At 38.7% G+C, this 123,497-nt stretch overlaps 4 protein-coding genes, 1 long non-coding RNA gene and 1 pseudogene across 12 annotated transcripts; 3 read left to right on the forward strand and 3 right to left on the reverse strand.

Moving 5' to 3' along the window:
- Nucleotides 1-6,907: 6,907 nt before the first annotated feature.
- Nucleotides 6,908-38,611, forward strand: LOC104605675 (B3 domain-containing protein Os07g0563300-like). 4 transcript variants are annotated; one of them, XM_088886713.1, is made up of 15 exons: nucleotides 6,908-7,526; nucleotides 9,620-9,701; nucleotides 9,819-9,917; nucleotides 16,989-17,289; nucleotides 17,383-17,788; nucleotides 18,402-18,498; nucleotides 23,091-23,265; nucleotides 31,150-31,229; nucleotides 33,105-33,152; nucleotides 33,244-33,510; nucleotides 33,761-33,810; nucleotides 35,264-35,377; nucleotides 37,151-37,221; nucleotides 37,461-38,381; nucleotides 38,501-38,611. In XM_088886713.1, exons 1-14 carry the CDS (start codon nucleotides 7,384-7,386, stop codon nucleotides 38,234-38,236), a joined length of 2,709 nt encoding a protein of 902 aa, XP_088742839.1. In that variant the 5' UTR covers nucleotides 6,908-7,383; the 3' UTR covers nucleotides 38,237-38,381; nucleotides 38,501-38,611. The 4 variants fall into 4 exon arrangements, with proteins under 4 accessions (XP_088742839.1, XP_088742838.1, XP_088742837.1 ...); XM_088886712.1 differs by having other exon boundaries at nucleotides 16,989-17,788; nucleotides 38,487-38,611; XM_088886711.1 differs by having other exon boundaries at nucleotides 16,989-17,788.
- Nucleotides 38,612-40,158: 1,547 nt separating this feature from the next.
- Nucleotides 40,159-42,392, reverse strand: LOC104605673 (vacuolar protein sorting-associated protein 28 homolog 2 pseudogene; annotated as a pseudogene). Of its 2 annotated transcripts, none has more exons than XR_016069938.1 (2): nucleotides 41,809-42,392; nucleotides 40,159-41,266 (listed from the first exon to the last, which is right to left on the reverse strand). The product of XR_016069938.1 is annotated as a vacuolar protein sorting-associated protein 28 homolog 2 pseudogene, transcript variant X1 (transcript). The 2 variants fall into 2 exon arrangements; XR_016069949.1 differs by lacking the exon at nucleotides 41,809-42,392 and adding an exon at nucleotides 41,388-41,527.
- LOC148803471 (uncharacterized) lies at nucleotides 40,994-41,601 on the forward strand. Its single transcript, XR_016069965.1, has 2 exons — nucleotides 40,994-41,134; nucleotides 41,220-41,601. It is a non-coding gene; the product is annotated as an uncharacterized LOC148803471 (long non-coding RNA).
- Nucleotides 42,393-42,913: 521 nt separating the features above from the next.
- CCDA (cytochrome c biogenesis protein family) lies at nucleotides 42,914-61,897 on the forward strand. Its single transcript, XM_010270521.3, has 13 exons — nucleotides 42,914-43,286; nucleotides 43,416-43,509; nucleotides 44,273-44,407; nucleotides 45,577-45,629; nucleotides 57,307-57,437; nucleotides 57,542-57,627; nucleotides 57,759-57,790; nucleotides 58,038-58,199; nucleotides 59,208-59,280; nucleotides 59,402-59,502; nucleotides 60,197-60,289; nucleotides 61,150-61,196; nucleotides 61,503-61,897. Exons 2-13 carry the CDS (start codon nucleotides 43,422-43,424, stop codon nucleotides 61,576-61,578), a joined length of 1,077 nt encoding a protein of 358 aa, XP_010268823.1. The 5' UTR covers nucleotides 42,914-43,286; nucleotides 43,416-43,421; the 3' UTR covers nucleotides 61,579-61,897.
- A 6,721-nt stretch (nucleotides 61,898-68,618) lies between these two features.
- LOC104605671 (uncharacterized) lies at nucleotides 68,619-70,489 on the reverse strand. The gene is made up of 2 exons (XM_010270520.3): nucleotides 69,704-70,489; nucleotides 68,619-69,182 (listed from the first exon to the last, which is right to left on the reverse strand). Exons 1-2 carry the CDS (start codon nucleotides 70,371-70,373, stop codon nucleotides 68,779-68,781), a joined length of 1,074 nt encoding a protein of 357 aa, XP_010268822.1. The 5' UTR covers nucleotides 70,374-70,489; the 3' UTR covers nucleotides 68,619-68,778.
- Nucleotides 70,490-80,537: 10,048 nt separating this feature from the next.
- On the reverse strand, nucleotides 80,538-105,195 carry LOC104605670 (ADP-ribosylation factor GTPase-activating protein AGD5). Of its 3 annotated transcripts, XM_088886715.1 has the most exons (12): nucleotides 104,737-105,025; nucleotides 103,174-103,232; nucleotides 102,868-102,958; nucleotides 99,715-99,758; nucleotides 99,402-99,456; nucleotides 99,201-99,291; nucleotides 98,854-99,085; nucleotides 82,649-82,865; nucleotides 82,306-82,484; nucleotides 81,717-81,986; nucleotides 81,240-81,298; nucleotides 80,538-80,995 (listed from the first exon to the last, which is right to left on the reverse strand). In XM_088886715.1, exons 6-12 carry the CDS (start codon nucleotides 99,287-99,289, stop codon nucleotides 80,836-80,838), a joined length of 1,206 nt encoding a protein of 401 aa, XP_088742841.1. In that variant the 5' UTR covers nucleotides 99,290-99,291; nucleotides 99,402-99,456; nucleotides 99,715-99,758; nucleotides 102,868-102,958; nucleotides 103,174-103,232; nucleotides 104,737-105,025; the 3' UTR covers nucleotides 80,538-80,835. The 3 variants fall into 3 exon arrangements, with proteins under 3 accessions (XP_088742841.1, XP_010268821.1, XP_088742840.1); XM_010270519.3 differs by lacking the exon at nucleotides 99,715-99,758 and having other exon boundaries at nucleotides 104,737-105,195; XM_088886714.1 differs by lacking the exon at nucleotides 99,715-99,758 and having other exon boundaries at nucleotides 103,170-103,232; nucleotides 104,737-105,101.
- Nucleotides 105,196-123,497: the final 18,302 nt, after the last annotated feature.

Consider the following 123,497-nt stretch of genomic DNA (forward strand, 5'->3'; position numbering starts at 1 on the left):
CAAAGCACAAGTACACATGAAGCAAACCAGAAGTCAAAAAATGCCCACTGATATTCATTCATTACAAAAATTTCGGATTTACAAAAATACATACACAAAAAAAAGAAGAAGAAAAGAGAAGAAGCCTGGCTTAAGCCTTGCCACTAGTTAGAGGAGGAAGTGCAGAGTCGGCAGCCTCTTCGGAAGTATCGGGAATCACCTTCAGAGCTTCAACATCGAAGTTCAGAAGCACTGCCAGGAGTGCATTCTTGGTGTCCTCGATCCTATCCAAATAAGCCCCGAAAGTGACGTCGGCCAGCTCGTCAGCTCACTTCTCTACTTCCTGGGCCCTCTTCTCGGCACCAGCCACCTTTTGCTTGGCCTTGGCAGCCCTCTTAGCTGCCTCCTCGACCACCCGCCTATTTTCCTCAGAGATGCCCTCCTCAGCTTGATGGAGACGCCACTTGGCCTTGGAAATAGGCTCTTGACCCGAGCACTCTCAATCTGCTCCTTGGCAAGGAGGTCCTACGTCTTCTTCAAGTTCTCCTCGACCTCCTTGCAGAACTTTTGTTCGTCCGCGAAGAACCGCTGCATCTCGTGGCGTTTTTTCACAGTGTTGGCGGCAGTTTGCTAAAACTTGTCTTTCTCAGCCTCCAACTTGTCCATATTGGCCAGGGTTAACTTCAGCCGATCCCCTAGACCAACAAAATGAAGGCACCTGTAACAAGAAAACAATCAGTACCCAACAAAACGAACGAAAGAGAAAAAAGAAAATCAAAGGGGAACAAACTATTACCTCAGCCAGGCTCTGTAACCCTTGGTCATACTGCTTGTCAGTGGCCATCCCCAACATCTGGAAGCAGTCTTGAGACAGCAGGGACCCGCTTACCAGCATCAGGACAACTCCCACATTGTGGATCGAGTCCCCCTCACAGACTTCTCACCGAGGGCGGAATATTTGATCATACTACTGGGCGAGCTCCTCCAATGACGTTGGAGCAAAAAATGGCCCCATCTGCTCCATGTGGGACCCCCTCAGGGCATCACCGGCAGAACTCCTGGTGCAGGCCACCTTCTACTACGGTTGACCCCCCATGGTCCCCTCGGCCGGCGTCTTCCTCCCTACCTCGATCCCGCTGGCAGGTCCTCTTGGCACCTTGGCCAGATGCTACGATGGTTGCTCCTCGCACCTCGGCTGGCCCTCTTCGACGGACCCCTTCCCCTTCGCGGGGATCTGTAGAGTGGCTCCCTTTGGGGGAAGACCCCCCCTTCGTAGGGGCCGAGGCCTTCTCCTTCTGAGCTGGCGCACCTCCGGTGGGCCTCAGAGGCATTTGTTCGCTAGCCTTCGTCCGCTCCTTCTGCATTACACGGGCACGGTCTAGTATGGCCTTTCGAGCATCTATCGACACTTCTACAAGCAAAACAACAGTTAGTACTATTACAAAAGACAAAGGTGAGGAAAACGTGGAAAGAAGTTGCATGGCCTATCCTAATGAGGGAGGGCAAGGCTGAGTCTCGCGAAAACCAACGAGATTTCCTCCTCCACCAAGGGCTGGGCTTGGACTCTCCCCAGGTTGAGCAGCCACGCGAAATCGTCACTTTCCTCACTTGTAAGCAAGGGGACACTTTTCTTCGTAGACAAGCTGGCCTCTCCCCACTCCGACCTGAAGGACCAGTTCTCGGAACAAGACAAAAAGAAATATTTACTCTTCCAGTTGTGCACGGAAGAGGGGTTATCTATGGGCTTGGACTTGCGGGGTTGGAAATTAAAGACACCAGCTTTGGAAGAGTGCTTTCTCAACACGAAGATCGTTCGAAAGATCTTCGTCATTAGCTCCATCCCCTGGAGCCGAGCCACCACCAGCATCGCCACAATGGTTCCTGTCGCATTGGGCGGCAATTGACTAAGGGTAATCCTATACACCCTTAGCAGGTCAGAGATTAACAGATGAAGGGGGAACCGAAGACCGAATTGGAGGAATTGCTGATAAACACAAATCTCCCCTTCCTTGGGGGTCCACGACCGATCACCTGACTCAAGCACCTTCACCCCATAGGGTGAGGGGATAAAGTACTGCCTCGTCAGAGCCTTGACCTGATCCCAGTCCAGAGAACCTCTGAACCCTAGATGAGAAGGGTCAGTCTTGACCACCGTCTTGGCGGCACTCTCAACCCTCCTACCGGGGATGGGGTCCGGGTCCCACTCCCCCTTGGCTTGGGGGGACCCCTTGGCCTCCCTCGGTGTTATAGATGCGGCGCTCTCACAGGAAGGGTCATTGCCTTGGCAGATGCATTCGGCTCCCCCGGGGGCTATCCTATCCCGGAGCACCTCCACCTCATGCTGAAGGGGTATGAAGAGAGGACTTAGGGGGGAAAGGGGAGAAGGGATTCGAGAAGAGCTCCCTTCGATACATTCGGAAGTTCATAGCACTCAGGTCCAGAATCTGAGAAAGACGTTGTTGGAAATTACCTAGAAAGGGAGTGGAAGGAAAAGGAACAAAGGTGGAGTGTCGAGAATTGGAGAATCTGTGAGTTGAGTTCACTCAAAGACGAAAACACTTGGAGGCAAAATGACAAGAATTCTGTTGTCGAAGCCACTATTTAAAGAAGAGCGAATGGCCCAAATTTCTCAAGATCTAACGACTGAGAAGCCACCGCCTCCATGACCCAATCATGGCGCACCGCGTGACGCTCACCCTCGGAAGATGAAACGACGCGCTGGCAATGGATCGGATTATTGCAAATCCAACAAACGAGAAACACCTATGCACCTACTATCCAGCCGTGTTGCACTCCTGAGCACTCACCCTCGGAAGACGAAATGACGCTCAAGACAAGCGAGCAAACTCCACCCAAAGCAACCCGTCGGTTTGAGCGACCCGTTCTAGCGGATGCGCACATCGGTTTGATCGGAAAGCCATTTCACGCACGGACCCTCGGGCCCCCTTTGGGCCCCTTCGGCTTCACAGACGCCCGACCTAAGCAGCCCTCGACTTCACAGGTCCTCGGCCTCCCCTTGGCCCTCGGCCCAGACGGCGACGTCTAAACATCTGCGCTGAGCGCGCCTTCCGGATCACCCGACCGAAGCAGCAGTGCCATAGATTACTCGCAGCCTCGACCTGACTCATGAAGATGAACTAGGCAGAGACGCAAAAGAGGACGCCACTTCAGGGTACACCTTAGTTGTCGGGCCCACTAGCGCTCACCATTACTACTCCTATTGGCTGAAACTGAATTCTTCTCCTCGGCCTCGGGAGTAGGGGGCAAGTGATGTGGGGTGACCCAACCCACTCCATTCGAGGCTGGGAGGCCCAACCCACGAGCGCCAGAACAGGGAACGAGATCCACTACAGCGGGGGTTACCCTGCCCCCATCGTACGAAGCCAACCGCGATGCGCTCACATGACCTTGCCAAACTTGTTGTAGGCTCCCATACGGCTCCCATTTCAGGTGTTCATCTCCACCTACCTCCAGGCAGCTAAAGTATAAATAGGGGTACCCCTCTCCAGGTAAAGGGGGTTACAAATTCAAGACCTACAACTATTGTCATAATTGCTATTGCAATAACTGCTATCGTGACTTTAGTTTAAAAGTAATTACCAGGATTCTTCCTTGATACTCTCCCTTTGTACCCTATACTAATTTGACTGTCGGAATCTGCCTCGGGTTCTCACCCGAGGCCTCTCACGAGTTCTTGTCTTGCAACACTTCGGCCATCTATCCTCGACTTCATCTATACTCGAAATCCACCCCGCCTCAACTTACACACCTCCCCGAGGCCTCTCACGAATTCTTATCTTGCAACACTTCGACCATCTATCCTCGACTTCATCTATACTCGAAATCCACCCCGCCTCAACTTACACACCTCGGCTTCAGCAACGACCTCTCCGAGTCCTCAAAGCCTTCGGCCAGCACCAACCAAAATACAATCAAATAGTAAAACATTGGTTCATGTAGTGAATCTCATCCGGTGGAATAAGATTTAGATGATATTAAATTATGACCCGTCATTTACATGATAAAAAGTGAAAACATTCTACTGGACCATGAATTCAATCGAAACAAGGACTTACATAGAAAGTATGCCAGACAAAAGAAAGGAGCTTAATTAACGACATTTCCATATGATGCCAAAAAATTAAAAAAAAAATGAAGAAGAAATGCAACATTATTATTTGGTTGGTTATTATCAACATAGAAATGGAAAGCCCATAATTCTACCGATTTCATATTGCACGTACTATTATGGAGGGATGCCGACTGATCATCTCAACAACTGGGTCATGGCCACAAGCTCACAAAACTACAAAGCCTATCGTCCCCTCACCAGTTCAACACTGTATAGACCCTCATCACCAACCAATCAACCTCCTAGAGGTTGAGAGTCGAGACTTTTGGATGGGAGTGATTGTTCTGGCCACACGCGCACCATATCTTCAAATATTAATTCACTGCCTTTCCATCTTGAACATTCTATCTTCCCTGCATTTTCTATTTGCTATTTCCAGTTGGACCCATCAGGCCATCGTCTATCTCCTCCTCTATTATGTCTCTCTATTTTAATGTCTTACACTGTTCAAGCCAAACAAGCCTTAACAAATCATTGAGGTAGGTGCACGTGTTTACACGCAAGCACTCCTAAAAATATTAAAAATACCTGTTTTCCCTGACGTTCACATGCATCCCACTAAATATCTCAAATAAAACAACAAATCACTTATTAATTTACTATATTACCCCCCTACACCCGGCACCATCCTGCGCTAAATCATGGGCCGTCCATCTGGTCCGACTGTATCATTGTATGTATGGTTCAGCGAAACTATTCTCACCCAGACCCAACCAGGTTGCCCGATCTTAGGGAGAGAATTGTGGGTCCCACATAAGGCGATTATGTGGACTTGTTATGTTTCCATTTTCTTTGCTACCAATTCCGTGGAAAGACGATTAAATACATTGTTTGGCTCGGCCAGCTATTTCTTTTGCCTAGTTCTTTGGTTTATGAGGAGGTTTCGTTGGAATGGTGGGTCCCGTAACACAACGTACACAATAATTAGTGAATGCTGTCGAGATTCAGTGAACCCGATTGCAATCTATTAAAGTAATATCCATCCTTTTTTCATCAGAAATATGACGTCACCGATATGGATTTTCTCGCATCAAAATTCTTTTTTTAAACAAAAACCTACCCGCTTATATCGGCGATCCTAGGTACGACCGTCTAAAAGCCCCCCGGACTCAATCGTTTGATCATACTCTGCGGTGCTGATTTGTTTCCAGGTGTCTGGTCCCACCGCGGCCCCACATCATAGTGTCAGCCTAAGCCTATAAAGTATAGAATATTGATTTGATTTCCACCACTATAAATAGGAAGTGGAACTCGGAACTTGTTTTCTGACTACTTTGATTACAATGGGACACGATGCATCCTCCTAATTATAAGACATTTTGGTGTCTCTTACTCTCTTTAAGTGCCACGTGTTATTTGGAGAAAACCAGTTCTCTAGTCGTCTCTAATTTATATGCAGTAGTAGCACTGAGTGAGTGAGAGCATTTATATAACGTCACGTGTTCGAAATAAGAAAGTTGGAATTGGAGATTGGGACGAATTTGGATCTGCTACATCTCTTTACTCGTAAGTTATTTTTGACGGGAGATGTTAACTAATACAGAGTAGATGTAGATGAATGTGAGGAACAGATCCCATTCCCTTACATACATATCCCATCGTGTATTAAAAACATTTTCCATAAGTGACGGGATCTGCTCCTCACAAATGACCGTCTCACAATTACATCCATCGTATATTAGAAACATAATAACATGTGAGCGCCAGGTGTGAGGAGCAGATCCCGTTTCCTCCCATAAATAATAATACATTAATCCTAGCGGAATGTCTGTGAGATCGGTGTGAGGCGTCATGCGTCAGCAGCGAATGCGGTCTAGGTTGGGACCCACCATGAGGCCCTTAATGATTATCACATGGTTGCCATATCCCACCATATAATTCTGTATCGAGAACACGTAATAAAAACACCCGAGCATCTCGATGTCCACGTACACATTAGCTTTCCGCCACCGCAAGGCAAAACCGCTACCGCTAGTATTTTTTTCTTCTTTGAGCTGAATCAGTAACAGTTAGCGCGAGATCTACGCCTCTGACTTAATAATTGTCAGATGCTCGCTCCCCTACTCTACACTCTACAACCTATTCCTATTACCGTAAGTTTCCGTTTTGAACAACTGCCCCAGGCTCAGGCCCAGTTCAAACATAGTTTGACTATCTTCTGCTCCTCCTAAAGCAGCCGATATACCGACCACGACCACCCTTTGACCAAAATATAACCTTAAGAGTTGTGAGATACTTCCCGGCTTTCCGAATCGCCGATGGCAAATGGGCTTATCGCGTAAACGTCGATATCTCGTAATTCTAGCCACCGGATGCGGATGATGCTTTGTGGGCCCAGCGTTCGGTAAAAGTGGCCCCACCACCTTAATATCTGAGAAGAGAAGCGAGGCTGCGAGAGAGAACAAGATAAGGTCCAGTTTAGTTGAGGGTAGTAGGGTAGTACGGATACGGTTTTCCCTAGTAAAGCAAAGCAGTGAAGGAAGGTTGAGCGGCGAGGAGAGGAGACCGGATCTGCTCTTCACTTATGGCGCCTCACAGTCACATCCCACCGTGCATTTGGAGCATCTCTCGTACTCACGGTGGGATGTGCCCGTGAGGTCGTTGTGAGGCGCCATTAGTAAGGAGCAGATCCCAATTCAGCGGGGAGGCGACGAGAAAAAGGGGAGCAAGGCAGCAAGCAAAAAGCGCGTGTGTGAGAAAGGAGTGCGTGTGCGTTACGTGCTTGCATGTCGTTCGCGGGACCATGCATGATTTCTTATTCTATTAATTGTTTTTTATTAATAAATAAAAAACACTGAGAAAAAGGAGAAGACGAGAGTAAAAATGGAATTTTGATCCATAACGACAACCACGACGACGACGACGACGACGACGACGTGAGGGGGAAAAAGAAGAGTAGAGAGAGAGAGAGAGAGAGAGAGAGAGTGAGGCTGTGTGTGATTACTCTGATTAGTGAGTGACAAGAGAATGAAAAGGGAGAGAGAATAACGAAGAGAGAGAAACGACGACGACGCCAAAAATAAGGCACGCCACGCCTCGCCTCGTCGTGTTTTAAAAGCTTTGTTTTCCTTATTTTATTTTTGTTACTTGTGTGTTTCTCTCTCTCGCTCTCTTTCTCTCTCGCCCACTCCAAAAAACCCCTCTCCAACCTCTCTCTCATGATTACAGATCACGGCACCACGCTCACCTTCTGTCATCCTTTTGGAGTACGTCTCTAGGGTTTTTGTTTTCTTGCTTTTCTACTTTTGTGGCTCTGAAAGTGGAGAGCTTCGATGTCGTCGTCGTCTTCTGCGGCTGCTTCTGCTGTTCAGAAGATCTGTTTCAATCCCGACTGTAAGGATGCTAAATCGGAGAGGTTGAGGAAAGGATGGCGCCTTCGGAACGGAGATTATGCGGAGCTCTGTGATCGATGCGCGTAAGCAATTTTTGCTCGTCTCTGTTTTCTCTGCTCTGGTGCTTTCAAGTTTTTGTCTTCATTTGGATTTCGACGTTTAATTTGTTGTAACGGCTAGTTTTTCGAGGTTGGACGATTAGCTTGCATAGGATTTTTATGTGCTCTTGAAGCTTCCACAGATTGCTTTGTGCTTGATTCCGTGGAGTCTACTGCTGTTTTGGGTTTCTCTTTGACTGAGTACGATTGTTTTGAACTAAAACTTCGGATTTTTTTTAACGATATTGGGTTTTGTTCGTGAAACAACGGTTTTGCTTTTCGCTTTTAGTGGATACGGAACTTCATTTGGAGTTGGATATTCCATTTTACATTATCTAGTTTGCTGTGGCTTTGGTCCTTTCCAATTCCAAGTGCGTCCTTATTTGATAGAAAAGGTTGTAGTTGATGTTCGTAAATAGGTGTTTACTCCATTCATTTTCTGAAACTTTGTCTTGAATATAGCTGTTTTCTTCTCCATTTTCTTTTGATCCTAAATTTTCTTCACCTCTTCAGCTAAATTGCTTTGATTCTATGTCATATTCAATGGTTTCACCTGAAACATGTTTGGCATATATCGATTAGTTTCAACCTAGTCAGCTTGTTTTTCCTGTGGGTTAGTTTGACTCATCCAGTGTCAGGGGTAATTTCATGGGTTCTAATAATTATTCCTTCGCTTCTGTTTAAACGGTATTTTTAAGGGTCGTACGTTACTTGGAATAGGAAGTGGAAGCATCGGCATAACATGTTCCTGTTTCTTCTAATTTTTTCCATTTTCTCGCTTCCGCATTTACTTTCTTTATAGAAGAGTTTACCTTGTGGCTCAGGAATTCGGTGAATAATTCTATTTGAACCGTTTAAATGGCTCTGGTCTTTCCTTTCGGGATTGGACTTACCAGAAAAAAAAAAAAACAGCTTTAGGTGACTATTTGGTATAGCTCGATATTATTTACGTTCTGGCAGGAATCAAACAGAATGTTTCCTCTCAAGACTTTCAATTTACTGTTATCAAAATTTTCTTTCAATATTTCCCCTTAAAAAGGTAAATATTCTTGCCTAATATGATTCCCAATTAAATACTTGGAATGCCACCTAAGACTCTAAATGGAAAACTGGTTCAATTAGATTAAACTTACATGTCAGTTCGTAGTAAATCAAAGGAGAAAAATTATCTTAATAAATTGTTTCTATAAAGAAAGAAAAAACTATAAAATAGGAAACTAATAGGTCCTTTCCTTATTTCATTAGATCCTAACAAAGGAAAGTGCAAAGTTCCTAGTCAAGTATCTCTACCATGAAAGGACTAATTAAGGTCAAACAATATAGAAGCCTACCCCTATCAAACCTCATTCGTTAAGGTGGTGTTTGGTTAATGATTCTGAAAAAGGTTGATATGGTTCCAGAACCATACCAATCTCTTCTTGAAAATGACAATTCTTTTTGAGCCACACAATGTAAAAGAGGCTATTCTGTTCATGGCCATTTTTTGAATGATGATATATGAGTATTGATTGTAAGATTCATGTGTACATTCTCTATTTATTTTTCATCATACAGTCATCATCAAATAGAGACATTATGATTGGAGCCATATTGGTATATGAGACACACCATATATCTGCCATGCCATGCTTACATTAGTGAATCATATTTCCTGGTTGAAAAGAAAAAAGCAATAAAAAGTTGTGTGAAAAAAGACAATTTGCTGGTTCTGGAACCATGGAGAACCACCAATAGCATATAGAACTCAGGTTGAGTTCGTGAACCAGAGGAAACATGAACACAAACACGAACCGACCACCCTCTAAAGGGTTGCAAGTCATAGATTACAAACCCAAACCCAAACTGAGCAAGCCCATGTGTAACTAGGCTTGGATTACCTTATAGGAAGATGGAACGTTATTTGCAGAATAAAGAATCCTTTTGTCCGGGTTTTCTTTTTATTATAGACTAGAATAGACCTGCCTCAGTTCAAATTGTGCTAATTATCTTCCCATTCAGTGTGCTGCTGATCCTGTCTTACACGAAAAATCAAGGTTATGAATTTGCTGACTCTGTGACTTTACTCCTTTGTACTCCAGTTCTGCATTTGAGGAAGGGAGATTCTGTGAAACTTTTCACTCAGAAGCTGCTGGTTGGAGGAGCTGTGAGATCTGTGGGAAGGTAAGCTGAAAATTTGGATGTTGTTTAGACATTAAATGGTTACTTACATTTTGAGAATTTTTTCTCAGATCTCACAGTTTATGCTCTAAATGTTCTAGTGGCTAATCTCTTCTGCAGCGGGTACATTGTGGATGTATTGCTTCATTCCATGCATTTTTATTATTGGATGTTGGAGGAATTGAGTGTATTGCATGCGCTAGGAAAAATGTAATTCCGGTAAGAACTGTTTAACCTGTTCCTCATCAGATCTCCTAGTGCTTTCTCACTGCTGTTAGCCTGTTCTTCATGTGCTAAGTAAAATTCACTTGTTCTGTCTTCTTCTGATTGTCCAATGCAATGATAGAATTTTCATTTTTTTTTACTAATCCATGTTAGCCCTCATTATTAGGTCTGTATGCAGGTCGGTTAGATTTGGTTTTACATAATTTTGCCAACTGAATTAAAGTGTCAGGTTGAGTTTTATAACCAAAACTGACCAATTAACATCCAAAATGACTGAAAAATTATATTCACATGATGCTCAGTTTAATCAGCTTGTATCACACTGAACTGAAATTCATAGCTTCCAAGCTATGTTGTACACATGATGACTAATGGGACAAGTCTTGATAGAAAATAAATAAATAAATAAAAAGACTGGTGTGGACAAGACTGATAATGTAAAACTACAGAGTGTAAGATGTTAGACCTGGATTGAAGTGGGACCTAGAAAATCTGTTCTCTTGCCACAGTGAAAAGAAAAAAAAAACCACATACACAGAGGCTAGGGTAAATCTAATTGGTTGGTTTGGTTTCAGTTCAGTTTACAACATCGAAACGCACAACCTAACCAAACAGTCGGGTTTACAACTTTTCATATCAAACCGGGTGACTTATTGGAAAACTGACCAAATTTGGTCGAGTTGAGCTGCTTTGGTCGTTTGGTTGGTTCTTACCATTTTGCGAACAGCCCTACTCATTATTACTCTTGGGATATTTCAGTTTTAAATCATTTTCCTAATATATGTGGTGCATTTTCATTTGTACATTGAAGCTAAATTCCAATTACCATTGAACCTTGTGAGCTCTGTTTAGTTTTTTGAGCATGCCCAAACACATTGAAAACAGTTGTCTTGAAGCCATCTTACTACAGTTTCTTCAGAATCAACTGGTGTGTTAACAGCCTCTCATCACGAAAGTAAAGGGCAGCCCAGTGCACGGGGCTCCTGCCAATTTGGGGTCTGGGGAGGGACAGATGTATGCAGCCTTGCCCTATACATACAAAGATGCTGTTTCTAAGATTTGAACCCTGGTTAACCAGGTCACAATGGAGTAACCCAACCATTGTGCCAAGGCCTGGTTTAGTGTTTTGGGTGGTTGTCTGCTAACAAGGTTCAAAGTATCGATATGCTACTGCATATCGGCAGTATCATATCGGTACTTAGAAACACACGAAACACTTTTCTTTTTAGTTTTTTTTTTCAAATCTTGGTTTTTGGGAAGCTAAAAATAGGTTTTTTTTATTAAAAAAAGGTGGGGTTCCCGAAACACTTGTATTGTATCGGGGGTGTATCTTTTTCAAAAGATACGATACGATACGCCTGATATGGGGCGTATCGTATCGATACTTTAAACCATGGCTGCTAATACTAACTTGCTTTCTTGCATTTATTCTTGCTTGTTGACTAAATTGATTTCACTCTACCCAGGTACGTTAATTCTTTGTTTTGAGCAATTTCTATCTTAGCATCATGCAAAATATAATTCTTTGCTTTTCTTTGCATTTTATAGAAGAATACAATCTACACTGTATTAATTTAGTTGTAATAGTATTATCGTCCTTCTTTTGATGTTCAATTTATTGTTCATGTCAAAATTTAGTTCTTGTCTTAAATCAGATATTTATTCTTGTTTGTGCTGTTCAGCCGAACTGAGAAAAGAGGAATGTTTGTTCTGTAGCTACAGTAGTTCGAACCAGGAGAAAAGAAGAAGAAGAAGAAGAAGAAGAAGAAGATGAAGAGAACAGTCAAACATGATAGGATAAACCCTATCAGTCGACCCTTAATATGGATTAGCCTCTAATTAGTAGTACAAAGACTAAACTGCCCCCACTTAAGTATGGGACAGGAAGTCACTATTGACTGCCACATAAGCACATAACTTAACAGAAATAAAATGATTGATCTACCCTTATTCGGCTAGCTCTAACACTCCCCCTCAAGTTGGAGAATATATGTCATATAATCCCAGCTTGTTACATATATAGTTCACTCTCCCTAAGCTTAAGCCTTTTGTAAACAAATCTGCCCACTGATCACCTGAGCCCATATGTTCTGTGCTTATCTCTCCAGTAATGACCTTCTCCCTCACAAAGTGGCAATCAATCTCTATGTGCTTTGTTCTCTCATGAAAAACAGGGTTGGATGAGATGTAGAGTGCGACTTGATTGTCACAGTACAATTTCATAGGTCTATCCATGGAGAACCCGATTTCTTGTAGGAGATTCCTCAGCCATACTAATTCACATGTAGTGTGTGCCATGGCTCTGTATTCGGCTTCAGCACTGTTCCTTGCCACAACCGTCTGCTTCTTACTCTTCCATGTCACAAAATTTCCTCCAAGAAATGTGCAGTAACCTGTAGTAGATCTTCTATCAGACACAAAGCCTGCCCAATCTGCATCTGTATACCCAATTACTTCAAGTTTTCTTCCTAGTTTGTACGATAACAAACGGCCTAGAGCTCCCTTCAGGTACCTTACAATTCTAAGAACTGCATCCTAGTGAGGTATCCGAGGGTTCTGCATAAATTGGCTCACCACACTGACTGCAAAGGAGATGTCTAGTCTCGTGATAGTCAAATAGTTCAGCTTCTCCACTAGTCGTCTATACCTTCCAGGATCATCAAATATTTCCCCTGTATCACTGCTCAACATAGCATTTGGTTCCATGGGAGTTTCATCCAGTTTTGCACCTAACAGTCTTGTTTCATCCAGTAGATCAAGAACATATTTTCTTTGGCACAGGTTTCCACGTTGTCTTGATCTAGCAACTTCTATACCTAAGAAATACTTTAATGTCCCAAGGTCTTTTGTTTGAAAATGATTTTGCAGAAAGACCTTTAGTTTATCGATCCCCAATTTGTCACTACCAGTTATGACAATATCATCCACATAGACCACTAATAAAATCTTTCCAGCTTCTGAATCATAGCTGAACACCGAGTGGTCAACCTGGCATTGTTTCATTCCAAAGCTCTTCACCACTTCACTAAACTTCCCAAACCAAGCACGAGGCGATTGTTTCAACCCATAAATTGCCTTTTTTAGTCTGCACACCTTACCATCCTCTCCCTGAGCAACAAACCCAGGTGGTTTCTCCATATATACCTCCTCCATAAGGTCACCATGAAGGAAGGCATTTTTAATGTCAAGTTGAAACAAGGGCCAATCATACATAACTGCCAGGAAAATTAAGACACGGACAGAGCCAACCTTAGCCACTGGAGAGAAGGTCTCCACATAGTCCACTCCATACAACTGTGAATAACCTTTAGCAACAAGTCTGGCCTTCAGACGCTTCACACTACCATCTGGCAAGTATTTAACAATATACACCCATTTACAACCCACAACATGCTTACCAGGTGGAAGAGTAGTGAGCTCCCACGTATGAGTATGCTGAAGGGCAGAGAGTTCCTCCTCCATTGCTTGCTGCCACCCAGGTGAGCTAAGAGCCTCTGGAACATTCTTAGGTATAGAAATAGATGACAATAGTAAAACAAACTAGCGATGTGAAGCGGAAAGGCGAGATACTAAAACAAAATTGGAAATGGGATGGAGGGTACAACTATGTTTACCTTTTCGTAAAGCAATGGGAAGATCAAGTCCTGAAGGTTCAGGAACAGGAGCAACAACAGGATCCGCAGATAAGGTAGAAGCTGGAGGAGGAGCTGGTGTCTGTCGATGAGTATACACGTGCCGGATCGGTGGTCGTTCAGTAGGGAGCTGCACAGGAGGAGGTGAAGGGTCACCCCAATTGGAACACCCAGAACGGGATCACTGACTGGAAGAGGAAGAGGAAGCAATGGTGGAGACACAGATACATCAGGTCCCGAGAAGAAGGGGACGGACTCAAAAAAGGTGACATCAGGACAGACATGGCACTTCCGAGTAATGGGATTGTAACACTTGTACCCTTTCTGAGTCTGAGAGTAGCCAAGAAAGACACACTTAATAGCATGCATCCAACTTGTCTATTCCAGGACTCAGATTGTGAACAAAGCACACACAGCCAAAGATACGAGGTGTTAATGGAAAGGGAGACAAAGTGGGGAGCAAGATAGAGAAGGGAGACCGACCATGAAGAATGAAGGATGGCATCCGATTAATAAGGAAACACACAGTAAGTACAACATCACTCCAAAATCGTTTAAGAACATTCATATGATGAAGAATAGACCGAGCAGTTTCAAGGAGATGACGATTCTTTCGTTTGGCCACCCCATTTTGTTGAGGAGTGGATGCACATGAAGTTTGATGAATGATGCCATGTTGTTCTAAATACTGTTGAAAGGAAGTAAGAAAGTATTCACGACCGTTATCTGAACGAAGAACTTTGATTGGAACACCAAATTGTGTACATATTTCAGCATGGAATTTTTGAAAAATGGAAAATAATTTACTCCTTTCTTTCATTAAATAAATCCATGTCATCATTGAACAATCATCAATAAAAGTGACAAAATACTTGTAACCATTATAAGACTATTTTAATCGGGTCCCAAACATCTGAATGGACCAAAGCATAAGGACTCAACATACGACTCTCAACTCTAGGACTGAAGGGAACACAACGATGTTTCCCATACTGACACGACTCACACTGTAAAGACAACAAATGATTCAAAGATGGGACCAGTATCTTGAGTGCCTTGAGAGATGGATGTTCTAGTCGACAATGCCATTGTAGAGGAGTGAATGACGTCTGAAGTGCAACTGACGATCCACCACCGTCAAGGTAATACAATCCACCAGCCTCATGCCCCCCACCAATCTTTTTCCCCGTCTTGAGATCCTGAAAAACACAAAAGGAAGGGAAAAATGTAATAGAGCAATTAAGAGTCTTGGTTAATTTACTAACAGACATAAGATTGAATGGAAACTTAGGGACATATAGAACAGATGATAAAGAAAGAGAAGCTGTGTCAAAATTACTAACACCACAGATGGGAGAAGAGGAATCGTTGGCAAGGGTAACAGTTTGAGATGTGGAAGTTTCAGAGAGGGAAGAGAACACACCTAGAGTCCTGGTCATGTGATCAGAGGCTCCAGAGTCAATAATCCAGGGAGAGGGTTTGGATGATAGACAAGCTATACCTGAGTGGGCAAGGGTGGCAGTAATATCTTGTGAAGTAGTCTGGAGGAACCGCTCATACTCATCACGCGGTACACTCACCATCTCCTTCCCGGAAACAGATGTAGATGTGGAAGGTGTTAGATCTGCCTGTTGGTTATCACTGACATCAACCCCACCAGCTACTACATGATTGGCCCATGTAGAAGGAGGGCCATGGAGATCATAACAGAAATTCACCGAATGTCTATCCCTGCCACAATGGGTACACTTCCTTGTAGAGTTACTTTTTCCTTTACCACGGCCTCCCCCTGAGTCACGACCACCACCACGGCCAAATACGGAACCACCACGACCTCCTCGGGAGGCATGTCCTCCCCCTTTAGTACCATGTCTACCTCCTCTGGCTATCACAAATGCTGATCTGTCAGACTGTGTGGGATTCTCTGTAAGCCCCAAAGAAATCCTACGAAGTCGTGCAAACACTTCCTCAAGTGTAGAAGAGTAGAGCCCCCTAATATTTGGGCCCTAACTGGTTCATATTCTGATTTCAACCCTACTAAGAACCTAGTGACATCTAGTTGTTCCCTCTGTTGTTGCTGAACCTTAACATCTGGAGTGAGGGGATGATAGATATTGAGTTCATTGCTGAGGTTCTTCATACTGGCATAGTACTCTTCTAGGGTTTTATTCCCTTGTTGCAGATCGAAATACTCCTAATAGAGCGATATACCCCTGTAGTATTATCCTGCCCAGAATAAAGTTTCTTGGCATGTTCCCATATGTCCTTAGTTGTATCTAAGAACAAAGTTGGCACTTATTTTGGGTTCCATACTATTCCATAACCATTTCATGATTTGGGCATCTTCCTATTCCCAGTCATCAAACCCTGGAGAGTTAGCAGGTTTATCTTCCTTCACATGCTTCACTTTCCTCTTTGCCTTGAGAAAAACTTCCACTGAATTGGCCCATGGTACATAGTTCTCACCATTAAGTTTAATGGAGGTCATTTGGACATTTAAAAAATCAGAGGAAATCATGACACTCGATTTCTGGTCACCACTCACATCTCCCATCGAAGCCATTCCAGTCTACAAAGTCGGTTCTGCCCTCACACACAAAAAAACAGTTCCAACCACTGCACTACAGTTCGTTAGCTACCACACAAGCACACTTGCAATCACCAAGTACTGGCCTTAGCATACATTCGGCCACTTCAACCACCACTGTACTGCTAACATGCAGATTTAAAACCACAAAGATTCCCTCTTGAAACTGCTCATTAGAGGGTTCAGACCACCACCACTGCACCTACTCAACCACCACAGCTGTCACACCCATGGTGACAGCACTCTACATGAAAAAAAAAACCTTTTCTTTCTGGTCACTCGAATGTTGTTCTCTTTCCCTGTCACCAGAAGTCCAACCTCTGAACCCTAGAAGTTGCCGCAGGAATGGGTAGGCCGCAGTCTGCTACCCCAGATTTCTCGCACCAGAGAAAAACGAAAAAAAAAAGAACTGAGAAATATATGTTGAGGAAGCTGTAATCGACTGCTGTCAACCTGGCTCTGGTACCATGTTTGTGCTGTTCAGTCGAACTGAGAAAAGAGGAATGTTTGTTCTGTAGCTACAGTAGTTCGAACCAGGAGAAAAGAAGAAGAAGAAGATGAAGAGAACAGTCAAACATGATAGGATAAACCCTATCAGTCGACCCTTAATATGGATTAGCCTTTAATTAGTAGTACAAAGACTAAACTGCCCCCACTTAAGTATGGGACAGAAAGTCACTATTAAGACTGCCACATAAGCACATAACTTAACAGAAATAAAATGACTAATCTACCCTTATTCGGCTAGCTCTAACAATTCCATATTGCTGATACTTATTTCCTTAAAGTGCATGAAGAAATAGTATTGTTTTGTATTCAACATTTTTGTATGTATTTTGTTCTCAGCCATCAAACCCAATATGGCCGCCATCTTTTTTTCTGCCATTACCTCTACCTGAGAGACTTAAAGATGTCAATATGAAGAACTGGAGTCAGATTGCTGGGCCAAGTGCGGTTGCAGGGCAATGGCGTCAAACACCCAATATATGGAATACTGCTGCTGCTCAGCCTGAGTTGCAGTCAAGGATGCCCTATGAAGTTGAGAGATCAGGTGCTGTTTCTGCCATGGACAAGAAGGCTGAAGATCCATCTGAAAGATTAGCATCTAACAGCTTGAAGCTTGCTGCACCAGATAGACTTGCAAATGGTAAGGCTGGTACTGAAACATTGGCTACCTTAAATAAATTCCGCAGGGAAGAAGGGAATCTTGATGGTTTGCATCATTCCTACTGTTATATAGGAGAAAATGATCCAGCAGATGCGAGAAAAGGAGCTTTTGCTGAATCTGGCTTGAACACTACTGCTATTAACTTTGAGACACCTCCAGGTTCAAGTGTAAACGTTTCACTTCCGTCATCCATTTCAAAGGATGAACCGTCAACTCTGCATTTTGGGTTTGGTGTACCTTATGCTTCACCCAATGATACAAATGGTGCAACTAGGGTTTCTGGAACTCAATCACAAAGGCAGACTCCACCTCCGTCGGCAAAGCAAGTCTATGCTACTCCAAATAATGGGCCTGATTCATCTGGTGAAACTCAGTTACGCAATGGAAGACCTCGAGGTGACGCCCGAGGAAGGAATCAGTTACTTCCTAGATACTGGCCCAGGATAACAGATCAGGAGCTACAACAAATCTCTGGAGAGTATCCACTTATTTCTTTGTTTCCTTTTTTCTTTTATGGTTGTGAGTATCCACTTGTTTCTATTATGTTTTCTTGAGATCTTAGGTTCATAAACAACAATACTTAACCTTGTGTGGCCATAGTTTATTGTTAAAAAAAAGGAAAAAAGGACCTACTCAACATTATCATATGACTGATAAAGAATATCATGTGAATAACAACCTCTATTTTCTATTAATTCAGGGGTTCCCTGATAAATGGATGGTTGACATGGCTAATCCAAAATGACTATATCCATTAGCTACATGCTTTACATGCATTGGACAGACCTCATATGAAAAGAAGCTTTTTCTCTTTTTATAAAATAATAAAAGAAGAATGACAGAGGTCCCTTTTCTTGAAATTTGGTAGATGATCATGCTGTGATTTCATTGCACTAGATATTACCACTTTTTCCTTCCACCTCTGTTTCCATGACTACCAAAATTTCTTGGTAGAAATTAATTGTAACTGTATTCGGACCGACAAGGCCTCTTGTATTTTAGTATAAGGCATTACATCACTTTGGTACAAGATCTATTTGATACATCTTGCATCAGATTCTAATAAATTGTTAACCTTGACCATGGCAAAGCACAAATTCTGTCATTACACCACTGTTTGAAAAGATGTTAAGTGCTAGTGATGCTGGCCGGATTGGGCGTTTGGTGCTTCCAAAAAAATGTGCAGAGGTAAGTCCTATCTCTTGCTCCGTTTGTTTTGTTTTTTTTTCTATATTTTTTGTTCTTAAGGTTGACCTATTTCTGTAAATACTTGCACAACCTTTTAATTTCTTTATTTGATAGTTTGGTTTTGGTCGATATATACCAAACTTGCATTCATTTACCTAGAAGAGGATTTACCTAGGCAGTTAACAATTATTATGTTTAAATTTAAACTAAAACCAAATAGAAAATGAGAATGAAAAGAATGGATTAAATGCTTTTAAGATCAAAAGTTTTCTGGATGGAAATATCTTTGAGAACATGCACAAGGAAATGGTTGTTCACAACATGACCATCTTTAGTTCAGTTCTTGCTGTCTCAAGTATAATAGTGGTGATCTCTTTATGATTTACCATCCAAGATAGAAGCTCTTAGTAGAAATAATGTCTTTGGGTGAAAGCTTAGAAAATTGACATGAATGATCAAATTACTGCAGCTTTTGTGAGTTTTATGTGACACTTGCAGTCATGCTTTAGCTTGATTTGGTCTTCTCATGACCAATTCAATGCTGGATAGGCTTCGCAAAAATTGAATGAATCAGACACATAGGTAATGTAGTGGTAAGGGTCCTGTAGCCCCAGAACAAAGCTTTGGCCTTGTTGGATCTTTATTCTAATACAGTCATTGGTTCTAGAGCTGCAATGACATTTAACGTACTTTTCTTTCTAAATGAAATTCAATTTTGTTTAGGTCCTACGTTGTCAGAGTTGGACTGGATGTAAAATCATTTTGGTCATTGGACCAAGGGTTGAATGGTCCAACTGTCCAGTTTTGTTGTTCAAATCACTCTCTCAAATAAAAATTCCAAAAAGGATGAAAGGGATGGTTCCAAATCATCTTTTAAAGCTATTTTACATCAAAATAAGATTAAAACAGTAAATTCTATAGGTTATAACAGCTATTAATACAAATCAATATTTCTAAGAAAGGTTTTAAAAGGCTAAAGGTGGAGACATGACAGTTGGGTGTCGAAGAGGTGAGGTGTAAGCCTCAAAGTATACATTTAATTTTTTTAGTTTTTATAGAATACATACTTACATATTTACTGAAATACATGCATAGATACACACAATTTATTTCTTTTTATGGTGAATTTACATGTTTTCCTTTATTTATTTTTGAATAAATGATACATGTTTTCCTTTATTGCACATACATTCTTTTTAATATGAATCTTTTGGTTTTGAATTTTGTACTTTGTTTTATTCCAAATCATCTTTTAAAGCTATTTTACATCAAAATAAGATTAAAACAGTAAATTCTATAGGTTATAACAGCTATTAATACAAATCAATATTTTTAAGAAAGGTTTTAAAAGGCTAAAGGTGGAGACATGACAGTTGGGTGTCGAAGAGGTGAGGTGTAAGCCTCAAAGTATACATTTAATTTTTTTAGTTCTTATAGAATACATACTTACATATTTACTGAAATACATGCATAGATACACACAATTTATTTCTTTTTATGGTGAATTTACATGTTTTCCTTTATTATTTATTTTTGAATAAATTATACATGTTTTCCTTTATTGCACATGATGCATTCTTTTTAATATGAATCTTTTGGTTTTGAATTTTGTACTTTGTTTCATGTTTATAACATGCCTTCTTTACCTAAATAAAAGAATTTATCTACTTAATTTGCATATTTGCTAGTTTGTTCATATACATATACATATACATATACATATACATATACATATACATATACATATACATACATACATACATACATACATTGTACATTTTTCAACACAATTTATTTCTTTTATAGTGAAATTTATATGTTTACTTTTTGTTAATTTATATTCTTTTTGATATGATATTTTAAAATTTTATGTATATTTATAACTATTTATAACTAAATAAAATAATATGTTTATGTAATTTACATACACTATAAATAAAATAATCTCCTCTGGAAATCAGGTAAAATTCTGGGAGCACATTTGGGTGGGTGATGTACCTTTGAAAGACCAATTCCCTGCCTTGTTTTCCTTCTTCCGGTATAAAGGCAAGGTTGTGTCCAGTTTTTTGATTCCTTCTCAATCTAACTTCGGGTTTGATTGGGAGATCTGGGTTTAGAAGAGGCCTAAGGGAGCACATTTATAACTAAATAAAATAATATGTTTATGTCATTTACATACACTATAAATAAAATAATCTACTCTGGAAATCAGGTAAAATTCTGGGAGCACATTTGGGTGGGTGATATACCTTTGAAAGACCAATTCCCTGCCTTGTTTTCCTTCTTCCGGTATAAAGGCAAGGTTGTGTCCAGTTTTTTGATTCCTTCTCAATCTAACTTCGGGTTTGATTGGGAGATCTGGGTTTAGAAGAGGCCTAAGGGATTCGGAAATTGAAAATGTCATGAGTTTGGTTCAGATATTAAAAGGGGTGGTGTTAGATCCCTCTGAGAAGGATAAGAGACTATGGACCCTAGATCCCTCTAGGACCTTCTCTTGTGCTCCCTTCTTCAAGTGCCTATTGCCTTTAACCAGTATTTTTGTGCAAAATTCTCCAGTAAAGGAAGTTTGGGTTGAGCCGATTCCTCCAAGGATTGGAGCCTTTTTGTTGGGAAGCTGTCCTAGAAAGGTGTAATATATGTGACATACTCCAAAGAAAAAGGCTTTTTTGGTGCTTGTCTCCAAATTGGTGCATTCTTTGCAAGGCTAACGGTGAAAACTCTTACCACTTATTAATCTCTTGCCCCTTTGCTGATGTTATTTGGGACTGGTTTTTTTTCTTATTTGGTTGTAGGTGGACCCCATTGTCAAATATTGAAAGCTTGTTTAGCTTTTCATTCCTTCGATAGCCAAAGAAAAGGGGAAGGATTATGTGGAGGTGTGTGAGGGCTGCTATTTACTCGACTCTGTGGGAGGAAAGGAACTCTAGAACTTTTTTCTGAAAACAAAAGAAGTAAAGAAAGCATTATTGAAGTAATAACAGTCCGGGTGGTGCACTGGTTGAAATCCTTGGACCTGTTTAATGATGCTTCTACGGGTATGTCGCTGAATAGCTGGATGGAAGTGGCCAATTCTGCTCTTGCTTGCTCCATTGTTTGTCCTATATGTCACCACCAGACTGTGGTGTTATAAAGTTAAATTTTGATGGTAGTAGTGGGGGCAATCCAAGTCCTTCAGTTGTAGGAGTTGTCTTTAGAGATGAGGATGGGCAAGTGCTCGCAATGTTTTCAGGTCCCATTGGGTTTGGGAACTCTCTTAAAGCTGAGGTTTATGCTGTACCGGAGGGTATAAGAAATGCTAAGGAACTAAACATACAAAAGTTAGTTGTTGAAGGGGACTCAAAGCTGGTGGTAAGTTGGTTACAGAAGGAAAGCGGACTTTGGAAATTTGCTAATGAGATGAGGGAAATTAAATGGCTAACTAGGGGGCTGGAAATCCAATTCAGTGGGTGAAGAGAACAGCAATTGCCTTTGCAGTTGCATTAGCAAAGCAGGGGGTGGGAAGGGACCAAATGTTTTGGGCTGTGTTGCAAGTTCTTTGTTGTCCTCTTGGAGAGAGCTAAGCCTTTTTATCTCTCTCTGGAGTGCTGTAACTAATTTTCTATTAATTTAATGAATTCATGTTATTGATCAAAAAAAAAAAAAAATTACACACACTATAGTATTTTCTAACATGACCTAATTTATAAATGAGAAAGAATATCTTGTATTGAGATCGAAGAATTAAATTAATATGAGAAAGGGGGGGGGGGGTTCTGTTGGAGTATAGGTGAGCAAGCGCTATACAAATATATAGGTGTGCTTTGGTTAGTTAAACTTAGATTAGGGCACCAAAAATTAGTGAATATTTTTCATCATACACGATTTCTTTATTGGAACTAAAATGAGTTGTAAGTAATTGAGTGTGGATACAAATTATTTGACAAATTTATTCATTGTTTTATTATATTGATATTTTATTTTATTTATTAATAAAAATCATTACTATTATTTTTAATTTGTAAATTAGTAGGTCCTACCATCACATGTCATGGGTGAACATGTGAATGGAGGTACCATTCTCACATGTGGTACATTGAGAAATATAGTGGAGATGCTATTCTAACATGTAGATTTAATTTAGTAAGAGAAAATCAAAGAGATATTATGAGTGTTTTTTGAGTTTATATGGTTTTACCTTATTCACAACCAACCAAATAATCAATGCTTCTTAAATTTTGAGGAGTATTACGACTAATATATTTAATTTTTCATTTTTGTTCAGTTTAATGCTGTTTTTATAAGCCGTATGCCTAATCAATTTGAGACGTGAGACGATGGGGCATATGCCTCACAAAAATCTGATCTGGTAGCCTCTAAGCCTACTGATAAGGCATATGAGGCAAGGCGTTTTGGCTTCTTGCTTCATAGCCTTTTAAAACCACTGTAGATTGTTATGCTACCTTGCAAATCATTAGGGGTATTCTTTCTTCCTAAGTTTTCATTGTTTCTGTTGTTACGAATGGCTCTTTAATAAATTGTATAAATTAATCATGTGCTATTGTCTCTTCCAGGTCAAATAAAATGATTGCTAATACAAACTTCCTATGAAACAGGCTTATTTCCCTACAATTTCTCAACCCGAAGGATTGCCTCTTCAAGTCCAGGATGCAAGAGGCAAGGAATGGGTGTTCCAATTCCGTTTTTGGCCTAATAATAACAGCAGAATGTATGTCTTAGAGGGGGTTACACCTTGTATTCAGTCGATGCAATTGCAGGCAGGTGATACAGGTATTTATTAACTTCAATGGAATTCAATTCTTGGGGAATTTTTCTTTTAATATTTGGTTGGTTTATAAGGCTGCATTTGGTAAGAGTGCAAATGCAAATATGTTCGGTTCTTGAAAATGCAAACTCGGTTTGGTTTTGCATTGATAAATTTTGTATTCTTACCAAATGTAATTGGTTGTGATGGGTACAAACACAAATTTCAACACTGAAATCTACCTTTTTACATTAACCAACTTTTGAGTGCAAAGGGAACATTTGCTCCCATTTTGAATGCAAAAATGTTAGAAAAAACAAATTTAGTTTCATTCATTACAACAATGTATTCTTACCAAAAGCCTGCAAAACTGAATTGGAATACAAATTTGCTTCGGTTTAGCATTTGCATTCTTACTAAACACAACCTAAGTTACATATTTCATTACTTGTAGATTAATAATCCCCTACCATGCTTCTCTCCATTTGTTGGTAATAGCGAATGATATCTTCTATAAATAGCACTTTCTTCCATATCATTTGGTGCCAGTTGGGACACCTTGTGTTTACTATTCTACCTACCATGTTTTGGTCTTTTGTTGTTTTGCATACATTGTTTGCACGCAGCTATGATTCAAATGTTCTCCCTCTAAGCTTTATACTTGACATTCCATTTCCCTGTTAAACCAATAACATAATAATGATCTTCTGATTTGAACTAAGCTATGTTGCGGCATAGATATGAGCACAGGAATTATAAACTGACACATGCTCAGGAATTTTGACTCCATAAATTAAAAGGATTATTGCTTTGGGGAAACACAAAATTATAACAACAACAACAACAACAGCAACAGAAACAAAAAAAATGTTATACATACCTGGGTTTATACATATTCATGTAATGAGGATGTATGCCTGTGGCACAGTTCTTTAAATATTGCTATTCCTATACAAATAAACAACACAAGAAATTGTAATTTCTTTTCATAAGGGCCAATGAAGTCTGCTTTTCTTGATATTTTCTGATCCATATAACAGAATTATGAATATATGTATATTCTTATTATGTTTATCATATTAAGGAGAGAAGCAGAGAAGCTGTCATTGAAACTATCAAGAGTAGAGTGGTTAATTAGCTGAGGTCCTCGGAAATCTTTTTTGACACTTCAACTGATGAGTGATGATATCCTTAGAAACAGGAAGGAAGTGGCTGTTTCTACTACCAATAAGGTTGTCACTATTCTTATTTGGTCTCCACTGGACAGTGGGTTCATTAAGCTCAACTTTGATGGAAACAGCCTGGGAAATCTGGGCATTTCGGGTATAGGAGACATTTTAGAAATGAAGAATAACTGCTTTATATTCAAGCCCAATTGGTGTAGAAGACTATTTTAGGGCTGAGATTATGGCATTGATAGGAATGAAGGGCAAAGAACATGAACATTAGAAAATTGATTATTGAAGGAGATTCCAGATTGGTTGTGGGTTGGCTGCGAAGGAAGGAGGCCAGACTTTGAAGCTACAACAATGAAAAAAATAAATTCAAATGACTGGCACAAGAAAGAGATGGAAGTGAGATTGCAATGGGTCCATTAGCTGATGCTTCAGCTAAACAAGTGGAGGGAAGAGATCAATTATTTTGGGCATGCTGTAAAAATAAGGGCTCTTTTCCTTTGGGTAGAGATAAGAGGCTTTATCTCTCTTTGTTTGTATTTCCTTAATTGCACTCACTTTTTACTTACCATCTATTAATGAAATCTTACAGTTATTGACAAAAAAAAATCATATTAAGTAGATAATCACTTTGTGTATATGTTATTTTCTGCCTTACACAACAAAAGCTTAGAGTTATTGAAATCTGAGAGTTCTCATATGTTTCTCCTTATTTTGTTTAGTGTTTCATAATTTCATAAGCAAATGTTTATACGGTGCTTTAAGGCCAAAAATCTAAGCATGTGATGGATTTATTTGATTTTGAAATATCAAGTCAACAATGGTTGGAATATGTGGTTGGGACATGGTAAATATCCCATCCACAAATGGTAATGAAATTGAAAATATCAACGAAGAAGACAGAGAGAGAGAGAGAGAGAGAGACAAAGGAAAAAGGTTTTAAAAAATCAGAAGCTATAATGGATTTGGGTGATCACTAGGTTTGAGAAGGGCAATAGGAGTTCTAAAGCCCAGCAAAAAGTAAGAAGTGGTGGAGAGGTTGGTAGACCAAGTGCTCATTGGGAAGGAATAGAGCTTCAAGGTAAGGAAGGAGAGAAGCAGGCACCCAATGTTTAGTCGTAATTTGAAGTTGTAGTAGGTTGTGAGATTGGCATTGTCGCAGGTCCATTTTCCTCGGGGGTGGGTGATTTGCTTGTTTCAGTAGGGTCTCAGTTGGAGTAAGAAGACGTTGGATCGTGGATGAAGAAAAGGAGAATGATCATGAGAAGGGATCTGTTGCTGACCTGCCCGAAGAAAGGGATGTTCACTTGATCTTTATATAGGTTTTGCTTCGGAGAAGAAGCATGGGGTTCAAATGGAGCGGAGAAACAGGGTTGGGGAAGGAGAGAGGCGGAGGTGGAAGAGAAAATTTTTGGTTGAGCTTGAAGGGTGCAGTGAATAGAAGGTCTATAATAGGAAAAGGAGGTTTTCGGGTCTTTTCAATGGTGAAGATGGGGGGAAGGGGGTGGATTTAGAGATTGGAGTGGCGATTGGAGGTGGAGAGAAGGGGCATGAAGAGACAGAGGTGGGGGTAGAGAAGAGGCGAAGTTCAAGAGAAGAATGAAGTAATTCAAAATGGAGAAGTGGAGATTAGTAAACAAGTGGAAAGAGAGGTGACAGTGGGAAGAGGTTACTTTTTGGATGTGTGTACCTTGTGGAGGTTCTGTAAAGGGGTTGTGTGACTCCTTTCTCTCCAGGTATGTGCAGTCTCCTATTGCCACCAGTAGTGTGTGACCTGATGGTGATTACAGGTTGATATGTGGGCAGTTTTGGGACTGTTGGTGAAGTTTAGCAGATTTCCTAATGTCTTGGAAGTTTAGTTGACCTAATTTAGTGCCCCTACCTGTTACTGTGAGTGGTAGAAGTGAGTTGCAGACAGTTTTTTTTGCTTTAGTTTCCTGATTTGGTGTGTGTAAAACCTGTCTAAATGGCAACAGATGATTTTTCCATTTCTGGGGTTACATCAACCCAAGGGACAGCTAGTATAGGGGCTGACAGTATGCTCTTTCCTATGTTAATTGTACCTTTAAATGGCCTGAACTATTTGGAGTGGTCTAAGGGTGTGAAACTCTATGTTACTGCAAGAGGAAAGGCTGGATACATAATCGGAAGATAAAAAAACCAAAAATGGAACTGCTAAATATGATAGGTGGGATTAAAAAAATAGTATGATGATGTCCTGGATTCTTGCAGGCATGGAACCTGATGTAAGGAAGAACTTTATATGGGCAAAAACTACGAGTGAAATTTGGGAACAAGCTAGAACAACATATTTTAAGCAAAGACATTACACAAAGATTTACCAGTTAAATCTACAACTTGTAAGCAAGGGGATTGTAGTCTGTCAGCGCACACTATTCAGCCCTTCAATTTGGTAGGAGTTAGATTATTACCAAAGTATAGAGTGGAAACATGATGGTGATGCCGAGGCTTATAAGAAGTTAAATCTCTCAACAGTGGGTTTTTGTTGTTTTGCTGGGACTAAATCCTCTGTATGAGCCCCTTAGAGTTCAGATCTTAGGAAGCAGTGGGTTGCCTTCAATTCAAGAAGTGTATGCCTTGATTCAGTGCGAGGAAAGTAGATGATGTGTGATGGTTCCAATTGAGGGGAAGCAGCATATGGCTTTGGTTGCAAAAGGCAGCAACAATGTGGTAAAGAAGAGTGATGATAAGGGCAAGTTGTGGTGTACCCATTGCAAACGCTCTAGACATACACGTGAGACTTGTTGGGATCTTGATGGAAAGCTGAAGTGGGCAGAAAAAAAACCAAGAACAGGGAAAGATGCAGGGCTAGAAGAATTATAGTACAGCTAATGTGGCAACTCAAGATTCCCAGCATGGTGGTGTGTTCAGTAGTACTACTTAGAAGAATTACACTTGTTCTGAGAAGAATTACACTTGTTCTGACCGAGGATATCATCAATTCCATTCGTGATCATCTGGAGTCTTATGGTAAAGCTCTACGTCAGATGGGCAGCACAACTACTAGTACCCCTCTACTTCATTTGCATTACATCAGGTAATGGTGCCTTTGCCTTCCATGTCTCCGCTGCCACTGACTCTCCCTAGGTCATTGACTTGGGGGCCTCCAACCACATGACTAGTAAGCCCAATCTTTTCTAGTCTTATAGCCTTTTGTTTAGGAGAGATAAAGAGAGGCTTGTAGATGGATCATTCTTCTCCATTGCAGGTTAGGGATCAATATCTCTTCCCCATAGCCTCAATCTTAGTAATGTATTGTATGTGCCCAAGCTTCCTATCAATTTACTTTCTATTAGTAGTATCACAAACTCCTTAAATTGTAGTATAACATTTTTTTCTGGTTCATGTGTTTTTCAGGACCTAACTTCTGGGAGGACGATTGGTAGAGGAAGCTTAGTAGATGGCCTTTACACTCTTGACAACAAGGTTGGTTTCTCAGTGTCAACTTTGGAGTCACATAGTTAGTTGAGTCAACCAAATAAGAGTTAAGTATTGTTATGGCATAATCATTTGGGTCATGCGTTCTTTGAAATATTGAAGTCTTTGTTTCCCTTTTTATTTAAGTCATGTTCAATGTCAAACGTGTCAGTTAAGCAAGCAATGTAGAATAGTTTTTCATTTAAGTAATCAAAGATCAAATTTTCCTTTTCACATTGTGTACTCAATCCCCTTTGTTTTCCATTCCTATGAGTGTTTGGTTGACGTACCTTTGTTCATGACTTGTTTCCTTCCCATCGTAAGTTGGATCATCAGTCTATCCCATGTATCTTTCTTGGGTACCCCTCTTCACAAAAGGGTTACCGGTGCTTTGATCCCATTGGTCGTAAGTACCTTGTCTCTATGGACGTTTCCTTTTTTGAGTCTAAATCATTCTACCCTACTTCTCAGGGAGACAATAGTATTGAGGAGGAGAAGCAAGTCCATCGAGTTTGTCTTCCTTCTATTGATTCTGGATAGTGCTCCTTTTTGTGTCTTCCTGTGTAAGCGCAATAGAGATCAACAATGTTCTCAAGATGTGGAGCTATCGGATACTAAGTGACCGACACCATCATACTTCCAAGAGATAAGTCCAATTGAGCTAGGTACTCTTTCCTGTTGATTCCTCCATTCCTATTTCTATTGTGGATGATCTTGACATTTCCATTGCCCAAAGAGAAGGGGTCAAGTAATGCACTACCAAACACCCCATTACCCATTATGTGTCCTATGACCATATTTCTCCTTCTAGTCGTGCCTTTTTGTCTATTGTTGATAGATTCTCATACCCAAAAGTGTGGCAGAGGCTTTTACTTACCCCGAATGGACAGATGCTATGAAGGAGGAAATTAATGCTCTATATAAGAATCATACTTGGGAGTTGGCGGATCTTCCAAAAGGGAAAGACCTAGTGGGGTGTAGATGGGTGTTCACAGCGAAACATAAGGCAAATGAGATAGTAGAAAGGTACAAAGCAAGGCTGAAAGCAAAGGGGTACACTCAAGTATATGGTGTTGATTATGATGAAACCTTTTCTCCAATTGCAAAAATGAATTCACTGGGAGTTACACCAACTTGATGTAAAAAAATGCTTTCTTAAATAAGGTGTATATCGTTCTATGCAAAAGTGAAAATAAGGTGTTCAAGTTGAGAAAATCTTTGTATGGCTTAAAACAATCTCGTAGAGCATGGTTTAGTAAGTTTCATATGGCAGTTCAATAAGTAGGATTAAAACAATGCTAGTCTGATCATACTCTCTTTGTTAAGAGATGTTAGGAGCAGGTTGTGGTGTCGATAGTGTATGTGTATGATATCATCATAATAAGGAACTGGGGCTTTGAGATACAAAAGTTGAAGCAATTCTTAGCCTCCCAATTTGAAGTGAAAGATCTAAGACCCCTAAAGTATTTTCTTGGGATTGAGGTTGCTCGCTCCTAAAAGGGTATCTTCACCTCTTAGAGGAAATACATCCTGGATCTTTTACAAGACACATGCAAACTTGGTGCAGAGCCAATTGATACTCCTATGGTTGTTGATCATAAATTGGGTGATTGCGATGATAAACCTTTGAAGGATGTGAAGCAGTTCCAAAGATTAGTGGGAAGATTGTTATATCTGTCTATGACACACCGTAACATTGGTTATGCTGTTGGGGTTTTGAGCCAGTTCACCTAAGGTTCCATACTTGGAGGCTGCCGAAGGGATCCTTAGCTATTTAAAGAAATATCCAGGAACTGATTTACTATTCAGAAAACACAATCATTTGAAGGTGGAAGCTTATGCAGATTTTAATAGGACAGGTGTTGTGGATGACATAAAATCCATAAGTGGGTATTGTATTTTGTGGTTGGAAACTTGGTGACATGGAGAAGTAAAAAAATGAAGTGTGGTTGCAAGGTCAAGTGTTGAAGCTGAGTATAGAGCTATGGAACATGGGGTGGCTGAGGTGCTTTGGTTGAAGAATCTGCTAGGAGAGCTTGGGTTCAGTGTCTCTCTTTTGTGATAACAAAGCAGGCATAAACATTGCAACAAATCCTGTTCTCCACGATAGGATAAAGCACATTAAGGTAGATAAGCATTTCATAAGAGAGAATTTTGATAAGGTTGAAATCTGCACTCCCTATGTTAACTCCAAGGAGTAGCTGGCTGATGTTTTCACAAAAGGTCTTTTCTTTTGTGGCACAATGAACTTTGTGACAAGTTGGGCATGATTGACATATACAGCCCAACTTGAGGGGGAGTGTTGTCAGCCTGTTATCAGAGTAATAGTGCTGTCAGCATATTCTTTTCTTTTGTCTTTTATGTTCTTTCAATATAGTGGGCCGCCAGGGGCAGAACTGTAACTATAACCGTTTTATCTAAGTTTTGGCACTCAAAAACATTCTTTCTTCTTTCCTCGCTTCCCTCTCTCTTCTCTTCTTCTTCTTCCCTGCACTGTATGATCATGTTATGAATGAAAACAAAAGGAAAGAATTGAGAAGGGCAAGGGTTGGGACGAAGAAGGGGGCGAAGAAGAGTGAAGGGTTGAAGTTCTAAATTCTTCAAGGCAGTCAGAAGGAAGGAGGGAAGATTGGAGTTGCAGGAGCCAAATTAGAAGAATGTTGATGTGGTAGGAAGGAAGAGATTTGGGTGCGAATAGTGGAGATTGGTTGGAGTTAATTGCTGAAAGGTTATCAGGGGGTTTAGTCACATTAAGATTCTCAGATTGTAGTTAGATAATGAACAATTTTTATTGTCTAGTTCTCAGTTGATTAGTTGGTGGGGTGTCACCTTGATACCTCTCAGATTTTAATGTTTCTTTTTTGTTTAATGAAATCTTTTTCTTTACTATTAAAAAAAGAAAGAAAGAAAGAAGCTTTGTATAACATTGGTTAAATACAAATCTTGAAAGGCATGAATAAATTGTCATCTCCATGTTGTGCAATACTCCTAGATTTGCCATTTTGGAGAGCAAAGTCCATGGACAAATTTGTACATTTATCTGTGTGCTATAACTACAACAACAGGAGTCAAGGCTGGAATTTGGAGAAACTGATATTAGTTGACTCAGTGTGACATATTGACTCTTGAATCCAAGAAAAAAGTAAGGTGTCCCTGTAATACGGGCTTGAAAATACTATCTGGAACTTTATATTTATATTCATCTGTTACAGGTTTTCCTTCTCCATTTTGAGCTTTCTTCCTATCAGTATTAATAAGCTTTCTCAAATTGGAACTGAGAGTTACTTTGTCTCTCAGTAACATTCAGCCGGATTGATCCGGAAGGAAAGCTGGTCATGGGATTCAGAAAGGCTTCTAGTGTTCCACCTTCTGACCAGGTATGTCATTATAAAAACAATCCAAGACCCTAGTTTTCTTTTTTGCTTTTTTAGATGGTAATACAAAGCTTTTTGCTGATTATTCATGTGATTACTTCTTTGCAACTGATATTAGTAATAGATTATTAATGATATCTGATATAAATGTTTATCATGTTGTGGTAGCACATGTTACAATGTTACTCCTCGTAGCCCCAATTAAGTTGCCAAGCATATAAGAAGTAACAACACTTGAAACCACAACTGTATAGATAATTACTTGTTATCTGCAATAATTTAAAAGCATCAGGGTTAACCATATTCTACCCATTGCTATAACTTGTTACTTCCCACAATGATTAGTGGGGGATAAAGGAACGAAAAAGTACAATACCTAATAGTGATGGCCACTAGCATCTGTGCAATCACCTTTTTAGTAAAGTGAACATATGAATCATTTGCATTCTGTGCATTTATCTAGGTCTCTATCTGTGTATGTCCAATGGGTTTTAAGTTGCCTACTTTTTTCTTTTCCCCCTAGATTACCTCTCCTATTTCAAACATATGCTAACTATTAAGCATATAGGGATCCTTTGGATTGGCCAGTTCAGTTGTTTTATCTGCCTCAGCTCCATGACCTACCTTGGTTTGGTTCATTGTACAAGTAAAACATGCCATTGAAGTTTCAAACCTCTAAAGGAACAAAGAAATGCCTAGAATAAAGGACTTCCTTTTGCCACATGACTGAGGCTGTTGGCTGAAACCTATGCTGCCCAGATATGGTAAGGAACAGGTAGATAATTTATCAAAAAAAAGGACACAGGTAGACAAGTTGCCAGATAAGAAATTTAGACGAAAATTTAAGTATTTGGAAAAATACGGCATCAATGTATATAAATATCTGATTATCATATAGAGATATCTTGCTTCATAAATATAGGTGATATGGCAAAGACGAGGAACCTGTCTGGTCACTGGGTAAGCTGCCTTATGGAAGTTGGAAGGTTCCTTTTTAGGCACTTGTTACTTTCTCAGAAGGAATTATATGCAGACTAACTCTAATAAGTAACTTCAATGCTACTATTAGAACCTCTTGGCTTAATTGAACATTCATTGTGTCATTTGACCTCTAAAAATTATTAATAAGACTCTCCTTGAGATCTTGAATTGTAATAGTGGGCATGGAATCCCATATCTGGTTTTGATGCATCACAATCCCATTCTTTAATCCTTTCCTTTAAACGCACACTTTCAATAACTATCTATGATAAACTCTTCTCAGAACTCAGAAGAAACATGAAACCAAATTGATTCTTCCAGTTGGATACCATACTCATTCTCAAGAACAGGAAACAAAAACCTTTCTTCCATATAGGTCATTTATGGGCAGTTTGCCAAACAAAATCATGCATATTACTGAACACTCCCTTAGTGGCCAGCATGTACTTGTATATATTCTTATTTCAAAACCAAATTGATGCTTCCAGTTAGCTACCATGCTCATTCTAAGAACAGGAAACAAAAACCTTGCTTCCACATCGGTGTTTGTCAAAGAAAACCATGAATGTTACTGAACAACCCCTTAGTGGCTAGCATTTACTTGCATTTAGTTTCATATATTCTTATTTCTATTGTTTATGTGATATGATGGGACTAAATAAGGTACATTTGTACATAAATGTGAAATGATTAAAAATGAATTTCTTAATTCAAGTGCAATGCCATTTTTTTTGTTAAAAAAAGATAGTCTCAGGTATATGTTTCTTTATATATTTATGTACATATTTGTTCCTCTTTTTTAGTCATCTATTCATATTTGTTTTAAGACTATTGATTATGCAATGGGACATATAATTTGTGGACATTGAATAATTTTTGCTTATATTTTATTAACAGGAAAATCAAACACCTAAATCAGGAAGTGGTGTCTCTGCAAATGGAGAGGTTAATAATATAAAGTTAAATATATTTATCAATTCATTTTTGTCCATTAAATGGTAATGCAGAATCAACTAGTTATTCATCGATCAACCAGGTTAATTCAGCAGATCCAGCAAGCACCTGGTCCAAGGTTGATAAATCAGGATACATAGCAAAAGATGTACCTGGAGCTAAATCTTCTCTTCCTAGTAAGAGGAAAAGCAGTACCCTTGGCTCAAAGAGCAAACGCCTGCGAATTGAAAATGAGGACTTAATAGAGCTCAAGCTAACATGGGAAGAAGCTCAAGGGCTGCTCTGCCCACCTCCTAACCATGCTCCTAGTATTGTGGTGATTGAAGGCCACGAGTTTGAAGAATATGAGGTATGCTAGTTTATGTTAGTAAGTACTTATGTGGAATTGTATGGCTATTGATTATTATCTTTTTATTTTTTTCATCATTTTTCTATGTCCCTTTCAAAGTCTCATTTTCATGTGATTAATTCATAGTTTTTTTTTTCATTTTAATATGATCAATGCGTTTATTGGTCATGGAAGAAGTTTAGAACATATTTGTACACTATAGTGAGGAAATCTCTTTCTTATTTCTAATATGATTGTTTGGCTTTTGTAGGAAGCACCAGTTCTTGGGAAGCCAACAATTTTAACAACCAATAATCAAGGGTAAGTTTTGTCCTTGTTCTAATCATGATTGGTTAACAAGGTTGTTTATTTGATAATTTTGATTTAAATTTGTCAATGTTGAGGTTAATTCTGATATTGTAAATTTCTCTATCTTTACCCTTGAGGTTCACAAATGAGATTAATGCTGATATTGTAAATTTACCTCAATAGCTCTAGACTCCACTATATTAATTTCATAGCTATTTTGATTTTGAAGGACTAAAAGGTAAGATTTTGTTATTATTACCTTTGAAGTAAAATTCTTACTTTTAGTTTCACCCACTTCATATGGGAAACTTGGTTTTATATACGAAAGTATCAGATTTGATAGAAACCTCAATATTTTGTTCAAATGGTAAATGCTATATCCATGGTTGAACACTTGAAAATTCAGTATTGATGGAAACATCAACCTAGGGAAACTGAATGTTTGGAGTTCATGGCCAATAAGGCCTTTGGGAGGCACGTTAATACCATTCCATATTTGCATGCACGTTTCCCTCTTAGGCAAGGAAAGGAACAATAAAACACCTTATCATATATTATATGGTATGGTCTATTTTATCTGTGCTCTAAAATACATAAAACATCATATATAATACGTATTAGTACATCACTCATTACTTGCTTGCTTGGATTTACCATGTTATTGACTTGCTACTTTTCTTATTTATTTGAACACGTTCTATGTGAATGGATATTGTACTTGCTTTGTTGAATGGAATTGATAATATTGTGTATTGCTTATTGAAATTATGTTTAAAAGTTATGGAATTAATTTCTCTTGGTATACAAATTTCGTTACTTTGGCTTTTTTTCAGCTTTCTTTCAATACACAGTAATAAGAAATTGAAAATGTGGCAGATGTCAACTAAATTATATCCAACAAATTCTTGGTCATATTTGTTAAATACCACCACCTAAAAGCTCATATGTGCTTAGATGACAAGGCAGACTGGATTGAAGCAAGTTGTATCCTGAAGGAAAGCTTTGGTTGAAGTGCTAAAATTGACAAACTTCTCCCTTTTTTTTTAATTTTTAGTATTTGAATGAATAACTAATCAGGAATACTTATGTATGTGATTTTAGCAACATTTTGGAGTTACAAGTGGTTTTTAGGATTCCCCATAAGTTTCATTATTACCTTCCTAAAAAGGGAAAAGTGATACATCACATAGTTTAGGGGTATTTTGAATTATGGCCAGATTGAAGTTTGTTTGCTCAAAATTTCAGATATACTTTCCGAGTTTCAAACTATTATTTGCCCTTGCATAAACCAGAAGACTTTACCTCCTTACTATGACTTCTTTGTTTCTTTTGTTTTGCCTACATCATAACAAGTTAATACATATGTTATCATAAGGAACAATTACTATTTTTTCTTCCATTTATAAAATTGCCATCTGTATCTTTTTTCCAACTGACTGCCAATGCTATGTTTCATCCATGTTAGTGAAAAGGTTCAATGGGCTCAGTGTGAAGACTGTTCTAAGTGGCGGAAGCTGCCTTTTGATGTGCTCCTTCCTTCGAGATGGACCTGTTCCAAGAATTTATGGGATCCAAAACGGTATACATTTGGAGCATGGGCTGTGTGACAATATGCTTTAGGGCTGATGTCTTGCTCATCTCGATAATTACTTAACAATAAATATGGTTTCTTTTCCATGTTAACTTTTCTTTATGAGGCATGTTATATTTTTTTTAAATGGTGGTCCATGGGTTCAAACTATTGTTACAATCATATCCCAATAGCTGCAGATTCAAGAGTTTAAACCCAAGGATTATTGTGGTCTTATGGCCTTTGATGAGAAAAAACAACACAAGAGTGAGAATTAGATAGGTCTTGTTTGTTTTCATATTCTCATGATCTATTATGTGCATAAACAAAGTTGTGGTCTGATGGATAGGGCACACGTGTTTTGACTCTAAAAGTCAAAGGAAATGGCGATTTGAACCGAGAGGAACACAGGGTAAGGGGAGATAATGGGCTGTACTTCGAAGGAGCTGCCTACATACCCTCTTTTGAGGGATTAGGCCATTGTAGTTCGCCAGCGATATAATTCTGACAAGGAATAGCAGAAGGTAATATTAGTGATTTCCGAGGGAGCCAAGCTGGAGCTAGGCGCGCACGCATGAGAGAGAGAGAGAGAGAGGATCTCCCAGAAGTGATTTATTGCCCCCACATTCGGGTACAAGCTCCTATTTATAGAGTTTTGGGCATACCTGAGTTTTGAATAGTTCTTTCACCTTTGTCCTTTTATTAAGTCTACAAACTTACGCTGTTTTGGGTTGATTTAGTTTGCTCCAAGTATTAGCGCTGACTTGGTCCAAATTGGTTTGGTCTAATCCAGGTTTTCCGTGGGTCAGCCAGGTTTATGCTACACACTTATATAAATCCATTGTCTCACATTAGCCCCCTTTAACAATGGTGAAAGCCATTTGGTAAGTTGGGTCAGGTATCTTAAAAATGGTTAAAAATGCCTGACCCAACTTTTGCTTAACAAATGGATTTCACCATTATTAAGTAGGGGGCTAATGTGAGACAATGGATTTATATAAGTGCATAGCATAAACCTGGCTGACCCATAGCGAACCTGGATTAGACCAAACCAATTTGGACCAAGTCAGCGCTAATCTTGGAGCAAACTAAATCAACCCAAAACAGCACAAGTTTCTAGACTAATAATAACAAAAGGACAAAGTCAGTGAAAGAACTTTACAGAACTCAAGTATGCCCAAAACTCTATTAATAGGAACTCGCACCCAAATGTGGGGGCGATTAATCAATCTTGGGAGATCCTCTCTCTCTCTCTCTCTCTCTCCGTGTGTTTCCTTTCTCTGATTCCATTCGAATCACCATATTTCCCACATAATTCCAGCTGCAAACTGCAGCGGCCTGATCTCTCACCAGAGGGTATGTAGGCATCTCCTTTGGGAGTCCAGCCGGTTTTCTCCCCTTATCCCCTATTCCTCGGTTCAGATCACTATTTCCTCAGACTTTTGGAGTCAGACCGCGTGTGCCCTATCCATTGGCCCACAAAAGTGATGATGCTTTGTTTTAAGTGGAAGTCTCTGGTGGCACATCTGACATAATTCAAGTTACACAAGATTTAAGCAACAGAAATATTCCTATTCATTGGTTCTTCATATTATATTTTTGGGATATCATCTCTAGTGGAGATAGAGGATGACGATGATATTGGGTTTACTCTCTGGCTGTGATCCTGTTTAAAGTTTAAACCAACCTTGTCCTTGACATTTTTATCTGTTCATGTGTGGGTGGGTGGGGGAGCAAATCTGTGCTACTTAAAGGTTGACATGCTTACTTCTGCTTTACCAGGTCTTCATGTACTTCAGCACAAGAGCTAAGTATAGAACAGCTTGAAGATATGATATCCTCTGCGAAAATTTGTAAGTAGTGGATATGATACATCTTAGTAGTTTATCCTTATTCTTCTACCTAATGGTTCATTTATGTGGCCCAACTTATTTGTGGGAGAAGGTGATTCCATTATGGATCTGTTAGATTTTAATACTTATCACTCCATGCAAATAATATTTTCTTATCCATGCCATTACATTACATCCTCAGATTGTCAAAATTTCCAATGTGCAATATTTGACAAATTGTTGCATCCTTTATTTGGCAGCTACTTCCAAGAGAACCAAGGCTGCCAAGCAGGTCAAGGATACTGTTGAAGCATCTGATGGGCTTGACACCCTAGCAAACCTTGCCATTATGGGAGAGGGTGAGGCTCTCCCCCCATCTGCCCAGCCCACTACCAAGCATCCTCGCCATCGTCCAGGGTGCACATGCATTGTCTGCATCCAGCCTCCAAGTGGCAAGGGCCCCAAGCACAAGCAGACATGCACATGCAATGTTTGTCTTACTGTCAAGCGCCGCTTCCGCACCCTTATGTTGCGGCGGGAGAAGCGACAATCAGAGAAGGAAGCAGAGACAGCTCGTAAGAAGCAGCAGCAGCTTCAGATGCCTGAGAAGACAACAGATCAGGAGGATGATCCACCAATTGGTAATGCAAGCAATGGCAGTCCAAACCAGAAAATAGCAGTGAATGAGATTGCTGATGAGGATCCTAACAGGAAGAAACCTTCCTCTTCACCTCTTAAAGGCCAGATTGATCTGAACATCCAGCCAGAAAGGGAGGATGAACCATCACCTGTGTCAGATTCTGGCAGCATGCTTAAGATGATTAGAGATGCCACTGAGATGTATCTCAGGAAGCAGAGGCTCCCAAGTTCCGCCAACAGAGATCTTGTTGTCAATCAGTTGGAGCCGGGTGGGAGTAGTACTGGAGGAGAGAAGCTTGATTGTGTTCAGCATGGTAGCAATCATCTAAAAGTTGATGTGGACCATCCCATCACTTTATCTATGTCCATATCTGCTCCCACATCAGCAACAGGCTAGACTTTCAGTATTGCATGTTATGTAACATTGAAGATCGGCACTATGGGGAATGGTTCCATGTAAATTCATTTAAATCAGCATCGGGCATTCCACTAAACCTATTACCCATCCCATAAGCAACGGCTTTCCTTGTACATAAAAAGAGGTATGAAGCATATTTAGTTTTTCCTGATATTCTTTAGATTGTACAGCAGGATAGAAGCTCTATTTTTTTTTCTGGATGCTGATCTTGCTGTCTTTTGAACTTGAGGGTACATCTTTTAGTGCCAGCGTTTGGACATTTCTTCAAACAAAAAATCAAAATGTTTGAGGTATTCCTGTTTCTTGGCCCTCGGCTGACTCTTTTATGGTAGGTTTGCTGATTTATGTGTGGAATCTCTCTCTCATCTTTCTTTCTGCAGAACATTTAGATTGCAATTACATCTTTTAATACCAAACATTGTTGCAGTTCAAACTAAAAATAAATTTTGAGACACCAATTTCTCTTCTTTACCGCTTGTAAACTCTTTTCGTTATGCTTATGGATAAGTTGAAAAATTAAGGGAAAGGTGTTTACCATCTTTTAGTAGTCAACTTGCAATTTTCAGGTCAATATAAAGCCGGATAAAACTTTAGTTGTGGAAGCAAGGATTAGGAATTGGTCAATTCAAACCCGTAGCTGCTACTAATGCACCATCCAGTTCATCAAACAGGGGTCTTGATTGCTACCTTCCCATCTCTACGGTCTATGTCAACCCTATACTGCCGTATCAGATTTTTCCCTGGGTAAGATTTGCGATCCAAAGTAATATTTTCTGAATTAAGCAAAGAAAAATAGAAAAAATGGAAACAATAAAAAAGGCTTATTCTGGACAGGAGGATGAATTTGATTGGTGCATTAAGGCTATGTTTGGTTTTAAATAAAATGAGAGGAACAGAAATGTATAGGACCTATAGGTAGAAGAGTAGATAAGATAATTTGAAGAGAGGATTCGTCATCTCTTGTTTGATTCCATACCAGCTAAACCTTGATCGGCAGCCGCTCTGCAACCAATGGTGTCCAAAATTGTAATCCCAATGTATTGCTACAGAAAAATAGCATGATATTGATATGATACTGGGAATTAGCAATCTGCATGCATGAGAACGCAGGTTCGAGCCTGAGTGGCCACTTTGTGTGGAAATAATTTATAATACCAAGAGTTGGGACTTAGGACCAAATCCAATCTCCCCGTAATTGCCAATCAATTTTTTAACGATGTTATCAGAGTTTTGATCAAGTTCTATAACATGCTTATACTAAATTCCCCAAAACTAAAAATGTTTTCTGGAAATGCAGGAATAGCAAGTTGTTTGAAAAAACCAACAGTGATCCGGTTATACATTATGGGCGGGGGCAGGCTGCGGATGTCAGAACACCTGATACCACCGTTTGATCGAGACGGATGGATGGAGCTTTTACTGAATCTAAACAATAAACATGCAGGGTATGGTTTTTCGTTAAAAGATGGTAAGGGGGAAACTTTTTTGATGGCAGCTGCCTACAAGGATGAGCCACGCTCGGCCTCGGCTGTGTTCTCTGAAGCATTTGCTTTTTATTGGCTTTGGGAGGGAGCAACTCGTTCTCTCCGGATAAAGAATATATAGTGATTAAAAACTTTAAAAGCGACTGTCCAATGTTGGTAAAATCTTTATGATTAAAGCGGAATAAGCTTACGCAGATGCAGATTTTCTTATTAAGTCGGTCTCTTTTGAACATCTTTAACAGGAATCTCAACAGTATGGGCTTATGGATTGGAACACCCCAGTTGGCCAGAGAACTAGTTCTGGCGTGTTATGAAGTGTGGCTCATCAGCTCGGTGGCCAGACAGATTGCTAACAAAGAACTACTCCAAATTCTTGGGCAAATAAGTCTTCTTCACCACACAAAAAGAAAATGCATATTAAAGAAACAAAATGATAACAGACCAGATAAACCCATATACCCATATGGATATGGCAAATCATCAAACTTCAGATACAGTTTTAAAAAGCTGAAGATCAGATACAAGCATTCAACAACAGATTTCAAACTTTTGTGATAATTTGCAACAAATGATCATTGATCAGCCTTCAAAATCACTAATTAGTCACCCTCTCATATTACACAACTTGTATCAAGATCAATGTATCCTGACCAGCCATACATAAAAGCTTCTTCCAAACAAATGCCAGGGTAATTATCATACAAACATTACAACCACAGTAAAATGAACCTCTTCATTTATCTACAAGCTTACCTGAATCATTCACAATTTCAGATGCTGCAAGGCAGCCATGAAAGAGTTATAAGATGACTCCAGGTCGAACTGTAGCTGCCTAGCCTGCTGTTCGGTCAGCTTGTCTGCAGCACCCATTTTCGATAGCATTTCCATCCACTCTTTCACCTTACCCTCAAGATCGGGCAATATGCTGAGCTTGCTGAGAGAGTTCGAGAGGTCAAAAAGAAGAGGGTACAGCTCATCAGCAGCAACCATGTTCAACCTCAAGGCGTCCAGTACCGTGACGAAATGCGCCGTACACTCAGCAACAGTTGCCGCAGATATGTTAGCCGATGCAGCCGCCGCTGTCCGGTGCTCAACAGTGGCAGGAACACCAGAGGTAACGAGGCGGTTAAGCGCTGCAGGGCATTTCAGCTTGTAAGTGCCCATGAATTGCTCGACGCTGGGGACAGTATCATCGAGGAAGGGAACCATAGTCTTGAAATGAGAAATCAGTTTCGAGCACTCGGACTCATACGCCGCTGGTGAGATGATGTCGCGAAGATAAGCCTTCTCGAGCCTCTCCGTGGCCTTGATTATGGCATAGAGATCGGCGAATCTGTCATACATCTCCCGGTCAAGAACATCATTGCCGTTCCACAGATTCACCGCCATTGGAGTAAACTCTGTTCTGAGTGCCTGAACAAATCACTTAATTCTTAAACTATTTTCTTTCTGATTTATTTTTCTTTGTTGTTGCTTAGACCCAATGGAGAAGAGCACGGGACACGCGCACAGGAGACTTTCTTCACTGAATAACAATCAAGAAAGCGAGACACAGTAAGAGACAACAGTACTAAATTTATCAAAGCAGCGGAACGATTGAAAGATTAAGCGGAAACGCCATAAGTTATTGAAGAACGATAACTAACAAGAACGATGAAAGTTTTATGGTGGATGAAGATGAAAAGAACAATCTGAAACTCCATAAAATTCTTCTCTTGGCGTTATTTGGATGGGCTGATAGATATCGGAAGCCATAAACAGATAATCACCGATTCAGAACAACAAGGGTCCGATTAAAATAAATTCAGAAAGGGAAAGAAACGAGGAGAGAAGAAAAAAAAAAAAAGAAAAAGAGAAAAACTTGTATTCAAGACGAATTTTAAACTTTAGACAGCGCCAAATCAAGCCCTGGTTTCTGAAGATCTTACTGAAATCCTAAAAAAGCTGAGATTTCAAGAAATTCAAAAGTTATAAATAAGATTCTAATAAAAGTTAAGAATTGAGAAAGTAAAATTAGAAAAAAACAAATTCTGGAGAAAGACAAAGGAGAGAAGGGTGAGAGCTTACGGAAACTCAATTGCAACAACGGAGTTGACGATTTGTGATGTGATCGCAGGAAGGGAAGACGGAAGCTGTGCAGATAGACAAGAGAGAGGTTGCGTGTGGAAATCGCCGAGGATGCTACCGCGTACGGTACACTACACCCTATGTATGATTAAAGAGTATCAAACACACCTTCCTGCTGCTGGTGTCAATGCAAATGTAACTGGGCTGCCCGCTGTACCTACCCGAACCGGTCCGGTTGGATCCTTTTCTCATCAGTTGGGCCAAATTTTACGGGCCTAGTGCCCGGTCATAGTTGTGAAGGATGGGCCGGAAATGGCAAGAGGGCGTGTTCGGGGAGGGTTTTGTGCATTTAAGACTACTCTACTTGCTTCCTTATACCTCTCAGCCCGTACCTTTTTCAAAACCCATAATAATTCATTTTTTATGGGTGTTTGGTTTGGTGCATTTCACAAGCGGGATGCAAGTTGATTAAGCATTTAAAGTGATTTGACTTAATATTATAATATATTTATAATGATAATTGTATGACATTTCCTATTTTTTCAAATTTTGATGTATCATGTTATTGAGGCAAGAAATGTCAATTTTGCATTTCAAGAAACCCTTTCTTTTCTAAATCCCAAAACTAATCATTACAAAAATGTTTTTTTTTTTTTAAAAAAACAGGATCGCCAAATATGATTTTCTTGTCAATCAAGACTCTACATGCACATGATGAACAATGCAGAACTGTTTCAACCCATTCTCCCCATATTTAAGGTTTAGGTAGGTAAGGTTGGCGGATTTGGTTAATAACCCATATCTAATTTTTTACTACATATAAATAATAAATAAATAAAATAATATGAATAAACATCAGAAGTTACAATTATTTAATAGAAAATATATAAAAATATCAATTGTATACCAACGGTTAATATATAATTTGTATACTTTCAAATTTGGACTACCAGGGTTTAATGGAAACCGGATCTACTCCTCACATCGACGCCTCACACGCATATCCTATTCATGGGAGATGTTCCCGATGCACGGTAGATGTGCCTGTGAGGCGCCCATTCGTGAGGAGCAGATCCCGTCACGGTTTAATGCGGCCCTAGAATCTAAATCCAGAAAGTGAGAAAACGGTTGGATTGAACCGGGACCAGACCGTTGACACTGAAAGTCTGAAACCAGTTTGTCCCGGGTTGGCGAGTTCCCGTCACGAGTATAGCGAAAACAAAAAATGGTGGGGTAGTGATTATGAGTGTTTCAGTAGATTCTAATCTGACGTCATATAACTGCTCCATCACGCAAGGTGGCTCCTCTTTGACTTTTACACATTACTTTCGTGAGAGGCAGGGGATAAAAGTGGAAAAAGAGAAAAAGAGGAAGAAAAAGATCTCCCGCGTGTTCGCTCCACTCTCGCTGCGATATCGTTTCATTCAGTGCCAGCAAAGCAAGAAGGGAAGAGAGCTCGGACGGAGTGAAGAAGAAAGGTACTCTTTTTTTTATTTTCTCGTTTCAGTTCTGTGACAAAAAGTATCATTATTATCCTGGACTCCTATCTTTTCTTTAAATAATCTGTTTCTGCCTCTCACCTTATCTGAATTTGGTGGAATTTCCAGTTGGAGATGTCTTTGATTCTTAGCCGGTGGGGCAGTGGTGTTGTGAATTCTTGCAGAATCTCCAGCTACAAACGCGACCAGAGAAATGGTCATGGTCAGTCAATTTATTTTTCCGGTGAAGGATGGGCGAGTAGTTTTCGATCTCTAGTTTGCATATGATATTATTTGAAAATTCCAAATTTGGTTGAAGTTCATGGCTAAGCGGTGGAAGCTGCACTTTAGAAGTTATTGTGAACTTGTAGCTTTTCCATGCTAATCATCAATTCCGTAATAATACCTCTTTATGGCATTGACTTAAGGTGGAACTTGGTTGAGTCAGTGAGTTTAGTTAAGTGAACTTTTAAATTTAAACTGTCATGCTAATAGTAAACTGGGAAAACTTAATACTTCAGTTCATAGATGGTTAAATTTAGATTGAGACGGGATACACGAACTGGGTTTTTTGAATTAAGTAGGTTGATAAATTAAACTGATTCAAGTGTAAGGTCAAGTTTTCTCTGCAGGTAGTAAAACTTATTGTCCAATTCAAGTGTAAGGTTAAGTTTTCTTTTGAGTACCGAGTTACATAATTGTAACTTCTTTTCAATTTCATTTATTCATTGATTGTAGAAACATTTGCAGTTTTATATCCTTATGCAAGTGTTTATCGTTTTGAAAGGAAAACATTTTATTTAGGGTTTTTGTTTTCAACTGAACTCTACAAAGCCTTGTCCAGACTATATTAGCTACATGAATCCTTTTAATTTTCTTTCTTTCAGGGCTGAGATATTTTTGCTTTATGTTGTATACATACGTTTATCTTTCATTTCTTTTCCCAATCTAACATTGGTAAAGATTCTCTGCTTTTACTTATGAAGGAAAATATAAGGTGTCTGTTAAAATGATCAAGAAATGTTCCACATCTAAGGATCTTACAGAAGATGTTCCAGCACCTTTGGAGACCAATAGAAGTAGTGGGCTACAAGTTAAGGGTTTGGTAAATGCCATTGCAGGTAGAGGATTTATGTTTTAAAACGCTGTTTCTCTTAGTGTTTTGTACTCTTGTTAATTCCTAAATTTGGATAAGTTGAAAGTGAACTCTTTTTAGTTTTATATAACATTACACAACAAAAAATGTATTTTCGTGTGCTTACTGTATTTGCAATTGAACTTTTTGTTGGACGATATCCCTATTGGCCGTTGCAATCCAATTGAGAGAACTGTTCAAAGCTGTTACTTTTATTCCTTACTATTAAGGTAGAGCTTAAATGTTCTCAAAGCAACTTGCACATGTCCCTGATGCCCCTATCTTGGTCAAGAATTTCTTCATGGTTGATGTACTGCTACACAACCACTACAATGCTCAACCTCCAAAAAATTAAAGAAGTGTATTTCCAAGTTCCCTGAATTTCTTTGTAATCTTTTGATACTATTTTGATCCAATTCTTTTTTTTCTAACCAAAACCTGCTGCATGTTACTTCTTTCTATGTAAAGAACTCAAATATAATGACTTGGGACTTAAGCGCCCAAAACCATAAATTGCACAGCATTAAGGACCAGGAATCAAAGGTCAACAAATTTGAAAATCTCCAGAATTTTGGAGGAGATCCAGTGTGTGTGTGTGTTGAAAAAAAAGCATATAAATTATTGCAGTTTTACTTTAAATTTAATTATATAAAGATTTCAGTCGCATGGAAATGGCTACTTAGTCATTTCCAAAGTACCACCAAAAGAAATTGACAAATTTTCATTTTTGGGTAGTGTCATTTGTATCCTTTCTAGCATTTTTTTTAACATAAACTCTTGTAAGGAAGTTGACAAAATTGCCCAAAATTGTTATGAATACATGAGATGACATATAATTTGAATAAAGAGTTAACAACAGGGTCTTGGAATTAGTAATCCATGCTAAATTGCAATTACTTTTACTTAGCAGGCCAGATTCAGTTAATTACAATTTAAATATTCTATGAATCATGATTTAGTATTCTGAGATTGTTATAGTTCATTCCCCTGTCAGAATATTGCGATTCATGATTTTGATCAAGATAGGCAACCCAATTGAATGGTTCTGGGCACAAAGCTTGGGACACTTCCACTGGTCTGTGGAAAAAGCCCCCCACCCTCAAATTTTGTGCACATGCTATATCTTGGACCTTATGTCTGTTTCTTTGGTTTCAGTGGCAAATTTGGTTGCAATAGATACGGCAAATGCTCTCTCGATGAACTTAATGGTCAGAGCTTGTTTTTTGCCTGTCATGTTTATATTCTGATAATTAATATATGACTATTGTGCTTAATTTTCTTGTTGTCATCATTTCTGTCATTGTTGTTATTAACATGTTATTACCATCATCATTATATTCTCCATCATCATCTTTTGCATCCTTCTATTGTAGAGTAAAAGCTTATAAGGAGATATCTAAGTATTCTTTCTCTAATCATAAATTTTCAAGGGAAGACTCTCTCTCAGTTTAGTTGATATCTTCTTGTTTTAGTTGCACTAATGTGATATCTAAGTGCTGTCTTTCTGTCCTTGGTGTGCCTTCAGATTGCTGAACATATGCCTTCAATTTTGTTACCATTTGTTCTTTAATTATATTACTTGAACAAAACAAATAGAACACTGCAGTGGACTGATGTAATTTAAGAAAAGAAACACAGGTTCAAAGAGAAGGAGAGAGAGAGAAAGAAAGAAGGGGTTCGGTTGTGTATTACTGCTGCCCCATTAGTTGTTATTTATAAATATTAATCTCTTTACAATAGTAGGAGTTACTCTAATACCCCTACTTAAACTCCAATACAAAATAAAAAAAGATAAACAAGGCCCAGCTGACCCAACTATAAAAGGAAATAAAAAACATAATAAATAAGTGTGGGGTTGGAACCACACACAGTACTAACTATCTCTACACTCCCCCTCAAGTTGGGAGTAGATGTTTGTCATTCCCAATTTGCATAAATTTGTCTCCAGCTTGCTCTTTGTGACTGCTTTAGTAGGGAGATCAGCTAACTGCATGTCTGAGGCAATGTAAGGAAGGCATATTTCTTGAGATGCAACTCGCTCTCGGATAAAATGTCTGTCCACCTCGATATGCTTTGTCCTGTCATGTTGTATTGGGTTGTGGGCAATATTAATTGCAGCTTGATTATCGCAATACAAAATCAGAGGCTTATCATAATCAATTTCCAACTCATTAAGCAAGGATTTCAGCCATAACACTTCTGCAACCCCATTGGCCATGGATCTGTATTCAGCTTCTGCACGAGAGCGGGCAACAACATTCTATTTCTTGCTTCTCCAGGAAACAAGATTTCCCCCCACAAATGCACAATACCCAGAGTTAGACCTCCTGTCATCAACACATCCAACCCAATCCACATTTGTATACACTTCTATCTTCATGTGACCACTATTCTTGAAGAGTATACCTCTCCCTGGGCATCTCTTCAAGTAGGCAAGAATCCTTTCCACTGCAAGGAGGTGAGTGGTCTAGGAGAATGCATGTATTGGCTAACAACACTAACAGCATATGAAATATCTGGCCGAGTTAGGCAGAGATAAAGAAGTTTCCCAACCAACATTTCATACATAGCCCTGTCCTCAAGGAGGTGGTTGGGAATAAGTCTCCTTCATGCTGTCCCAAATCTCCTTGGCTGTTTTTGCCCAAAGTTTCGGCTGATGTGGGGCTGCATGGAATTACATAGCCAAGTCATTACTAAATAATTCTCTTGAACCCATTTCGGATGTAAAGTATCTTTCTCTGCTGGTTTCTTTGTATCCCCCAGTCACATAGCCTAATTTACCTCTACCTCCAATAGCCATCATTGCTGATTGGGCCCACTCCAAGTAATTGGTTCCATCATATCTAACAGTGGTAATTTGAAAAGAGTTTTTAGTCATGTTACCAGTCCCAAAAAATCCTTCCCCTTGTGTTTTTAACTCACTTCCAAACTTCTCCATTCTTAAGAGAGCACTAATAAGCTAAAAAAACTCCAAGAAGAAGACCTAAAAGGATAGATTTTTTTCTGCAACACTAAAAAAATAGAGAAGACAACCCAGAATTTAATCTCAGCAAGAAAATTAAAACTCCAAGAACTTAAACTTAGCCGATAGGATAGATCCTTTCCAAGAGTGCAAACACAATCAAAAAGGTCAACTTCCTGGTAGACAAACCTGGACTGTAATCAGACGATAGATCCTTTCCAAGAATGCAAACACAGTCAAAAGGTCAACTCCCTCCCTGGTAGACAAACCTGGACTGTAATCAGTCCAATATTCACAGTCAAAAGGTTCAAGGTCAGATCTTTTCCAGGCGCACCCTCCAAGAAAGGCTCACAGTCAAAAAACAGTTCGTAGGGTTAAGAATAAACCCTAGAAAATTCAGATTTTCTCAGCCGCACCTTCTAGATAAATCTAACTTATTTCTTACTACTGCTGGCCTCAAGAAGAGATGAAAACTTACCCAGAAAACTCTGGTCGCCACTTTCAATCTTGATAAAAAACCAATCTTGATTTCTCTAACCTTCTCTGACTCTTCCTGATTACCAAAAAACACTCTCCAATCTTCGGACAACTGCTAAAGATCTCCGGTAACCTCCAAGAATCAGGCAAAGAAAGCTCCTTTCTAATCTTCCAGCCCTAGGTAATTCTCATGTGGTCGGCTGGGTTAGACTCACATGAGAAGCCCTAGATCGTGCTTTGATACCAACTTGAACAAAACAAGTAGAACACTGCAGTGGACTGATGTAATTTAAGAAAAGAAACACAGGTTCGAAGAGAAGAAGAGAGAGCGAGAAAGAAAGGAGAAGAGAGAAAGAAAGAAGGGGTTCGGTTGTGTATTACTGCCGCCCCATTAGTTGTTATTTATAAATATTAATCTCCTTACAATAGTAGGAGTTACTCTAATACCCCTACTTAAACTCCAACACAAAATAAAAGAAGATAAACAAGGCCCAGCCGGCCCAACTATAAAAGGAAATAAAAAACATAATAAATAAGTGTGGGGTTGGAACCACACACACTACTAACTATCTCTACAATTTTTTTCTATGGGTTGCAATTTCCTGTATCTTTTAGCTCTGTTCCATGTTTTAGGATGGTTTTCTTGATGCTTTTCCATGGATAAGGAGAATTGTCCTCTCACCTATGTACATATATCTTCCTTGAGATACTTGAGAATTGCAGGAAGCTTCTACAGGAATTGTGCCAGCTTCATATTCTTAATCCTACCATTCTCACTTCTTCTCATAGTCATAGCTAAAGACCACTATTGTAACTCAGTCAAGTATGCTATCAGCAATACTAATGTCTCTATAGGACTTTGCTTTTGGGTGTTTCTGGTCTCTAATTTCTAAACATAGGTGTTTCTTAAACTTAGTAATGCTCAATTTTATAAATGAAATCATATACCATTTCTTTTAATTGTGGACCTAAAATATTGACAATATACCGTTGTTCTTTTCCACATCTTTCTTTCATAAGCTATGTTACCTAGATATGGCAAGGATATGGCTGGACAAGGTGTTGGGTGTAGAAGTTTCACTAAATATTGAGGAATCGTCTTGAACAAATTATCCGGATATCATAGTTTGTGTGTGTGTTTGTGTGTGTGCAGATGCATGACTCAAGGGGTTCCACTACCTAGAGGCATGAGGTGTAGACCGTGTGGTCTTGAACACAAGAGGTGTAAGGAAGAGGAGGAAGAGGAAGGAGAAGAAGGAAAAGGAGGAAGGACAATGAAGAAGAAGGATCTCATCTTGTTATTCTTGTTTCTTTTTGATGAAAGATGTCTTGTATTAACCAAATTGAGCTGTATTAGAAAGGTGTTGGGGCAGGGGGTTTGGGAGGCAAATCCTGCTAATGAAGGGGTTCCACTCCCAGAACCCAAACTTTATTTCCCTTTTCTTTTCTTTTTTTTTTTCTTCACTTTCTTTCTTTTTCTACTTTCCCTTCCCTTCCCTTCTCTCTTTCCTTCCCTTTGCTTTCCTTTCAGTTGCAAAGTTTAGAGATGTTGAAGAGAGAAGAAAAGGAGGAGGAAGAGAAGAAAGAAGTGTCGAGAAGTGCTTGGTGTGGCATTGTTCACACCAAGAGGCTTTTCATTTCTTATTCATAAGCAGAATTACAAAGGTGCCCTTGAATAGGCGCCCAAATACAAAATAACACAAAAAGATAGAAATGCCCTCACACTTTTAACACCCCCCCTCAAGCTGAGCATAGATATTTATCATGCCCAGCTTGCTCAAATTGTTGTCGAGCTTTGATTTGGGAACACCTTTAGTAAGACAATCTGCCAACGGGTCTTCAGACCTCACATAAAGTAGACAAATCTCTCCACTGGCAACTCTCTCTAATGAAATGTCGATTAAACTCAATATGCTTTGTACGGTCATGTTGAACAGGGTTGTGGGCTATGTTTATGGCAGCTTGATTATCACAATATAATGTCATTGGAGTATCAATTTGCACTCCCATTTCTGTGAACAAGTTCTTCAATCACAACAATTCTGAAACTCCATGTGCCATAGCTCTGTACTATGCCTCTGCACTTTATCGAGCCACAACCGATTGCTTCTTACTTCTCTAAGATACAGCATTACCACCCACCAAAGTACAATAGCCAGAAGTAGACCGCCTATCATCAATAGAACCTGCCTAGTCAGCATCAAAATAGGCCTCTACCTTCAGATGCCCATGATTAGAATACAATATCCCCTTTCCTAGACATCCCTTCAAATAGGCAAGTATTCTATTCACTGCTTGCATATGAGATGATCTAGGCTTGTGCATATATTGGTTGGCCACACTCATAGCATATGATATATCTGGTCTAGTTAGACACAAGTAGAAAAAGCGGCCAACAAGTGTCTGATACACACCTTTGTCAGGAAGAACATCTCCATCATCAACTCCCAGCTTATGATTGGGATCAATTGGAGTTTCAACTGGTTTACAATCCAATTTTCCTACCTCCTAAAGCAAATCAAGGACATATTTCCTCTAAGAAATATAAATGCCCCTCTTTGACCTTGCTACCTCAATCCCTAGGAAATACCAGAGATTTCCGAGATCCTTAATTTCAAATTCAGTAGCAAGGAAAGACTTCAGTTCAGCAATCCAAGAGATATTATCCCCTATGATAACAATATCATCGACATATACTATCAACATAGTTATTTTTCCATTTGCTCTCCTAATAAACAGGGTATGGTCAACTTGTGATTGCGAGAAGCCAAATTTTAGACAACTTTCCTGAATCTATCAAACCAAGCTCGAGGGGACTGTTTAAGGCCATAAAGGGATTTCTTCAAACGACAAACCTTTCCTTCACTCCTGGAGGAAGTTCCATGTAAACTTCTTCCTAAAGGTCTCCATTAAGGAAGGCGTTCTTAACATCCATTTGTTACAAGGGCCAAGAGTAGTGGGCAGCAAGAGATATGATAATTCGGATTGAATTCATCTTGGCTATTGGCGCAAATGTTTCCTGGTAATCAATGCCATAAGACTGGGTGTACCCTTTTGCCACAAGTCGAGCTTTGTACCTTTCAATTGAGCCATTAGCTTTATACTTCATTGTGTAAACCCATTTGCATCCAACAGGAATTTTGCCTTTTGGAAGAGAAACAATTTCCCAAGTCATTTTTTTTTTTTTTTTGAGTGCCTCCATTTCTTGGTTTATAGCATCCTTCCAATGAGGGAGCTGCACTGCCTCAATAACATTGTGAGGGACAAAAACAAAAGCAATAGAAAAGATATAGGCACAATAAGAGGGTGTCAAAGTATCATAAGAGACAGTTTAAGATAGGATACTTAGCACATGTCCGTCTTGCTTTACGAATTGCAATAGGAAGGTTGAAGTTCGGATCTACAAGAGGAGGCTCAACAATAGATTCAGCATAGGCATTAGAAACAGGAAGAGGTTCAGAATCCAAATTACCTGAGTCCAGGAGGTCAAATTGTAATGGACATTCAATCTCTAGAGCCATCCTCTTTCTCTGGGAGGAGGACTACTATGACCACAGGGAGGAGGAGGAGGAGGAGAAGGATTGATAGCATCAGTTGTAGGAATTGGCATACAAAAGGGAGTCTGATCTTCACTAACATCCTCCCCTTGAAGAGAAGGTCGAGAGACAGAGAAGAAGGGAGTAGACTCAAAGTATGTGACATCTTTGGACACATCTTTTTCTAGAACAAGGGTCATAACAATGATACCCCTTTTGAACTAAAGAATATCCCAAGAAGACACACTTAATAGACTTTGGATCAAATTTCAGCCTAGAAGAACTCATGTCATGGACGAAGCAAGCACACCCAAACACCTTGGGAGGAAGATGGAATGTATCCTCATCTAGAAAAAGAAGTTGATGAGGAGACTGGAGGTGCAGGGTCTACGAGGGAAGTCTGTTAATAAGATATACAGTTGTTTGAGCAGTATCCCCCCAAAACCGAGTTGGAACATGCATCTGGAATGACAAGCCTCTAGCAACTTCAATCACATGTCTGTTTTTCCTCTTTGATACCCCATTTTGTTGGGGAGTATGAGGGCAAGAACTCTGGTGAATCACTCCTTTTTCTTCAAGGAAGGTTTGTAGGTGCTTCTCAAAGTACTCCTTGGCGTTGTCAGATCTAATAATCTTAATCTTCTTCTCAAACTGTGTCTCCACCATACTAAAGAAGCCTTCCACAATTAAAATAACTTCATCTCGGCTTTTCATCAAGTACAGTCAAGTATACCGCGAGTAGTCATCAATAAAGAGAATGAAATATTTGTAGCCACTTATACATGGAATGGAATAAGGTCCTCAAACATTAGTATGTATTAAATGAAAAGCAACAGTACTTCTCTTGTTACTTGCAAAAAAGGTTGTTCTACATTGCTTTTGATAGTTGACAGACTTCACATTGCAAACCAGAACTAGACAAGGACTCAAACAAACTAGGAAACAAAAACTTCAAGGAACCAAAAGACACATGTCCAAGACGATGACGCCACAATTTCAATTGACTTAGTTTCTCATCATGACAAGATACAGACTGACCCATCAACCCTAACATTGGAGACTGATCAAGAAGATAAACTCCATCGGCTTCATGCCCATTGCCAATCATCTTCCCCGTACTTAGGTCCTGAAAGACACAATGAGATGGAAAGAAGGTTATAGAGCAATTATGAGACTTTGTAAGAGAACTATAGATAAGAGATTTCTATGCAATTGTGGAGCATGGAGTACAGAGTTCAAAGAAAGGCTATTGGTAAGTTTAACTTCACCCAAACCTGATATTGGGGTCTGGGATCCATCGGCAATGGTAATCATACCTTTCCCTGAAAAAAGTCTATAAGTGGTAAAGTAGGAAGGTGTACCAGTCATATGATCACTGGCTCCTGTGTCAATTATCCAAGAGCTAGAGGGTGGGACATGACATGCAAGTGCAGTACCTGATTTTGCAAAGGCACTAGAAGAAGCATTTGAACCAGTAGATGTAGGCAACCCATTCTTTTCAAGATGGAGTAAGATGCCTCTTAATTTTTCCATCACATCAGAGGTGTCATGAGTAGATGCCAGAGCAAGAAGGTTTCCTTCAAGCATGTGAGTCTGAGAATCGTGACTTGTAGTAGCAACATGAGCATTTACTTTCTTTCTAGTTTTAAACTTCTCAGGTTTCAAGTGGGGATTTAGTTTTCAGCATCTATCCTTGGTATGCTTCGTCTTCTTTTAGTATTCACAAAATACCTCTTAGGCTTTGTGGCCACAAGAGCAGTGTGCTCACCTACAGACACTTGCATCATAGCATTCCTCCTACTCTCTTCATTCTGTACAAGAGAATATGCTGTGGAGAGTGAACAATATCAGCACTAAGGATGTGTTGCCTAGTGAAGTCATAATCAACATTCAGCCCGACAAGAAAATTGAAAACTTGATTTTTTTCAATGTACTTCCTGTATTGTTCAGCATCAAGGGGATCTTTCCACTCCAAAGCCTCAAGATGATCAATTTCTTCCCAAATTGATTGTAAGGAGGAGAAATACATGGCCACTAATTTCTCCCCCTATCGCATATTACATGCTTCTCTTCGAAACTGATAGATTCTAGCAATGTTTTTCGCTTGAGAATAAGTTGCACTTAGTCTGTCCCAAATATCTTTAGCTATTGGAAGGAACATATAGTTACGGGCGATGTGTGGCTGCATAGAGCATATAAGCCATGACATCACCAACAGATTATCCTGCTCCCACTTGGAATTTGTGGATCTTCAGGCTTCGGCTTAGCTTCCTTACCAGTAATAAATCCGAGCTTACCTCTTCCACCAATTATAAGCTTGGCTGATTGAGACCATTCTAGAAAATTTGTCCCATCAAGTTTTACAGTAGTAATCTGTCCTCCGACATTGTCATTGCTTCCCGAGAGAACATAAGTAGGTACGCGGACGTCTTTGTGTGAGTCCATTGATCACAGCCCCTCCAAAAAAATTTCTCACCAGCACCACAGTCTTCCAACAACAACTGAACTCCCAAACACCTTTTCCACAAGGTCAGACACTAGTTACAGCAAAAAAACTAGGAAAAATAGGTATTGGCGGCAAAATTTGAGAAAAAAAAAATTCCCAAAATAAGTTTTAGGGCTCTAAAAAATTCAGGATTGCTTCCTACAGCCCCAGGGGTTTACCACGACTCAAACACAAGAGGTTTCAGCTGAAGGGATGAGAGATCCATCATATGGATGGCCGAACCCTACAGGTAGGTTGGGCGAAATTTCAAAAATTTCTCTCTTTCCCATGTGGGAATCACATTCCCTATTTTAGAAAACTACATTTTCAATGATCAATCTTGAACCCTAAACCAGACCAGATCTGAAACCAAAAGGTAGGAGAGGAATGTACCTGATACGGAGTAGCAATAACTCCCAACTAAGGTGTTCACGCCCAAGGAAAATGCCAAAGACTGCTCCCACTGAAGATGACACAGCGTAGGGTGGAGCAGAACCAGCAGGTGGTTCTTCAGCAAGAACCGAACTCTTCAGCAAGAATTCAATGGAGGGTGAGTGAGCACGACTTCAGATTAGTTTTTCACCAAAAACTGATATCAAGAACCTTTCTTGATCGCTCCTACAGGTGGAGATCGAACTGGCAATGACGGCAGCAATAGGAGAAGGCAAGAGCAGAAGATGGCGTCAATCTAACTGGAGTTGTTTTCTCTCTTGAATCTGTAATCTGATTGGGGTAAATTAGGGTTTGCCCTCCTCCTCTATTTATAGCCTTAAAGAGAGCTTCTCCTAATCCCATTAGGAGTTTCCTAATCCAAATCTTGTATTTGGATCTGGACTCTCTTTAAGAGATAAGGATAATCCCTTATCTTATCTGCAGATAAAGATCAGCCCTCATAATCTTATTAGGAGTTTCCTAATCCAAATCTTTATTTGGATCTGGACTCTCTGAGTGGATAGGGATAACTCCCTACCCTATCTGCTGACTTATCCAAATCTTTAAACTAGTTCGAATTGGGCTTTAGGCCCATTAAGTCCATGTGCTCACTTATCCTCCAAACTGCTGCCTAGTTGGGTATCCTTGTATGGTGTGGGACCCAAACATTGATCTACACATCAGCCACATGGGTTCAGCCCAGCCTCTGTTACAAGGCCTGGTCGAATTCACTATAGGAGACAGTGAACCCCCGAGTCCATCACCATGGGCTCTTAATGGGCCTAACATTTACACTAAATGGTCCCCGGGTCAAGCCACCTTATAAAAACCCAAGGACTGTGGGCAGATGCAAGATTAGTCCATCAGGTATTACCCTCAATGGTCTTACACTTAACCTCCCAGCTCATAATGATCAAACGCTGCCCAACAAGAGAGAACCCCTCCCTCGGCTGCAAGGTACAGTGCTGCACTCTCTACTCACATGGATTCCGGGAATTAAAACATTTTGCAAACATTTTGAAACCATAATACATATATATGTATATCTATATATAAATATATTTTGCAAAACAAATTTCAACGGTTGAAATCGGTTACCGGTAGCTTTGGTTTCCATCAGAGAGAGTGCATCCCTTATCATTCACTTTGTCTGACAAAGGGGCTGATCCTGTCACTATGATCACACACTCAGATGAATTCTCGGGCTATCCCAACATACCCAGGTTTTGACCCCCTCTAAGGATCTCACTGATTGGCATATCAAAGTCAGTCCAATCCAACACCTAGTGCAGTATCATAATCGAGTCTAGGGGTCAGGTGTAACATTCCAGTTTTACCCATCTATCTCCAAGGTCCAGGGTAATACTGGAATTCTGGTCCGGTTCAAGGTTTCAAGAAAACCCACACTGCATGTACCTCAGGTCTCACCCTGGCAGCTGAGACAAGCCACCCCAACCAACTTGGCGGCACATCAGTGTCAGCCTTGGCAGGACAAATCTCCCCAGATCTATCCAACGGCTGTGAAGATTATAAACTAACACGAGTCTCATATGTGTCCAGTTTAAGGGTATTACACAAAAACACACCATAATAACATGAATCAAATATGTACTTTATTCATTTACATTAAATGTCATAATGTACATCATTCTGATTGGATTTAAGGGCATACACTGTCTAACATCAGCAACAACCAATCCACCATACGAGCATGCAAGCCCTAAATTCCAAATTTGGATTTTTTGCCAATTTTCATCCGAAAAATCCAAAACAGCTTCAAACCACCATGAAACTTATACCAAAATTCCCCTAAAATTAGGGCAAATCAGCGACCATCAAAGACCCATAAAGATGCCACCGACTGTACAGACTGCTGACGTCAACCGACGGCATGCTGACATCAGCAAATCTGTCTGTGAGTCACGATCAGAAGGAGAGTTTTCTTGATGGTGAGTTGCTCTGATACTAAGTTGCAAAGTTTAGAGATGTTGAAGAGAGAAGAAAAGGAGGAGGCTTTTCATTTTCTTATTCATAAGCAAAATTACAAAGGTGCCCTTGAATAGGCGCCCAAATACAAAATAACACAAAAAGACAGAAATGCCCTCACACTTTTAACACTTTCCCTTCCTTTTCTTTTGTATGAGGCACGTGCATGAAGCCTACACCTCAAGAGGCATCAACACCTCCAGCATGAACCTCAAGGTGTTTGGAGGGCGTCTCCAGACATAGGTCTCCCATGCCTTTTAAAACATTGATCAGAGTGTTCCTAATGTCAAGTATTTTTCTATGCTTTTCTAACTATGGTCCTAGTAGACATTTCAAATAATGTGGAAAGAGAGAAAATCAAGTATGCATGTTTAAGTTGTATTTTATGATCTAGTGCTTTCTATTTAAGACTATAGTTGTCATGCATCACACTATAAGGTAATTTGTCCATATATTTTAATGAATCTTGGTTCAGGATCAAACTTACCAAGTAACACGGTGTGATTTTCTTCTCTAAGTTGCCTGTAGGCTGTGATTGGTTGCACTTGGAAAATTATATTTAATTGGAAAGTGAATCATTTTCCTGGTTTGTATCTTAACTTGGAAAACAAATCTGAATGGTTGAGAAATATACAAGTATTATAATGTATGAATCCAGCAGACGAAACTCTGTTTGGAAATGACTTGAAGAAAATTAGGAATGTCAATTTCCTACAATTAGTTCTTACTGTTTTTAAAATGTTTTCTTTCATTAGCAATTTTACATGTAACCAAAAACCATAAAATAGCATTTTATTGAAATACTCCATTTTCCTCATTTTTATATGCAACCAAATGGAATCATCATTAAAATTATTTTATTTTCCCAAATCACATCACTACCATGGTCTATGTACTTAAGTTTACCCATCATGCCATCTGGAGGGCTGTATTATTATCTCAGCCTGCTTGCAAGCTTTACTCTGCATACATAGTCTCAGGAACTAGATTTACTTTCTTTGAGGCAGGACAGAGCAGCATCCATTTCCACTTTGGCTGACATGGGTCTGGGAGATTGGTTTGGAGGTTTCTTATATTCAGCTGGACAACAAGCTAATGAAGCTGTTCAGGACCAGTTGTCAACTCTCAGCTTCACTAGGTTAACATCTGCCTGTAATCTTTGATTTGCATTTAGTATTCAGATGTTCAGCATCTGGTGGTTTTTCTGTTCTCTTATTCTCCCATTCTTATTCCTTGTCCCAGTTTAGCAGTTATTTTTGGAGCAGGGCTTGTAACTAGTCTATCCCCTTGTACACTAAGCGTTTTGCCATTGACCCTTGGCTACATTGGTAAGAATTTTTGATACACAGACCTGTTGCCTCATTGCAATTGCATCTCTCTCTCTCTCTCTCTCTCTCTCTCTTCTTTTTGTTTCTTCACATTTCTTGCTGTTTCCGTGGTCTTACTGCAAATCATTTAGGAGCGTTTGGTTCTGGGAAAAATAGAGCTAAGGTAAAGTTTGTGCTAAGTTAACTTCTACAAATTCTGTTTACCTTTTATACCAAGATTGTCCAATTTGTTTCGGAGATCTCTTGAACATTGAAAGCATCACTAATTGAGCCAATCAGCAGAGAACTTGGTTTAGTTGGCCTTTGTCTGTTATAATATTTTTACCACTTACCATGTTTCTTTTAAGTGAAAATTCATATCTGTTTTGTTTGAGTTAAACAAGATATTCATGCAACCAATTCTCTATCAGATAATTGGGGATTCAGTTGCTTTCTCATTGGGCTTGGCAACAACATTAGCAATCCTAGGCATAGCTGCTTCATTTGCCGGCAAGGCTTATGGACAAATTGGGCAAGGATTACCAGTAGCTGCTTCAGGCTTGGCTATTGTTATGGGTTTAAATCTTCTGGAGGTAACTAAACATTATTTTGATTATATATATAGTGATTTTCAGGGAGTATTGTGTGCTTACATTATATTTTAACAAATGCTTTGTCCCAATTACAGGATTAAGGTAGCAGATAGTGTTGTGTATTTCACATTAATCTTTATTCACCATTCTCCTAAGGATTTCCCTAGTTAAATCCCAATGATCAGCTTTCAGCTTTGAAAACTATATTTTCTAAATTATCACCTTTGAAAACTTTCACTCTGCTAAAACTCCAGCTCTCACAACACCGGATCCAATTGAAAGGAGTTTTTGATGCTTTCTAGGTTTACACAAATAGCCAGCAAATACAATTGGAACATCTACTTGTTTATTTTTTTCCAAGCCAGAACATGTACTTATTGAGTTAAGTTACAATTTTACACAAATATGTTGATCATAGTTGGTTAACTTAGCTCTAATCCCAACTGTTTGAGATTGGTTACATGAACCCTCCATGCCCTTGTGTTCTATCAAGAGTTATGTCTTTTATTAATATCCATTTCTTACTACAGCCCATTATCTCCCTCGGCCATCCCCTTGCTCGTTTAGAGCTTTCTACTTGCACCAAATCACACCTTACCAGTATAGTCAGCAGTTATCTATGCACATGGCTAGACCATCACAATCAATTTTCCCTTATTTTTTCACCTAGAAGGACTACTCTTATTCCTTTTTAATGTGCTTGATTCTTGTTCTGTCCTTCCTAGCTTTGTCAATCATCTACCTTGGCACCTTTGTTTCAGGTATCATCATTTTCTAGCCATGTCCATTTATTTATTGTTCGGTATTCTGTTCCATATAGCATTGTTGGTCTTTTATTGATCAAAGTTGGTCTAGTTATGAAATCTCTCCCTCGACTTTCATGCATGATGTTTAGCCACCTTCTAATCCTTATAACATTGAGAATCGTTTCTAAAATGATTCTGTGTGATTTTTTTAATCCTCTGCCAAAAAAATGTTTATGCTAATATCGGTGTCCATCTTTTTCAGATAATTGAACTACAACTTCCTTCATTTTTTAACAATTTTGACTCCCGTGCTGCTGCAGCTAACTTTCCTTCAAGTAATTGGGCTTCTCCCTCTCATTGCAATGTTTCTCAATCAAAGTGTCTGAATGGCACTGTTTAGCACATGTTTTACTTTTGATATGTCAATGTTGTTCTAACCTTCAGAGAGCTTTTTAGGTGTGCAAGCATATTTGGCTGGGCTTACATTTGCATTAGCTGCTTCACCTTGCAGTACACCTGTATTGGCCACTCTGCTTGGGTATGTGGCAGCATCCAAGGTATTTGTAATCTCAATTTCTTGATACTTTTTAACTCATTGTTAACTTGCACATATGTTTGAACAGTGAGGAATGCCTACTCAGATTGGTTATGGATTTTGTGGCTTTCCTATTTGGTATGCCATCAATTGGGGACTGCAACCATTCTGTCTGCTTGAATGCTGTCCATATCATATGAGAAATTCAGGGAGGAGATTTGGATCTTAACTTTACATTATGCTAAAACCTACTCTATCCATGGAATGGAAGCACAAGAACTACTGGGAACTTTAAGATGATTATTAGTGCCTTGAAGAAAGATTGTATGATAGAGATTAGGATAGTAGAGCATACAAAAGCACACTGCTATACAAATGGCATCATATTTTCAGTTGAGCTTTTGAAGTTGAAAATTGCAAGAGATACAACTAGATCTAATGGTTCTGGTTTGGAATAAATTTAGTCTTGACCTTTTTCTACTTCTGGTTAATGGATCTTTGTAGAATGCACATTTATCAATAGTGAGGTTTGGTGTCTACAGCATTCGTGATAAACTTTATACAACCAATGGCTAAATCAAAAGAGTGACCTTCCATTATGAGATGACATTTTTCTTCTCTTTCTTCACTAATGGTGTCAATCTATTTCATGCATGCATGATATATGTTTACTGGAACAGTAAGTAAATAAATAATTTGAACACTTCCCATTTCAGGACCCAGTTATTGGGGGAACCCTACTTCTGACATACACGACAGGCTATGTTGCTCCTCTTCTTCTTGCTGCTTCTTTTGCAGGTGCATTGCAGGTATAGTTTTTGGTTCTTAATCTCAATAGGAATATTCCTGGGTTAGGATTAAAGGATGAAAGAAACCATTCACCATGTCCATGCTGTGCAAATGAAGTACATACAGGGATATTAGGCCCTACTTTATGATTCCACCTATGAGATGTAGGCTAAACAAACAGAATAATCATGATCGCCTTCTCATTCTTCTAAATAGCCAAGTAAATTGCAGTGGAAGGGCCCGAGGAGATCCAGATATTGGGTGTTACAATCATCCAATCTGGTTAACCTTTTACATTCCTACATTCAATGGTTCAATCTTGAAACTGCTGATGTGACCCACCAAATGTTGGCCTTGAAATATCCACAAAGGCATCCTACATGTATACAGATAGAGGATGGCTTTTCTTTCCCCTGTCCTTTTTTCAGTAGAATCTTTCCCCTGTCCTTTTTTCAGTAGAATCTTTCCCCTGTCCTGAGAACTATTCTCACTTATATTCTTTCTTGTGATGAAAATAGATTGAGGTTGGAAAATCAATTCTAGCCATTAAAGCCTATGGACTTTTAAAGCACAGAGGGAAGGAGAACTTCATTAATAAACACCAGTAATCCCATGAGTAATAAAAATACCTTTGATTAGCTTCTGCCATTTTGTGCTTTAGAGGCCCATAGTCCTTAGGGTCGTATTGCTAGTATTTGTCACAGTTGAAAATGAGTTCACTTGTGCAAAACTGTTGCCTAAGATCAATATAATTACTGAAAACTCTATTGAGAGAGCTTCAAGCTCTCATCATCTAGATATCCAAGTTGAGCTTTATCTGTTTATATGTAACATGGAATTTAACCAGAAATTAAGGATGCTTGTCTTATTATATGTGCAGAGCCTGCTTTCATTTCGCAAATTCTCAGCATGGATTAACCCAGTGAGGTACATCTTGAAACGCTTAAATAAATGCAACACTGAATTTGATAATATGAAACACAACTACCTAATCTATACTTGTTATTCACAATATGCTTCGCATCTCCCCCTAAAATGATCACTGCTTGGCTAGGCTCTACCATACCTTCCAAATTCCTAGAGCCCTCTTCATGTTACCCCCAAGTTAGTGTTCCTTGGTGACCAAGAGGCAAAGGAGAGATCCTTGGGCTGACTTGTGGATTTCCTTTAAAATCTACTCATGTAGTCATGTCCGTGTTTCTCTTACATGTTTGAATTTGATTATTCTTGCAGTGGTGCTCTCCTTTTGGGTGGAGGCGTGTATACTCTGTTGGATAGGTTGTTTCCCCCTGCTACAATGGTAATGTAGCTTACAGTGAACTGGAAGCAGTGGTAATATATTAGCATTGGTTGGGAAGAAATTATCTCTACCAGGTCCCATCTCTCTCTCTCTCTCTCTCTCAAAATTAGAGCTGACAATGGGTCGGGTCTACCAGATAGAACCGAACCAGTTATATTGGTTCTGGTTCTGAGTTTTAGGTTCCAACTATAATTGGGTTGGACCAGTTTTTGTTGTTCTGAACTGATTATGTAATTAAGAATATAAAGGTCTCCTGGTTTTCTTGTATTTTACGTCTAAAAGGGTAAATTTCATAGACACTATATTAGATAATTTTGGTTATTTGCTATCATTTTTGTTTAGGTTATATTATCAAAAATGAAGCTCCAAGTTGCTATATCAAGGTAATTATAGAATGTCAAGTATAGGTCCCATTATCCCAATTAATAATTGATTCAATTCTGATTGAGTTCATAGAACTGATTAATATTGGTTTGGGACTGGACCACCATGTCCTGAATCAGACCCGACCTATTGATAGCTCTACCCTCAATCGCATGCACAAACAGGATTGAGTGACCCAAGTCAATCCAATCAACCATGCATCAGGTTCCGTTTGGGAAGATTACAAATATGTAGAGTGCATTCTCGTCCATGGATGCAAAGTTGGTTTAGTTTTGCATTGATAAGTTTTTCTTGCTGGATGATTTTTAGTTGTAATGGGTGCAAACATGAATCTCGAGATAGAAATATACCTTTTTAACATCGATCAACTTTGAGTGCAATGGATGTAAACTTTGCTCTTATTTTGAATGCAAACATGTCTTAAAATTTGTGAAAGCTGTCACTTTCAGTACATAAACATATTCTTACCAAACACCAGAAAATTTGAACCACAGTTCACGTATGCACTGAACAGACATTTGAACTCTTTCCAAACAGAGCCTTGAGACTATTTTGGATGTTAGATCTCTACGATTCAGTTAATTGAAGAGTTTATTCAGCGCCGTAGATAGCATGCTTTAGATTAAAGTCAAAAACTTCTTTTTTTTCCTTCTTTTTACATGTAATGGCATTTGGAAGCGGACTAAAGTCAGAAACTTGGGCGGTTTGGGGTCCTTTCCACCATAAACTTGGTTCCAATAAACCAAGCCTTTGTTGATCTCACCCTTAGAATCAATTATAATGATTTAGATTAAAGAATCTATAATCTAGAGAATGGAAAAACCAGAGCGGCAATTATCGTTATTCATATTAAAGAAGCAACATTCCCTTGAACGGAAAGAACAGTATGGCACACTAAATAAGTCTGGTTTATATTCTTCACGGGGGGTTAAAGCGATTGAAAAAAGAATTAAGGCTGTGAGATTGCTCTTCTTTGGTGTAATATCAGATGCCACCCACCTTCTCTTCACTTATTTTTTTCTTGCCTCATTCTACTCTCTGCGCTAGATCCAAGATCCAAGACTTAATCAATACATATTTGCCTGTATCACTCAAGTTGAAGCATCTGAAAGATCTAGGGACAGATAAAAAATGAAACGTGTTAATATGGCAAAAAGAATAATGGAACAGAATTCATGTGGCCGACTGGCCGGCCCCATATTATCGGGGTTGAATTGAATTCAGTATAGGGCTTCATATATATATATATATAGAAAGAGAGAGAGAGAGAGAGAGCTGAGTATAGCTGCATGTGGCATGGGTGTAAAATCCCAGTCTCAATGTCATTTCTATATTGACGAGTAGAAAATTAAAAAAAAAATAGATTGATTAAAAAATTAACTGATCATCAAAATTAGCATTTTTTAATTATTAATGAGATTTATATTGGTTTCTGAAACGTACCCATGCATATCTTAATTCTTTAATTGGTATTTCTTTAACATTTATCATGTATATCATAAGGTAGTTCACTATTCACATAAACTATCAAAATAATTCTTCTATATTTATTCCTTGTCAAAAGTTATTTGGGCCTTGGATTTTGTGTTATTTGATTCATTTATGGGATCTTTATGAATTCCACTAATGCATTCATAGATATTCGAATCATTCCACTGTACCACAGAGTGCATCATACATGTGCCCCACAGAACATCCTAATGCAAATATGTAAGGTGCAAAACCTTACATTTCTTATGTATTTACGTTGTATATATCTGTATTTGTACTCCTTCCATACTGAGTCTTAGGCTGTGTTTGGTTAAAATTTGCACTAGTACAAATGCATGGGAGTGCAGATGAAAAAAATGCAAATTCTCATTTAATTTTGTTTTGGGTTATACTTTATTTTGCTCAATGTCTTAATTTACTTCATTTGTACTGTCATCAAACAAAATAAATTAAAATTTGAAACAAAAATAGGTCAGAATTTACACCTCAAATCATTTGCACTGCCATAGTTTTGCAGCAGTGCAAATTTATTTGCATTACAATCAAACACAGCCTTTGAAATATCATGGGGCCAAAGCAAATTTTTGTTATCTTGTGGCAATGAGTAAAATCTTTGGCACATTCTTCTAAATATAATGTTGTCTCTCCCTGCTGGTTTTGCGATTTTAGGGGGTGTTCTGAATTGTTTTTTCTCGTTGGTGGTAAAAAAAATATCAAAACCATTTAGTTTGAAAAATGGATTGTTAGCATATTTGTGTATGTCTTTTTTATTTTCAAGTGCTTGAAGAGTGAAATTTTTGTTTTGTTCCGGTAAACATAATTTTGATGGTTTCAAGAACATGAAAAACAAAACCATCTTGTTTTCACTTTTCAACATAAAAAAAAAAAAAAAAAAATAGAGAAACATTATTCACACTGTAGAACACCCTCTTAGTATCTACATGGACAGATTCTTTGACTGGACTAGCACCTGACTCTGATAATCAGTCATTTGACCATCGGTTCTATTTATATACTGTACATCATATTGGCCTACAACTTAATGGTGGATATGGCACTAAATGAAGCAAAATAGGGGAACAGGATTCATGTGGCCCACCCCACATGGCTGGGGGATTTGGGAGAAGACTTGGTTGAATTGAGTTGAGTTGAATATATATATAGCCTGCATGTGGCATGAACGTCCCAGTTTCAGTGTCATTTCAATTGTATCAGTATCCTTATCATCCAAGCCTTATCCTAACATATGGGGTTGGCTACATTAGTTCTATTAATGCTACATTTATTGAATTATTATTATTACTTAAATCACTTCTTATTACTTTTACTTATATCATTTTTTTTTAATCTTAGCTCTTGGATATGGATGAATGATCCCTTAACACCAGTATGGTATCAACTAAATAATTATAAAAATAAAAAATTTAATTGATCATCAAAGCTAGTATCTTCCTAAGTGTTAATGAAAAATATACATCCATCTATATTTTACTTCTTTTACCCAAATGTTAAAAAAAACGACTCGAAACCGGAACCATTCTGGCCACAAGTTTTTAGATTGACAGTTCAACCGCCCGGTTTGAACAGACAGCCTGTTCTAACAAAAAAAATTAAAAAAATTAAAATATAAAATGGTCAAAACTGTTAAATGGGTCAACGGGTCATTGACTAATTCAACGGTTTTTGACCTGAGACGGGGTTTGGGGTAAAATGGAATTGGTTTTTTAGACAATTTTCTGGCCAAACGGTAGTTCAAAAACATTGACTTTACCAATTTTTTAACCTTTCTCATGTATCATATGGTAATCCATTATTCAAATATTACAAAAAAGGGAAAATCTATGATATAAAAAAGATATGGTATAGAAGGAGTTTTGATCAATCAAAACCCACCCATGAATTTTGATAAATCACACCATATTCTTAGCCACGTTTAAGATTCTGTGTTATTGGTCAGTTATTTTTCAGTTATCATATCTTTTTCATATCATAGTCGAACCCTACAAAAAATTATGATTCTTTTATGCTTATATCTTGTGCCATTTGTGCCTTGGATTTTGTGTTGGTGTTGCCTTTTTGGCGTTAATATGAATTCCCATACTCTTAGAGTATCTAAATTTGGTGAGAAAGGATTGGATGAATGAATTCGATGGGTGTGTTATGGGCTGTGGGACCAATAATAACATCCCACCCCAATCATAAATGCAAATTAAGTAAGAGGTTGATGATGAGAAAATACTATTAGATAAATTTGATAGGTGTTTGTGGTATCCATTATTTGGAGCCATACCAGTAATAAATGAAAATGAGAGTGAGGGGATCATAGGCCATATGTACTTTATATATATGGCTGGTGTGGAACTGGAACAAAATAATTAATCCCACGTCCACTAAAATACAGGTATCAAATTCATGTAATACTCTCTCATTTTGCATATATGATCGATGATTGACTTGGGGTGCTATTATTGGTCCCACAGCCCATAACACAGCCATCCATCATTCAAATTGGACATGTCGATACTTTGAATTGAACCTTCGGTCGGTGATATATGCATATCTTGTAATGTTATGTTTTTTTTTTTCTCAATTTAGAAACTCTCTCAATTAATCAACTGGTGTGTGTAGTGGTGGCCTGCTAGGTGGTGTTCCCATTCTTTAATTAAATGTAGTAATTCCCATTGTCTCTTCTGCTGGTTTTGTATTTCCAGTATCTACATGACTGGAGCAATGTGTGTGGAGGAGGTTTATGTTTGTGGTTGAAGCTTGAAACATAATTTCGAAGTACCCGGCCGGCCGGCCGGCCATTATGTGGAACGTAGCTTGAGCTTGGCGTAATGGCACAGGTGGTGGGATGAATGTGATAGAACCGCCTGATGTATGAGCTCAAATTTAAGTTGATTTCAAGGACTAGTAGTACTACGTACTGAACTGCATGACTTCATTGCCGCTTGTCGTAATCTGGAATTTGAACCTTGGCTGATCGATCAGCATATATGGCAACAATCTAGCTAACTAGACAAATTTTGACAAAATAATTAAAACTTGGGAGAGGAGAGGACTGATGAATCGGTGGTGTACACAGTAGAGCCTCCACCACCCAAAGTAGTCCTTCTCTTGGGTTGCTTGACAAAACTCCGTTCGTGTCACCCTGTCTATAAATGTATGTGGTGGATAAGGGAGGGAATTGAAAGGGGAGAATGTGATTGATACGTGGCAACCACTCCCAGTTGTTCATTCCACTTGGCATGCATTCAGCAGAGGCGCCATGTTTCGCCTCGTCCCACCCAAAACCTGTATGAATTTATTTAATGAGAGACCACGTACGGTGATCAAACAAACAATCCAGTCCCAGACTCTCAGTCACCCAAACTGATGAAAGGCCAATCTCCACTCTCCAGTTACGCCATCCCTACTTGTTTTTGGTCGGTTTTGGTTTATGTAATATTGGGGGTGCGTCCTTTTTCTGATTTTTGAGAGGGGAAAAGTTGGTCAATAGAATTTTGATTTATATTGATTAAAAATTGTGTGTTCTTTTTTCAGATTTATGTGGGGATTAAGGAAAGTTTATTTTCGTGGGTATTAGTTACCTAGGTAAGTGATACACATCTCCTATGTGTGTAAATAACTTTCCCATCTTGGAAAATGACAAAAATGCCTCTTATAATAATGGATTTTCATGGATAAAATGGTAATTGCTTTACTCGTATAAGAAATAAAAGAACATAGGTAAATGCACTTACTCAAATAAATCTTTTTTGAAAAACAATTATCTAGATAAATGCATTTACCCAGATAAATAACTTATCAAAATACACGAACTGGACCTATGTATGACCAAATAGACATGCACGCAGTACCTAAGGAATAACAGTACTCAACTGACACTCCCTCCAAAAGTCTAAACCCACTTAACTAAATCTGCCAACTAGTGAAAACGATGCCTTAATTAACACATACTCATACGCCTCCTCCAAATTCAACTCCTTGATCAAAACCCCCTCACAGAGTCACAGTCACATGGAGATGAGAAGCTCTCTCTCTCTCTCTCTTTCTCCTTCCTACACTCCACGTCCGAATAACTTAGCATTTTCATTAGGCATCGTTTGGCTGTTGAGTGTTGACTTACACATAACACACACCTAACATAAACATAGTAACATGGAATGGAAGACCGGAATTGGGTTTTCTATATAAATAATTTGCTGGCTTCAGTGTGCACCTGTCATTAATTCCACCATGAGCTAAGCACACTAATAATGATAGATTGATTCCCCTGTGACCTGTGCTTTTATCATGTCACGTTAATCCATTGTTGCATTTGATCTCTTAATTAATTATCTATTTTGAATTTTAATGATGGCTTATACTCTAATTTCATTCCCCAAGTTCAATCAGTGTTCTAATTCTGGGAATTGGGTTAAGCAATAATAAACTGTGTTTGGTTTGATTGAAATAAAAGAGAATCTGAAAGCATTTTAATAATATACAAATTAACTATGAGAGGAACCTCACTCTCTCTTTCTCTACGGGTACGGTGCCCCCTCATCAAAAATCTAAAAGAAATTCATTTATTGAATTATTAGTCGTGCCCGCTCTTTGAGAAAGAGCCTACACAGCGTCTAATTTCTATCATTATTCTCTTTGGCATCTCTTTATCGTTGCACATGGCTTGTATTCATATAAAATGCAGCGGCAACGACAACAAAATCCAGAGTCCATAGTATACCCACAACTTGATGGGCCTAAGTAAAGTCTAACAACAAAATCCAGAGGACTATGGGCCCACCAGTGCAGCCCGAGAAGAGAGCTCTCTGTCCAGTGTAACCCACATATTCCGCTCTCGCTCCCTTGTATTATGCGCATTGCGCAATACTTTGGCGTTGGATTTTATCACTCTGAATTCTTTATTCTGAATCCTCCGCCGGAACCGGAGGAGGATCCTGTACGTCACTTCAGTCTTTTACACCTACAAACCCACTAGTTTATCGTAATTTTTTCGGATAAGTATTACGACACTGTAGACTGTAAAAAATTTGAGCTAACGATAGATGATTCAATCGAGCGGTCTCCCTCTGTCAAATCAAATGTAAAGGTTAGAAGTAGAAACAGTTTTTTTTTTTTTTTTAATGCAATCAAACTATTAGTATTTACTATCCGATTTTAAGAACCACTGCAAACAAATCAATCCTTTATACAGACATCCATTATAACAAATTCCATTTCTATAAATAAAGAAACCCAAAACAAAGTCAAGCAGACTTAAGACTATTTTTTCCCTCATCCTCGTAAATTTTCTGAAAGAAATGAAAAAACAGAAACATTTTCTTCCTTTTAATGGGTTCCACGGTTAATCATCTCCCTGTATTGATTCAACGACTCCTGCCTCTGCAACCTCATCTCTTCATTGAATTTTTTTATAAACGCTTCCACCCGCCGGTTCAGCTCGTCTTGACTCAGCGACGGTTCTTTCCGAAACTTCCCCGAACCACCCGGGGACGGACTCAGCGACGTCTCCAGATTAGTACGGTCCCTGAACGTCTCTGCTTTCTTCACTTTCGCGGGGCTTGGCTCTTGCGTTCCCTGGCTCGGGTTGCTATGGCGACCGTGTGTTTCCCACGTCTCCGACTTCTTCAGATGCCTCGTCAGTGGCATCGGCCGGCCGGCCGTTATCGTCTTCCACGTGTTTTCCAGCGTATCGTTTCGTTTCGGCTTCGCCACCCGCAACGCCCTTCCACCTAATCAGTAGTCACAGTAAACAATGTCATCGGAACGTTAATATTTTCCCAAATACATTTCTATGAACTTTTTATCTAGAAATTGCAATCTCTGTTTACGCATTTGTCTTGATCGAACAGTGCCAGAACTATGTAATTGGAAATTGGAATCTTTATATTTCTCCATAGATTTTAGCGGCAAATAAACGCAGTTTTTTTCTCATCACATATAATGGCCATAAATTATGAAAAACGAAAAGAAATTGAAAAAAAAAAAAAAACAAAGTAGCAAAAACTGAAAAAGAAAAGAAACCAGAAGCATTCCCGCCGGGAGCCAGCCGGATTCATGGCAATACGACGGGAAAATCTCCTTCCACCACCGAGGAAATTGATGCAAATTATAAACAAAGAAAATGGGCTTCTGATAACGTGCACCAAGAAGGCCGGTACATGTTACCTTCTCGCTAAAAATCTTATCCTTATAATATATTGCCAATAATTTCAGAGAGAGAGAGAGAGAGAGAGTGAGAGTGTAGTAATACCTTCAGGGCTAGCTCTGACGATTTTCCGACCAAACCTTACAGAAACCAGAGGTTTCTCGGTTGGGAAGGAATATTCCGTTGGAACTTCCGTCGAATCCCTCCGCTGCGGAGTCCAAGTCGATCTAGAGATAACAAAATCATCCTCGTCATACTCCTCCGGAGCTCTCGTCAGAAGAGTTTTAACCTCGACAGCCTCTGCTTGACCCTGACCGTACCCTGACAAAGGCTCCAAAGATTCAAACTCTGTTGGAGTTTCCTCGGGGTTCTTCATCGCAACAACATCATATCCTAACTCCGGTCGTTCCACCACTACATGCTCGTCTAGAACAGCGGCATCCTCGTACACAGCTGTGGTGACAACAAAATCAGGCTGCACCTCGGCTTTCAGGGGAGCCCCCACCATCTCGGGCCGCTGCTCATCGACCTTCTGCTGAAACCTCGAAGACGCAGCTATAGTGATGATGATCCCGTTAATGATAACGTAGAGGTAAGGAGGCGTAAGCCACGAGAGCAGAGACCCCCATATCAGAGGAACCTCAGTAGCTACGAACTCCATTATCACCGGAACAGAAAGCTTTAGAATCACAGCCAAGGAAACAACACCAGCTGAAATCAGCAAAACCTTGAGCGAGAGGATCCAACTGCTTGAGCTCCGAGAGAAGACCGCCATGTTATCCGGTAAGACGAACTCGGTGGGATTGGATTCTTACCTTTCCGTCTGGTTCCCTGTTGGGGAAGCTTACAAAGTGAGAGGCAGACAAGAGGAGAGCTGGAGAGAGGATATTTGAAGGGAAGCAAGGAGGCATAATATATAGGGAATGGGAGAAACTGTTTGCGATGAATTGACAACCGTTCGATGTGGAGAAAGATGTTCGATGGTTAAGCAGATCGAGGAGTGATGAGCTCTGGGCTTTCCTTTACTCATGCTCCTGGGCCCTGGCAGCAAGTTGACGGAGAGAGAGTTGTAGGGTACATAATTTCGGCCTTACTTCATGTGATGACTTGACTAAAATGTCCTTCTACAAACAACCAAATATCAATTCTCTGCCAGAAAAGGACAAAATAAAATTCTTTTTGTAAGAGGGTTTATGGTCAGATAAACCAAACCCGGCAACTCACAACGAACCCGGTTCACCGTCTGGTTCAGAGGGCAGTTAGGTAATTCAAGAAGATTAAACTACTAAACAAGGGCTAAAGGGAAGCTAATCTTTCTAGAGAATCCAAACAACGAACTACTGTTTCTGGGTTCTGGTACTAATTGAAAGGTGTCAGAGTATATATATATATATATTTTTTGAATTTTAAAAAAGGAAGGGAATTTCTCAACGGTAAATTAAATGACCGTTACATACGGAAGTTGCAGGAGGATTCCTCGGGGCTCAGGGCCTGAGGCGCCGGCCTCATGCGTGCGGATACAGTTGGCACGTGCCGAACAGCTCGGCTGAAGGGCCAGAACCGACCAAAGCAAAACAAGAGATTGAAAAGGCGAAAAGGTGAAATGTTACAGTGGGAGTTGTCCTACCGTAACGAGAAAGGCTAGTAGATGGAAATTACAGAGAAAGGTTGGGACTTGGGAGTTATATAGTAGTAAAGGAAGAATTGATGGTGTGGGTTGGTGGGGCCCAAATGATCAGTAGTCGTGCCTTTTATCCATCTCCTTTCGTATGGTGGGAGGACAAGGCTTTTGTTTGTCCTTTTGCTGAGCCCGTAAAAGGAAATTTTTACATTTTAAAAAGGAAAAATGTAAATTGTTGTCAAAGCCATATGACTAGATGAGACTTCTACGCATTACTTGGTCACAAGCCATATGGGTTTTGGGCCCAGTAAGCATGATGGGCCATATGTTAAGACGATCTGTGGTTAGGTCATGGGTGGGTTTGGGCATCTAAGACTAAGAGCCATCTGATTGGGCTGGACTGGGCTTGGCCTCGGAAGGATTGGTTTAGTATTGAGAGTTGGTAGTACTGTAGTAGTGAGTAGACCACCAATTGAAGGAGATCGTCTTCAGTGCTCATAAACCGTGCTCACACCGGTTGCACAGTCTTTTACATCCGTGTATTGGGAATATTTCCGTATCTATATGTTTGCAAGGCTGCAAGGGACTGTACCTATAATGTGAGAACGGTGTTGTAAGGACCAAATCCGATTTTCAATTGAAGGGCTGAGATGATCTAAAGACAATAAATAGCGTGACTAACATTCACCATAAAACGTTAATTCGGAGGTTGGAGATTGGAGGCAGAAGAAGAAGTAGGAGGAGAATAGTTTTCAAAGACGAACCAACCAACCGATAAGTAGGTGTTGAAATAAGGACCATTTACTACTGTGGATTGTGTGTGGAGAGAAGAAAACAGACCACATAATTTTAGGTTTCAGGTGGAAAAGTAGGGATCTTGATTTGAAACGCAAACCCAAAATTAGGCCTCAGAACTTAACAAGCAGGCGTGCTCGTTTCTTGTGATGGTAACGCTTCAAGTTCAAACCTCGGACCGACCTCTCATGTCATTTACGTGTGAGCACTGAGAGGCAGCCTGCAGGGTTCGAGTTAATTTTCAATGTAGGCAGCTGAGCTTGGGTTTTTTAAGCTTAGTGCCCGTTTGGGACGTGCGTGGCTTTTGACGTTTTGAGCGGGGACCTATACAGAAATGTCTCAGAAGTTGTGTTTGGTAAAAATTTGGAAAGCCTATAATGCCTAACCCACTATTCAAATATAAAGCTACTTTGAATGTAGCTTATCTGGAACACACACAAGTGTTCAACCACCAGAGCCCAATTAACACAACGCATGTCAAATGCAGAAACCCCCCTCCCACAATGGGCTTATTCCTTACTCCTTATACCGGCCTGTGTTGAGTAGAGAAGCTGGCATCGTAGGCCTGCCTTCCAGTTTCCTCAGTTCCTCCTACTATGACATATAAGGGTAGAATCAAGGTTTTTTTTTAACTGCCATTGATTCAGATGGTCGGACTGTTCGCCCAGGAATCGTCCAGGCAATCAGTTCCGTTTTACCCCAAATATGATTTTTGGCTAAAAATTGTTGAAAAAGTCAATAACCCTCTGATTCGGACGGATGAATCGTTGACCCGTCCACTCGTTCAACGTTTTCTGACCGTTTTTTTATTTTTTTAATTTATTTGTCAGAGCGGGCCATCCATTCGAACCGGATGATTAGACCATCGACCCAGAAACAGGTGACTAGAACGATTCCATTTCCGAGTCATTTTTTAAAACGTTGATTAGAACCCTTTTCATAAATCCCCATTGTTTCATTTAAATGGTTGAGTTATGTTTTTCCCTTACCAAGAAAACAAAACTTTATTTTTCATGTAGTTTATATAAAACAAATTAGGAGGGGTGGTAAACAAAGTATTTATTATAAAATGGGCAAAAAATAGCTGAAATATTTCATTTAGATAGGTTTTATATCCAGTTTCTATAGAGAAGTGAGTGCAACCGAGCAATAAGAGGAAATTAGTTGCACCCTGTTTTTCAATAACTTAGTTCATCCATTTTATTAACTATAATTATTCCTCCTCTTCAATAAAGAGTCGTCGTCGTCATATAAGTCTTGTCCCAACTATACAAGCCTGACTACATGAATTATATTTCACAATTCCATCCTATGTTATATATATTTTTTTTGGTAATAGAAAATGAGATTTCATTAAAATTTATGGAGGATACATGATTAGATAGTCATTAAGCAGGATTTGCATTAACCATGAAAGCACATTCATTCTTTCACAAAGATTAATGTTAAGGTGCCAGGCTTTAGAAGCTAGGTGGTGAGTTGCACTGTGTGCTCTTCTAGAGATGCTGATTATCTTGCTATCCAGAAATCTTTCTCGGAGATATTTGATATCACTTAATAATGCCCCTGTAGGAGAGAAACGGGATGAAGCCTCATGGTTGATAGCCTTGGAAGCATTTCGAGCATTCGTTTCTATGTTAATTCTTGAATGAGGGAGATTACTACTTTCCTTTAAACCCATTCAAACTGCTTGGAGCTCAGCCGCTTCTACTAATGGACTTTGGATCTTTTCAGTTTTGGCTTTTAAGAGTATTCCTTCATTAGTTCTAACAATGCAAACAATTGTAGCTTCTTTTGAGGCTTCTCTAAAGGACGCATCACAATTGCATTTGATCCAGCCCATGGGAGGAGGATTCCAAGTTGCAAATGCCTCTATCTCAGAGTCTCGAGGATTGTTGATGTTACAAGATGTATTGTACTCTTCGAGCTAACTAATGCTTTGAGCTACTACTGAGGTTGGGTGTCTATCCACTTGATTGAAATGCCAGTCATTCCTGGCTTTCCAGATGTTCCAGCATATGAAAAAGTGAAGAGCTATCCCTTTTTTCCTATCACTTGAGCTCCACCAAGGAATTTGCTTCCAACTCATTATCCAATCTTCTATGTTATTGTACTGAAAATTATCATATCGATAACTCATGGGGCTAGTAATCCATACTGCTCTAGCAAAATCACAAAACTAGAGTAAGTGTTGAATGGATTCCAACTCATGGAAGCATTTAGGACATTGACCTTGGTCTGTAATATGGCGTAGGAGCAGGTTTTTTTTCACTGCTATTGCTCCTATGCAGCAAAGCCAAATAAAGTTTTTGACTTTTTGGGGGCCTGAGATTCCAAAATTCCTTGTTTGGGTGTAACATGGGGTTACTGGCTCCCCACTCATGATGGTATCCCGATTTCACTGTGTAAGCTCCATCATTAGTGCAATTCCATATCGGGATATCTTCAGAGTCATACCAAGAAAGAGGGATAGTGAGGATGGCTTGTACCTCTTGATTCGAAAAATTTTGTCTAACATCCAAGTTCCATCTCTGTGGATGCTACAACATCAAATCAGCTACTTGGTTTAGACTTGTTTGATCTAGCTTTGGGGTCTGAATTTTTCCATTTGGTAGCAATGGAACCCACTGATCCTCCTAGATATTTGTTGTTCTCCCATTTCCGATTCTTCTAATTAGGCCTTTCATTAGGAAATTCCTTCCAGAAATCACGCTTCTCCAACCCCAAGATGGGTTCAAGCCTGTTGGAGTTGAAAGGAAATCTGTATGGGGGAAATATCTTGCCTTCATTAACTTTCCCCAAAGGGAGTCATCATCCTACAGAAGCTTCCATGCTAATTTCGCAAGTAAAGAAAGATTAAAAATAGATAGGTTCCGAAAACCAAGACCTCCTGATGTTTTACTACCACAAAGCCTCTTCCAACTTATCCAAGTAATTTTCCTTTCATCTTTTCTTTTCCCCCAGAAGAAAGGATGAGCACTTACTATAATTTTTCTGAATCAAGTAGGAAGGAATTTTGAAGTGACTCATTAGGTATGATGGAGTAGTGACCACTGATTTAATTAAGGTTTCTCTTCCAGATTGAGCCAATAGTTGATGTTTCCAGCCCTTCATTTTGGACATTGTTTTTTCCAACATTTCAGTAAGGTTTTCCTTCTTCTTCCTTCCCATTGATAGATTAAGCCCCAAGTATTTTGCCGGGATGGCACATTCTTTGATCCGAAGCATTGATGAGAGGATACGCCTAAAGCGGCGAGGAGTGTTGCTATTGTAGTAAATATATGACTTAGAGAAATTTATCAATTGTCCAGAGGCAGAATAGAACTCATCTAGAATACTTTTTAATTTCAAAACATTCTGAATATCAGCTTTAATGAAGAAAATGCAATCATCAGCAAAAAACAAATTCAAAACTTGGGGAGCTTGTCTTGAAATTTTTATACCTTGGAGCTGTCCTGAATTTGCTGTTTGGGAGAGGACAGTGGATAATGCTTGAGCAGCCAGAATAAAGAGGAATGGAGACAAAGGGTCACATGTCAGATTCCTCTTTGAGCTTAAAAATCACCTCTTTTTGTGCCATTGATCAACACTGAGAAGGTCGCCGTTGACAGACATTGGTGAACTATTTTCCTGAGATGGGGGTGAAAACCCAGTTTCTCCATGAGAGCTAAGATGAAGTGCCATTCCAGCCGATCAAATGCCTTGTTCATATCAATTTTAATGGCCATGTAACAACTCTTACCCATTTTCCTTGATTTCAGAAAGTGGAAAAGCTCGTGGGTGAGAAGAACATTATCTGAGATGCTTCTTTGATCAACATAGGCTCCTTGAGTTTGATCTATCAACAAAGGCATGACTTTTGAATCTATTAGCCAGGCATTTGGTTAAAATTCTGTAGCTGACATTTGTAAGATTGATTGGTCTATAACCTGTAATCTCAGTAGGCTTCTTTGTTTTAGGGATAAGGGCAATGTGTGTTCTATTTAGCTCAGTGCTGATTGTACCTTCTGAGAAAGCCATCTGTAGTGCTTTGACAACCTCCTTCCCAATGTCATGCCAGAAAGTTTGATAGAAGAGAGCTGGAAAGCCATCCGGACTAGGAGATTTGTTAGGATTCATGGAATTAAGAACATATTCAATTTCCTCCTGGGTAAGCGGTTGAAGAAGTTGATCATTAATCTCTTCCGATATGATTTGTTGGATGTCATTTAGGATGTTCAGATTACTTGAGGAGCCGCTTGTGGTGAAGAGGGTGGTAAAGTAATTAATGATTTCCTATTCAATTTCTAGTTCAGATCTAGCCCAAGAGCCATCACTTCGCCTAAGAGCAACAATTCTATTAAATTGGCGCCTATTAATGGTGGATTGGTGGAAAAATGTTGTGTTCCTGTCTCCTGCAGAGAGCCACAGGACCCTAGACTTCTGTTTCTAGTGAACTTCCTCTCTTCTCAACTCCTCAGAAAGTTTAATCCTTAAATTCCTTTCTCTGTCTCCATAGTCAATAGAATTTGGTTGATTTTGAAAAGAAATGATCTCATCCTTAATCATCCTAATTCGACTTCGGATGCTTCCAAAGGAGTTTCTGTTCCAATCCTTTAAATGCCTCCTACAATTCTTTGCTTACAGTCTAACTGTTGTTGCGCATCAAAGCCTCTCGGGGTAAGGCTGCTCCAGGCTTTGTTGATGACTTGTTGACATTTAGGATGAGAAATCCAAGCTGATTCAAAACGAAAAGGTCAAATTCCTTTCCAAACTTGGGGACAGCAGTTCAGGATTACAGGGTTGTGGTCAAACCCTACTGCAATGCCATTTAACACATAAGCTTCAGGATAGTCATTCCGCCAAGAAATAGATGCAAAGAATCTATCCAAGCGTTCTTTAATTAAACCACCATTCCATCTATTGTTACACCAGGTAAATGGCTGGCCATTCCAACCCAAATCCATGAGACCGCAATCCTCAGTGAGGTTATTAAATTCCTCCATGCTTCGATAAATTTTTAGTCATCCTCCACTTTTCTCATGTATACTTGTAATTTCAATGAAATCCCCCATGAGAAGTCAAGGTTCTTGAACTGTATTGCTGAGATATCTAATGGAATCCCAAAATTCTATTCTACGGTTTCTTCTGAACTCACCGTAGACAAACGTGCATCTCTAGGTGCTTTAATTGTTTGCTGATTGTAATCTGGTATCAATTAATCTATTTAATAGATAGATTGGAGTAATGGAGATGTCAGATTGCCAGGCTAACAGAAGTCCCCCTGAATTTCCTTGTGCTTTGATTGCAAGAAAGTCGGTGTAACTCTGTCTCCTAAGGTATCGCTTAACTCTGCGTGTAGCGATTTTCACCTCCATGAGAAAGATTACTTTGGGGCGGTGTTGTCTGAGGGTATTCCCCAGTGAGTGAATTGTCCGAGCTCGCCCCATGCCCTGACAATTCCAAATAATGAAAATCATTTTTCCCGGCAACCCCAGGGGAGCTCTAGGGTCACCGATGTTTCTGGTGGTGGAGCTTGTGGTGATGCAGGGCATGGGTGTGGTGTATTTGTAAAGCTGGGGCTGCCTGTCTCTGATATTTTAGGAGATCCCCGATGGGCCTGTTGGGATGTAGAGTGACTAGTTTTCGCCCGTTTTTGCTGGGTTTGGGTTTGTTGGGTTGCCTGAGGTTCTTCATCCCTTGGTCTTTTGGTCCCTGAGCTACCTGGTGGGAGGTATGATGGCCCACCTTGGTAGTTCTAGTATTTTCCTTAGGGGGAATTGCTGATTATGGGTGGAAACTTTTTGTGACAACTGTTATCAAGGACAGTGTGTGTTGGTTATGAAAAGGATATTCTGTGTTGGTTACGAAATGGATAATTTGGGTGGGTATCAGGTGGCGATCATGGTGTGTAGAGATTATAGGGTGGGGATTGATAATTATCTCCTTTTCTGGCCTGCAAATATTTTGATCCCATCCTAGGTTTCTACGTGGCCTCCAGGGGACATGTTGCTTTCCTTTGCTGCTAGAAAGACTGGCTTTGTCGGCTACCGGATTGATGCTTTCTTCTCCGGTATCGGCTTGGTGGTTTCTGTTTTATAGAGATTCTTGCTTGAACTGATAAGCTTTCAGATCACGAGATATTTTCTCTCTATTTTCCTGTCAAGAGTGATACTCAACTCTGAGCTATGGTCCTAGGATACCTGGTGCATAACTCCTATTCTTCAGATCTTCCTCATGGTCCTCTTCTTCATGATCCTCACTACTTGTGTCTGGCTTAGAGGGGCAGTGTTGGAAGTCATGTTTGAATTCACCACATCTGTAACACACATTTGGCCATTTTTCATATCTGAAATCAATCCATAGGGGTTTCTTACCTTTACGAAAGAGTTGATGGCTTGGTAGGATTGGTTTCCTGATGTCCATTTTGATCCGCAACCGAAGGAAACTTTGTCATTTTTCCGATGGAGGCTTGTGGACTTTGAGAACTTCACCTATTAGTTGGCCGAACTTCTTTTCCATTGATTTTGTTAATTGGTTGAGTTGGACACAGAATTCTGCATGGTTAACTTTAATCTCTTGGATGCTCTGTCCTTCCATATATTTTTTGAACAAAATCATCTGGTTCATAAAAGACCACGGGCTGCGATCTATGAATTCCTTCATTGCCGAGGTTTTGTTGAAAGTGATTGAGAAACTTTCCATCTATGGGATCACTAACTTGAACTCCGCCTTTATCTGTCCACAACTGGGTGAGCATATTCCGAATTCCTCTGTGGTTAACGGATCGTTGAGTGAGGATTTGATAGACCAAGGTATTTTTCCAGTCTAGAAGTCCTATAGCCTCCTGTGAGTCCTCCTCCTCGATGATGTGATTCATGTTGGGAGTTAACAGTTGGGATTGTGGGATAAAGACGTGTGGTTTTGAGTGTTAACTGATGATGAAATAGGGGGGATACAGGTTCAGGTTATTGGAGGAGTAAGTCCGAAATGGGATGCAAGGGCGCGGGACGTGAGATTCAGTGATGGTGTTAGAGCAAGTGGTGTTGTAAAGAACTGAGGTGAGGAGAGATGTTAAGGGATGTCACAGGAGGTGTGCGTTTAGGACAGATGGTGATTTAAGAGGGGTTCAAGATGGATGCAGCAGTAAGGTAGGGCGAGAGATGGGATGCTGAGGGTCTTGACTGCTGAGAAGCCAGGGTAAGGAGATGGGTACGCAGCCCCTAGATGACACCCAAAATGGTGAGAAAGGGTCATCGAATGCCGACGTCTCCTCACTGAGGAGAAAGGAGAACTACCACAGGCGAAAGAGCTCACCGGAGTAGAGTGACCATCCCTATAGTTGAGTGACGACCATCTATTCATCAATTAAATTGTGCCTACTTTTTTTTTTGGAAAAATTATGACCATTTTAATCATTTTTTATTGCTGTCATCCAAGTCCTTGTAGTTTGTCCTTTAACTCTTCTAATCATTTTTTCCTTGTCTAATTTCCTTTCATATTATAAAATCTTACGCTTTTGATGCATACATCTTTGATGATAGATACAGATACAGAGCAATGAACCCATGCATGACTCGTATTCAAATTTTCAGAAAGAAACAGAGGATTTTGAAAGAAACCCTTGTACGAGGAAAGCTTTACTACCACTGTCTAAAAGACCTAAAAATTAGATTTTTTTTGAAGGTCTACACAAGGGAGTAACCCATCCCCCAATCCATAACCCCCTTCCAAAACCGAATTGAGATCGCTCTTAACAGAGCAGAACATGCCTCACACCGATCTCACAGTTACATCCCACTCTCTTCAATACGGAAGATGTTCCCGATGTGCGGCTACTACCATATGCTGTAAGATCAGTGTAAGGAATAGATCCGGACTCCTCCAAAACCGAAATGCAGGCGGGATTCGATCTGCTACATACATAAGTTATCAAGGTTTACACTTTTTAACTTTTAGTAGTAGTAGCCTCGTAGTCGTAGGTGGGATAAAAAGCCAACTGAACTGACAGGATATAAACAAGGACAAGCCAGACTGACTACCCCTACCTTTTTTTGAGTCCAAAAGGCTGTTGCTAGGCACCGTCTAAACCACTAGTCGCTGCCACGTGTCAATTCATACTCGAACTTTTATGTGGTCATTGGACTTGGACTCAAAACGGTTTTCCTTCTAATCCCCTTCTGAGAGTGTGTGATGCTGCAGTTGTTATTATTTTCAAATAACAAAACCATACGCATTGGCGAACCACCCCTTGGTTTAACTCCCAGCATCTTTCATATCTTCCGACTAATCTATTATCTATTACGTATTAAAGAGAGAAATTTCAAGTGAAGTGAGGAAATAAAACATCATCCATGCCCATGGAGGCACCAACCCTGTTTGTTGCGCCTACAAATCTAATAGATTAGCTTGAAAATAAGGAGTCAGGGGTGCAATACAAGCAAGACGTGTAAACGAGCTACTAACCCAATCACGAGTGAACACGTTTGTGTAGGATAAGAAACATGCTATAATAGCAACGTGGCAAGATTAACTTCCATCCTCTCCGCTTGAAGCTCACCATTATCATAAATCATGAGAAAAGAAATACAAGCATTTATAAATTTCAAACCCATCTTTATTGGTCCGGATACACATACAAATGAAGCCACCACCCAAACTATTAAAAAGAAAACACTAAATGTGCTGCTTAGAGAGAGAACCTACAAGGGTACAACCCCATAGAAAGGACTCAAGAGAGACCTCACTGCCTCTCTAAGCAAAATACTGTACTTCCTGTAAAATCTGTGGTATGGTAATTGGTAAGACAAAACCAATATCTTGTTGCTTGATTGCATATGGCCTAGGGCTTTGAAAACAACCCTTGCGTTAATGATGAGAAATCATAATCTTTTCCTGATTGGGTAGGAGTGACAGAAGAGACAGAAGATACCGAAGGAGGTCTATTCAATCCACCCGTAATTACTCCATTGCTGGGAGCAACCGACCCCATGGTATACATGCTGCAAGACAGAAATGAAAACAGCAAGGATTATGAAGATGGAACATAGACAAGTTCTTGAAATCTGTTCACCACACGTATATACTTAAGAATGAAATCATCATTATCATGGTCTTGTTTTCTTCTTTCTACTTTCATTCTATACGGACTATGGATTATGGAAATGGTCAGTTGATATTTATAATAAACCAAATTTTAGATTCAGGGCCTTGAATGCAATAAGTAAATTTAGGGCAAAGGCATACCTTGGTGCAGGATAAGAAACAGAGCTCCCTGCTGGAGGTGTCGGTCTAATATGTCCTGCCTGCAAGAAAGAATATAAATGACATACATTCATTCCCCTTCCATAGGACAGTTGGGACATGTTCGTTTCCTCTTAACTCTTATCTCTTAAGAGAAATCTTTTAACTTTAAGAGAAAATTGGTTGTTCATTTGCTCTTATCTTTTATCTCTTAAAGTGCAATCAGACGACTTTTTGTTTTCCAATGATACCCCCAAAAAAAAGACAAACAAAAATTCTCATATATGGGGTCAAAAATGATATTTGATAATTTTCAGAATTCAGAATTCAGAATTCAGAACAAAAATCTCTACGTTCAGAGTCCAAAGAAAATAAAAGTTCACCAATGCCAATATCTCTTAATGTAATTATTTCACTTTCAGATGTCATTCTTCAGAGCAAACGAACAGGCCCTTAATGTAAGCACTTAAAGAGACTTACCTGCATAAATTTCTGTAAGTCACTTTGTCCAGCCACTGGCATTGTCATCCCAGGAACCTGGTAGCTAGCATTTGACCAGTTTTGAGCAGGTAAATTGTTACCAGGGACATGAGTGCCATTAGAGACAGGAGTAACATGTTGATGGGTATTTCCAGGAAATATTGGGGCCACACTCCCCGACTTGGCTGCAGCAGCCATGAGAAGGGACTGTTGCTGTGCAAGCATGGCTAGTTGCTGTTGATGGACGGAAAATGGTGACACTATATTGGACTGCACGACATAAAGTACAAAAGTATGTTAACATGTTTCCTTCTATAATCAGGAAATGAAAATACTAGTATTATTAAAAGTTGATTGTGCAATGACAGCAAATGAACTTGTTCACTCATTCATAAGAAATTGAACTTCAGACTTGTAACCTTGACTAGGATTCCAGATGTAGAGTTGGGATCATCTGCCAATTCTGGTTGACAATAAAATATTTTTCTTTTTTCTCTCCGTTGATATCAAGAGCAAGTGTAACACATTAACGACATTGTTGCAACTCAGTTCATCAATATAATCAATTAAATAATGTTATAACACCTACCTTATCAAAGAGGCTCATGATGTCATTCTTTACATCTTTCTGGGGTTTGTCTGAATTTGGAGGTTGTGTAACAGATGGTGAATCTTTAAATAAATCCTCAATTCCAGAGCCTGAAGGGGTCTTACTCTCAACTGGCTTTGCTGGAGAAACATTGTCAGTTGTCGATGATGTTTCTGCAGCTGCAAGTTTTAATTTTAGAGTCAATGCCAAGAACAGGATATAATTTCCAAAATCACATCAATGCTAACAAAGAACAAGACAGCCAAGGAAATATTCGCAAGGAAAATCTTGAAAATCACATGAATTGGTTAGACGCCAGTATTTGGCATGGAAACACACATACACTGAAATCCAGCCCATCCATTATCATCAATAGAAGATGTATCTCTGCCATTTGCATTTGGACTCTCCATTGAGAGCATGTTAAAAAGATCTGTAGCATAATCAACTTTGGGAGGTGGGACAACTGTAGAATTAACCGCCTGTGTTGTGGGTTCAGCCTTCTGCACAACTGGTTCAGGTTTCTGAACGGCTGATTCTGGTTTTGGATCTGGAGGAGCCTATTTATCAGGGAAAATAGTCAGGTTTTGCATTCATATAATATCAAATCTCCAACTCCTTTCAGGACATTTAAAAGGGTAACCAAAAAAATGAAACTTCATATAACAAAGTGTGAAATATCCGATAAAGTAGAGTATATATTATAACAAGACCTCCCATGCATGTAGTACAGGGTAACTTTAGTAGAATTTAAAGTATAGCATAGCAAATGTGTGATCTACATCTACAAATACACCTCTACACCACTGAGGTGATATGTCCCGAAAAGTTCACACACAAGGCAAGAACTACAGAACTCAAATAAAGAGAAACTGATATTCATTCAGAGGAAAACATTGACAGTAGGTCGGTTCTTCTAGAGACCACCGGCTCTCCCAAGCATTCACAGAATTCTTTAATCAGCAAAAGTCTGCCTCCTCCATCCCCCAAAGCCCCTTCTTATACACATCTTCAGCATTACTGCCTTCCATAATAAATGCCCAGCTGGCCGAATCATAAATGCCCCACTCTTCTTATTCCCACTAACAAGCTATAAATGCTAAATGCCCTACACTCTTCCTATTCTCAACTGACAAGCTATAAAATCCACAAAAAACTCTCCTTATTCCCTCCAGCCATAAATTCCCCCATGTTCAATTATTTCCCACCCTTGGCCGCAAGCTGACCTTTCCCCTTCTGGCATATGTAAAATTAATTGGGGGCCTATCATTACCCGCCGCCCAAAGTCTAACCTTGTCCTCAAGGTTGAAATGAGGAAATTGGTCGCGAAGTAAGTCAAAAGGCTCCCATGAATCTTCAAAATCAGGCAGGTCCTGCCAATGGATAAGCACTTCGGAACCAATAACTCCAAACATAGTGGATGGACGCACCCCCCGAACGGCTGCAAGTTCCACCAGCATTTCCATATCAGCTGACAGAGAGAGTGGAAGGAATCACGGGAGAAGAGATATGATTGCCAATTGCCTTCTTGAGTTGCGAGACATGAAAAACAGGGTGAATCCTTGCCTCTGGAGGAAATTGAAGTTTATAAGCGACAGCGCCAATTCTTTCCACAATAGCAAATGGTCCATAAAATCGAGGGGCAAGCTTTTCATTGGCTCAGCGAGCTAGAGACTGCTGGCGATAAGGTCGCACTCGTACATACCCCGAATCCCCAACCTCAAAATTAACATCACGGCGGTTCACATTAGCCGAGTCTTTCATCTTTTGTTGTGCCCGGTGTAGATGAGCACGCAACTCCCTAAGTATAGCATCTCGCTGAAGGAGAACAGCTTCAACATCAGCATTAGCTGTAGAGCCAAGCTCATAGTGGATTAATGGAGGAGGATCACGCCCATAAACCACCTTGAAAGGTGTCATGCCAGCAGTAGTGTGAAAAGAGGTATTATAGTTGTATTCTGCCCACAATATCCAAGAAGACCAGCGAGAGGGGGAATCAACCGCAAAGCACCTCAAATAAGTCTCCAAACAGCGATTAACCACCTCCGACTGTGCATCTGTCTGAGGAGGTAAGCTGAACTACGACGCAAATCTGAACCCTACAGGGTAAAAAGCTCGCGCCAGAAGAAGCTCATAAAGACTTTATCACGATCAGATACAATCGAGCGGGGAATGCCATGTAAACGGACTTATGTTGTGCAGGAAGGCCTGAGCAACCGTGAGAGCTGAGAAAGGATGAATGAGAGGGATAAAATGGGCATACTTGGAGAGACGATCGACCACCACCATAATTGTATCAAACCCCTTTGATTTAGGAAGAGCCTCAATAAAGTCCATAGCAATATATCCTCCCAGATCTGTTCAGGTACGGGTAAAGGTTGTAAAAGGCTAGCAGGGGACATGGCTTCATATTTACTGCGTTGACACACACCGCAGGCCTGCACAAACTCCTGGACAGAACGCTTTATCCCTCGCCAGTAAAATTCAGCTGCTATGCGCCTATATGTCCGGCGGATACCCGCGTGTCCTCCCACAACTCCCGAATGAAACTCCTTAAGTAAGAGGGGAATAAATGGAGAAGAAACTGGCAGAACCAATTTACCATGATAACGTAGGTGTTCTCCAACTAAAGAATAGGCGGGATAGGCAGTCGGATCCTACTGTATGGTATGCTTGATGTTGGCCAGAAAAGGATCAACATCAACTTGCTCCTTAAGGTCATCAAAATCAAGAAAAATAGGTAATGTAAGAGAGTTTAAGTGCATTTCAGCAAGAACTCTGGATAGGGCGTCAGCCACGGTATTATTGGCACCCGGTTTGTACCGAATCTCAAAGTCACAATTCATAAGCTTAAGAAGCCACTTATGATGCTCACCTTCGACAATCCGCTGCTCCAACAAATACTTGAGACTACGCTGGTCGGTCCGAACAATAAAGCGTCTTCCAAGAAGATAGGGGCGCCATTTTTTAATAGCAAAGACAATGGCCATTAATTCCCGCTCGTAGACAGATTTTGACTGTGCAGACGGGCTAAGCTTGTGGCTATAAAAAGCTATAGGCGGATTATTCTGCATTAGTACCGCCCCGAGACCTACACCGGATGCATCTATCTCGATCAAGAAGGGTTGGGAAAAATCTGGAAGAGCCAACACCAGTACGGTCGTCATAGCCCGTTTCAACTCCTGAAATGCATTCTCAGCCTCCGCATTCCATGAGAAAGCATCCTTTTTGAGCTACTGCGTCAATGGCCATGCTATTTTACTATAGTTATGCACAAAACGGCGATAATAGCCTGTAAGTCCCAGAAAACCGCGAAGAGCTTTAAGTGAAGATGGTTGAGGCTAGTCAACCATGGCCTGGATTTTAGAAGGATCGGCAGAAACATCAGCCACGCTAATAATATGACCCAAGTACTCAATGCTAGGCCGAGCAAAGATACATTTCTTTGAGTTGGCAAAGAGACGGTGGGCGCGCAACACAGAGAAGACCTGTCGAAGGTGATCCAATTGGGCAGCTTCGGAATCACTGTAAACCAGAATATCATCAAAAAATACCAGCATAAAGCGACGGAGGAAATCATGGAATACAGTATTCATTAATGACTGGAAGGTCGAGTGCACATTGGTGAGACCGAAGGGCATGACAAGGAATTCGTAATGGCCCTCGTGGGTGCGAAATGCAGTCTTGGGAATGTCCTCACTGCGGACCCGAATCTGGTGGTAGCCCGATTTAAGATCAATTTTGCTGAAAATAGAAGCACCATGGAGCTCATCGAGAAGTTCTTCGATGATCGGAATGGGGAACTTATCCGGAGCCGTAGCACGGTTAAGGGCTCTGTAATCCACACAAAAATGCCAACTTCCGTCTTTCTTCTTGACTAAAAGGACCGGGCTCGAGTAGGGGCTTGTACTCGGCTGAATAATACCCGCAGCTAGCATCTCAGAGACAAGACGTTCAATTTCATCTTTTTGGAATTGAGGATATCTGTAAGGACGAACAGAGATAGGAGAAGTGCCCTCCTACAAGATAATAACATGCTCCGTAGCCCGTGTAGGGGGTAAGCCCGAAGGCATGTCAAAAACATCTATGTACTCATCTAGTAACGCGGAAATTGGCGGGGATGTAGGCAAGACAGTTCAACAGAGAATCCACTATCTGCAATTGTTTTAATTCTAACAAAACCCCTTCTCATGCAAAGATACCAGAGAAGAACAAAGAGAAGGGTCGCCCTGCAACTTCACCCGACACCTCCCAAATTGAGCTTCATAGACATGTTGCCCCAATTCATCACCGAGTCCCCGAGGGATGCTAACCAAGGAAAACCAAGAATGACATCCGTAGAGCCCAACTTTAAAGGAAAGAAATCAGCGATGACATCCAATTCGGGTAAGTTGAGGCAAACCTGTCGGCAAACTCCAAAGGTTCTTACCTCATCACCATTTCCCATCTGAACTCCGAATTCGTGTGTAGGGGTGCGGGGTAATTTCAATTCTTCGACTAAAGTTTCAGAGATAAAGTTGTGAGATGCACCTGAGTCTACCAATATGACCACCTCGCGTGACAAAATGCGTCCACGCACCTTAAGGGAATTTGCTGCACACAACCCAACAAGAGACGAAACACAAAGCGTGGCTGATTCTGGAGCCGGAGCAATTTCAGTGTCCCCGGGAGTGCAGTCCAAAATAGACCCATCAGAAGTGATTTCCTCCACATCATCTTGAACCCATAAAACCTGAAGTGATTTCTGAGCACAATGGTGTCCCGGGCTGTATTTCTCGTCGCAATGGAAGCATAGGCCCTTCGCTCGTTTCTGCTGCATCTCTTTGTTGGTCATCTTTTTGAAAGCAGGAGGTGGGGCCTTAATAATAGGGGCTGATGAAGGAGGGATTGCGGCTCGTGTAGGTCGGGTGACAGAAGTAGTCATTTGCGAAACCCGTGAGTTAAAGTAGGTTCCAGAGAGGGACATTGTGGGCCCACGAGGGAATGAACCGGATTGATAAGCCCATAAGGCCTGATTCTTCTCCTCAATTTTCTGGGCTGCAACCATTTTTCTGATTAGCCCAACGGGTTCCATCTATTGGAGTTCGGCTTGTATATCTGGGCGCAACCCATTAACAAAGGCAGCTTCAAGTACTGATTCTGGCAGGTCACGTAAGGAGGCGGAGAGCACCTCAAATTGGCGATGATATTCCTTAACAGTAGTTGATTGACGTAATGATAGAAGCTGCTCCTGCAAGTTTCCCTCCTGAGTTGATCGAAAACGTTCAAGGAGTTCCTTGAATTCAGCCCAACTACGAAAAGGTCGCCGACCATCCTCCCAATAATACCATGCCAATGCATCACCCTCTAAACAGACCACTGCCGCCCGCAGACGTTCCGCTGGAAGCAAGCCATTAATCTCAAAATAGCGCTCCACGCGAAAAAGTCGGCCGTCTGGATTTTCCCCATAAAAAATAGGCAACTCCAACTTCCGAGAAAGTGAATCAAGAGTATGTTTCGGGACTGACATTGAAGGAGACGTCGGGAAAGCTGCGCTCTTCCCTTTGTCAACCGCACGACTTTATGCGGATACAGGAGGAGTATTATCAGTTGTAGACAAAGGAGCTAACAAGGTCTGTTGCTGAAGCAACAGATCAAAACGTCTTACCAAGTCTTGAACGCCTCTTTCCAGGGATGTGATCTTCGAAAGTCCAGTTATTATCTCATCACGTAAGCCATCCACTTCAAAATGCAGAGAAGTCAAGAGTTCTTCGAAACCCTCCACCTGCGATGCCACTTCCTTAGCGGTCACCATGGCCGAGGAAAGACGTGCTCTGATACCACTGATATGTCCCGAAAAGTTCACACACAATTCATTCAAAGGAAAACATTAGCAGTAGGTCGGTTCTTCTAGAGACAGCCGGCTCTCCCAAGCATTCACAGAATTCTTTAATCGGCAAAAGTCTGCCTCCTCCATCCCCCAAAGCCCCTTCTTATACACATCTTCAGCATAACTGCCTTCCATAATAAATGCCCAGCTGGCCGAATCATAAATGCCCCACTCTTCTTATTCCCACTAACAAGCTATAAATGCTAAATGCCCTACACTCTTCATATTCTCAATTAACAAGCTATAAATGCCACAAAAAACTCTCCTTGTTCCCTCCAGCCATAAATTCCCCCATGTTCAATTATTTCCCCCCCTTGGCCGCAAGCTGACCCTTCCCCTTCCTAGTATATGTAAAATTAATTGAGGGCCTATCATGAGGCCCTTTGGTGCCTCCTAATTTCACACTAATCCTATAATTGTTAGTAGGCCATGTGATTGATGACAATAAATATTTGCATAGAAGCTAGTGGTTTCAAATGCCTAAGCAATAGACATGGCTGGTTTACATGCAACCCAGGTACTTGTGCAACCAAAGGAACAAGATACATAGAGAGACATGATCAACTGCCTTGGGCAACAGTAATAGGAAGAACTAAAAAACTGAAGTGATTTATCTAACTTATCACCCTAATTTGATTTAGTGAAATGCCTACTGTGTGGAAGATTAGAATAATTGACTTCATGGTGCAACAAGTTTTTTGCACTACTTTATTTTGGAAGTTCAGTATAATAAGAATAAGAAAACCAAGGCAAAGACTCCCTGGTATACAATAACTAACTCTACCTATTTTAGGTAACAAGCCAGTGGCCCATTACTCATTGCATGTCTAAATGAAGAGGAATACTTAAATTTTTAGTCTAAATTCCATATCCACTACTTTGTTCAGCCATGTGTTTGGCATATCTGGCATCTGGGTTTTTTTTTGTAGTAAATAAAAAAGAAAAATTATTAATATCAAGAAAAAATTACAAGAAAAGGTAATAAAATATCACTCAAAGAAAAAGAAAGGAACTCAACATCTTCCCAAATACCTCTAAGGTATGATCCTAATCCTTTCCCAGACTCTCAAATAAAATTATCGTCTCACTACAAGCCCCTTAAAACCATAACCACCCAATACAATAATAAATGCCCATCATCAATACCCAAATCACTCCACCCAGGACCTAAAAAGAAACCAGCTCTGCCCTGGATTAATCAATTTTCATATTATATTTATTTTCCAAATTCATGAACATTTTTCTTGTGAGTTCTTCCCTTCCCAAAACGAGAATCCCTACCGCCTTGCTTACTTGGACCTCTTTTCAACAAATTTTTCCAGGCCAAGTCTCCTCTACCTCTCTTGATCTAAAATCACCTCATCCCCATCCTCTTGATCTTCATCATCCTTTTCTTCATTTTCATTATTCTTCTCCTCTTTCATATTCAAACTGTTTTCTTTTTCTTGACAACCAGTCTATTTTCCATCTTACCTTCCTCATTGTTTTCTGGAACCTTATCAGAGTGTTCTTCTCATCGCCTTTTTGAAATCTGTTTTTACCCTTTACACCCTTTTTCTTATACCTCTTGAACTTATTAGAAGGCCCTGCTCCCAGAATTCCATCCTTCAGTCAATGAAAAACTTAGGTGACATGAATCAAGTTCTTGTTGTCTGTTCCTTTGGATTTTTTTCTGACTCTCCAATGCATTAGCATCATTGAAGATCTTTTCTGCTTCAATCATATATGGGTATCATAGATGCTAACCCCTTTCAGCTGCAAAGCCTGTGAGCTTTAAGAACCAAAAGGGCAATACTTAAACAGGGGCTTGGTAGCACATCTCATTTTAACAAACCAAGTAATTAATAGTTTTTTTTTCTTATAAAAGGTAAAGTAATATTTATTGAGAATGAAATACACACTGGAGGCTGAGATCAGTCCCTAAACAGGCTGACTGATCTAAACAGCGATTACACAAGCCATCAAGACAAGTAAAAAAAAATACATCTGATACATTACAGTTTCTAAAATCTGCCACCACAGACAACCAAGAAATCAGTTTGCCCACTAACTTCTGGGTTAGGTCCTCCAGACTTGGAAACTTGTTGCTGAACACCCTTCTATTCCTCTCGGTCCAGATACACCACATTACAGCACTTGGAATCATTTCCCATAAAGTCTTCTTTTTCTTGCTCCAGCCCACAATATGCCAGCAGCATAACAACTCTTTTACCGACCTCGGCATCACCCAACAAACCTTCAAGGACTTGAGGAGGTGGTTCCACAACTAAGCCGAGAACGGGCAGTGTAAACACAGATGATCAGTAGATTCAGCACTGCACCCACATAAGCTGCAAGACTGGTCCAAAATCTGAATTCCCCTGCTTACAAGGTTCTCCCTGGAAAGGCATTTGTTAAGAGCCATAGTCCAAACAAGGAAACTGGCTTTAGTCGGACTGATAGGATTCCACACTTGCTGAACTGGGAAACCAGGAACACCCCTCCTACCAATCCTAGCCACCAAAGATTTAACAGAGAATATCCCATCAGGATCCCACTTCCAATGCCACTTATCCTCCATACTAAAGTCCATCTCTTGATGCTGTAGACAGGTCAAAAGATCCACTGCCTCATCCACCTCCCAATCAAAGAGATTTCTACGGAAAAAGGGAGTCCAAAGAACAGAATCACCAGAAATACTATAGCACTCAGCAACTGAGGCCTCTTGGTCTGAAGCACACTGGAAGATGAGAGGGAAAGATTCAGCAAGAGGAACATCTGAGCACCAAGGGTCCTTCCAAAATTTGATCCTATTACCATTACCAGCCCTGACTGAGATCCCCCTGGCCAACTCTGGAAAGTGCTTCATTATCCCCTTCCACAGAGAGTTACCCCAGTTAGGAGGTCCTAGATCTTCAATTTCCCCAGCTCACACCATATTTGCTAGCTATGAGAGGTCTCCACCAAGCATCAGATTCCACAGCAAATCTCCAAATCCATTTACATAGGAGTGCAGAGTTAAAATATTTCAGTTTCCTTATACCTAACCCCCTTCAGATTTGGGAAGACAGACTTGTTCCCAACTCACCAAATGCACTTTTTTCTCCTCCTCTCAGCCTCTCCAAAGGAAATTCCGTTGAAGCTTTTCAATCCAATTTGCCACCTTCTTAGGAATAGAGAAAAGAGATAGGAAGTAGGTAGGCAAATTGGAGAGAGTACTCTTGATCAGAGTCACCCTCCCCCCAAAAGAAAGGTATTTTGCCTTCCAAGAAGCCAGCTTCCTTTCCAATCTCTCAATAATTGGGTCCCAAATAGCAGAGGAACCACCACTCACCCCAAGCGGGAGTCCCAAATATTTGACCGGGAGAGATTCAATCTGACAAGCCAGAATACCAGCACACTCAGCTAAATTGGAAACATGTCCAATTGGGATAATTTGGCTCTTTATCTTCAAGCCTGTAATCACTTCAAACCAAGAGAGAATCCCAAGAATTAGCTCCACCTAAGAGGGGGAAGCATCCACAAAACATACTGTATCATCTGCAAATTGAAGAATGTTCACCTTCTCTCCCCCCGACACCATTGCAAAACCTTCCCAATCCCCTGACTCAGCAGCCTTCTTACAGAATAGAGTGAGGATCTCCATTACACATAGAAATAACAGAGGAGATAGAGGGTCTCCCTGCCTAAGGCCCCTGGAACTATCAAAGAAACCTGCAGACTGTCCGTTTAGCAAGACTGAGAACTTTGGGGAAGTGATACATACTTTCATCCAATTCCTCCATTTCTGCCCAAAATTCATCTGAAGAAGCACAAGGTCTACACATCTCCAGTTAACATGATCATAGGCCTTCTCAATATCAAGTTTACAAATCAAACCCGGAGAATCTTCTTTTTTCCTGGAATGAATGAGCTCATTGGCAATAAGAACTAAATCTAGCATCTGTCTACCCGGAATAAAAGCACTTTGGTTATTTGAGATAACCCTACCAAGAACTGCTTTCAATCTTCCTGCAAGGACTTTAGATAGGATTTTATAGAAGCTATGCAACAAACTAATTGGCCTATAATCCTTAATATTCACTGCACCTTCAATCTTTGGAATGAGGGTTATAAAGGTAGTGTTCAGACTTCTCAGCAATGAACCCCTCTCAAAAAAGTCTTGGAAAACATTCAATATATCCTGTCTCACCACATCCCAGCATTTAATGTAAAAGAGATTTGTAAGACCGTCAAGCCCTGGAGACTTTTCATTAGCCAACAACTTGATAGCTTCTTTAATTTCCTCCTCAGAAAAAGGTCTCTCAATGAAAGAAGACTACTCATCACTCTGCTGGTTACAAGTAAGGGATCTTGGAAAAGGTCTGAATGCCCAAGATTCCTTATACAACTTCTTGTAAAAGCTAGTTGCCACTAGCTTCATATCAGACTCAGTGATACCTACCCTGCCCTCTCCCTCCAGCCTAGAAATTACAGAAGCTCTAGCTTTGGCATTTGCCATTTTGTGAAAATAATGTGTATTCCTATCCCCCTCTTTCAGCCACGTCACTTTGGCTCTTTGCCTCCATTTAATTTCTTCTACCACTGCCAATTTGTCAAACTTCAACTTAGCCTGAAATCTTTTTAATCTGAGCTCCTCAACAATAGGACCTAATTCTTCGGTTGTGTCAATCTCCTTTATGGTACTCAGTAGAGCCTTCTTCTCAGTATCTAGATTCAAACTTTTCTCCACTTTCCAAATCTTTAGCCTTGCTTTAATAGCTCCCAATTTCTTTGCTAAGATGAATGAACTGGTACCTCCCACCTGCATATCCTCCCAAACAGACCTCAACAACGAAACTAGAGAGTCATCCTCAAACCAAGCATTCTCTAATTTGAACGGAACTTTTGTTCTCACTCTATCACCACAAACCAGTTGAATGGGAATATGGTCTGACACTGGTCTTGGAAGGGCAATCTGCTTAAACTCCGAAAAAATATCCTCCCAGTTAGAAGTAACCAGAAACCTATCCAGCCTCACTAGGGTAGGAAGGTATTGATTGTTGGTCCAAGTATACCTATTGCCATGAAGGGGTAAATCTTGAAGCTCAAATCTGTTGATAAAATCAGAAAATTGCACCATATCCCTAGATCTTCTTCCCCCCAAGCTTCTCTCCTCCCCAGAAAGAGTGACATTAAAGTCCCCACCAATAACCCACGGGCAATCCAGACTTCCTCTATCCACTGCCATCTCCTCCCAAAACTCCTCCCTCTGACTTCGGTCATTAGGACCATACACATTAGTAACCTGACACACATTGCCATCTGCAAGTTTCAAGACGAGAAATTGAAAAAAGTCCAATCTGATGAGAGATCAAGCTGCAAACAGTCAGGTCCCACATACTCAGTAACCCCCCTGCACTACCAGCTGCTGACTTTGACCTCCACCTAACCTCCCCCTCCCCCTAGATACTTCTAACCACTCCGACCTCCACAGATTCCAATTTAGTTTCTCGAATCAATACCACTTTTGAACCTGAATTTTTCAGAGAGTCACAAACTACCAACCTCCTTCTCCCCGACCCCAGCCCCCTAACATTCCAAGATAATATCTTAAGCTCCATAACAAACTAGGAACAACAGAACACTTGGCACTTAAGCCTTTCTCCCCCCCCCCCCTCCCCTCACTCCTACCAGCTTTATCATTAAGGTTCCAAGTCAAGCGTAGCAATTCTCTACTTCTTTTAGATTTGTTGCCCCCCTTCTTTACTGCAGCTTTCCCCCTAGCCATACTCGTTCTTTTCTCTACCCCCTCCAAGTACTTAATTGTTTCCTCTTCCAAGCCTTCTAGCGAGATCCCCAGAAACTTTCCTAATCCCATCAACTTAGAAGAAACCCATGACGAATCAGAAGCACTTTCAAACTGCTCCCCTACCTGGTTCGACCGATCCATTAACAGATTGTTATTCTTCTGAGACTGCCCAACTGTGACAGCAAACCTATCCGTAACACAGAGTTTGCTACCTCCCACCTATGGCCCAGCACCCTCAAGAATAACTTCACCACCTGCAATTTGAGAATCTGCAGCAACCATCAATATCGAATCCACCTCCATCAACTCCTCTTCCTCTCTCAGCACTGCTAGTTGGTTGGACTTTAGCTGAGTCTCGCCTGCCAGAGCAGACGCTTGGGAAGGCAAAGGTTTCACAACCTCAACACCAGGATCTAAAACTCCCTCTCCGCCCTTCTTCTCCCTACAAGCAACAGTCCCCCTTCGTTCCTAAGAATCCCGAGCCTCCCCAGAACCCACACCCTGAAGACCACCGCCAACCTGAGGATTGAAGTCTGGCATCAGGTTCGTCCTTCGAACAGAGGAGAGACTAGACTCAATATAACCATTAAGCCCAGACCCAGCTTCCAGAATAAAAGGTTGAAGAGTCAGTTGGGCTGAATAAAGCATTCCAGGCCCATTAACTTCATCCAAAGTCCCATGGGCCCACTGAGACTCGAGTGGGGGAGGCTGACAGCCCTTCTGGCAATTCTCTGGCACACTAACTTCCCTAGGGGCCAGTTGGAGCTCTGCAAGGCATTCTCTATTTAAGGCTTTACTGGCCTTAGTACCCCAAGCCTACCCGCTGCCCCTCATATTTCAATTTCGAATCTCCTTCACAGTTGGATCCTGGGTAAACCCATCTATACCATTCGAAGTCACCAACATCGGACGGCTCAAAAGAACCCCCAAACCTGCATCTTCTTCTCTATCTACGATCACCGGAGAAGCAACTCGCATCTCCGTCTTCTGATACCTCTCTGCTACTGAAAAACCGGGAAGCTCACTTTCACCAAAATCTTCTAGGATTAACGTTTTGGAGCAGTTCGAACTCTCCTTGTCTTCTTTAAGGACATCGTGAGACAGCCCTTCTCCACCTCTCCAACTTCGAACAGACGGCAGAACTTCTTGCCAAATCTGAACCGTGAAGACCACTTCAACCTTGCTCGGAATTTAGTTTCCCCTGCGGATTTTCATTCTTACCCACTCGCAGGTCGCAATCTCCAACGGGGAATTGTTCATCTCTAATAAAACCCCCACAAGCATCCCCAATAGCCTTTATGACACTTGGACACTAGAGCAGGAGTGGCAGGCCGTAAACCCTAATCCAGCATGACTCCAAGTCCTCTCCTACTTCAAAGGGATCAGGGTAATGGCATCTCGCACTCGCCCCCCCACCAGTCCAGCAAAAGGGGGTTTCTTCCCATCTGCCACAGACCTTGTCTTAAAACCCAATCCGCACCAGCTCTTGACGGACAAATAAAGAGGAATAGACCATCTGCCATTTTCTTCACTCTCACACCCCCCACCTCTCTCCAGACGCCGTTTGCCCACCTCTCTACCACCTTAATGTCCACCCCCCATCGGAACCTACCCACCAAACAGTTCCTCAAAAACTCTCTTCTCACGGTCACCCCCTGAGGATCCGTTGCTACCACCCTATTACCATTAACCCGTTTCACCTCTGACGCCCCAAAAGTAGGCCAAACCCCCGCCGCCACCACTTCTCTATAAGAAAGATTGCATCTTACCCTCCCTTCGTTCTCCAATCTACGGTACTAGGCAGAAGCTTCCCATCTTCGCTTCCCCCCACCTGCTCTATTATAAGAGAATTTGCGCTCCATCAATAACTTCAGGAAAGAGACCCTTCACCAGCGAAACAGACTGTAATCAACGCCATTCGAACTGAAAAGCGATTTTTAGCATCACCTATCAAAAAAGTGATTCTCACAAAATTCATCAGAATTGATGTTTTGAAAGCATCCCAAATACAGCCTTAGTATCTCTGGTACTTTTTTGCATCTTCTGCAAAGCAATAAAACTCTTGCTTCCACCCCATAGAAAAAAAGGTTCTCTGTAACTTCATCGATAGAGCCACAACATTAATATAGAAATCAACCAGGGTTGCTGCCATCCACGGTGTCAATAGCTCTTTGCGGAAAGGAGAACCATCACTGACCAGGGCTTTTAGTAAATGAGAGTCGCCAGCATCAAGCAACCCAACAAGCTGAACAGGGCTTTTAGTGCATTAACGGTCAAAACCGCCATTGCTGCTTACCATCACGTTAATATTGGATCTATTAGCACAGAGTCGCAGACTAGTCTGAATTCTGCCAATCAAAGATGAAGAAGCAGAACAGCTGAAAACTTGAACTTAACTTTTTTGGCAGGAAGCCAAAAAGTTTTGCAGGTGAGAAAAGTCCACGCCATCAGAAGTCTAGAAGGTCCAAAACTGAGTCCACGTGGCAAAAGTGAGCTGTGCGATCTAGTATCTGTGTCTGATTAGATAAAGCCCGTTCGATTTCATACATTTATGGAAGTGGAACAAAGGCAACCAACATGCAAACTGGTCCACTTATTTCAATTCCCAATTTGTCCCTAGTTCTTACAATGCATTGGCGTTTAAGTGCACGCTTTTGCTGAATAATCGGCAGGCATCCTTCATCAACGTCTAATCCACACTTTTACAGTTTGGTCATGAGCTAGTTTCCAACTTTTCATTCTTCAATGCTGGTTTTCCAGCACATGGGTGAGGCTTTCAATTCAATAAATTCATCAAGTAACAGAGTAAAGAATGATAAGAGCTTTCAAAGGTTCATTAATGCCATTGGAGAAGGCTGTGATTAACTGATTATAGCGTTCCAATTTGCAAGATAAACAACTTCGCTCCTCCACTGTAAACAAAGCAGAATGAGCATATTCAAAGTCTTTTCTTATCCTATATGATTTTTGCTGCAACAAACAAATTCAACCCGTCCATGCAGCATTGAAGGCGAAGGTGGGAAAGAGGAAGACTGGAAGAGAACAAAGGCTGAACACATGGTGAGCTGACGAGCAACGAAGATTCTGAAACCAACTTCGTAGTGATGGTGTTGGACTGATGGTCACAATGGCTAGATTCCTTATTGATAACTTAAAGAAAAATCAACAGGGAAGCCCAAACCCAGAACCAGAAGATTGGCACTGCTAAGTGTCCGTTTGAAGGGCTTTCACGCAGAAGCTTACAATGTTCCATGAGCTGAGAAACCCAGAACGCCACGAAGCTGTGTTTGTTAAAAACCCAAGCTAGAATTACACTTACAGAAACCACAAAACCCACTTTCTGGTGAAGCTATCTCACATAAGCCTTCCCAAATGGGCTTAACACAAATACAGCAGATTCCATTCAGTAGTGTTTTCCATTGCTAAACAAAGTGTGATGCAGACGTTCACAACCCACACCCACAACCAGGTAATTAATAGTCATTGGAGTACTTCCTTAAAATGCAAGTACCCATGCAAAATTAATCTTTACCACTATGTAGGGGAATCTTCTGCATCGAGTTTTCATTGATGAAAAAAGACTTGAGTAAGTAGGTATGCACTATGCACTGCCCCTGCCACAGTTTGTTGCTTCTAGTTCTGGGATTGACCACTCCAGAATTTATTACTGAATCCAGTATATCCGGCCAAAATGCCAAACTACAGGTCCAAATTATTTATATAGAACTCAAATAGTATCAACAATCAAACTATAGCATATGGTCAGCAAAGACAACTGGTGTTTGAGGACTGGATTTTGTCCTCATCAACAGATAAGAGTTCAATTTTGATGGCTGTTCATTAGGCAACTTGGGACCATCAGTAATTGGAGGTGCTTTAGGGGATCACAACACGTAAACTACCAAACAGCATATTCGGGTCCTATAGAGAGGCAATAGTTATCAAGACAAATATAATCACTACATCAGCAATAAAAAAAGTGGTCATTCTCAAGCTTTGAAGGATTTGAATTTGTTGTCAAGTGTGTCAAGAGTCTATTATTTATCTTCCACACATCATACGTTGAATTAAATTAAGGGCACGCACTTTGTCTTTTCACTTCTTTTATCCTCAAGAACGATAAAATAGAGCTCGGTTGGCTGATTTCAGTTTCTCCCAATTTTTCTTCCTCAAATTCTAATCCTCTCTTCCTTTTCTTTTCATCTGTTCTAAACTACATACTAAAGCTCAAGGAGATTCAGCATTGGTTATAGGATGAATGAGTTCCTAGGCTGAAGGTCCCTGGTTTCTTTACTCTTTAGGCACATCATTATAGAGGCAAAATCATCAGCTATTAGGACGAACACCTTGTTCTTGTGGATTCCAAGATCAGCCAAGCTCCCTAGCAGGCAGTCTAGGACCTCTAGGTAGGGATGAGGTAATAAAGGAATTGCTGTACAAGGAAATGGGATTGGAACTTTAGATTGTCTAGCCCCTTTGTGTAGTTGATGGGATAGCCCGTCCATGGTTGTTTTTTGCTATCTATATTTCAGGTCCTTCCTCATACTAGTGAGGAATGGTTGTGTAATTTGAATTTCTTACTAATAACAACATTCTTTGACCTTGTTAACAAACAAATAAATAAATAAGATTTGCAAATTTATGCTGTTTAAAAATCATCAATAATGACTTCCAAATAGTTTAATGTTGAATTGTAGATCACTTCTCTAAAAACTCCTTAAAATCATCTAGAACAAGGATAAATAATAAAATTGGAGAGTTTTTCAAAAATTAATCATGTATATAGGTGCTCAATGCAACAAGATGAAAAAACAAACCTAGATGTAGTTTAAAAAAGGGGGGACAAAAAGGAAAAAAGAAGACAAGAAACAGTGAGAGATAGCGGAGATTAAAATACAAATTAAATTACCTGTTCAGATGCTTTTGGGGGTGCAGGAATACTACTCTTAATAGGAGGAGGATTACTTTTTGTAGAAGATGGAGTAGGGTTCTTTCGCTCCATAGAGGAATGTTCAACATTATTTGCATGTCCATGACCACCTTTGTCCACAGGTCTCTGCCTATAAGCAGAAGCCCTCTCTTCCTGCACACCTGATGTTTTTGCTTTTCCATCCCTTGGAATCCATCTTTTCTCTTCATACCTGAGAAATACACGTGAGTTGTTAATCAGATGGAAGGAGGTCCTGCATTGCCCATTACCAAGCACTAGTCTCTTGGTTCCAGGTTAATAGTTATGTTCTAGGGGAAGGAACATACTTTGCTCGAATGAAGTTTTCGATCCCAACTCTGTCATAATTTGGTGGTAGTTCAGCTTCCCAGTAGCTATTTGACTTTTCATTCCCCATTGCTGCATAAAACCAAACAACAAATTGACATGATGAGGGTTGCTCTCTATTATAAAGCAGTTCGGACATTCAGCAGAGAGATTGTGATATTGCACATTATAAATCTGCTTACATTGAATAAATGCAACCTGCTCCGGGAGCCATGTATCCAGTGTAGCAGACCTCACCTGCAGCACATATCCAGTAAGAATCCAGGGACAATATAGAGATAAAAACTGCTATTTTTTGTAGCTTCTAGTTTGTGAAGAGAAACAAAATTCCAGGCGAATAAAAGAAGGAAAATGAATCATATTGTAGGTCAATGTTTTATACAGAAGGACAAATTTGTTGGGCTTCATTTGTTGGTGTGTAAGAAACAATTAGAAACAAAATTCCTAAAAAACAAGCATTCCTCTAGAAAGTCATTTGGAGAATGAGGATAATACCTAATTTTCAAGAAAGCTTCAATTTCCTTTAACTCATTTTCAACCTTTATACAGAAACAAAAAGAGACTTCAGAACACAATACAAACCTGATGAGTAGGCTCACCAGGAAACAGAAATCTGTGAGACCTGAAACCTTCATTTTATGACATTCAGATTGACACATCACAAAATCGGAGGGATATATAGGATATGAACCAGATTCATGAAATCATCACCCAGTACTCCAGTTGTTAGATCTCATGGACAGCATAAATGTTGGTTTATTCAAGGACAGGTTCAATATAAGTTATTAGCTGCTTTTTTTATCAGCAACGCAAAATTGATTCATTAGATTAAAAAATAGAGATACAACAAAGGGTTGTGGGCACAAAACAAAGCCCAAACAGAAACTATTCACTATTCTGCATTTGCAAGGAGTTATTAGCTGCTATTGTTAAAAATATATTGTAATCAGAAATTAAAACTTGAATGCATGCAATAGCCAATCAGGTGCACACCTTTAAGTTTATGTACTAGGAGCTTCGAGCCAATACTAACAAGTGCGGTCATGTTTTGGTGTTGCATGTCAAGGTATCCACTAAGGGCAAGTTAAAGCAAATGTCTTCTTTATCATTTGTCCTTGGGTGCATACAGGTGGGGTGGTGCAACTGGTCTACTGCTGATGGAAGTGCTGCTTTGTCTTTGCAGTTTTTTGTTGGTATGGGTTCCTTTTTCATAGAACTATAGACTTTCTTTTCTTTTTCTTTTTTTTTTTTAAGGATGAAGTTAATATTTAGTACAACCAAGCTAGAGTATTCCAAGTTTCCAACAACCCAATATTATAAGGAAATATACACTTTCTATTCTAATGAAATTTGTTATATATACTTCGTATGCACCCTGAACCTAGCTAACTCATCCATCCTCTCATGAAAAAAGTAATCATTTAAGAAACATGCTAGGTAGAAGCTTGATGCATAGTTTTCAAGGCGCCAAGGCAAGGCTGGGCATTAGGGCGGCGCCTTGTTGCCTAGTCGCCTAGGCGGGCACCTAGGCGATGGATATTTTTATATAGAAAAAACATAGATCCTAGGTACCATAGCCATATTTCCTTAATAATTATTCATAATAAAAGTATAGAGTTCATGTTAAAGTATAGAAAATGTGTTGATTAGACAAAATTTTAAGTTCTTCCTTACTTATTGGTTCAGGTTTTAAAGTCTTTGAGGGTTCAATACAGTATTTAACAATGTTTGTATTAATTAAATCCTAACAAATAAGAAAATAATAAAAACAAATTAGTATATAAACACACAAAATGAACATTTTAGTTTAATAGTGCCTATTTTATAATTATAATGTCAAAAAATAAAGAATAAAAAAGTATTTTACAATACATAGTACAAAACTGCTTGGCGATTAAGCGAGGCGATCCTCAAAGGGCTCCTTGTCGCCTAGGCGTCACCTTGATGATATTGACAATCAGCAAGACCAAGTTCCATTTACCCAAATTTATGCATTCTCTATATATACTTTACAATGAATAATCAGTCTTGGCACCATTAGCAAAAGCAAAGCAAATACAAGAACAAGAGACAACTATGGATAAATGAATCAATTAGGTAAACTGTTTTTCATATCAAAGGAACAGTTCTAGCTAGAATTCTTTTTGAGACACTCCAACAATAATCTTCCTTCCTATTTTCTGTCTCTCTTCCCAATTCCAAGAAAAGTAGCCCAAAGAGTAGAAAAATCGCAGAGGGATTTTTTATGGAAAGGGTGGGAAGAAGAAAAGAAGACTCACTTGGTTAGCTGGGATCAATTTTGTGCTCCAAAAGACAATGGTGGACTAGGGATCAGAAAAATGAAGGTCTTCAATAAGGCTCTTTTGGGGAAATGGATTTGGAGATTTGGCAGAGAAAGAGAAAGCTGGTGGAGGAGATTAATTGCAGCCAAGTATAACCCAGACAATGGGGACAGGGTTACTACCAGCTCCATGATCTCTCTTGGGTGCTCGATTTGGAAGAAAATCATGGAAGTCTTCCCTTTATTGAGTAATGGTCTTTCAGTAAAGTTGGGGAATAGCCGGAGGATTCGGTTCTGGAAGGATGTGCAGCGCACTAATAGACCCCTTGCCGAGATGTTCCCTCAGCTGTTCCAAATGGCAGAAAACCAAGAAGCCTTGGTTGCTGACTGCTATAAGGTTAGAGACAACACTTGCCTTTGGGGCCCCTCTTTCAGAAGAAATTTCCACTGGGAACTAGATCAAGTTTCAGGGTTGTTGGAGATGTTATTTAATCAGTCTCTGGAATTAACAGAAGAAGATTCTTGGGTTTGGTCATGGAGCACAGATGGTCTGTTTTTTGTTACTTCATTTGCCAGGATCCTTTCAACTAATCAATTTGCTGATTTCCCTGCTGATAAAGTCTGGAACCAGACTGTCCCTTCAAAGCTTAATGCTTTGATCTGGGCTGTGGCTCTGGATAAGTGCCTTACTAAGAAAAATCTGGAGAGGAGAGGTATGCAGCTGCAGTATTCTTCTTGTGTGTTCTGTAATCAAGGGGAGGAGGATAGCAGCCACCTTTTTCTTTTCTTTTTTTTTTGCATTGTCCTATCTCCAATAAAATCTGGAACCACTTCTTCTCCTCTAGGCGGCTATCATGGGTCATGCTGCAACTGTTCTGGATCTCTTGTGGTGCTGGGACCAGAGGGGCTTATCTAAAATAGGAAAAACTACAAAGTGTCTGGATCTCAATTCCTACGGCTGTAATTAGCACCATTTGCGATGAAAGAAACAGAAGAATTTTCCAGGATAAACACAACATTGTGGATCAGCTATTGTTCTGTACTGTTGGAAAACTAATTTCTTGGAATGATGTTGTTTTAGGGGTTCAACCAAGGGTATTGGGAGCCCAGCTGAATGCTGGCAGTTTCTAATTGTATTGTTTTCTGGCTTCTTGGTCCCCAGATTTATGGTTTTGGGGCCTCTTGTATTCTGTAATTCAGTTCTGTTCTAATAAAATTTACTTTACTTTCTTCAAAAAGAAACAATAATTCTTACTAGAAACAGTTATATTTGGCGATCCATTTATGCATGTCAAAATCTTAACAAGTAGAAATATATCTTTATATATGCATAACATGAAAACAAAAATATAGGTAAAAAAGTATACCTTTGATATATGCACTCCAAGACTTCTATGGATTCCAGAACACTGCATGCAAATGAAGATTCCCAGATTCACACTAGCCCATCTAGGACCTCTGCATAAAAATAAGTCATTATTAGTAATGAAATAAGGTGGCATCCACAATCCTGGCATGTTCTCAAAAGATTTTGAATTGTTGTAGACATTACTTTCTATAGGCTTTACTGCCTCAATATAGCTTATTTTTTCCTTTTCACAGTGTGATACCTTTTTGCACATCGTCCACCAATAAAAAATATAGGACTACCATGATTGCTTTAAAATACCTACTTGCTTTTGCAATCAGCACATTCCCTGTTTTCTGGTAATTTAAGAAGCCCCTCCAATATCTGTCATCAACACACCAAACAAGATGAATACTAGTAGAAAATCACACAGATAATTTGGTAAACTGTAAATTCAAGAAGGCTTCATACAAGGTTAGCATTCAGGAAAATGTATTAGATGAGTTAACTATAGAAAAAGTATTAGATGAGATATTGATAGAATTATAGAAATCTCCATTAGGACATGGAAAGTTAACCAATTTTAGATGATCTACTTTGAACAATATCCTGATAGCATGGCCAACTCAAGTCTTGACATCTTTATTGTACCTTATGTCTACCATCATTTATTAAGATGCTGGTATCAGGGGGAAGGGTAGGGTGGGAACCTTAAGCTGCCAATTAGCCAAAATGTAGCAACTAATGGTGTTGAGGATAAATTATAAACTGCTGGATTGTTCTGGATTTCATGATAAGTCAGTATAGTTCTTCAGGTATGCAGTATCTAGGAGCTACTTATCGCTTGTTGCAAAATGGGATCAATGAGTTGGTTATACAGGTGTACCATATCGGAAGCAGGGTTCTTTTGGTATCATTGACCTCAGGTTCATCCTATAGCTAAAAAGAAAAAGAGATGCAAAATATCCTTATGTCCAGGAATCCCATTCTCAATAATCAAAAGAAAAATCAAGATTCAGCAACATGCTGGAGCCAATTTCAACAACCAAGGCACCAAAGGACATTTCTGGTAAGTAGCAAGAATGATGAAGCATGGATGTGCATACCCACTCATGAAAAAAAAAACGACTAGCATAAGCCCACGTAATTCTTTCCTGGGATACCAAGATGTCTCCTTCAAAGTTATCCGTTCCTAGACTCAAGACCCTTTATGATTATGGCTTTATCTGAAAAACATTTTCCAACCAAAACTCCATCCATCCGAAACAAAATAAAAGGGAAAAAGAAAAAAGAACAGGTATGAATATAACAGAAAGTAACGAATTGAGAAGGCACGATCCCTTTATTAACAAAGGTCGAGGCTTATTTACAATCCCGTGTTCTGTAAAAAACCATTCTTTCTTATTCTTTGATGATGAACCTCAAGGATGCCGAGAAGTGTGTCAACCAATAATCCAAGCTTGCAAACATGACTCAGGAATCGAATTACGGTACATTGATCCAAGTTTTCAACCCAAATCATGGATAAAAATAAACAGAAAAGATTAAAAAAACAAATCTTGATAACGAATCCGCCTCGGCCATGAATAAATCGGATTTCCACCATACTGGAAACCCTAATTAAGGATCTAAAGTCCAAAAAAAAAAAACTCAAAAATAAGAATAGAAATAAGATAGAACTTGAAAACCCCTCCCAACACAAAATCGCAGAATTGTTTTTTTCTGATATTTCGGGTTCATCCATGATCCAACCAATCAAAATAATAATTACTGGAAATGACGTGAAACTTGAAGCCGTACACAGATCAAGACAATACATTCAATTGAACAATGAAAACCCAAATAATAGAAATCCATTGATAAAAAGAAATAAGATGAAAAGAGGAACCTTTTTGTGCTTGGCATTGAGCTCCTTGGAGACGTTGGCCTTCTCATTCATGCTGACCGTTGCAAGTGCCCGTGCTGCCCGAAATTCGAATGAATTTCAGCAATTAAAGAGTCAGAGAGGGAGAAAGGCAAAGAACAAAGAGAAGCCTCCCTTTCTCTCTCTCTCTCTTCCTCTCTCTCTCTCTCTCTCTATCTCTCTATCTTCTGTGTGTGGGAACCTGAGAATCTGCCGGTGAGGGAACCCGTAACAAGCAAACAAAGAAGGAAAACGAAACCAAAAGGAACGAAGCAAATGAATCGCACTTGAGTTGTGTTCTTGACTTTTTTTTTCTCCTCCTAAATTCTTCTTTTCGCCTGTAAGCGTGTGAAACTGGGTCTTCGGTCTACGTTTGTTATGCCACGCATGTGAACAACGGGTAATTTTTTGGTTTTTCTCAATATGGTCTTGTTTGATTTGACCCCGAGAAAAAAGCAGCAAGAAGCCAAAGAGTAATTAATTAGTAGATGGAGATTATGGTTTTGATTTTATTTTTGGGTAACTTATTAAAGGTTAAATACTTAAACTCACATTACATTATGGTTTAGCAAATTGGATAAAAACTGATCTTACTATTTGTAAAATGACTTAAACACCCTTAAGTTTTCAGATAATGGACTACTATTGTTAGTGTATTATTACAATCCATTGGCATGTTATGTAATGTGATTTACATAATTTTTCTTAATTTTAAAACTATCATTTTTTCGATTGATTTTGCCTTTCATTATTTTTCTAAATTTTCAAAATAAACATAACGGTAATTCCTCTTTTTTTTTAAATCTCCCACACTTCTCGTTGCAGGGTTGCAGTTGTTAGACATTAAAGATTATGAAGTTGATGTTGAGAACCCTAACAATTTTTTTTAGTATAAGAGAAGTCCAACGATTGAATTATCGAAATATAGAAAATAAAAAGGAAGCATATCCAAGTAAGTCCTTATTAAACATTTTATTTTTCTTAAACAATTCAGGATTAACACTTGATAGATATTCAAACAAATGCACACCATCTGAACTGAATAAAAAGGATTTTCATAACACATATTAGTGTACTAGTGGGGACCGTGTGATGCATGAGAAATTTTGAAAGATTAAATAACTTTATTTACTATTAATTAATTGATAGATTAATAATCAAAATTTGTCATTAATTAACTAAAAGTGTTCAAAGTTATTGTTAATAATTATATTTTCATAAAATGTTGATTTATGGAAAATAATTATTGTTAAATTAATATAAATAAATATTTTTAATAATTTTAATTTTATTAGTCATATGTAGTAAGTTTAATAAGTTTATTTTGAATGAAATTTTGTTTGACTTTAATAAATAAAAATAATTACAAAAGATAACACTTTTATTAATGTCATTAATAATTAACAATTATATAGAAATGGCAACGGGGCAGGGCACCCCATCCCTGTCCTTGCCCCGTAATTAAGACACTTTATCCCATCCCCACCCTGTCCCTAGTATTAGGCGGGTTTAGGGCAATGCACCCACTCCCTATTAGGGATAGGGAATCCTTGAATTTCCCCACTTCATCCTCAATGTCGAGCGAGTGCAGGGCAAGGCACCAACTCATCAAGGACGAGGAATCCTTGAATTTTCCCTGCCCCGTCCCTAATGTCAGGCGGGTTCAAGGTAAAGTACCCACTCCTCGTCAATCCAATATTCAATTTGATGACAAAAATAATCAAAATGATATATTGAGTATCAACCACATGGTAAATTTCTAAAAATACACTAAATTGTCTTTAATTTTCAAAAATGTAATTTTATGAAAATTTTGGAAAATTTATCACGTGTGTATTTTTTGAAAATTTATTCAAATATATTTGTAAATTGTTATTAAATAATTTATTTTCTTTTTAAATGGTTTACTTACAGAATTACACTAATTTATCTTATATTTTCTAATATAAATTGACCAATAATTTCCTTTTTCAATGTTATACTAATTTATCTTAATAATTTGTGTAATTATTTGTTCAAATTACAATTTTCCCTTTCAATAATTTATAATGAAAATTACATAATTTTTCATTAGTTTTACAAAATCTATCAAATGTAATAAATTTTGCTAAAATTTCCAATAATTATTTAATACATTTTAAATAAACTTTAAATTTCCAAGATGTTATTTTATGAAAATGTAGTTTTATGAAATTTTTTGAAAATTTTATTATGTTTGTGTGATTATGGAGATTTATTGAAAATTATTTTAATTGTTATTAAATATTTATTTTTATTAGGTAGTTTACTAACAAACATACACTAATTTATCTTTTATTTTCCAATATAAATTAATTAATAATTTCATTTTCCAACAATTCGTATAGAAACTTACACTAATTTTATACTTTTTATAATTGTTAAATATAATTCGTATAGAAATTAGTTAAAGAGTTTTTAATTTCTACAAAATGTTGTTAATTAACATGGATATATATAACAATATTTACCCAAAATACTTTAAAAAGTCATGATGAGTTAATTAATAAGAATATTTATTAATTTTTGGTAATTTACTAACCGTATTTATTAACTTTTAATAATAACACTACTTAATACTCATTGAATATGGATTGGATTAAATATTAACCATATTTAACTATTTATTAATTAATATGAATATTTTAAATGAGAGAGAGTGGATATAGATTGGGGGAGAGATTCTAATAATTGGTTGGGGAATGGGGTAACATGATACATTTCTAATGGCTTAGAGGAGATACCTAAGGAGAGATTCTAGGAATATTTTTAGATAGTTGGGTGGGAATGGTGACATGGCTTAATGGGTGTGGTGGGAAGAGATAGCTTAGGAAATAGATATTAAGAATAATTTTAGGTTGTTGGGTTGAAAACGGTGACATGGCTTAATGGGAGTGGTGGGAACGGGAGATGAGAGAGAATTAAGAACAATGCAAGGTGGTGGTAATGGAGCGCAAAGAGGGATGCTGATATGGACTGTCTTGCTATTATATAGATAGATTTCCATCAAGGAGGTTGAGAAATTAATTGGAAGTGTCCCTATTGTAGAAAGAAATAGGAAATTGAGAGAATGGAATTTCTCTAATATAATGGTTTTCATCGCATGGTTAGAAACATTCAATGGAAACCAATGGGTAACAGTAGAATTAACAGCACAAATTAAAAGAAATTACCCAACCAGAAATTCTAGCAAAAAAATCGTGCTCTCAGTAACTCTTGATGCTGGGTTAGTTGATAATGAAGACCAAATTTGTGAGTGGACTTCGAGGATAATTGTTGCTCATCATGCTACGTGCATAGATTTGATTATTAGAGCACGAAATGCAGACAAAAGGCTTGAATGACGGGTGAAGGAAGAAGAGAAAAAGGGCAGAGAAAAAAGATGAAGAGGAAGACATACCATAATTCAAAAATCAATGAAGTCCAAGTTGTAGGTCTTAAGACTGAACCTGGCAAAAAGAAATATTGGGGTACCAAAATGCAACAATAGTTTGGGGCCTGCTGGTTGCTTGCAAGTGGCATGGGAAAGAGCAACAAACACCCATTTATGACGATGACAAACGAGAAGATCTGCTTGTGATTGGTGGAACCCTCCTTCCTTAGACTCTCTTATAGATCTTACATTTTTTTTTTTATCAATTGGGTTTTATTTTAAAATTTTGAAAAATAATAGAGGGTAAATTCAACATTTTATTTTTTTTTCATTAATATTTAACGATGATGTCCGTTGTTAAAAAATTTGAGGGTACCACAGGTAATTTTTTCAAACAATAGGGTAATTTTTTATCCATTTGCTAAATCATAGGGGTACTTTAATTATTTAACTCATTGTTAAAACCTCTCTTGAAAGGGGAAGTTTTTTATGGTTTGTTGAAACCTCTATTTAATTTTGGTAATTGCAATCATCTCCCATGAACTTTATCACATAGTTGCAAGTATACCCCTTTCACTAGAATTCTCTATCTAACAAGAGGTACAAAAATGTCCAAAATACTGATGCAATTATTATTGAGTTGGTTTCTACATAAAAAAAAAATACAAACTTTATAAACAATAAAAAAGAAAATTTAAAGTTGCAAATTTACATTTGAGTGATTCATATGAAGGGCAAATTTGAAAAATAAATCAATTTCATAAAATAGATTGGAAGGGTTTGGGCTATTAATTCAGATAACTAGAAATTTTTGATAATAAATATTTTTCTCAAAAATAAATGTATGGGTATTTTTGACATTTTCATGCTTCTTTTTAGAGAATTCTAACAAAGGGAATCTGTTTGCAACTATATTAAAAAGTTCAGAAAAGCTGATTATAATTACTAAACTTTAGGAGAAGTTTTAGTAATTTACCTTTTTGTTGGTAAATTATAATAATTTCCATATTAGATTGGGTTGTGTTTGGTAATAATTTCCTGTGCTTTATCTTGGACTCATTATCTCATGCAGATTTGGAATCAAAGGTGGTTGATTGTGGGACCATGATGTGATGATGTCATGAACAAAATGTATATCATGACATGGTCCCCATCCTCCATACTCCATCCTCCCCTCAAATCTCAATCAAATAGGTCGTGCCAACAGATCGGATCTGGGTAAATTGATAATGTTGGATTAGGTAGAGCTGTCAATGGATCGAGCAGATCCTATAAAAACAAACCGTGTTGTCCAACAACTCCTAAATATTATAATTGGATTGGGCGATTGGGATTGATTTTGGTGTTATAAACTCATTAATGGATCGCCAGAGTGTCCAGAGCTCAGATCACAGGCTATTCCCATCCTTACTCACAAGACATTACAGTTGTGTATTGGAAATATCTTTCTTGTGATTGATGGAAAGATATTCCTAAATCCTAATATACATCAGCGATATTATGTGGGTAAAGATGTGAAAACAGTTTGTGAGTAACAGATCTAGAGTGTTGAGACACATCAGGATAGTCCATCCCTATATCCACAAACCTCAAACCCTGATGGTAATGGGATTTGATCCGAGTTTCTGCTACAATCAGTTAGAGATTCCGCCAACTGATTAGCGATTTGATCCGAATCACAGCTAGAACCAACTAGAGACATTGCCAATTGAGCCACTATCAGTTGGTCGTTCTCATGTCATTCTTATGGTATATTTATAATATTTCTATGTCCAAATGTATCAAATGATACATTATATTATCAAATTACGAATTATCAATTATAAATGGGATCCTATCGGATCAGGCTCAGTAGTCCCCATTAATTAATGATTTGGAACTGTTTCTACACATTTATTTATCAGTTTGAGATTGGAACCATATTGACCTTAGCCAGACGCCCAGACCCAACCCATCATAGCACTAGTGTTTGGCTTAGATGTGGTGAGTCAAACTAATTTTGGTTGCAAATGTTTAACCCCACCCAACTTTATAGTCTCTAGCTTAACCGATGACTGGTGTTGCATAACTGTTATGTGTTGGGTTAATATAGCTATGTGACACCATTAGCTGTTAACATTCAAATGGTGACATTCCTGAATTGTTGATGAGCCATTATCATTTGCCATGTAAACTGCCACATTAGCTCTTAATGTAGCAACACCGACTAATTGGGATAAAGTTGGATGATGATGAGGAGGAGGAGGATTTAGAGAAATGGCCATTTTATATTTCTTCAAATGCCACCCCATGATTTTACAATGCATTGGTGATATGTTTCTCTTCCACTAAAAATAGGTTGAACAAGTCATGCTTTATGACCATTAAATTCGAATGCTGATGTGGCATTTATGTATCATAGTATTACCATCTCAAATCCCAACAGCTTGGATTGTCGAAGAGTATTTTTTTTTGGGGTAAATAGCTGAAACCCCCCTAAAGTTTATGAGCATTGCTGAAACTTCCCTTGAAGTTTAGTAGTTGTAATCATCTCCCTTGAAGTTTAGTAATTGTAATCACCTCTCTTGAACTTTTTAATACAGTTACAAGTATGCCCCATTTGGTAGAATCTTCTAAATAAAAGGTATGAAAATGTCCAAAATACCCATGCAATTACCATTGAGTTTGGTTTTTGTGGGAAAAAACAATACAAATTTTATAAACAACAAAAACAAAAAGGAATTTGAAGTTGCAGCTTTATCTTTGAGTAATTGATATGAAGGGCTGATTCATATGAAGAGAAAATTTGGAAAATAATCATTTTTATTAAAAGTAATTGCATGGGTATTTTAGACATTTTCATGCCTCTTTTTAGAAGATATTGGCGGAGAGAGTTTGCATGCAACTATGTTAGACAGTTCAGGCAAGGTGATTGCAATTACGAAACTTCAAGGAAGGTTTCAACAACAGCCAACAAATGCAGGGAAGGTTTCAGCAATTTACCCTTTTTTCGAATGACACATCAACCCATTGAGACCCCTTTTTGAATGCAATTACTCTTTTACCCCAAATTCATTCTAAAAATAAGATTTCTTAGTTCAAATAACAGGTGCTGAGGTGCAAGTATGTTCGACTAGGGGTGTCAATGGATCAGTTTTGGGTTGGACTCTGTCCAAATCAAAATCCATTTGGACGGATTAGACGGACCAATAAGATATATTGAATTTGGACGGACTGGATGGACCAATATGACATATTGGATTGGACCTGGTCCATCCATAATGAATTTATATTGGAATGAGACAAATCTGATCCATTGGTAGAAGATAAGAATATAGGTGTCAATGGACCAGGTTTGAGTTAAAACCAATCTAAATTAATAGGAATTTGAACAGATTAGACAGTCTCTGGACTGGTCCAGAATGGTCCAAATATTCATTAGACTGGATTGGACCAGGTCCATTTGTGATGGACTCACATTGGATTGGAGCGAATTAGACCAAATCCAGTCCAATTGACACTCCTATGTCCCACCTTGGGTTTGAACATCGAAAAAGATTTGGGTGCCATTATATGCAAGCGAAATGGATCAGATTGTACAAGAGACACCCCAACGTCGGCGGTATTCCTAGCCGGCTTTATGAAATTCACTGTGCAATGTAGGTCCATCGGGTTCGACACCGTGTGTGATGGCACCGGTTCCTGTGGTTGCAGGGACGCTCCACATTGCCACTGCTGCCGCCGTCGTCGAAATAAGAATCGTCCCTTCGCCTTGTCGATGGTAGAGGATGCGAGTGCCTATTCCTCACCTTCTCAGAGAGCCTCCTGTCAAGATGGGGTGAAACCGGAGCTTATTCTAGGAGATTCCATGAGACATTAGCTCCTTTGTTCATCAAAACAGAAGAACTTGAACTTTGGTTCCCTTGCAACGATGCGAGAAATCCAGGGTTGCAACCCAAGTCGAACCTGCTAAAAATCTCATGGCTGAGAGGCGTTGTAGGTTTCTTTTGAAACCTCATCTCTTGTATTTGAATTCCTCCACTTTATTAATCCCAAGTTGCCCCCTTTTTCTGCTACATCTAAATTCTGCGGGAGAGCAACTCTCTTCTGAAACAAGGTGGGTTGACAGTCTACTGAAGGAGGTGAGGAGAGAGAGTGTAAGAAAAGAGAGATTCTTTTTGAAATTCTAAAAGAAACAGTAGAGATACTTTAAGACAATAATAAAATAGTAGGAATAAAGATAATCAATTTTCTAAACTTTTAGGAGTAACTTAAGAAATTTATCCTTAAATAAATAATTTCCATTTATCAACCTCTTTGATAACAAATTCACTACAAAACCAAGCAATAAATTATTCCATTTGAGCTATATCAGTTGTTGTCAAACAACCCCTGAGAAGGTATTTAATTTCCTCCTCTTTACTAGTAAGGTTGGCAGTAAAGGACTTGATTGGTAATTCATCCACTTAACCAAAGTGGGACGGCCAAGGGTGAAGGGTCTGTTGATGATCATGACATCCTTGAGTTTGGTTTGTAGTCATTAGTTATCTAACAAGGATTCAACATGGCTTACTCTCGTTAAAGCATGTTTATGTCATTTGATTTGAGCATAGCGCAACAGACTCATTTCTTCAAACACATATAGGAGGACCGACCACTCCAATTGAGAAAGGGTATCCAGTCCAACCCAATAGAAAAAGACAAGAATTATGTATTAAAGAGTAATTTTACCCAACAGCTTAAGCTTTTTGAAAGGTAGGGGTGTAAATGGATCGAATTCGAATTAGATCAAGTAATATTCGAATTTGAATCTGATATCTGAATTGGATTAATTAATTATTTTAGATAATTAATAAATATTTTATTGATATAAAGTATATAAATATATAAATTATTTATATAACTTAATTATTATATAAAATATTATATATATATATATATATATATATTATAAGAATTAAATAATCGGTCAAATTTGGATATTTATTGAATCGAATCAAGTCACATCCAAATTCGATCAATTAGATATTTAAATTGTTCGAATTCAATTCAATTATGTCGAATATTGAATTTGAAATCGGATTTTTGAATACCAGTGACACCCCTATTGAAAAGTTCCTTGAGATTAAGGGTGTCAGTGGACTGGTTTTGGATTGGACCCCGTCTAGTCCAAAATCAATTTGGATGGACCAATAAGACATATTGAATTGGATCAATCGAGTTCAAAATATTTATTAGATTGGATTGGACCTGGTCCGTCTATAATAAATTTATACCGGATTGGGTTGGATTAAGCCAATATCTGGTCCATTGATATAAGATAGGAATATAGGTGTTAATGGACCGGGTTTGGGTTGAAACCAATCTAAATTAAAATGAATTTGAACAAATTGGACGGTTTAGACATTGAATTGGACTGATTGATCCAAAATGGTCCAAAATATTAATTGGATTGGATAGGACCCGGTTCATTTGTAATGGACTCACATTGAACTGGATTGAATTGGACCAAATCAATCTAGTTGACACCCCTACTTGAGATGGTATCATACCTTATTTGATAAAATGGTCTTAGGATTCGTTTGGTTTGTAGTCATAATTGGAATCAAAATCCTTCAAAATCGGAATCGGAATGGTCTATTCCCATAGTCTGTTTGGTTCAGACAAGAATGGGAATGGGAATTTAAATCAGCAAGAATGGGATTTCGTTCCCAAGGGAAGGGCAAGAAAGGGCCATTCTCTCAAATGGAGAATGCCATTCCAGCAAGAATGGGAATGGGATTTCAATTCTGTCCAACTAAACAGTTGGAATCGGAATAGCCCATTCCAATTCCGATTCCAGACCCCTATTCCTGCAAACCAAACGGACCCTTAGTGTTTGGTCCTTGCTATCCATCTTGTTATAATTAATTAAGTTTCAGGACAATGTATGATTGGCTTTGTATTTCTCCACTCTTCAAACTCAATATGCTTTCACAAGAGAATATATATTAAGAAGTAAAAATATATTCAAATATCTCATCTAACAACTTAAGTTTTTAAGTTAAATGATTTCTTGAGATGGCGTCAGAACTTCTTTGATAAAGTGGTATAATATTTGATTTTTATCATCTCCATCATAATTAATTAAATTTCAGCAGAAGATATGGGCGGGCTTATGTTTATCCACTCTTTAAGCCCAACATGCTATGTTGTCACAATGTATATTATAGAATAAAGATCTATTCAAGTACATCATCTTAAACATCTTAAGTTAGGTTTAATAGCTTCTTAACGATTTGAATTCAAATTTAGGAAAGTTAAGAAGGGAAAAGGAGTTGTGAAATAATTTGTCTATTCATGTGAGTAAGATTCTTTTGTGCAAAGGCCATACGCGAGGTCCATTCTCCAAGTGATGCACAGGTGGATATCATTTATAATAAGCATGTCATGTCATGCCCACTTAAATGAACCATCATACATTTCCATAAAATAAAAAGATAAGGGAAAGAAAAGGACAGAACGCAAAAGGGTGAGAGAAGATGTTTTAAACATTTTAAGATTGCTCGATACCCTCATTAAGTCTGGGCACACATTGTTTCTTTTTATTATTTTTATTTGATTAGTGGGTTTCTTGATACGCAATTTACAGGTCTTTTTCTAAATTATTAAAAGGATGCGTTCAATTTGCGGTCACATGCTGTTGTAATACGTTAACTGATTGCAAATGGAGTTCAAATCAGCCCCCCCACCCACAAGATTATTCCCCACAACGTTTCACAGTATATTCCCGTCGTGTATCGGAAACATCTCCTAATGATGACAGCGGAGATATGCTGTGGGACGTTATGGGGGTAATCTTGTGGGGGCTGATTTGATCTCTTGCAAATGGTGATTTCTGATTTGTAACTCATTTGCCTAACATCTACTAATGAATCCTCATCTCACTATACTTCAGGGTTGCCAGTAATATTTTTTTTTTTTTTTGAACAATGCTAATGCAATGTTTTATCATTATAGACCTGGCAATTGGGTTGGGTGGGTCGGGTTCGGGTTGGGTCAAGGTACTTTGGGTTGATTTCAGGTTGGGTTGTCAAATGCTAGACCCTAATTCTAAATGTTCGGGTTAGGGTTGACTCATAGGTCAATTTGAGTCATCCCAAACAATAATTAAAATTTTAAAAAATTATATGAAAAAAAGTCAAAATTAAAAGAATTAACCTTAAAATTCCAAATATAAAATAAAAAACTTGAACATTTAACAATTTAAAGAGTAAACAATAAAAAGTAAAGATTAAATAGAAAAAATTAAAGAATGAAAACTTCTAACAGTGCATAAATAATCTCAATTAGATTTGACAATCGGATCAGCAGGTCGACCCATGACCCAACCCAATCCAACCCAGTTTTTTTCAGGTTGGATTGGGTCGGGTCATTTTCACATTTGGGTAGTTAAATATGAGACCCTAACCCTGTTTTTTTGGGTTGACTTGAGTCAGGTTCGCTGGTTGGGTCAACTTTTTGCCAAATCTAATTATCATTAAAAAAAAAGATGATTTTATTATCATCTTGGGACTTGTTTTTGTACGTTTTCAAAAACAAAACCAGTCATGTTGTTAAATACCCTTAAGATTGCACTCGTGTATTGGTGCTCACAAAGCATTATTAATAGATCAACATTTATGGTGTATTATACGCCTTGATAAATGTGGTTCTTTCTTATATTCCTTGATAAATCATCTCAAATTAAGGCTTAAAATATTGCAATGTATTGATGTATTATATGATACATGTTTATTTTTCAACTCCCCAAAAATGTCATCAAATAATAGGAAAATGAGGAAAAGCCATTTCCAATCCTTAATACCCTTTCTAGAGCTAGCCTGCTTCAAATCTTGAAACTTGAAACAATTTGTGGCCATAAATATTACTCCTTTGAAAGGCACCATATACAAAAATTGCATATCACATTTATCATTACTTTAGACCATGTTTCACATCATACATCTCCAACTTATGTGGCATCTTGGGGCTGTCTAATTCCACTCCATTGTTGTTTATCAAAAAAATGTTTTTACAGATTCTCTTAAAAATCAGGATAAAAACATTTATTTTTATGATGACTCTTACATAACTTGAGAAATATTTTCTTGGTAGACAGTCTAACCAAACAAAATTTCAAGCTCCATTGGAAGAAACACTTTTTGGCATTGAACTAGCACCAATTTTATGATGAATAACAATCGAACCAAACACATGCATCTGACCAACTGCATTTTATACATTAATTTTAGGGTTTAGGGTTTTGATTTTGAGGCCAAGTAATAAAGCGTCTATGTAAGGTGATTTGTGAAGTATAGAAGAAAAGAAATTGTATGCTTGGCAATTTTTGTTTTTGTACTTAATTTACATGCATGTATGCCATTTAATGTTCTATCTATCTCTAGCTTCCCATTCCTCCAATCCTTCAAATACTCTTCTCCTTTAACAACAATGATTTAACAGATGTCCAACAGATTTAATTAATTGGTTGTTGAACCCCTTACTAACTAGGTCTGGTTTTCATTAATAAAAGCAATTTGAAACCCACCATGTGCAGTGTTAACAGAGGTCCTCATATGCCTCTCAGAGACAAGCACATCCACCAATTTCACCGGCTAAATGAGATGACATCTTTTGAGGCAAGGTCTATATGATAGACCTGATTAGCAGGGTTAGTAGACTCAAGATGGCAGGGAATTATACAAGGCCTACTGGCATTCATTATGCAGAGGGATTGCTTTTCCCTCCTCAAATGGAAGAATTCAAATTGATCACCTAGATTATACATGGTCATTGACAGATGATACCTTGGGCACCAAATAATATTGTTTTGGTTGCAATACTAATATAAGCTGAGTTATTAGGTTCATCATGGTTTGATTATTTCAACATAAGTAAAAATCTGTAAGGTTACATTTGGCATTCCTTATTTTAAGGATTCATCTCTTTTTTGCAGTTAAAATATTCTTATAAACACTGAGTTACTAATATCAAAAAAGGAGATAAGTCCTTAGGGATGCCAAATGCAGCCTAAGTTTTGGATACCAAACAAACAAAGGTTTCAATTCTTGATATAATTAGTATATTTAACCATTTTTTGTTTTAAGTTTGTTTGTTCTAATGCATCCTTTGAGGGGTCAGCTCATATCCTCCCCGCCCAGTGATTATTAACAAAATTTCCTTTTTTTCTCATAAAAAAAAAAAAGATAAACTACTTGGATCTAGTTCCAACATCCTAAACCTGCTTAATGATTACTTATTTTATAGGAAAAGAGGGAAAATAAAAGGAAAATTAATGAAAAACACTAAATCTGCTAAATGATCAAGCTCAAAATTAGGTATGATGATAGACAGAAAACTGGTTTTATTATATCTTACCATTTAGCATATAAATCTTTAATTGGCACTTAAATGTTTGATTTCATATTTCATTACCCCCTTTTTTTTTGTTTTAAAGGATGAATAGAACTTGCCCAACATTAAAAAAATAAAAAATAAAACTTGTCCAACATTGTACTGGTAATTTGATGGATCAGGCATGGAGAGCTCTATTACCTATACTCGTAGGTAGGTCCAACAGACAAAAGAGCTAAGCCATCTATCACTGATGATACAACCAAAACAAGCCAACTACTGGTACCCAAATCCCAAATTTATAATATTTTCCCTCTTCCTCAGAAAACTGACCAGCCCTCAGGCGCAGACACTTTGTGCCTTGATGAACTCAACCCAATTATTGGCAGACATGAACACAACAAGAAAGCATCAACTATTTTCTATTCTTTTAATAAAATTCGCATTATCAGACGATGAGAAGGCCAGAGAAAATTTTCAACTACATATCAAAGAGTCCTTTTATAATTCTAAGTAGAACCATGATTTAAGCTTTCAAGATTCAACTAAAGTCAATTAGTTAGGGTGGTTGAGAAAGAATTTAATTAAATAGCCCTTATTGTTTACTAGTTCCAAATCATGACACGTAGGGGTATAATTGTCATCAACAATATCATATAGAAGATGGGTATAGTTTATCAGACCACTTTATTTGGAATGATTGTTCTTTGGAAGATATACAAGGGAATATGATTAATTATTCATATAGTCGAGTTCCATGGTTCTAAATTGTTTGCTTCCATTAGATTTTTTTTTTCAATTTATACATAAAATTATTTACTCAGAAAATGTGTTCACTATACAAAGAGAAAAATATACAAAATATTTTCCTAAATTTGGAAAAGTGTTATATATAGAAGTTGACAACCTAACTAACAATATATTAATATATATTGATTAATTAATACAAGGTGTATGATAAAATGCTGCACCTAACTTGGAAAAGTGAGTCAATTGACACCTAACTTGATGTGTACAGCACATGATGGGTGGTCCCCACTTCACAGCTAATGGCTTGCATGGTACCAAAACCAACAAAGTGCATAAGCCAAGTAGTTAAGTATGTCAAACTGTTTGAGAAAAGAAAAACGAAAATAGGTAATGGATTTTACTTGGGCTGATGGCCCAATTAGTTGACATTTTTGTTCCACATCCATGGGGCCACGGGCTTTTTTTTTCTTTTCAACGTTGCCCATCATCATCTTTCTATGTTGTTCTGCCTTTTGCATACATTTTGTTTAGGCAATGGCAGTACTGTCAAGATCATGGACTTATATTGTATCTTGGGTACTTCTTGTCTTTCTCAAATTTATAGTTGAGGTGTCAATTGATCTTAGTTTATCTGCCAAAGGAAACTATGCAATTCAGATGATGAAGTTGGTGGTCTACAAAGGTTCAGGATTTGTTCTTGAAACTTATTCTTTGCAGAAAAGTTATCAATAAACATTGGAAATAGCTTCAACTCTCTGTCTTTTTCATCAGCTGGGTGGGAGTAAGAGATATATAGCTTTTCAAGTAGGCCCTCTCCCCTCCCCCATCAAGGTGAACTTTGATTGGCTCCATTTGAATGTCTTAGAGCAGTTTTAAAGGTGTTGCATCTTAGAGGACTACTTTTGCAATTGCTTAGAAGACACATCCACTAGTACTGATAACGAAAATAATGATAGCAACAGCAATAACAATATAAGAAGGCACCCTTGAGACCATGACTGAAGAGCTATATGTATGGGCTGTGACAACAAAAGAATACACTTATGCATATAAAGCAATTAGAAAGTAATCAGTTTCTTAACATCTGGTTCGAAGATGGCCAAAGGTGAAACCAGCCATTAAAAGAATCAGGAAGGAGGAGGACTTGTAATAACAGGAGGGATAGGCTAATTTTCAGATTCTCCCATCTCACGAATTTTTATTAGTTTGTATAATTGAGAATAGTGGTATAGTGGAATTTGACACAATACAAGGGGAGTATTATATCATAAGTGGAGATTTTGAAAAATAAAGTAAATAAATAAAAATTTGTGACATGGGGTAAAGTGAAGTTTTTTCTTTTATTTTGTAGGGGGGAGGGGAGAGGGGAAATAGCTCAAAGCTAGGCCGCAAATAGATTGGATAGAATCAGAAATACCTAGGTCAACATTTGTTCTGTTAGTTTTTCAATTCAATTCAAATTTTATCCATTGGATTCAAATTATACTTGGATATTGTTGACCATTAATGAATTAATGGTCAAAATTTTATCCATTGGATTCAAATTATAATCGGATTCAGAAATACCTAGGTCAACATTTGTTCTAAGTATAGGGGTCTGGAATCGAAATAAGAATGGGCTATTCCGATTCCAACAGTTTGGTTGGGCGGAATCAAAATCCCATTCTCATTCCTACTAGAATGGCATTCCCCCATTTGAGCGAATGGTCATTCTCTGTCATTCCCTTGGAAATGAAATCCCATTCCTACTGATTCCCAATCCCATTCCTCATTCTTGAATGGACCAAACAGACTATGGGAATGCACCATTCTGATTCTGATTCCAAGAGATTTTGATTCCAATTCCAACTGAAAACCAAGGCGAACCCTAAAATCATAATGTTGCATGTTATTAGTAAAATAAACTAAGGGTCTGTTTGGTTTGTAGTTGGAATCGGAATGACCTATTCCCATAGTCTGTTTGGTTCAGATAGGAATGGGGATGGGAATTGGAATCAATAGGAATGAGATTTCATTCCCAAGGGAGGGACAGGGAATGGCCATTCCCTCAAATGGGGGAATTCCATTCCAGTAGGAATGTGAATGGGATCCTAATTCCGCCCAACCAAACAGTTGGAATTGGAATAGCCCATTCCGATTCCGATTCCAAACCCTTATTCATGCGAACCAAACGGGCCTAAATTGGTAAGGTGCCAACTGGATGGTTGGTAAGGCCTCCTACTAGTTGTAGTGGAGGCTTGGGATTGAACCCCACCTACACCAGGGTTGCTCTCAATAAATTTATACAAATAAAAATATTATTAATAGAGTAATTATTTTAGTATTTAAAATTCATACATTTGTACATGTATGTATATACATATATATTATCAATTAAATTCATACATTTTTATAAATAATAAATATGTTATTATCTAGTGTAAATTTAAATATCAATTAATATTTTATAATTTATAATTATTAATTGATATTTAAATTTACACTAGATAATAACATATTTATTATTTATAAAATTTTTTTTACAAAATATTCAAGCATACAATATTATATTGAATCTATCAAATACATTAATTTAAATTTATATAAAAAATGATTTTTTATTTTAAAAAATTTATTGAAATAAAAATGTTAATAATGGAATACCTATTTTACTAATTAAAAATTATGAATTTGTGCATGATATGTATTTAAAAATTTTTAATATATAGATATGAAATATTTTAAGTTAAGATTATATATTTTATTAATAAAATTTATTATTTACAAAAATAAATATATTGTTTATCAAACATTTCAAAATTTAATATTTAGTTGACTTTTTTGTTAATGTTGAAAAGTAAAAATATTAAAATAGAAAATAATTGATATAGTAATTAAAATATAATAATTGCATATGTTTTGTTTCTTGGACTTAAATAGAATATAACATAATAATGATTTTATGCATGTGTTAATTTGTAAAGATCTATATAGTATGAGCTATAGACTCTTGATTGATGGATTATTAACAAAATTATATGATATCTATGTATCTAATTATATTAATTGTGGTTATTTTGACTTTAAAGTTATTATAATTGATGTATTTATGAAATTTGTATGTATTTTTCTAACGTATCCATGTATTTTCATATCTTTCGTCTGTATCCATGCATTTCCGAAACGCATCCATATCCAAGTTGTACAATATAATACCTGATACCAATACTTTGATCATTGATTGATATATATCTTTACGCTTTACTTACACACATACATAGCATATTCCCTTATACTAGTATAAACAAATTAAATTCAAAATGTCAATCAGATTAATCTTAAACTTTAGTTTCATAAGTATAAATATATAAAAAAAGGAAAACAAAACTAGAAGACATAATTACACGTATACTTTAGTGAATAGTATCAAGCTTGCCTTATTGTATATATTGCTTATACCATGAATGAAGCAACCCAAAGGCATCAACCATGCAAATTTTATTAGACAAGTAAACAAGCTAAAAAGACCATAGAAGTTAGATGCAAAAATTAAAATAATAGAAGAAAATACGAAGGCTTAAGCTTTGGTTGTTTGTATTGCAATTTTGTTTGCACTAGTGCAAATGCAAGAAAGTGCAAATGAGAAGAATGCAAAATCTGATTTATTTTTCTTTGGGTTTTTCTTTACTTTGGATTTTTTTATTTTACTTTGTTGGTACTACATGATACAAAAATAAATTAGAATTTCCACTCATTTGGACTGCCATGCTTTTGCACCAGTGGTAATGAAATTACATTACAAAGCAATCAAACTTTATAGTCATGTTAAGCATTACGAATTAATGCATTAGGCTAATGTTTTCTGTATAAGACAACGAATGAAAGGAGGTAATTACATTTTTTTTCAAAACTATAGGGGAGAATTTTGTTAAAGTGAAACCTCAGGGGAGGTTTTTATGATTATCAGAAATCACAAGGGAGGTTTTCATGTTTTATCCCATTTTTATGTTAAACTAAAGCACATGATAATTTTTTTATGACGATGATAGCAAATAATATTTGCTCAAATGTTTTCTACAATAATTTCGTATCTTTTATAATTTTGTATGTTTTCATTTTTTTTTATTTTTTATTATTATTTAATTATGACATAAAGGGTTTACACATTTGACCAAAAGGTTAAATTGTTGACTCGCCACCAAACATAAAAACAACTCCATTTTTGGATTGGTTTTAAATTTGTATTTTTATTTCTATTATCTATAAAAGTGATTATTCTTTGTGACACTTATTTTTTAATATTAATATGATCAATTAATATAAGATCCAATGAAAGAATGCGGGTTAATACTTTAAATATAAGACTTAAAGGGAATCGAACAAGGAAAAATGTAGTAGTTTAAATTACATTTTGTGCCCCCACAATTAGAGGGACCAAATGCAAAAATAGGGGTATTCTAATCAAGAATAGGATTCAATGAATGTTAATGGTTATTAATACCTTAAATATAAGACTTAAATGAGAGAGATTTGAATGAAAAAATGGTTTTTGAAATTACATTGCTATCCTTACAACAAGAGAGTGCTCAAATTCAAAAATTAGGGTATGTTAGTCAAACAAAAGTTCTATATTCTCATTCACACTTTTAATAGTAGTATAGATAAGTACAACATTCCCTTTCCACTTTTTTTTTTTTCACAAAATAATGTAATTCCACATCCCAAGAATTGAAAGTTGTAATTCCAACTTCTTCCCATTAGGGGTGCTTACGGTTTGACTAACCGAACCATGGGTCTATTTTCCAAACTGAACTAGTACCACTGGTTTTTGAAAACTATGAACCAAAATCAAACTAAGGCAAATCGATTAACCAGTTGACCGATTTAGTTTTTGACCAATTCATTTTGTTGGTTATTTGTTTTTTGGTATTTATAATATATATTATAAATAAATATATAAAATATATAATAAGAATATTAGAAATGCATATAATATAAATAATAAATAATATATATTCAATTATATATATATAAATATATACCAACCGGTTCAATTAACCATTAAATTTTTGTATTAATTAATCAAAACCAAACAATTCAATTAACTGAAATTTTCAGTTTGATTTCATCGATTTGATTCAGTTTTTTGGTTTTTCACCCCTACTTCTCATGGCACTCCAAAAACCAAACGTGAAAAGGAAAGAATATTTGAAAATATTTCTCTTCCCATCTCACAAACCAATGGAAGGGTGCAAATCGGGTGGGTTGAAGT

This window comes from Nelumbo nucifera, chromosome 1, assembly GCF_055504915.1.
Source record: "Nelumbo nucifera cultivar China Antique chromosome 1, China Antique-T2T, whole genome shotgun sequence".
Lineage (NCBI taxonomy): Eukaryota > Viridiplantae > Streptophyta > Magnoliopsida > Proteales > Nelumbonaceae > Nelumbo > Nelumbo nucifera.

What these genes read in the sequence shown, in the direction of transcription:
- LOC104605675 (XM_088886710.1), top strand. Translation starts at nt 7,384, where the DNA reads ATGTCGTCGTCGTCTTCTGCGGCTGCTTCTGCTGTTCAGAAGATCTGT. An exon ending in CTAGGAAAAATGTAATTCCG is followed by an intron (nt 9,918 to 16,988) that starts GTAAGAACTGTT and finishes TTTTGTTCTCAG; the next exon opens with CCATCAAACCCAATATGGCC. An exon ending in GTGTTCCACCTTCTGACCAG is followed by an intron (nt 31,230 to 33,104) that starts GTATGTCATTAT and finishes TTTTATTAACAG; the next exon opens with GAAAATCAAACACCTAAATC.
- CCDA (XM_010270521.3), top strand. Translation starts at nt 43,422, where the DNA reads ATGTCTTTGATTCTTAGCCGGTGGGGCAGTGGTGTTGTGAATTCTTGC. An exon ending in TCAACTCTCAGCTTCACTAG is followed by an intron (nt 57,438 to 57,541) that starts GTTAACATCTGC and finishes TCCTTGTCCCAG; the next exon opens with TTTAGCAGTTATTTTTGGAG. An exon ending in TGGGTTTAAATCTTCTGGAG is followed by an intron (nt 58,200 to 59,207) that starts GTAACTAAACAT and finishes CATCTTTTTCAG; the next exon opens with ATAATTGAACTACAACTTCC.
- LOC104605671 (XM_010270520.3), bottom strand. Translation starts at nt 70,373, where the DNA reads ATGGCGGTCTTCTCTCGGAGCTCAAGCAGTTGGATCCTCTCGCTCAAG. An exon ending in CGTCAGAGCTAGCCCTGAAG is followed by an intron (nt 69,183 to 69,703) that starts GTATTACTACAC and finishes ACTACTGATTAG; the next exon opens with GTGGAAGGGCGTTGCGGGTG.
- LOC104605670 (XM_010270519.3), bottom strand. Translation starts at nt 104,787, where the DNA reads ATGAATGAGAAGGCCAACGTCTCCAAGGAGCTCAATGCCAAGCACAAA. An exon ending in GAAAACTTCATTCGAGCAAA is followed by an intron (nt 99,086 to 99,200) that starts GTATGTTCCTTC and finishes TGTATTTCTCAG; the next exon opens with GTATGAAGAGAAAAGATGGA. An exon ending in TCATGAGCCTCTTTGATAAG is followed by an intron (nt 81,987 to 82,305) that starts GTAGGTGTTATA and finishes TATGTCGTGCAG; the next exon opens with TCCAATATAGTGTCACCATT.